The following is a 110836-nucleotide window of genomic DNA, read 5'->3' on the forward strand; positions in this document are numbered from 1 at the left end:
ATCAGGCAGAGTCGAACGCTCGATGTACACTTGATAGGACGCTCAAGCGAAATCAGGCAGAGTCGAACGCTCGACGTACGTTCGACACCCCGCTCGAGCGAACATCGTATTTTGACAGATCTAGGGTCTTCCGCCGTCAGACGATATAAAATGGATTTTTCACTCTATGGCCGTACATTTTGACTGGAGAACACCTTTTGGGACTAAAAAAGACAGCTAGAGGGATTCAATTCATTTGTTTTTGGAGAGGGAATTCCAATTATTGCACGTACGTTGGAATCATACACGAGCATAGACGGGAGAAAAGCATTGAATCGTTTCCTTGGCTGCTCGATAGTGAGCTCGAGGAGTATTTTTCAACATTTATTTTCTTCCAATCTTCTCAGAACAATTATGGTGAATTCATTTATGTTAAATTTCATTTCTAGCATGAGCTAAATTTTATTCATTTTAGGAAAACAATGTAACCTATTTCTGAACTATGCTTGATTGTCTATGCTAATTTAAGGCAATTCTCTATTTGTTTATCTGATTTATTCTGAGTTTATTGCTTCTAATTAACTGGCCATTGATTAGATGATATTTAATCTTGTGATTTGCTATCGAAAGAGGGAATCATAGGGTAGATCTTGAATATTTCAGCATAGGTAAGTATAGAGATCAAAAGACTTGTATGAACCTATGTAGTAATTAAATCATTGGTTTTATTGCTTTCTTGCTTTATTAATTTGCATATTCTTGTATGAATTGATGAACGAGAATAATTTCCAATTGACTATCGAAAGAGGTTGTTGGATGGATTAGAGATTTGCTAATGAACAAAAAGAATTAAATTAAGTTAGCTGGATGAGAAAAGCATAGTGAAGAATTAAGTGAAATCGATTTCCTAGAATTTTTCTTTCCCATTAATTTGATTTTCGAACGTCAGTTTTATTTCATTTGCGTATTACTCTCTGAGTTGATCTTAGTTTAATTGGCAGCTACAAAAATCTTAGTGATTCCTCTAGATAAAATTGAGATTAGTATAATTTTGGTATTTGGCAAAAGTAAGGTACCAATCCCTGAGGACGATACTCTTCTTATTACTTTATTATAAAACTACGATACTGTGCACTTGTAGTTTTGCACCGATCATCGGGCGTGCAGGGAGAGAGAAGAAGAAAGAAGAAGAAGGAAAAAGAAAAAGAAGGAAAAAGAAAAAGAAAAGGAAAGAGAAAAAGAAAAAGGGAAAAAGAAAAGATGAGGGAAAGAAATGAGCTCCAGTCCTCACTTCCGGAATCCAAAAACTGATCCGCCGAAAATGATTTTAAACAGATAAAACGACTAAAATAAATTAAACACAACATCAAATAAATTAAAAACCAATTTAAAATACAATAATTTAAAATAAATAAACCAATATATTAATTAAATTAAAAACACACATTCAGTGAAAATACACGTAAAAACGGGTCATCACACCATTCCCTTCTCGATTCTCATTCCCTCTCAGCTTTTTCCATCTCTCTTTGCTATATATACCACTGCTCGTTCATCTTCAACCTCTCTCTCTCTCTCTCTCTCTCTCTCTCTCTCTCTCTCTTTCTCTCTCTCTCTCTCTCGCATGCAGCCATTCACACTTTAACTTCGATGACGCTCACACCGAGGCATTACGAATAAGAAAGACTACATTTTTAGGATTGAATGTTATGTTGGCATCTCAAACATGTAATTCTTTCAACTCTTTGTGCTCTCTCTCACACAAACATGCACACGCACCCTTTGACTTAAACTATTGAAAAAGAACAAAGCTTTGCTGATTTCTACTTGGTATGGATTTTTGGAATTTAGGGCCTTGAAAATGGTTTTAACTTATGTGGAAGGGATGAAATTGCCTAGGCCCAATCCACCACCAGAGGCATCAGGAAGCATGTGGGAAAAAAGAGATGATGGGACAAAAGTTGAGAAAAGAAAGAGATGTCAAAAGAAAAGAAAGGAAGTGATGGGATTAAAAGAGGAAGAGACATGAAGCTTACTTTCTCACCAACCACTAACAGGGGTTTTAATAAAAAGGATCTGAGACCATATATAAGGGGGTCTACTGGGCAACCAGAAGTGAAAGCTTCTTCAATCTCCAAATGAAAGCTTTAGTTTTAATTATTTTCTCAAGATAGCAAGGTTCACCAACCCATTTGTACCAAGAGCTATGAGAGACCCTGAGAGAATGTAAAATACACCATTTGTAATGGATTTTCTCTCCAAAAAACTCGTGGATGTAAGCCCTATGCTGAACCATATAAATCTATGTATCTCATTCTCCATTTATATTTACTGTATTTATTTTCTATTTACTAAAATGGACATACGTAAGGACACCGTATTGCTGCTTCGGACCACTGTCATGGGCTCCAAATGACCAAGACCCAAACCGTCATCTTGGGTCAAGAATGACTCTTTCTAGGTTAGGGCTATGCAAACTTTTGAAGCCTCCGATCTCGACCAACCTCTTCTCTGCCTCCACCTCCGCCTCCGATGGAGTCGGGGCTTTCAAAGTTTGGAGCGGAGTTCGGAGGTGCTCTGACTTTTTTTTTTAAAAAAAAAATCTAGATGTAAAACATCTGGATTAAAAAAATAAAATAACTAAACGATGATGTTCCACTTAATGTGGAACGATGCCGTTTCTTCACATGGGGTCCAAAACGCAGGACCCCCTTCTAGTTCTTCCTTCTTGCCCTCACACACTCCCTTTCCCTTTCTTCTAAATCATCTCTTTCCCTCTCTAATTCTCTGTTGCAAAATTGCTCCATTCCTGTTTGCTGTTGTCTTGCCATAGTCTGCGCCATTGCTATTTAGCCTTTGCAATGCCGTAAATTGTAAGTGTAGTCCGAGACACATGAGCCCTAAATCATAATTGTTTTTTCATGTTTACCTTCTTTTGACTGTATAGAAAATAGAAGCATATCAAAGAGTGATAAGGTTTTTTTTTTATAAATGGATTATTTATGAGGCTTATAAGAATATATGAAACTTAATTTGCTAAGTTTAATAAGTTGTGGGGTGATGAGACCTTTTGTGGTGGGGTTAATTTATAGATGCGAGCTTTATTAGCGTTTGCTTATGTAGTGTAGTGAAAAACTACTTTTTTTTTTATAAGTAATGCAGTGAAAAACTTATACTATACTACGGTGCAATGCAAAACTGCCAGAGTTGGTTTTAGCCTTTTCATTAGATTCATGTCGCAGAGGGTTGATGATCGAAGCACTCACTTTGCCTTGTGTTTGATTGATTATGTTGACACTAAATACTTCTCGCATGCTAGTTGTGGCCAATTATGCCATCTAGTGCCTCATCTTTGTCTTGGAACTTTGGATGTTTTTGGATGCTAATGTAGATTTTTCTTTATTTTCTTATTTTCTTGTCTGATGAAAATCAGGACAGCCAGTTTCGATATTCAACTAGCCATTTGTACAAACTAAGCAACTTGCTTTCTATATATATAGTTGAGGTACCGTACCTAATTTCTATATGCCATAGCATATAATTCCTTGTTGCTAAAATTGTTGGCAATGGCACATGAAAAATGACAAGTATAACAAAATAGGATGCGCGGCCCTTTGGCTTTTACCATCCAAATTAAATCAGATCACCCCCAGTTGGTCATGATCTAGAGTCCATTATGCTCTTTTATTTTCTGAGAAGAAACTTGTTGTAAACTGATAGTAAGTTGATCATTTTTTTTTATTGACTCAAACCTTTACTCTATATATCCACATCGATCTTACATTATCGAGCATGAAAAAATATTTTCATCATTAAACATTTGACTCAGATGAGCACACTGCATGGAGCATTGGGGAGGATGTTGGAAGATATATTCCCCTTCTTCTATGCCCTCTTGGTTACTACCCTCAGCTTGCTCTTGTTGATCTAGTACTCCTTGCTTCACTATCTCTACATGCTTACCTAGTCGCTTCTTGATGTCTTCAACAAGTTTTGGTACTTCAAATGCTCCCCACTGTCACTTGTGAGGCTTCCATATTGGGTTCCATAGTTAGAATCCCTAATTATTAGATAAATAAATTTTTTATTTTGAAATATATATATATATATATATATATATATGTTCCATCCATAAAAATCATATCAAACAATAACGTCCCCAAAATATCAAACTTCCATGTATGTTATTAGTGTCAGTAGGCAGTGGGTAATATTTGTCAACCCCAAATAGGTTATCATCCAGATTCCTTCACCCCCTAATATTAATTTTTTAGCTTATGTTTCTATCCATCATATATAAGTACTTTTCACTAATCCTTCTTCATGATCATGAGACCACATCCTTCCCTCTATTCATTTAATTGTATGGCATTTAATATATGAAATATTTGAGGGCAGCAGAGGGTGTTGGGGGCAGCCTGGGGATGGAGGACTCGATATGTGTGGTTTTTCCACACTAGTCTTTTTGAGGAACTTTAACTTTAGCACTTTAGACCTTTATGTCTCAGGCACTTCAACTTCAGCACAAATAATGGTCTCTTTAAGCAAAGTTTCTTGAGCTTTGCCTACTGCAACTAATGCATTTTGCCATTTTACCCATATAAGAACTACACTTTAATGTTGGCAGCTCCTAAAGCCACCCTAAGCTCTGCACAATGTTTAAACCAATCCTTAAACATGATCTTTAAATTATTAAATATACACAGTGACAACTCAACTTCCTTTAGTATCTTTTTATCCATATATTAATATCAACATCACAAGTCTAACATCTTTGCTTCTATTTCATTTTTTCAACACAAAGAGGTTGATAGATATGGATGCTTCACCAAGCAAGAGTGGGACTCCACAAGGGAATCTGGATGCCATAATTCCTACACCGAGATCTAGACCCACTTCTACAGTAGCTATTTCTTGTGCAACTAGTCGATTCCCACTCCTAGTAGACATGGAAGATGAGGATGCATTTAATGAGGAGGAGGTGATGGGTATTGGGGACAATCTGGGTCTACCACCTCCATCTACAAGGCGACCATTACCATGAACTACTAAAAAAAGGTTGTGGACATGAGAAAATTTCACAAAAATTCCTGGTGATAGTGAGAGCCCGTAGGCGAGATGCCACCACTATGGGTAACTTTGTGGATTTCATTCTAAGAAGCAAGACAACATTATATTGATAGCTCAGCGTAATCGTTGCCAACAATATAAGATACACAAGGGATTGGTGGCCACTAATCAGACCAAGCTTAGTTACGAAACTTCTACAGCCACTGATGATACACAGGTTAAGAAAATGGTCATCCCTCAATACAGTGAGAAGATGTTGTAGAATATGCTTGTAGAGATGATAATTACTGATGACATGCCTATTACCACAGTCGACAAAAGAGCTAGGCTTCAAAAGTTTGTCCAGATTATTGAACAACGATTTCATTGTGATCATCATGGTATACGGTGATACAAGATTATATGTAGAGGCATGCAAAAGAGAAGGCGGAGATGAAGAAGATGTTTATTACCACTTCCCAGATAGTGTCATTTATGACTGACACATGGACGTACATACATAATATTTTCTACATGTGTATCACAGCACACTACATCGACAATGAATGGAAGTAGAAAAAACGTATTATTGGGTTCAAAGAAATTGTTGATCATAAGGGTGCATCCAATGGGGTAGCGATAGCTGATTGTTTAAAGGATTGAGGAATTCAAAAAGTTTTATGTATTACAGTTGACAATACCAGTACCAATAACACTACAATTGAATGGTTCAAGAAGAATACGACGGTGAAAGATGATCTCATTCATCATCACGAGTTTATTCATGTTCAATGTTGTGCTTATATCATCACCTCTTGTTATTGAGGGATTAAAAGAGGTTGACAGTTCCATTACCAGAGTCTGCAACATAGGGGTGCTACCCGCCCCCCACCCTCGCATGGGCGGGAGTGAGGATTTTTTCCCCATCACCCTCCCCTAGAGTGCAGGTGCAAGGTATCCCGTCTTGGATAACGAGATGCAAGTGGGGAGGTCAATATGTCCGCCACCACGTCCCCTACTGGGCCTTTGGCCCAAAAACCACTGAAATGGGCCTAAAATGGCCCAGAAGCTGTTTGGGCCCATAAAATTAGAAGTAAAAAAATGTTAAAAAGCCAAATAAAATAAAAAAAGTTACATGAATAAAAATAATATATCCATGATACAAATTTACTAATTTAGAGCAAATGAACTAATAAAGTACTACAGACTACTAGTCTACTACCTAATAAACTAATAATAATAACGAAGCTATTACAAAATTATAAATATAAAAGTGTCCAATGGACATTGTATCAACATTATAAATCACTGAATACATAATACATACAAATTATTCAAATTTCAATATTATAAAGATGCTAAGAGAGTTGTTTGAGTATAAAGATACTAAGAGAGTTGTTTGAGTCTTTGACTGTGACATTTGGGGCGGCCTGAGCAAGTAGTCTTTTTATTAACTCGTTGAGATTTAAGGCTTGAGTTGCAGATATTCATATTGTACAATAAAAAAATTATATAAATACAACAAAATCAACTAATAGTATAAAAATTACAAATTATACAAACTTATGAGCTATGGCAAATTGGTAATGTTGGGTCTTTTAACACAAAGTCATACTACAGTGTTGCTACAACAATTAATACTAAAATTAATACCGATGAAATCAAAATGAATATAAATAAATCAAAATAATAAAATGAAAACGACAATTACCAGGTGGTCCAGATCCAAACTGATCACCACCCTCTTCCTCATTAGTCATCTTAAAATCTAAAATATTCAAAACATGAATATCATTTCCCATCGTCCAATTCTGTGTGCATATCAATACCTCCACATTTGTAGGAGACAATGAACTACGAAAATGATCCAATATGCACCCTCTGGTACTAAAGGTTGACTCTAAGACAATGATGCTAATAGGGATGAGAAAAATACAGCAAGCTATCTCAGAAAGAATGGGATATTTCTTTGCTGCCGCCTTCCATCATCCTAATATATCGAAGTTGATGCAGGGGGATCCGAGATAGATGATGCTGAGCTGTCAGATTGCACCTTGATGGCGCTGATATACCATGAGTTGGCAGATCAGCGCAAAGGCAAGAATTGATTGTGATATGTTCCTCATTGGGACCGTTTTGAGTGCGTTTCAGTCTTTTGGCCATAACTTTGACTACGGGTGTCGAAATCGCACATAAGACCCCAATTCAGAAAGCTATTTTCGGCACACATGCTGTCCACATCGAGCATGGCTCCATGTACCTTTTTTTCGACCTCAAATTCTGCTGTTTTCCCCTCCGAATTACTAGTTTTAGTTATTTTTTACTATTTATGCTATATTTCACTTGTCAGTTAGGAAGTCATTTTAAATCCGATTTGGGCTGGATTTTTTGCAGATTGCTTGTTTTATTTTGAATTTCAATTTAGAGTGATTTTCGAGATTTTTCTATTTTTGGCAAAATTCGGATAAACACGATTTTTGGCTATAACAGTCCGACTTGTGGACTGATTTTCATTTTTTGCTTGATTTGATAATATTTAGTTAAACCCTAGATACTTTTCTCTCTGGTTTTGGGCGATTTTTCTCCCGTGAATCATCTGTTGGAATTAGCCTGCAGGATAATCGCTATTCTGTTCGGCGTCAGAAGTCATCATCTTGTTGAATAAGATCCCCTGACTAATAGTTGTCTAACTCTGACTTCACCTCCATAGATTGATCTTGACAGACTAATGTAGTATTCTATGAGAGGGTCTTAGTTCACGGCAATCTATGCTTCTTTGTTGCCCCAATGTCTAGAAGAGGCGTTGTGGTATGTGTAGGTGTAGTAGATGCAGTATCACCTTTAATCGCAGTAAACTCATCATACAATTTATCCAGGGCATTGCAGGCCATATCACCAATAAGATTAGTCCATGCCTAATTGTGCGCAAGTCCCAAACCATATACCATGCATCAATTTTCATACAGGGATCAAGAATAACAGTCACATATAACAAAATATTTAGTCTACTCAAATCTCCCCAATATTTGTCATATTTGACCCTCATGATCAATGACATATCCCTCATCTGTTGATTAAGACCCCTACACATGTCATCTAATTCTTCTTTCACCCTACATATTTATTGACAAAACTCATGGGATGTAGGGTACAAAGAATTAGATAACTTCAATGTGACCTCTTAAAGAAGCCCTAAAAAATCAACAAGAGTAGAAACTACCTCTCAATCATCATCATTAGGATTTCCTAATCCCTCGTGCTCATCCAAATATTTGACATATTGAATGTCTTCATCACCTAATAATTGAAAGGCTGCCTTATATTCTTGAGCCACCTCCAACATTAAGAAGATTGAGTTCCATCTGGTAGAAACATCAGTACAAAGACCATTTTTTGATGTTATGCCTGTAGTTTTTGCAGCAACCTTGAATTTCTCCAATCTACAAGGAAAAGATCTCACAAATTTCACAGCCATTCTAACTCATGCAACCGAGTCATTAACATCTTTCAATCCTTCAATCACAATTAAATTCAAAATATGTGCAGCACATCTAACATGCAAACATTCGCCACACCCAAGACAGTCTTATTTGCCTATCTAAGATAAGTTTTCAGATATCCCAAAATGACATCATTAGACAAGACATTATCAACTTAAACTGTCAAAACTCATGCCAACCCCACTTCTTTATTGCGGCCTCCAAGGCCTTCCCAATCGTCTCACCCTTGTTATCGGTTATTTGACAAAACTTAATAATCTTTTTGTGAGGAATTCAATCAAAATCAACAAAATGCATAGTCAAAGACATGTAATTCATATTTTGGACGAAAGTCTAAGTATCGGTAGTGAGGCAAACTACCAAACATGCCAATTGGCCCCTCAAAACATCTTTATATTTTCTGTACATTTTTTTAATCTCCTTTACCACAGTGTGGCGAGAAGGAAGCATAAATCTAGGTTTCAATTTTTGGACAAGTTCTTGGAACCCTCTCCCTTCCACAAACTGAAAAGGCAGTTCGTCTATGATAACCATACGAGCTAGCTTCCTTCTACACATCGGGATTATACTTTGCAAACCCCTTCAACGTTGGACCCCCACTATTCTCATCCGCCATTTTTTGTAATCCAATATCTAGTCTAGATTGACTCTTCTCCTGTAAGGATCTTAATATTGGTCTCTTCTTGCATTGTTCCTCTAAATGGACCTTTAACTGGGATGTACCATATTTCCTATAATGATATCCATATATTTTTCCACAGTGATTACATTTTGCTTGGGGCTTGTTGGGTTCACCACCCATTAGTTTGGTAAAGTGAGACCAAATTATGGAAACAAGTTTCTTGCCCTGTGTGGGCTTGGGGGAAGAGCAAGGTGTACTCCCTGTAGGGGTTGGAGTAGGTTAGGTTATAGGGTAGGGGTACTAGTAGGGGTAGGAGAGCTATCACTGAAATCTCTTTGAGAAAATATTCCTAATTTTCCAACACAACTAAAAAATCAAGCAACACAAGACATAAAAAAATCATAATAATACACCACAAATGAAAAAACAAGGCAAAGTGCGAAGCCAACATAAGACATAATTAAAAACAAAAACAAAAAACCGTAATAATTCACCAAACAATTAAAAAAAATATTTTCTAGTTCTAAGAGTTTTAAAAGAAACATTCAAAACCATTCTCTTTCTAAAAAAAAAAAAAAGAATCAAAGATTAAAAGAAACAAATTTTTTTCTAAATGTATTAAAAGAATGAAAAATTAGGTCATCAAAGATTTAAAACCATTTTCTTTCTAAAAATAGAATCAAAGAACTCTAATGATTTAGGGGTTTCAATTGAAACATAAATTGAAATTTCAAGAGGAAACCCCTGAATTGAAACTTGAAGGGTTTCAATTTAAACTCTAAAATAAATTGATTTAGGGGTTTCAGATTGATTCCCTAAATTGATTTAGGGGTTTCGATTCAATTTTGGGTTTTAGATTGGAACCCAAAACCCTAAATCGGGTTTCAGATTTGGACCCTAAACCAATTTACAATTCCAAATCCAAAAAGCTACAAACTAGAAAAAAGAAATTCAAACAATCAGATGACAATCCACAATCAACGAACAGTCTAGGTTCAAACACATGTACAATCACAATCCACAGCACACAAATTCACAATCATTCTCATCCTCTATCTCCAATTCAACACATCCTTCCTCCAATCTCCAATCCAAAACTCAAAAAAAAAAATGGAGAAATTGAGCAATGAAGTCTTTCCTTTGGCGTAGCAGATGCAGTACCACACGACGGAGACATCGACGAGAGAGAGAGAGAGAGAGAGAGAGAGAGAGAGAGAGAGAGAGAGAAGAGATAGAGAGAGCAAGAGACAAAGACAGAGAGAGCACAAGGGAGTCTGAGAGACAAAGAAAGTTCAAGAAGGCTAGAGAGGTCTCTCAAGCTGCGCGCCGGGGGGGGACTTAACAGGTAATGAAAAGGTGCCCTTTTTTCATGTACAAAATGACATAGTTTCACTTATGGAGGGTTTATATATATATAATATTATATAATATAGCATGTGGGGCGGGGAAAATACTGAGCGGGGCTTAGCCCTTTCCTTCCCCCACCTCTACTGGAGGACTCTGGCGAGGCCCCCTATCCTCCGTATAAGCAGAACGGAACCCCCACCCCACATGGGCGGAGGCGGGGCAAATGAGGTGCACTACAAAAAAAGACAAAATTTTCAGCGTTGGTTATGCACCAGCAACTGTCCAAAAAAATGCCGCTAATTAATTCGCGGCGTTTTTCTTCCAACGTAACCGTTCACCGGTACTAGGTGGTCGCTATTTCCATGTTCTGGCATTTGAGCAAACACCGATTTATGCATTAGTTTTACTACTCTTTTTGGAAGTTGTGAGTCTTAGTATGATGTTTAACATATTTTGTCATAAAGTTCACAAGCACCATATTCTTTTTTTAAAAAGCATAAATATGAGATCCATATTAAAAGATTAAATTTTTAATAATAGATTCTATTTTTTTCAAAAGGAATATTGTACAACACTTGTACAATTTTTAAAAGAAATGCACAATACTTACTTTACTCTATTGTACATTACTTATTAAATATTGAAGGAAAGAAATAGAACGGCATCGCATTAAGATCTTGACACGCATACTCTCTTCTATAGTTCTATTGAACCTCCCTCCCTCTATAACTGGAATGCGATATATGGCATTTATTGGTAGGGCATCTCAGAAATTCAACTAAGATTTTGGGGGTATTTTCGTATCATTTAAATAAGTTTTTTATTTTTATTTTATTTATTTTACTACCAATAAATTTATAATAGTCTTCACTGTTGACGCTATATATTATTACCGATGTAACAATATATACATTGGTGCATTTATAAATTACCAACGTTTCATTGATCAATTTTCGACATTTTCTAAATGCCGCCATGCTATATAATTATTTCTGGCGTACAATATAATCGTTGAAAACTACTTATTTGTAGGCATAAAATTAATCTATCCCGGCATTTATTTAAATGATATAAATGCCAAAAAATTCAATACTTTACCAACGTAAAATTGATCAATTGTCGGCGTTTTGTGAAATGCCACTAACGCTATATATTATCACTAGGGTAATATTATAAACGCCGGCAACCACGATTAATATAACGGCGTAAAATTAATAAATTATTGACGTTTTTTTAAATGCTACTAAAAATATATATTATTACCGGCGTAACAATATAAATGCTGGGAAACTACTAATTTTCCGGTGCATAATTGCTATATTGGCGGCATTGTTATAAACGCCGCCAGAGCTATATATTATTACCGGTGTAACATTTTAAACGTCAGGAATCTCAATACTTTACCAACGAAAACATTAAGTGCCAGCAAAAATATATATCTATTGGCGCATAAACAAACGCCTAGCATATAAACACTGTCAATTTTATGTTTTTTTGTAGTAACGGCACAACAAGGTGCAAGGCCCCACTACCCACCCCTACTGCAACATTGTCAATATGTGAGGGCTTCCCCCCTAAGACTTTCCAAATATAGGGCAATAGCATAATAGCTTCAGATTCCATGTTCTAATATGTTGTGCTTGAATGTTTCGACTCGATGGAATTCTACATACATGATATTAGATGTGGCACAGAAGTACCAAAGAGCATTTGAGTGGATGGAGGTTGAGGATGGGGCCTTAGGTATGCTTAGCTGGAGCCAGCAGGACAGGGGCTCGATGCTCCGAATGCACATGATTGGACTAGTGTAGGGTACTTTGTTCAGTTTTTGAAAATATTTTATGACATAACTATGTGGATATCTGGATCCAAATATACGACTATGAACTTGTACTTTAGCGAGCTCTCGAGGCTTCACTTCCATTTGAAATGAGGTTGTGATGACAATAGAGGATTGTTATCTGCTATGACTATGAGGATGCAGACCAAATATGATAAATATTGGGGTATATTGAGAAGATAAATAAATTACTCTTTGTAGCTATGATCCTTAAGCCCCGATATAAGTTGGCTGTTATAGAATGTTGGATAAATTTTGTCCTTGGGGCAGTGAGGACTACACAGTTTATTAAAGCGCTAAAGAGTGATATTGACGACTTATACAAACATTACAGCAATAGTGGTCAGCCTTTATCTAAATCTGGTACCTTCTCAGATGTGAGGCCAACGTGGTCGACATCTCCCTTAAATGATGATTTGCCTCCAAGTCATCTTATTATGTAGCAGTATTATGAACTCATTGCAACAAGAAATATTATGCAGTGTACTTCTGAGATTAAATAGTATTTTATGGAAGCTGTCAAGACACCTAGTGTTGTATTTTAGTTATTAACTTGGTGGAAGGCTAATTCTACCAAGTATCCAATTCTTTCTAGTATCATCCAAAATGTGCTAGCCATTCCTATCACTATAGTTGCATCCAAGTTAGCATTTAGCATTGAAAGTCGAGTGTTGGATGCTTATCGAAGTTCATTGTCATCGTCAACTATGGAGGCCCTCATTTGCATACAAAATTGGATAAGTGATATGCCCATTGGACTAGATACCACAGGCGTTGATATTGATAGCTATAGGCTTGAATCGGGTAATCTTATTTTACTTGTTTTCTTATTATTTATTTCTTTTTAATGTTTCATTTATTGAACTTCTACATTTTTTGATTTCAAAGATCTAATTGTGAACCCTAGCATAATTGTTGATGACTAATAGTCTGAGATAGACGCCCCTTGGGAGTTGGGATGTAGTTGATGGAGTATGGATAACCCCTTTTAACCTTTATTGGTGAGAAATGAGAATCAAATTCTACTTTTAGTGTATTCAATTTTCTATTATCATTTTTTTTCCTTTTATTGATTGTCAGTTTCTATCTTAATTTCAGGTATCACCATTGACACTGATTCTTGCTGCAGATGATGTTTTTACTTTAAAGTGTTTATAACTTTATTTAGTTATCTGTAGGAGTTTTAGTCAATGCTCAGTGTTGTAAAAAATAAATAGTTATAACTTATGGGCCTACTGCCTATGGCTACATGTTATTTATTATTTTTTTAAATTTTTTTTGTTCAAAATTCAAAATTGGCCCAATTGGGCCCACTAAATAATCGAAGCTCGAAACTCCGACTCCGCTTGGAGTTGAAGTAAAAAAAAAAAATTTTGGCTCCTGTTAGAGTCAGAGGTCAAAAACCAGAACTCTGACTCTATCGAAGTCGGAGCACAAACCTACTATTTCTCCTATTCCAACCTATCCCTACATAACAAGCCTTAACAGCTGGGGTCATTTGTGGAATTGATTTATTTTCTACATCAAATTGGTAGAATGATAATTTTCCAGCATACGAAATCAACCCCGAACAAACAGATGAGTTCCTCTATCAACTTTAGATCTATTATTTGTACAAATATTGCATGCTACTGGAAAACCAAGGGGCGTGAACCCAAAGCTCGGATTGCACTATGCACTTTAAATGCAAAGTGTACAATACTTGGGTAGAGGCTGGACATGCATTGTTCACTCACTTAAAGTGCATACTGCATGTGAAGAGGTCCAAACCATGCATGGTGCAACATGGGTCACCGTGCACCCAAGAAGCCAACGCCCACCCATTGTGGGCCAGGTATAGGTGCTTGCAACCACCACATGGACCGTCGATGTCTTCTATTGCCACCAAAGTGGTCCCTAACCTTGAAGGCGGCGTCTACCACAACAACCGCTTGCACATGCATGTAGTCGAAAGCTCCTCGCCCACCAACCGTGGGACCAACAAAGGTGCCGACGGCCATCGCGTGGACCACACCGAGTCTTCTGCTTCCACCACAATGGACCCCAACAAAGGCCGCACATGCAATGTACACCCAAATGGCTCACAGTGGTTGACCATGAGCCCGACAAGGATGCTGGAAATCATCACATCCCCCACCAGTGACCTCTATTGTCGTTGAGGTGATCCCGACACAAGCAACGTCCACACCATGTGCGAGGAGTGCAACGGGTCCACGTCAATATCCACCCACTGGAGCCTCTCCCCACGACGTCTATGAATTGGTGGGGTGACCACCAGCCATGACCAAGACCACCTAAAGATTTCTATCGTCGGTGAGATATTCACAATCCCATTCCCCACCCTAGGCAGCTCACTCTAAGGGTGAAGGAAACTCCTTGCCACCCTCACATAGGTGGGTAAGAACTTGCTCGAACACCCTCTACAACCTAAGCTTGCTTATCCTTAGCATGCTCGACCTAGGCTTACTGGACCAGAGTGCCTTAGCCATGTCCATCCTGCCACATAGTAGGGTATCTGATGTGAACCTTAATCGACTCGCTTTGAGACCCAACAACAATATTGGAAAACAAACCCAAGAAAGCCAGATTCAAGTATATGGATGGAGGAATCTAGACCCGTTGAGATCTCGTTTCAAGAACCTAGATTATATGAAAATCTAGACCCATTGAAATCCCGTTGAAATCTCATCTCAAGAACCCAGATTACAAAGGAGGAACGCCACAAAGGTTGTGATTTACCTTTGATAAGTTTAAACGTTCAATCAAGAACAATAGGAGATAAACTCAACTCACAATGAATAAAATTGATCAATTTCAATAATGTCTTCCATAGCTTGGATCAAGTGGATCAAAACTGGTTCTGGCTCTTGCTAGCTTTATCCCAATTGGATTGCACCAATTCTTACATTATTTCTTTAATCTTTGTGGCTCTTAATCTTGTAATTGATCCTTAAGACTTGGTCTAACTTGGGGCCCATCATTCCCCCTCTCCTCAAAAGGATTCGACCTCGAATCTCCACCTGGATCAAAGGGAAAAAGATCATTAACATTGAAAATAGCAAACACATGATACATACCTGGAAGATTCACTAGATATAAAATAGCATTAATTTTATTAAGAATTTGGAAATGTCCATCCAAGCTACTTTTGTCATCCACAAACAAAAGTATTACAGTTAAATGAGTAAGTGGATTAAAATCATAAACAACTTCGAAAGGAGAATATGAAGTAGTAGCATGCAAGGTCCTATTATATGCAAACTCTTTAAATGGCAAACAATCCTCCCAAGTTTTTAAATTTTTATGAAGAATAGTGCATAAGAGCTGAGCATGAGAAACAATACTCCAAGGTACACCATGAAGTCGCACTATCCTCCTAAAAAATAAGTTAGATATGTTTGTGGTATCATCAATTTTATGACATGGAATGAAATGTGACATTTTGCTAAATCTATGCACAACCACAAAAATAGAATCTCTACCCCTTTTAGTTGTACGTAGCCCCAAAACAAAGTCCATAGATATGCCTACCAATGGTTTACTAGGAACGAGTAAGGGTGTATATAACCAATGTGGCAAAACCTTAGACTTGGCCTTCCTATATGTAATGCACATGCCACAAATGCAATTGACGTCTCTTTTCATCTTAGGCCAAAAGAAATGTTCATCCAACAATTTAATAAATGGCAAATGATACTCCCACAAACGTTCATGAGACACATCTAAAATTTTCTTTGTACCAAAATGACCATTCCAATTATATGCAAACTCAATGAATGGTAAGTAGTACTCCCACCAATAGTCATCCAACACGTCTAAAATCCTCTTTATATCAAAATTTTCCAACAGACCACATCCATGCACAAGTAACTCACGCATAAGACTAGTAGGTGCACAAAGTCTTTTCTCTCTAAATAAGTACCAATCTAGTCTATATAAATGAGAAAGCGATGCTTTCTTACCTACTCCATACACACTAGTCAAGCCATCATCATTAACAAACAAGTTCTTATCATATTCAAATCTCAATAACTTTGCATCCAAAATGAAGATAAGGACATACCTTCTTGATAATGCATCAAACATAAGATTTTCCTTACCATGTGTGTATTTGATTTCATGAGGAAAAGTCTCAATACATTCCTTACACTTAGCATGTATTCTAGTCAACAACTTACATTGTCCCTTCAAGTGTATCAAGGACTCATGTTCTTGAAAGAGAGGTCGGTTGGTAATTGTCACACCCGGCACAAAATCAATATAATGCTCTATCTCTCTAATAGGTGGCAATCCACTAAACACACCAATAGGAATCATGATCTTATATCCCTGCAACAGCAAAAAACAATACTAGGCAAAGATACGTCAAGTTCATTAGTATTAAAATTTGCCTTAGTATAAAAACTCACTTCTCTCTTTATTTTTCTCTTACTTTTTTCACTCTCACTTTTCTTTTCACTCTCATTTTTCTTTTTACACTCTTTTTTTCTTTCACTCTTTTTTTCAACATCTTTTTTTGAACTCTCAGTCTCACAATTATTTTTCAACTCACACTCTTTTTTTCTTGAGGTTTCATTATTTCTTTCTTCCTCAATCTCACTCTCACCCTTTTTTTTTCGCTCAACCTCACTTTTACTCTCTCTTTTTTTATCAATCTCACTTTCTCACTTTCTTTTTTGATCAACCTCACTTTTCAACTTCAGTTGGTCCTCATGGACCTGTGTTGGAGTTAAATGAGCAAGTTTGATTCTTTTTCCATCCTTTTCGAAACTATACATATTTCTAAACCCATCATAGATCACTCTCCTATCACACTGCCACGGCCTCCCCAACAAAATATGGCCAGGATGCATAGGCACAACATCAAAAAGTACCTCATCCTTGTACCTCCCAATTGAAAAAGAAACTAGCACTTGCTTATTTATCCTAACCTCCTCACAATCATTCAACCACTGCAACTTGTATGGTCTAGGGTGTTTCAAAGTAGGTAAATTCAATTTCTCAACTAAAGTAGTGCTAGTAACATTAGTAAAACTACCTCTATCAATAATCATACTACATACCTTGTTGTTGATGTGGCATCTAGTACAAAAAATGTTCTCTCTTTGCAGCTCTATACCATCCATCTTAAATTCTGTATTGGGAGCATGCCTAACAACAAGAGACTCGTCATACTTTTCATTCTTATTGTACATATTCTCAATACTAGGCTCACGTCTCCTCCTATCTCTCCCACTTTGCAAATTTCTAATCAATGTACCTTGTTGTTCCATCTTATCCCTCACTTCCCCCAACTTCAAATTTAACCTTTCAAACTTTTGTTGCATAGACTGCAACAAAAAGAATGAATTATCTGACATCCCCTTTGGTTATGATCACTTTAATGAGACATCATATGTGCTACACAAAAAAGAATGTTCGTGGAAAAAGACCTCACACGCTCTCCCTCACATGTTTACACTCAAATAATGGCACTCCACTTAGGGGTGTTCAACCGGGTTTCAGACCGGGTATCCCGATATACCCAGTCCAGAACCCAGATTCCAAATACGCACTACAAGGATTTAGGGTTTTTGCAACTCCTTGCAAATACTATCTAAAAACACTGTAATTGATCAATTGCAGCGTTATTACCCTCCTTGCATGTTCGACAGTATAAACCCTTTATTTTTTATCAATAGCAATGTAATTGAAAAAACGCTGCAAAAGCTATCTTTTATAGCGTTTCTAAACCGCTGCAAAGACAAAAATATCACACTGCAAAAGGCCACTCCATCTGAGTGCATTGGCGCTACAACTGATCTATTGTAGCAAAATTTATCCTTGTTATATCATTAAATTTCGCTACAATAGCCTCCCAACAACAGCAGCATTACATTAGGTTCGTTGCTTTTGCAATTTTTTGCAACACTTAAAATCGCTGCAATTGACTTATAAGCGCTGCAATTTGTATACGTCAAAAGCAACATACTATTCTAGCGCTACTTTTGATACTTTTTACAGCATCTATTTATCGCTGCAAAAACCATAAAAACGCTGCAAATGTGCCATATCAGAAGCAGCGCTTGCTTTGTTTGTTGCATTTAACATTTTTTGCAAGAACTAAAATCGCTGCAAAAAATAAAAAATGCTGCAAATGCCCTGTATCAAAAGCAACGCTTGCTTCCTTTGTTGCATTTCGCATTTTTTTCAAGGACTAAAATTGCTGAAACTGATCATTTGCGACGAATTTTGGTCTATTTGCATCGACTAAAAATCGCTGCAAATACTCAATTACAAAATTAAAAAAAAAAATTACTACTAAAACTATAGTAATTTTTTTACACTTGCATATAATATGCTTGACATTCATACATTCATCCAAATCCACTTGCACACTATTTCAACTAACAACTATTCAAGAATAAACATCAACTCTTTTTTTCTTTTCTTTTTATCTAAAACTTCTCTCTATCTCCTATAAAAAAACCAAAACTAAAGAAGAGAGGAGGTTTCGTTTCTACAATAAAGTAATTTTTCCAAATATATTAATAAACATGGAGCTTTCTTTGTGCATATAACTACGCCATCAGTATATTCACACACTCATCGATGCCCACAAGCAAAGTTTAATAGTATTTTGCACTTACAAAGAAATAATATAAAACATTTTGCAATTTAATCTATTGTTCAACAACTGCTTTAGAACATGAACATAGCACCACAACCTTGGAACTTTTCCATAACCACAATAATAAACTGCTTCTTAAACCAGCCCCATTAGCCCAATGCTCCCACCTCCATACACAAGGTCCAGCCTCCTTGATACCTATGCACTGCCCCATTTCCCCAATGCTCCCACCTCCATAGACTAGAATTGATCCAATGCACAAGGACATGATATTGGTTTACAAACTGGAAAAATAAAGGAAAAAATCCAAACTACTGCAGCCTCCAACGAACTATGAATTCCCTGCTGTGAGATAAAAAGGAGCCTATGAAAGTGAATAACACATATTTTGTATGTGTCATTCACCAATGCAAATAAGAAGCCCAAACCTAAGTCAAGTTCACCTAAGTAAGAAAATATTGGTCAGAACCCATAAAGTTTGAAGCAAAACCAATCAGTTAGAACCAGAAATTACATACAAAGGAAAACCAAAATGGATTATGCTAGAGGAGGACTTACAGGAGGTGAGGTGATAAGCAAACCCATACTTGGGATTTGGCATTTTAGTAAGCCTCTAGCAATCTTGTTGTTTGTTCTGTTTTCCTTTCACTTCCAATTTTTTGAAAATAATACCATAAAAAGGAAATCATAATTCAGTTAAGAACAATCTAAACAATAAGACTAGAATTGAAAAGATTCCTAGACTCGTAGCTAAAATACAAATAGTAAGGTAAACTTGGAAGTTAACTCCATAAAATTTTGTAATGAACTGTGTCTCTTCCAAAGTCCATGACAATACTTATATTTCATTTTTGGTGATGGTTTACTTTATAGAACCCCTTTCATCATTACAATAATATATTCGGTAGCATTTCTAAAGGGATGATATATGCCAGATGAATGATAGATAATGGCATTTCCATGGGCATCTAAAGAATATTACAACCAGCAAGGTGTGGACCATTCTGACATAACTCTAAGATAATGCTCAATAAGACCTGCAGATTTTGTTATTATAGAAAAGTGCTTAAGGTGAAGTGCAGAGCTGGGAGTTAAACTCTGGATCTCTTTTTCAGATAATTAATTAAAACTGATGGAATGAAGTGAATTAAATCGTCACATTTCTATTCTAATACGTTAAAAACCACATAATGTCATCTATCTGCTAAAACAAATAGATGTACTTCAAGTTTTGACATCACAGTGTCGAAATTCATCATCAAACACTATCAACATACCATTTTTCCATTGCAGTGTGGGGGAGGGTTTTGTTATGCTTTTTTTTCCCTATACGAATCATGTGCATTGTATTGTTGTAATTTAGCAGTAATGCTTCAATGTTATTCACGAAAGTATTTAGCATCAGAATGATAGAAACTAAAATTTGGGAAGAGAATTTTAATACCTTATGTAAGATCTTGAGCTCCTTATAGTCAATCCACTTCATCTTCTTGATGGCATAGACTTCCCCATTATTAACAACATGTTCGACAGACCCTTGAATCAAGCAACTTTGGCTGAATACATCAGTGGCTTCTATCAAATCTTCAATCTTAACACCCTATACTTGTCCAAGCAATCTGAAACATCTGCCATCAAGTTCTCCTTTCCCATCAACCCATTCCCTTCCATACCCAAAAGTCCAAACTCGTGGCAAACCATAAAACAGTTTTAAATATCAAAAGCCATCACATGGATAGATTTGGACTTCAGAAATTAGTACTATATATGCATGTGAAACTACAAAATTTATTATTGCAACCCAAATTATCTTAGCTGATAATTACTAGCACATACCCAACAAAAAATGGTATAATCACCAATATATATAGATGTATATAAGATTGTAATTAGATATGGTACTAATCCTTAGGATGGAATTGAGCTGAGTAACTCTTTATTCAAAGTAGACAATAAATTCAGATTTGGGCATATCAGATTTAATTTGTGTTAAACTTGTGATGTGATGAAGCGCTAAAATTGCATGATTAAGTTACTTAAGCGAACAAATTGTTTAATAAAAAATGATTTAAGTACTTAATTATGCAATAGATCACATTACTTGAGTCAATTGATAAATTCTAGTATTTTGGTGCTTAAAAAGATTTATAATGCAATTGTTTCACATGAAAATAAATATTTCATTTTTATTCCTCTCATAACAGGGATAGTTTGGGCAATACACAACATCATTCAAGTGTGAATGCACACATGCAGACCAAACATTCGGACAACCAACATGCAGAAAAACAGCAGCAGAAAAATCCTTCAAAGCAGCAGACAATCATGCTGAAAAAAAATCACATGTACAGCAGCCTTCGGTCAAACATGCAACACACATGGACAGCACTCATACAACATTGCAGAAAAGCCGGACAGCAAGAAATCACATGGGCTGCCTTTACTTTTCAAACTTGTTTTATATGGGAGTTTTCGGTTTGGTACAGAAGGTTTCCAAGTTCAAAAGGATTCCTGGACAGCAGCACATGGGTTGACCAATTCTCTCTGAAATGTGTACGCATGCGGGACAAAAGATGGAAGGCCGCCCAACATGGAGTTTATAGACGGAAGACAAATTCAACAGCTATTCTGATCCCATGCTGACACACGCTGAACATGCAGCAATTATGCTTTTCCTTATGGACGGATGTGAGAGGCAGCAGGCCTTGGGGCTTCTTTGCTACTTACACGCACGAAGGCAAGGGGTTATTTTCGGTTTTTTGAAGTAAAAGCTGGGGAGGCAACTGTGCAAGGCTGCAACGGGTCTTTGACGAACTAGAAGGAGCTTTTGGACTTACTCTCCAGAGGCGGCGAAACACAAGGGGGATTTCTTTTCTTGGTTCTTGATAGTGATAGGCTTGGTGGGGCAGTGCTTTTCTGAAGAGAGAGGAGTTTTTTTTTTTTTGGGTGATTTTTCTTTCCCTTTCTTTCCTTTTTCGTTTTGGAGTTGTTAGTTCTCGGATGGAGGGCATTTTTAGTGGGGCTTGTTGTTCTTTTTGTTCTTTTCATTTACGCTGGAGCTGCAGACATTAGACCTTAAGGTAGGCTGGTTTTCATTTATTGTATTGCTTTTACATTGAGACCTCATGAACTAGACGGCTTGGGCTGCTCACATTCGGTCATTTTTATTTTACTTCCTTTAAGTTTTGGTTTCAGCTTGTTATTTTTATTCTTCTATCTTTATTTTCATACAACAATTTGAAATATTAGGATTTATCATTTTTAGACATTTTGTTAATTTAGAAATGATAGACTAGAATTTTAGCTTGGGATTCAATGAGTAGCTCATGACTGTTTGGGGTTGGATTTTCTTCAAGATTATGGAATTTTAAATGATTAACTTGATAGATTATATTTCATTTTACATATGGGAAGGATTAAAATTCTATGTTCTTGAACTTGATCAGTCGTAGACATGAAGGCACGATTGATGCTTGAACTTGTAACAAGACTTTGATAGCTTTCTTGCACTTTTACACTTGATATAAAATCTGTCAAGCATCTTGATTATACTAAAAAAGTGTGCTTATTGTTTATTTAACCGATCATAATCTCTTGAAATGAGAAAATGGTTGAGAGAAGATGAACTTAGAGGTAAAACCAATTTCAAATTAGAAATGGGCGAAAATTGCATCCCAAGTGTTTGTTTTATTGCTTCTTGCAAGTTTAATTCAACTTCTACACTTTTTCCTTAAATCTCTTGGTTTTGGATAATTTTAGAAACATAGATTCATATTTATTTTCATCTCTTGTACTCGATACCTCTTTTACGTAAAAAAAAATGTCACAAACGCTTTGATAACCCATTGTCCCTGTGGAATACGATCCTGGACTTATCCTTGATACAACTTGACACTTCTACACTTGGAAGCACATTCGAAACCGAGTCATGATGAATACTTCTCTTCCCTCTCCCCTCTATTTTACTTGAAACATTCTGCAGTACATCTGAGTTTATGGTGCATTAGTTAAATCAAATATTAATTGAATCTTAAAATTTTCCTAGTTTAGCTACTTTTAGATTAATATGTTGACTTTGTTGTCAATGTTGGTGTGAATTAATGGGTTGAGTGAGATATTTATAGTTTCAATACATTACTTTACTGATTCAAGAAATAAAGCATAAGTTATGTAGCAAAACAAATGACTATTTAAGTTTTAAGTAGCAATCATCTAGTATAAATCTATAGACATTTTCCAGAAACTAGTTAATTTCAAGGCCTCTTGTAGTGCATATGTGTATATATGCAAAGAAAATAATTATATTCTAAGTCTTCATTGATTTTATCCCTTTGTACCTTGATCAGTAAGCTCACATTTATCCAAAACCGGATGTTTGTCGTAAAGACATGGATAGATTTTATTCAAATGGGATTTCTGGAAAATAAGGTTTATTAGAAGATATTGCTCATATACTTAACAAAAAAATGAAGTAGAAGTTTATGCTCACCAAATCAAATGGAAGCCTGCCAAATAGTAACCAGCCAAGCCCAATAGTAAGAAGATCCTATAACAAAATTGGGTGTGAATGAAGAATTTACCAAAACCAGAAAAATGAAAACATACCTCCATTGCCATTTAGACACAAATTAAATAGATGCTTATGGAGTAATATTTAATAAGTATGGAAGATTCATGTGCATTAAGTTTAACACTTCACCAAAAGATGGTCAAAGACATGGTACACCTCTTCCCTCAAACCTTAGAGACATGGTACAGCTCTTCCCTCGAACCTCAAAAAGATGCTCGCATTTAACTGCAGGAATACCAAAAAATGCTAAAATAAAGATACATCATAACAGTGACAAGTTTATAAAACTAAAAATAAAAACGTCATAACAATCACACCTCATGAGACAGAATAAGAACAGACCACCATTAACAAACTTGTAAGAACCTTATGCTGTGAATCAAGCTTGACTGTAACATCAGAATGGTGTAAAGCTAAAACACAGGAGAGGTATCCCTTTAGAGGACCTACACAGATTCTCAAGGTTTGACCAAAAGAGAACATTCCATCTTTTATAATCCCGATCAACAATTGCATAGAAAACATTTATTAATTGCCAAGACATAAAACATTGCAATCTATAGCTCAGAGCTTAAAAAACTGAACACCAAGACATACATTCATGACTATTTTCCCTAGCTACAGGGATGGCATTTTAGGAGAAATAGGTGATTTAGGAGATGATGTGAAGTCCTCAAAACCCGATGGACGCAATTCACCATCCTGAATGAGGGAGAACAAAGATCATTTAAAAGAAAGTTAAAAACAAAAAAGGGAAATGTAAGAAAGGGAACTACGACTGCTTTTTAATACTCACAACCTTTTCATTACACATCTCAGTGCATAACTTGATTTCCTCACACGAGTGGGATTTAGCACAGAGATAACCACCATTTTCTTTCTCATTCTTATCATAGAAAAGGATTATGCCCCTAGAAATTTATCCTAACAATCCCTTGCCTACCCTGCAATGTCAATAACTAGTGTATTAATCTTAAACCTCTAAAGCCAATTATTAGGTGATTTATTTGTGAGCATGCCAATTAAGTACTCTGAAACGCTTGAGCTCAACGGGGTGTTCGAATGAAAGTAGCTATATAAGACTTGACCAACCCCTACATACACACTTGAACTCAACTCGATTACACCATGTACATATGGACTTAAGAGAGAGACAAATCTGAAAGATTTGTTTGCACTATAGTTTTAAAAGCACAAGTATTATTCATAACAAGCCTATAACCCTCCCATTGCGCGGACCGTTATAGCATGGCTGAAAACTATTAATTTAAATAGTTTATTATGCATAATCATTACCACAACTATTAAAAAAATGTATATCAAATATATAAAATGGAGCATGCATATAAAAACTCATATCACTAACCCAATAAATATTTACATGAAAATATTAATCATTTGGCAGGAACATCAAAATACATCATAAGAAATTAAAGATGTGAATTAGTCACTCTTCCCTGACCCGCATCTAGCAGAAGCACATGCTGCCCTTCACGCAGTTTTACTAGGCCTAGATAGGGGATTAAAAAGAATCATCCTAGAAGGTGATGCACTCAATGTAGTAAATGAGATTAAGTGGGGTATGCGAGAACTGGAGTCAAGCTGGCATGATCATCTCAGATGTTAAGGAGTCTCTGTCCAGATGTGAACCCTGGAAGATTTTGCACACCGGCAGATCAACTAACAAAGAAGCTCATTGTTTAGCAAAGAGCAGGCTGGAGTTAGATGAGGGCTGTGCTTGAAGAAATCCCAAGTTGTATTGCTAATTTGCATTGAATTTATGAGCAATATAAGGAATGTTTTCAAAAAAAAATTATTTGCCCATCCCATTTTTAGGATTTTAATGGTTAATTTCTTTTATTTTTAAAGTGATTATACCTAATTTAAACCTTAATTTATGAAACATTACAAACTTTTTTTCACAAAGCGAGTACATGCAGTCTGTTGTGGGGGTAAATTGATCAATTTTCTATATACATTCCAGTTGCATTCTCGATGGATAAAGAGACAAAGTAGGGATTTCAAGCAAAACGCATTCAATCAGAGGACACACAACTTAAAACTATAACCCAAAAATTATGAACATCAAATACCCACATCAACACATAGCCAAAATGCAGATATATATATAAAAAAAAAGAAAAATCGTGCAAAAAAGGAGATGCTTTCAGATTCAAAAATCTATCAATAGTCTACAAACAAAAAGCTACAATTTTTTAAAGAAACGAGCGCGGATGAAGGGGGAGAGAGAGACCAATATTTTCATAGAGATACCTGTGGTGACGGAAGGTATGCCCAAGAGTCTCGCTCGACAACTTCAACCTCTGATACAAAATGTTACACACCTAAGTCAAGGGATTGTAAGGGCTACGTAGTTCCTGGCTCCTCAAATTGACAGACAAAAATGATTTACTTGCTAGGACCATAACACATAAAGAAATCGTTGAGAAAATCACTCAGATAGTAATGATGGAGGAACAGAGCTCGCATGGGGAGGAAACAACGACCCTAGCTTCCGCAGAAGGAAAATGAAGTGGAGGAGAATCTAGGGTTTGGGAAGTAGTCGACAATGGAGGTTATCCAAGCCGTGTGTATCAAGTGAGTGGATTGGGATTGAAGGTAGGAGAAATGGGCAAGAACGTCGAAGTGGAGAAGGGGAGAATGGGGTAACAAACTGGGTATGATTTCAAGGGGAAAAATTGAAAGGTTTCATGTGATTTCGCGCCCCTGACCCAATACCAACGAGGCTAACTTGCTGCAACAATTTTTTACTTCTTACAACGCATATTTTCGCCGCTATAAATAAAAATATCGCTGCAAAAAAAAAAAATCCAGAGACCTCCGCCTTTAAATCACATATCGATATTAAAACACTACAACGAGTTGAATTTTGTTGCAAAAAGATGCCTATTACAGAGATTTTAATTGCAACAAAATCTAAATCGCTGTAAAAGATCAAATTTCTTGTAGTGACGGGCCAGGTTTCGGCCCGGATATATCCAGGTTATGACCCGGTCTGAAACCCGGATTGATCCGGGTTTTTAAAACCCGGAAATCCGAGTTCCGGATAAAACCCGAGATTTTTTTTTTTTAATAACTAATTTCATCCTGTTATTAATTTTTTATGTTTAAAAGATGTTTATAAAAATATCCAATATTTTATTGAAATTTTTTCAAGAAATATTGTTGAATGCAAATTTTTTTTTTGTTATATAAAAGCTTATATTTTATATCATTTTGTCCATGATGATAAAAAATATCAACTAATTATAGTTAACACATACATATAAGCTAACACTTTAAACAACTAATTAACCTAAAAAGAAAAAAAAAAATCCACTACATATTACATTGTTTGAACTGATTTGCTTAGAATATTACAAAACACATACATTGCTTTAATTAAACTCCAATACACAACAAAAAACAGGAACTAATTTGGTAAGAACATTCCTGCTACTCTACACCCAAAGGACTATAAAAATTGACATTGCTTTTCAGAAGTCCAATAATAGTACAGAGAAAGATGTAGTTTCAAAACGTTGATAGGAACCTTTAAACCTTTAAAAAGAGTTTGGTTCCATTTGTTATAAATTAAAAGACCCAAATCAATTACTCAGCATAACGGTAAGCTCTTTTTCAACTTTCTTCATTCAAGTTAAGTGAAGTTCCTCACCTGTACAATGGCAAACCCAATCAAAGCATATCGAGTATACTGAAGACTTTGAAAAAAATTTGCAAGTCAAGAGACAAACCTACCACTCCTCGAGCAGAGGTAGGTCTCTCCTTTTTTGTACTAGAGGTGCTCTCAAATGTTTGAGAAAACAAACATAGGAAACTATCCCAGACTGCATTTAGACCAGAAGATACATCTGAGTCGATACCCAAGGGATAAAAAACAGAGCCCTCACAGCTGCAAAGACATCCCAATCAGTAAGAAGGATAAATATGACTCAAAAGGAATAGCAGGTACCCAAATTCTGACAATTTCTCCTAAATATGGACATGACTCAAAAGGAATTTCTCATTTGATCTATATTCTGTTAAACAATATTGAAAAGATCAATGTTCAAAAAGCTCACTAGGCATATAAACACAAATATTCCATCTTAGGTCAGATTTTTGTATGATTAATGAAGAATATAGCACCAGTTAACACCTTTAGATTATAGTTCTCATGAATGGCTTTAGACAAAACTACTTCTAGTCTCTCTCCAAGAAATTGCATCATGCTCTCTATTGTGATGCTTCTTCACTGAGCATAATATGGACTGCTAAATGCTTTCGACAAAACTACTTCTAGAAATCAAATCTAAAAATATGTGGAAATCAGCCTTCTTCCATGTTGACCACACCATTCTGAACTAGCAAGCCTTGAAAGATTCAAAGATTAAATTAAAACAATGCAAACATAGATCATGAAAAACATGGGTTCTATTTTTTTGATGTTGATGCTTGTTTAGTGACCGAATGGGACATTCACAAAATAATTACATGTTAGGGTCAGATCGAAACTATTACTTATATCCACATAAGACTTGTTCAAAACCCGTATCATGTGAGAACTGAGAAGAACGGAAACATAGATCCAACTATAATATGAGAAGAATATAAACATAGATCCAACCAGAAATTTAAAATTAAAAAAAAAAACACACACACACACACACATATTTGTGATGAACAAAATCTTACCCAAAAGTTGAGCTGCAGGAGGCTAGGGTCTCCCCATTCCATATATGGATTCTGCATTTATTTTTCCATAACTATTATTAAGCTCTGTTTGTTTGGACGGAAAAATAAAAGAAAAATGAACGAGAAAGAAAACACATAATATACTGACCACTCCGTAAGACTAGCTTTCCCTAAAAATCAAGGCCCCGGCCTTCTCAGGCAATCAACCACGCCGATGTCCCGATAACCCCAGGTACCTTGGATCCCAGCAGCGCGTACGACCCAGCCGTGCTGTTGAAGGCTGCCGAAGCTTGAACAATAGTTTTTCTTCAAAACTCAAATGGGGCTTGGGGGATAGTGAACCATCGAGATCTTGGAGACAAGGAACCCTGAGGCAGAGCGGCGGCTAGGGTTTCATGGGTAGGTTCTGCATGAGAGAGAGAGAGAGAGAGAGAGAGAGAGAGAGAGAGGGGGGTCAGGATCCAGGGGAGACAAGTTTTTTTTTTCGTTTTATACAAACCCGGTTACACCGGGTTACTAATACGGAACCCGAGTTTCATACCCGGGTCCGGACCGGATAAATCCGGTTTGTCTAATACGGGTTCCGGCCCGGATTTGATCCGAGCCAAAACCCATAACCGGAACTCCAGTTTTTTGGGTTCCGGTCAGAGCTAGGTTAAATCCGGCCCGCATGAACAGTCCTAACTCCACTCGTGTTTCACTCTTAATTGGATTTTTCCCGATAATGATCTCACACTCTCTTGCCTTTTACCTCAAGAGTTTTCCCACTCAAGTTCTTTCAAAACTAATTGAACTAAATCGACACAATACAACTTTGTTTTATCCCAACTAATAATTAGGTCATAGAAACAAGAACAAGAGAAACACGGAAGGAATAAAACGACAAGGGAATTAAGAAAATTATTGGAATGGAATGATAACTATAAGACAAGATACCAACTAGATAGATGTATTCATCCCCTTTAAAGATAACGCTCAATCATTGCCAAACTACTCAATTTCATATGGCAAAGTATTTCAAACAATTATACCCAAAATCATTTTCTTTATCTTCTTTTTTTTTTATGATTTTTTTGCCCTTTTTTTCTAATTTTTTTTTCCTTTCTTTTTCTTTTCTTTTCTTTTCCTTTCTTTTCTTTTCTTTTCTTTTCTTTTCCTTTCCTTTTTTTTTTCTTTTTCTTTTCTCAACAATTCAACCACAAACAGAAATGTTCAATTGTGATAATCAAACAATTGAATTCAATCACATACAAATTGACAAGAAAATAGAAGGAAATCAATGAAACCCTAGAAATTTCAAACCCTAGATGGTGCAAATTTTGGCAGCCCTAGGAAAAACAAATTTTTGTTTTTTTTTTTTTTTTGGCAATCCTAAAACATTGAAACCCTAGAATTAACGATACAATAAATAAAAAGATAGAATCAGACCTGATTGGAAACCTTACTCTGAATACCAAATGATGTGAACTCCAATCAACTCGCTTTGAAACCCAACAACAATATTGGAAAACAAGTCCAAGAAAGCCAGATTCAAGTCTATGGATGGAGGAATCTAGACCCGTTGAGATCTCGTTTCAAGAACCTAGATTATATAAAAATCTAGACCCGTTGAAATCCCATCTCAAGAACCCAGATTACAAAGGAGAAACGCCACAAAGGTTGTGATTTACCTTTGATAAGTTCAAACGTTCAATCAAGAACAAGAGGAGATAAACTCAACTCACAATGAATAGAATTGATCAATTTCAATAATGTCTTCCATAACTTGGATCAAGTGGATCAAAACTGGTCCTGGCTCTTGCTAGCTTTATCCCAATTGGATTGCACCAATCCTTGCATTGCTTCTTTGATCTTCTTGACTCTTAATCTTATAATTGATCCTTACGACTTGGTCCAGCTTGGGGCCCATCAATATCCTTCCTGTTATAATAGGTGGGTATCCTCCCTGCCACAATAGGCGGGCATCCATGAAGAAAATTTTGTGAGAAAACACTTACAAAAGCTTTAAGTCAAGCATACAAAAGAACTCAGAAAAGCTACCCGAGAGTATCTTTGTGTTCTTTCAAAGAAAAGTGGAAAGAATAGATGGTTTGCATTGAAAGTGGGCTGGAGGGCTTCTTGCACAAGTTATGGAAGATGATAAGTCTGAAATGAAGTTTGAGTGTTAGTCTTTCCTACCCAATTCAATATTCAAAAACGAGTCCAAGATATTTCCTCTTAGGTGTCTCATAGAAGTGCAAGAGTGAGGTGGCCTTGTAGCCCTTCACTTCTAGTACTCTCTAGGTCCTTTTGAGCAAATTTGATCAGCCATGTGGGGGTGCAATTACTTAGCCAAGAAACAATACTAAGGTGGCCAAATTCGTGGATCTTAACCAACTAGACTTCAATTTCGGGTTTTAAGATAGCTTGGGTTAAAAATGTTGGATAATGATGTCATAACATAAATTTGAAGGATTAAAAGCATGTGGAGCTGATTTAATTAAGTGATTAAACACAATGCTAGAAACTGATTCAGTTAGGGTTTAGAGGTCAACTTTAGAGTTCGTATAAAATCGTTTAGGATTTTGGTTTCAACCATGCTTTTAGATTTTTAGTTGGATTCCAACCATATAGGATTTTACTATGATGAAAATCCTCTTTAGTTGGCACAATTTAATTGGTCGGATGGAATAGAGTTTTGCTTAAATGGCATGATCTCGCTCCTTGATTCCTTCAAAATCCATCAAATGTTCCTCATGGTATCAAGTGTCTAATACTATTCACTATGTGACTAAAATCTTACCAATTATCCAAATAAAACTTCTCTAACCTAATGTGAACATTCCACATTGTGATTTTGAAAATACTACACTTAGTGCGCTTATCAAGATTACTATTTACTCTGTAAAAGTTAACAAGAAACTTTGTACTAAAAAATCCTAAATATTTATATAAACGTACAATAAAGTTCATTTACTGAAATTCAACCCCAAAGTGCCCCTAAAAATAAAAATGTAGTTTCAAACACGCGTTTTATCCGAAAAATGAAAATAGACTTATTGCGTCATAAAATCCTAATTAATCGACTGAGTCTAATAGCACAGATCGTATTCTAATACTTCTAACTATCTCAAATAATTAAAATAGTACTTCTGACACCACAGTGAGTGACAACACTTGCTATATTGATAGACTAAAACTTATGTGATTGGTTTAGTGATGAGATGTCCCGCTAACTTTAGTGACGTAACCTGCCAATTCCTCAGTCGATCCTGTATAATATCCATTCAAAAGTTTATTTTATTATATTCAAAAATATTTCTACACTTAGTTTCCATTCGAATTCTTTATTTTACTTGCCAATGGTGTAGAAAGCTGTTCGAACAGTAAGTCAATATCCCACTAAATTTAGTCACTTAATGCGCCAATTTCTTATTCGGCATATATAATATCCGTTTGAATGTTTATTTTATTATGTTCGAATGGATGTTTTATTAGAGATGAAATTTCTCGTCACTACCTATACCGTTCGAATAAAAACTTACTGTTCGAATGGTTAACGACTTCCTTCATTTTTTAGAGTCAAATTTTGAATTTTGTCGCTACAACTTCTTTTTTGTGATGGTTTTTATTTCGTCCCAAAAAAATAGCGCAAAAATCTCTCTTTTGTTGTAGTGTATGAAAAAATTATTTCTTTCTCTCCAAAAATATATTTTGATATATTTACCCCAATATTAATATTTCTTAACTATTTCACCCGTATATGTGAAGACTTTTTTCTAATCTCAATTTTCAAAAAGAAATGTTTAGCCTACAAAAAGATCTTATTAAAATAAATTCATAAAGTAAAAATATATGTCAAATTGTAAAGTGGATTTAAACTCTTGCATCCAATAATATTAGTTTATAAGTTTACTTTTATAAATTAATAGAAAAATACTTTTCATTCCCAATTAATAGTTTTTTGCAACAAAAACAAGCTTCCAAGAAATTAATGGGACTGCTCGCTCGCCTTTAAATTATGGATAATAAAACCTCCTAGATCTTGGAGACAAATCCAAAGCATCTATGAAACTACTCCTCGTATTACAATTACACAAGTATTGTACACATATGTTAAATGGAGGGGGCGCCCACACGGGCAGACCCCCCCTTTTTGCTGCATGCGTTATAACGCATGGCTTAAAGCCATGCGTTACACAGCCGGTAAACGCATGGCTTTAAGCCATGCGTTTCCAGCGTATTGAAGGCTGGCCTTTAAGGCCAGCCTATATAGCCCCCCTCCTTTTGATATCGATGCACCAATCACAATAGTGAAAATCTCTCTCTCACTTGTTCTCTCTTGAAATAGTTTATAGGCTGTGGATTTATTAAGTGTTACTCTAGTTTTATAACCACGTAGTACACTTTACCACTAAGAGAAAACGCTTGGTTTTTTGTCGCGCTGGAGAAACTTGTGGAGCATTTCTTTAAGCTAAGCCTGAGGTACTTTCCGTTGTGCATTCTAACATTGGTATCAGAGCATGTACTATAATTGCTTCCAATTTCTTTTTGGAATATGCATGTAAATTGTGGTTTTTTTTTTGCACACATGTGGTGTTGCAGTTAAAAAAAAAAAAAAAAGTTTTTTTTTATTTGGCTGAAGCCGCTACAGTGGTGCAGCGCTCACCACCCTTACGCGGTGGTGCAGCGCGCACCACTCCTCCACCTGGTGGTGCGGCGCGCACCACCTGAGCATGGTGGTGCAGCGCGCATCGTAGGGTGCTGCGCGGCACCCCTGCAATGGTGCTGCGCGGCACCCCTGCAATGGTGCTGCGCGCACCACGGTGCCGCATGCACCGACTGGAGCCCACGGTGCATGGTGCACCGTGGAGGCACCCAGTGGTGCTACAAGCACCGCCTCGGTGCTGTGCACACCAGAGGGGTGCTGCAAGCACCACCGTGGTGCTACCAGCACCAACGTGGTGCTGCGCGCACCACCCAGGTGCTGCCAGCACCAACGTGGTGCTGCGCGCACCAGTGAGGTGCTGCGTGCACCACCCAGGTGCTGCAAGCACCTCCCAAGGTGCTGCGGCAGCACCCAGCCTCCTCCGGAGGTTCTTTCCGACAAACAGAGGGGCCGGTAACCTCCTGAAACGGCGGTTGTGTTTTACTGGTTTTGCAGTTACTGTTCACGTGAACAGTAACTGCTGGAGGATGAAGATGACCACTGTCATCTGTTTTTGTTGCATGGGCTTGGGCCCTTCGGCCCACTGTTTTTTGTTGCATGGGCTTGGGCCCTTCGGCCCACAATGTTTTTATTAAAAAAAAAAAAAAAAAAAAAAAAAAAAAGAGGTTGGGCTTTTAAGCCCAGTGTTTTTTTTTGTAAGTTTTTTTTTATTAAAAACCGGAAAAAGTGGCACAATGGGTTTTGAACCCAAGACCTACCACTATACTAAGGAGAGGGCGCACCACTGGGCTGCGAATATTCTTTGGTTTAGGTGGGGGTTTTAAATATTTTTATAATAGTTTTTTGTTAAATAATAATAAAAAAAAAAATTTTGGCATGATTCAATATATGCTTAGATATATTGTTATATTACATGTGATCTTTTATTTAATGTTATAGATTAAATGTGATAACATGTGAATATTTGTTTATTTTCATGCTATTTTTTTTATTCATAATGTCATAATACATGTGATCTTTTATTTAATTTTTTAGAATTAAATGTGATAACATGTATGTGTATATTGAACATGTGGAAATATGATTATTTTATCATCTATGAATGTTAGACTTGAATGTTTAGACATTAGTCTTTATTTCTTTTAGTGATAAAATAGAAAATCCCACTAAGTAGTCTTAGTTAGAATTGTCAATGTGAATGATAGGCTGAAAGAATTGCAGTGACCCCAGTAAGAACTGTAAATGCATTGTATAGCCAAAAGACCATGGTGACCCCAGTAAGAACTGTAAATGCACTGCATAGCCAAAAGGACTACAGTGGCCCCAGTAAGAACTGTAAATGCACCGATGGGACAAGAAAAATGGACTGTAATGGTCTCATATGAACCATCTTTGTAGACTGGCCCAACAGGTTGCTGTAGTCTGGCTGTCTTTGTAGACTGGCCCAACAGGTTACTATGGTCTGGGTAGCTGTCCTTGTAGACTGGCCCAAAAGGTTACTGCGGTTTTAGTAGGTTATGTCTTTACATATGACTAGGCCTAGATGACTACTTAAGATAGTGGGAGTATGGTTGAGATTTATGATGATAAATTCTCCCATATTCGTTTTTTTAAAATTTGCGCGGGAATTGAGTTAGAAATCTAATAATTGGATATTGTGGCGCAAGAGATGATTATGAAGCCTAGCAATTTTTAGATCTTGCGACATGTCTAAATTATTCTTTTTCTAACTTGAAAGGACGCGGCAGATTTCTTAGGTGTGTGAGTAATATCCCTTCTTTGCGTATTGTAGTGAAATGGCATCCAAAAATATTGTTGCCGACTTAAACAAAGGGGAGAAATTAGATGGGGAAAACTATGACATATGGCATCGCAAGATTCAATATGTCTTAGATGAGCAAGAGGTCTTGGAGGCCTTATCTCACACCCTTACTATGCCTGAGGAAGAGAACTCAGAACAACACAAGATAGATCAACAAGCCTATACCCAATGGGCTAAGAAAAATCGGTGCGCGCGCATAATTATGTTAAGCAGCATGCACAATGATCTAATGTGTGAGTTCGAGGTCTATGACACTGCCCAAAGCATGTGGGAGGCTTTGAAGTTGAAGTTTGGTGGGACTTCAGCCACTAGGTTGCGTGGATTAACCATGAGGTTCGACTCCTATAAGATGCGCTCTGACCATACGATGAAGCAGCATCTTAGGGCTATGTCAACTATGATCCGCGAACTTAGGTCGGCAGGAAACAACCTGACAGATGAACAGCAAGTACAGGCAGTGATAAGATCACTACCGAATTCTTGGGAGAACATGAGCCAGAATTTGACGCATAACGAGAATATCAAAGACTTTGATGATGTCTCGCGTCATTTGGAATTGGAGGCTGAGCGCCTAGAGGCTACTAAGCCCAATCATACGGCCTATGTGGCTAATGCTGGTTCGCGCAAGGCATCAAGGCCTAAGTGCAAAAAGTCCAAGAATGGAGTGGCTGCTGGACATATTAAAAAAGTGTCAGGAACTTCTCAGCGCACCAAGAGGGGCAAGCGCGGGAAAAACAAGTCAAAATTAGAGTGCTTCAACTGCAGAAAAATTGGCCACTTCGCTCGTGACTGCACTGAGCCGAAGAAGGTACACTCTGACTTTTCTCGCATTGTTTTTGTAACTAGCCATGTGATGGTTGCTGACTCCTATCCTTTGTGGACTGTTGATTCAGGAGCGACCGAGCACATAGCGCGAGATAGAGTCGGATTTGTGGAGTATAGCTGGATTCCAACTGGGAGCCGTGATATCAAGGTGGGGAATGGAGCTAGCGTGGAGGTACTGGGACTTGGTACCTACAAGCTGGACTTGCGGGGTGGCCGCACTCTTTTTCTCCACAATGTGCTATACGCTCCCGAGATCCGACGAAACTTACTTTCAGTTGTCACTCTATTAAAACTTGGTTTTCGGATTGTTTTTTAAAACAATTATGTTTCCTTTCATTTGGGCCATGTGTTTTATGGCAATGCTTTTCTTCAAGACGGTTTTATGATATTGGATTTGGTTTATTCTAATATAAATGAATCTATTGCTTTTCTTTCTTCATCTATTGATAATTTGGATTCATACACATGGCATGCTAGGCTTGGCCATATAGGGCAAGATAGAATGACTCGATTAGTTAGAGAAGGCCTAATAGGCAATCTCGCTAAGGTCATCTTGCCCACGTGTGAACATTGTCTAATGGGAAAAGCTAAGAGAAAACCGTTTGGAAAAGCCACTAGGGCATCTTTTCCACTGCAATTAGTTCACTCAGACATCTGTGGTCCAATGAGTATGAGGGCAAGACACGGAGGTGTCTACTTCATCACTTTTATAGATGATTTTTCACGTTACGGTCATATCTACTTAATCTCCCATAAGTCTGAAGCATTGGAATGTTTTAGGCGATATCTAAGAATGGTTGAGAATCAAGTAGATAAGAGTTTAAAAACTCTAAGAACTGACCGAGGACGAGAATATCTCTCTGAGCAATTTAAAAGGCTCTGTGATGAAAAAGGAATCAAAAGACAGTTAACGATGCCAAGTACGCCACAGCAAAATGGCGTGGCGGAAAGGAGAAATCGAACACTGCTTGAGATGGTTAGGTCAATGATGGCGCAAGCAAACCTACCAATTTCTTTTTGGGGGGATGCACTTTTGACTGCTGCCTACATTCTTAACCGAGTGCCCTCCAAATCAGTAACTTCCACTCCATATGAACTATGGACCGGCGAGAAACCCAATTTGAGTAACTTGCGGCCATGGGGTTCAACGGGTTTTGTTCATGATCTTTCTCATAAGTATGGGAAATTAGGCCCTAGAGGGAAGAAGTGTATCTTTATAAGGTACTCAGAACACTCTAAAGGGTATGTGTTAATAGGTGAACAAACTGATGGAAGTGTAACTGAGATTGAATCACGAGATGTGGACTTCATTGAAAATGAATTTCCAAGTAGAGGTGAGGTTGACAGGAGTTTAGAACTTCATGAGATTGTGGAACAAGAGGAAAGTGCTCCAAGGAATTTAGTTGAGAATGAGGAAGAAATTCTTCAAGCTCCTACAAATGATAAAAGGGACTTAAATCCGAGTGGGAGCACACCGCTTGTCAATCAATCACAACAACCTCAGCCGCGTAGAAGCACACGTGAAAGTATTCCCCGTCGTCGTTTTGAGATTGAAGGGGAAGCTTTTATGGTAGCTCCGCATGATGATGATGAGCCTAGGACAATTCATGAGGCTCTCTCATCTTCTACTAAAGATGAGTGGATGAAAGCTCTTAATGATGAAATTGAGTCTATGAAGACTAACCAGGTCTGGGATCTGGTTGATCTACCGACAGGGCGTAAGACTATTGGAAACAAATGGGTTCTTAAAGTCAAACGCAAGTCGGATGGATCGATAGATAAGTACAAAGCTCGCTTAGTGGCGAAAGGATATACCCAACAGGAGGGTATAGACTATGAGGAAACTTTTTCACCAGTGGTGAGATTTGCTTCAATTCGCCTGATTCTAGCTATAGTAGCAAACATGGATTTGGAACTCTACCAAATGGATGTTAAGACAGCATTTCTCAATGGAGAACTAGATGAGGAGATTTATATGGATCAACCAACGGATTTTGTGGTCAAAGGTCAAGAGCGCAAAGTGTGCAAGCTCAAACGATCAATATATGGCCTAAAACAATCATCTAGGCAATGGTACCTCAGATTCCATCGAGCCGTTCTTTCGAATGGGTTTACGATGATCACAGAGGACCATTGTGTCTATGTCAAAAGGTCCAAGAAGAGTTTCATTATGTTGTCATTATATGTTGACGACATACTACTAGCTGGAAATGATAAAGGGTTGATAGTCGCCACAAAAGAGTGGTTATCCTTCAATTTTGAGATGAAGGATATGGGTGAAGCAGAATACATTCTGGGAGTTAAGATCTACAGAGATCGCTCAAAGAGACTTTTGTGTTTGTCCCAACAGACTTACATAAAGAAAGTCCTCGAGCGTTTCCTAATGAGTGAATGTAAACCCATTGACACCCCTGTTGCAAAAAGTGAGAACTTGTCTAAAGAGTTATGTCCTAAGACTCAAATGGAAAAGGAAAAGATGGCCCGTGTCCCTTATGCTAATGCTGTGGGTAGTCTGATGTACGCAATGATATGTACTCGGCCTGACATATGCTATGCAGTTGGCTTAATGAGTAGATTCCAATCTAACCCCGGACTGGCTCACTGGAAAGCAGTCAAGAGGATTATGCGATATCTCAAGGGAACTGCAGACTATGTGCTGTGCTATCAAGGTTCAGATTTGCAGCTAAAAGGTTACAGCGATGCCGACTGGGGCAGTGACCTAGATGAGCGTAAATCAACCACTGGGTATGCCTTTCTGCTCAACAATGGCACCATTACATGGAGCAGCAAGAAACAACCCTGTATAGCTTTATCCACCATGGAGGCAGAATACATAGCTTGTTCTGCAGCGGTTCAAGAAGCTGTTTGGTTACGGAGATTCCTCAAGCATTTAGACATTGGCACGGATTCTTCAGATTCAGTGACAATATTCTGCGATAGCACGGCTGCTCTCGCATATGCTAAGGACTCTAAGTACCATGGAAGAACCAAACACATAGATATCAGATATCACTACATCAGAGACATGGTAGCGCAAAAGGAAGTGGTTCTGAAACACCTCTCTACAAGTCGCATGGTTGCTGATCCCTTAACGAAGCCTATAGCAAGAGATGTCTTTGAGGCTCATGTTAGGAATCTAGGACTACGTAGATGGTAAATGTTTTTTGTGTTTCAAATGACATTGAGATGTAACCTTTCCTTTGGGATATTAATACAATATGATTCAGTTATTGTCTTTATCGTATTGTCTTTCTAATTCACACACAAGATATGTCAACAGGTTTAGATCGGCTCACTCACACGAGCGATCGCCTCTAGTGCTTGAGAAGCGAGTAGAGATGAGATATTGTGTTCTAAGATACTTGTCCAAGTGGAAAAGTTAGTTGACACAAAGATATGTCGGTTTTAGTGGGAGCTAAGATCAAGTCCAATGAGAGGACTATGCATGGGTTACCCCACAACCTATGTAGCCTGTGGTTAGCCAGATGTGAGATCCTCTTTGACACCTTGGAGGCGAGCAAATAGAGGAACTCGGGTTAGACGCTTAAGGAGCGACTAGACTAAGATCTGTACGGTGTTGATATAGACATATGCTCTTTAAAAAAAAGAGAAATCCACCGTAGCATGTATTTCATACTACATGTGCTTATTCGACCAAATGAGTAAGTGAGTAAATGGTTCTCCTCTTTTTCACTGTGTGAGTCTCATTTTTTTTTAAGTGTCCTTTACTTTTGACTATGTCACAAGATGGAGGTTATAATGTCTGCTACTTTGGCATGTTGTCTATGGCCATGATTAATACGGTCTAAAGAAGCATTGCTGGGAAAGCGGTTTGACCAAAATTGAATGATATGAGTGCAAAGGGAAGATTCTTCGATATCGCATCTTCGATAATGTTTGCTGACGTCAAACTATGACGCTACATACTGGTAGCGACTAAGGTTGTGAACATATTGAAATGATTTAGAGATAGTCAAGTATTGTTCTGAGTTTTCTGAAACTCAAGAGGGTTTCGAAAATGCTTGAACTGATGCGATCGAATGAGTCTAGGACATAACCAAACACTTTAGGGATGTTACTATGCTAGTCTTCTCTGGGAGAGATTTAGTGTATGTACTCCCACCTTTCTGAAGATATGCTTGGTGGTCGCACGGCCTATTTACTTGTGTGAACAAGATTGAGAACATTAGAGAGATGCAGACCTATGGTCATGCCCATTGTGTGCGAGTGGGAGATGTTAAATGGAGGGAGCGCCCACACGGGCAGACCCCCCCTTTTTGCTGCATGCGTTATAACGCATGGCTTAAAGCCATGCGTTACACAGCCGGTAAACGCATGGCTTTAAGCCATGCGTTTCCAGCGTATTGAAGGCTGGCCCGTGTAGGGGGGCTATATATAGCCCCCCTCCTTTTGATATCGATGCACCAATCACAATAGTGAAAATCTCTCTCTCACTTGTTCTCTCTTGAAATAGTTTATAGGCTGTGGATTTATTAAGTGTTACTCTAGTTTTATAACTACGTAGTACACTTTACCACTAAGAGAAAATGCTTGGTTTTTTGTCGCGCTGGAGAAACTTGTGGAGCATTTCTTTAAGCTAAGCCTGAGGTACTTTCCGCTGTGCATTCTAACAACATATATATATATATATAGAAAACAGCTTCCATATCTGTGAGAGTGGCCAACCCATCATCTTCTTCTATAACATGATCGAGTAGGTACTGAAGTGGCGAGATGGCGAGAGGCCGGCGGGACACATGGAGACAGCAAAATACAGAAGGGCCAAAGAGGCTTTGAATAATTTTGAAACGAAAAACATCATTCATTTTCAGGGAATTATGATAATCATCATGTGTACGTATGTATTTTTTTTTTTTTTCTCTCTCTTGAAAGAAAAATTATGATCAGAAGTTGATCATGACGAACAAAATACTCTTCATCATAGATAAAATGCGTAATTATTCCAATATTGTAAGGAAAAAGTGGAAGCATTTCTCTTAGGATTTTCGCCCAATCATTTGGATATTCGGAACATATAATATATTATATTTGGGTGGGTAAAATGGATAAAGTTTGTGGAAAGTTGAAACGAATAAGTTTTATTCTGATCCCTAGCTATCATGGTGCAATATATGCTTCCAAGAGTCTCACATGAATGGACTACAAAAAAGTTGTTTATAATTGTTTGAACGTATGAAGTAGCTAGATTGAAATGAATTTAATTTTTTTATGACAAATTAAAAAAATAATAAATCTAATCAATAATTAATTGAAAATGAATTGAGATTTCTTTATCGACCCAAGATAGCCTTAATTTGTAACTCTGTTGGAGATATATATGTTCATGTTCATTCATTACACATCTCAGAAGAAAAAGTCTTTTTTGCTTTGTCAGTCATATTGTATACTTTTTCTCTGCGCCTCCCGCCCAACTTCGACCATACAAATTAACCCTACCTTTTGCTCTCCCACCCCTGCTTAATTGCAAGGATCTCATCACTTTTGTAGTTTTTACCTGGTAATTAAATCTTGCTAGCTAGTTTGTATCTTAATCGATGATCTCTGGAGCCCAAGATCAGCAGTATTGCAACTACCGCAAGCAAAACCGAAAACAGTGAAGATCGATCATAAATATACATGTTAGAACCAACATTTTTAAAGTATCTGAGAAGACTAGCTACTAGCTTATTCTGCGGGAGACCCCCAAGAAAAGGTAGAAAAAACAATGCACAATTAATACCCGTACAGCTCAATTAATATGTATTTTCGTGATATTTATCATTAAAAACTCAATAGTGAATACCAGTAAAGGTACTAGATATATATGAATTTTATATATATTACCATACTATGTTACCTATTTCAAAGTTCTTTGCTATATATATGAATTGTGTTTCTGATTATGTAACATATCTATTTACAGGGGAACAAGGCTAGGATATATAAAGTAAAGCAAATTGATCAATCGTTGTCGCTTCTTCAAGTAACCCAATTTTGTGTCTACTGATCATGCAAACACCAAATTAATATTGCGACTCTTCAATATATTAGGCTTTGGGAACAGAGACTAATAGACCGATCGAAAACTTTTTGTCTATTTTCAGTTTTTTTTTTTTTTTCCTTTTTATAGCATTAATGTGAAAACTACTAGTTTGGGGAAATTGTTGACACAGCATAAGCATTTATATTATCACTGAAAAGCTAGATACGATGATCAGTAGTACAACAGAAGGAGGACATGCATGCATCCATGCTTAATTAGTACAAGTTATACACACAGACTATATATACACTTAAGAAAGATCAGCCACTTGTACTTAAGCCCGGCTGGCGAAGCCGCGGTTTTCTTTTCCGATGTACTGTTCCCTAACGATTATCCCGCCGTAGAGCTTGGCTGCCTCGTCACTGTTGATGATGACAGGCTGATCTGGCTTTGGTACTGGATAATTCACCTTAGGAAGTACTTGTTGATTGCCGCCGGCTGGCCTGATCCTAGGCCGGCCATGGAAGTCGTCTATCATATCGAAGGCTTCCACCCCAATCTTCAAAAGGCGACGATGATCTGCCCGAGGTGCCATATATGCTAAATTAAGAAAATAGGTTAATACGACCTGTATAATGTATATGTGCAAATCAGTTAGCTTTCTAGGTTTTCTGGTATTAAAGGTTAAAGGCCATACCTTCTTATATAGAACTCACTGCAAGTGATCAGCTACTTGATTAGCTTGCCACCTCAAAAGCGCATGCAACAGATCAGAATGTAGGACAGATCGAATTCGGATAAATTAAAGAACAGGGGGCTCCTCAGGACCTCCACGCCATTCGGTGATTCTATTCAAAGATGTATATATATATGGTGATATTTTGGACTCTTCCTTTGAAAGTGGACTGCGATGCAGAATATATCCGAGAGTTCAGAGAGTGGATTAGTACCGGAAAATTATCACATTTTCAGTCTTTAAGAAGAATAATAAATAGTTTTTAATTGGAGGATGCACGTTATTTGATTTAATTGGATGCTATTAAATCAAGAACTTGATTTGATATTGTTCTAGGGAAGTAATTTGATTTTCATAATTATCAAATTAAGAGACTTGATTTTCATAATGATCAATAAATTTACTTTATCTCCTTCTCATGTAATTTTCTAATTATATACAGCGACATATTTTATATTCAATCACACTTGAGAATAATGAAAATATAGCCCTCAAAATTTCTCTCCCCCATTCTCCTCATTATCTGATCTTCTCCATCTCAGGTTCTATTATATTTGATGGGAATATAAAATATAATAGAAAAGAAGAATGAGAAGAGAAGGAAAATGATGGAGATGAACTTTTAAAGCTACATCTTTACTATATATTCTCAATTATGTTTAAATACAAAGTGTAGGTCTCTATTTATAGAGAAATTAAATGGGGGATAATATAAGGTAAATAATGATTTGATGATCGATCATTATGAAAATCAAATCTCTTAGTTTGATAGTTATAAAATCAAATCATTGGATTAGGATAATATCAAATCAAATTCAAGCAAGCAGATGTTCTATTATTAATAGATAATATGAGAGGAAAAGGGAGGGTTGGATATTGGATGAATTTGGTATATATATAGCATATAGGAATTGATTAAGTTTTTCACAGATTAAGCTTTTCATTCTACCAGTCTTCTTTATCTATGGAAAACAACTTGCATGCAGATGGTATTAGGTCATGTATGGCCGGTGGGATATTGCAATGCCTTAAAATTAGAACGGCCTTCTTTTTATTTTTCCTATTCTTCCTCATTTCTAGTGGTGCGGAATTAAAACGGCCTGAGATATATCATAAGTTATTCCTTCCGGCCAGTTCCCAGAAAATTATTTCGTATATTCTGGGTAAAGTCGGGTAGTCTCTATGTAGATGAATCTGATTCTCCAGCCTTTTTCATTCAAACTCCAGATCTTAATTTTTTATTTTTTAAAAAAGGTGATCTTTACCCTCTTTGAACTATAATTTTTTATGCGAGAATAGAACAGAATAGAATTATCCTAATGCAAGTGATGATTAGCATTAACGGTAGCATATATATATATTATATACACTTATTTTGCATTAATTTTAATGGAAATAATCAATATTTCCCATATGTGGTATTGTCCTATGTCTATAATAAGCTGCATGCGGATCAGTTCGATATCAAATGCGCGCCTTAAAAAAGTACTTGAAAGTGTCTTTCCTAACACTAATTTTATAGATGGACTGACATTTGATTATGGTCCAACAAGTACTGGCATTTGCAAGAAAAAAATATATTCATCATCCCTGTGTACACACCACACCATAATTGTTTTTTTTTATTTTTTTAATTATTTTTGGTTTTATTCTTAGTTTTGAACTAATTGAATTCTTCTACTCATCATTCATATACCACACAATTATTAACAAAAAAAAATGGTGTAGAGATGACGAATAAAATTTTTCATTATAAAATGTCATTGTGAACTAAGAATTGTTTCAAGATTCTAGCATGCTTATAATGTGAATAAGTTTTCGCCGAGCTAAGGATCAGAGATATTGTCACCACAACAACTATGGAAATTGTGATAGAAAATTATGTGCCTTGAAAGAGAAGTCCCAAATCTACTCAAAACCATGCACTAATTAACCATTCTTGGCATATATATATATATTGCTTATGTTTATATATAATATCATTCTCTAGTGGATCATATCAGCCCCAATATCATACATGACTCATTTTGGCCCATGCTCTTAAGTAGTTAAGTTCTACGATCATTAATCATATGCACATAACTAGTAGTAATTAAAGGAGAGGCGCTAGAGATCATCAAATACAAATTAAGTATCCTAATATCCGTTCCACAAGCTTATTACTTTATTTATATACGACACCTCACTCCCACGCCATCTGACCCGGCCTGTTACATCAATACGGCAGGAGTAGCATCCCCTTTTCTCCTATAAGTAGTGAACGGAAAAAGGAAAAGCCAAAGAAAATACTTGAAGAAGCGCCTAGCTAGCTATTATAAGCTATATATATACATATACATGTGATCATTATCACCTGACAGATAGCGTACAGTATGATCTTCATCAGAAGTACTTGACTTCGCTATAGATCATCACGGGGGAATTTTGGCCCCTAATAATATTGTTGCCACTCATGATGGTATTATTAATAGTACCGTGCATGTTGCTTTTGGTAACATGATGAGCTTCTTTCATCTGAGCAGGAACCTCGCTGATCGTGATCTCCTGATGATGAATATTAATAGTCTTACCATGATGATATGCATGCCTCGGAGGAGGTGGGGGTGGAAGACAGTACCCACACCTTCTGGGTCGGGAGCCGTAGACTCTGTCTATTATAGCAAAGCCTTCCAACCCAACCTTGACAAGCTTATCTACCTGAGGCTGAGATGCCATATATATATATATATGCCTGATCAACTTTGCTTGCAGTAGTACAAATGTACAGATCAAGTACCAGTCGATCGCTTAATTTCTCTCCCAATTGTCTTGTGTTTAGGGTTAGAGGCCAATTTATACTCGATCGATAGGAACATCGCATGCATTAATCAATATTTCGCCCTCCTATCTAGCTAGTTTCTTCTCTGATCGTTGGCCCACAAATCGTTATTTTTAAATATATATAGATATTACACAGAAAAGAAAATTTGGCCGGTGATTCATTCTAGATTTTTTTTTCTTTCTTTTCTTTATTCCTGTGGATTTTCTAATTCATGAGCCTTTAGAGAATTAACAGATATCATTAATTATAATGTTCTTTTTCTTTCTAATCAATTATAATGTTCATTCGAGATATTACCAGCACCACTGCCATTAATGTCATTAATTAAGGGGCACTGGGTTGCTTACATGACTCCTAATTATGGCCACGGGGTGGATTGAATAACTTCCCACATGCATGGCCATGCCATGGGGCTGTCATGCCATGCATGCATCCTTGAAATTAAGAATGGTCACCGCGTTAAGGCATTTTACTTTTTTTTCTTTTTTAAAATATTAAAAAAAAAAACAAAGGATTCTTTGAGAATTTTACATTCAAATATTAATTCAAAGAATTAATAGCTATTCATCGATCTCATAGTTTTTAGAGGAACAAGTACTATTTATTATCATAAAATCAAATTAACCAAACAATTAAGCTATTTTAATTTAAGGACTTATATTTTTACAACCTAAACGTACCCTTACACCTTATAAAAAAAATATTTTTTCCAAATTAAGTAAATATGTAGGTACGTGTCAAGTACCGTTACAATATTTGATAATAAATATTTAAAAGAAATATTGTATATAGTCATAAAATGCATACAATCTTTTAAAAAAATAATACAGTTTATTATTAAAAAATTAATTTTTTTATATAGATTCTATATTTATCATTATTTAAAAAAAATAATGCACGACACTTTCGTATGATCTACTGTTACAAATATCATTTCTTGATCAAATAATAATCTATAAATCAATGCTTTATATTTTTAAAAAACTTGTTTAGGACATGATACATATCGGGACGTTCAAATTCAATATATATAGTTTAAAACGAAATTCTAATATATCATATGGAGGCCTCATAATTTAAAGATTCTTATTTTTAGTTAGTAAACATATATATATATATATATATATATATTCTGACGTATATATTTCTGACGTAAGATCATGACGTTGATGATCATGAGCTTAATTAAGAAGCAACCCTTTATATATATATTCTAGTGATCTACCGGCCGATTTGTTAGGTAAAGGCGCAAGTAAGGAGAAGAGGTGGCAGGATAAGATCGATGCAGCTTATTCTTTCCGGTCAAAGCCAAACACGGGCAGCATGTTTGACCCAAATCAATTATTGAGATTCAGTACTCCTTATCGCCTTATCGGTTAATATCTGATCCTAGCTTTCATTATATTTCTTTTTAATTTTGCACGAATGTTGTATATATTTCTGTACAAACGTTATATCTATCTGACTAATGCTACTCAGTATTTATTATCATTTTTTATTATTTTATGATATAACATTAAATAATTAAAAATTATTTATTATATTTTATTTATAAACTTATTATTTAAGGTCATGAGGTGATAAAAAAAATGATAAATAATTTTTTTCTATCTATAATTAATGTTAATTTTTGTGTATATATTTTTTAATGAATGCCAAAAGAAAAGGGCCAGAGAACAGTCTAAAGCAAGCTGCAGCGTAGCTAGCTAGCTTCTGTCGATAACTTATACATCGTTATTTAATTTGTTAAGATCGTGTGATCATATATATCATGTTAATTAGAGGATAATATGTACCTAATTTTCATTCGATAGAAATCGCTTTGATTTTCTGAGATTTATGCAGGGCCAGATTTTGAAACCCAAAGTTGGATGGCCAACGCTCAGACCTAATTTTCATTCGATATATATTCCGTCTCCCCTCCCCTCCCCCCCCCCCCCCCCCCTGCCCTGTTGTTTTTGTATCGGTTGAAAGGTAAGAAGGAAAATAATAAAAGAGAGAAATTTTTTTGAAAACAAATTACTTTTTTGGTATAAGTTTGGATCATGATTCTTACAAAAATTTTATAATCCAGAAAGAAAAAGAATTAGATTACACGAATTATAAGATTACTAATCTTATCATGAAAAGATTCTAGGCCTACTAGCACTTGTTGGAAGATCTAGCTCAAAGTCTTTCGGGGGCATTCTAGAAAAGGTGAGGACCAAGATTAGTAATTAAAAGATGAAGTTCTTTTCACAAGTTGGAAAGGAAGTTTTGCGTAAGCCTACTAGCTAGCACTTGTAGGAAGATCTCGCTCAAAGCCTTTCGGGGGCATTCTAGAAAAGGAACAAGATTAGTAATTGGAAGATGAAGTTCTTTTCACAAGCTGGAAATGAAGTTTTGCTTAGGCCCACTAGCTGGCACTTGTTGGAAGATCTCGCTTAAAGTCTTTTAGGGGCATTCTGGATAAGGTGAGATACAAGATTAGTAATTGGAAGATTGATGAAGTTCTTTTAACAAGCTGGAAATGAAGTTTTGCTTAAATCAATTATACAAACCCTTCCAAAGTTACTAGTGGGGCTATAGAAAATGAAAGAAAGATTAATTGGGCTAAATGGGATCAATTGGGAAAGGCAAAATCAATAGGAGGTCTAGGATTTAGAAATCTTGAAAATTTTAACATTATAATATTGACAAAGCAATGCTGGAGATTGTTGCAAACCCTAGACTCACTAGTAGCAACGAGTGCTTAAGCTTAAATACTTAACAAAGGTTGATTATTTTTTTTTAAGCAAAATTAAGCAGACACTCGTTTTATGTAGGGCTGTACAAGAACCCATAAAACTAACAGGGACCGACTCAGACTGGGCACTGGAGCTCGAAACCAGCCGAAACTGGTGTAAAACCGGTTGGCCAATGGTTGAATTTGGCCAAAACGATATCCAATGCTTTAGTCCTGGTTTGAGCATGGACCGAATCGCTGAACCGACAAATAGTTTAAGTGTTTTCTTTTTTAAAAATTATACATATATGAAACGACATTGTTTCACTTAACTTTTGAACTTAGTATTTGAAAAAAATATAAAGGAAATGGCGTCGTTTGGCTTAAAGCCAAACAGCGCAACATTTCACTCTAGGGTTTAAAGACCCACACCGCCCTTCTTCTTCCTCATTTCTCAACTCTCTCTCTCTCTCTCTCTCTCTCTCTCTCTCTCTCTCTCTCTCTCTCATCGCAACTTTCTCTGTCTCTCACCACGGTGTCATCACACGCAAGGCCACCTCCGTCGCCATTGACGAATTGATTAAAGTTGCGCCAAGATCAATGTCGACGATTTTCTCCCCCTTCACCAGCCAATTTTGGTCGAGATTTACAACTTTCCAAGATTTCGGTTGAGTTTTGATTGTGTCTTTTACACTTAACTTGGTTCTCAACTCTTTAGAGTTCAAAGTAGATTTAACATCTGCCAAGGATATAGTATCTCTACCATACAATATTGAGTTAACAAAATTGTCAAAAGAAACGGGCAACAAACACAACACAATTAAGGCTCGATCCTCTTCATTAAGTTTCATATCAGTATTCCTTAAATCCATAATAATTTTATTAAATTCGTCAAGATACTCAGATATAGATATACCTTCCTTCATTTTGGGAGTACACAACCATTGCTTTAAATATAAACAGTGGGTGATTGACTTCTCCATGTGCAAATCCTATAGCTTCTTCCAAAGTCCAGCGATTGTATCTTGATTAGTAACTTCTCATAAAACTCCATTTGAAAGAGATAATAAAATCGCATTATGTGCCTTATCTTCAGTTCTGCAAGATCTTCCTTATAGAAGACTTCCATTTCCATCACCTTGTCATCCAAAATCTTTGACAAGCCTTGTTATCGTAACAAAGCATGCATCTTGATGTGCCATAGATTGAAACTATTTTAACCATCATACTTTTCTACTTCAAACTTTACGGTAGCCATCCCTCAAAAGAAAAGAGTGCCCATAAACACTCTGATATCAGTTTGTTGTGACGAATGGAGATTTTAGGATGGCTAAGAAGTAGAGATTTAAGTGGTTCGACCTAAAGAATAGCTTATATCCACTCGCGAAGATGATCTCAAATAAATTCACTAATCACTAAATAAGAAGCTATACATGCATATGTCTACTGGTATTGCATGGTACGCATGTAGATGAAACAATGATCATGTTGTCGCTGTTTAATGGATAGATTTTGTTTGTCGTTGTATTTATTTGGCAGAACAATTTTAGTAAGCGTTGTCAATCGTTGGTTTTAATTAAGAAGCATAAATGAGTAAGGAGGGAGGGCGTTACTATTATGGCTTGCAAAGGAAATATCTAGATGAGAATGGCACTGTTAACTACAATAACATCCTGAATATACCCTTTCGGTATTAGAAAGGGTTTGCATTACTAAAGGTGCTTATTTCTTGAAAATTTTTGTTTGCAGGATTGAAAGATTTATCCCTTTTTATTAATATTTTTTTTTTATTCCTTGAATAGTGATAAAACTTGGACAACTATTACAGGTACGTCCAAGAACCAGAAAGGAAAGTCTGTGTAAGAGAAGAAACAGAGGAAAGGGAATGAAATTAAGAGAACTTCTTTTCTTGTTCTGTATTGATTATATGAATTAATCGAAATAGTACATACCATGTCTTTTATATGTTAGTAACTAAAATGTGCTAAAAATGTATCTCAAACTAGTTACAAATAACTTCTTCTAGTATCTTCTAATAACTTCTGAAATTGCTAACACTCTCCCTCAAGATGGAGTGTAAATGTCAATAACACCCGTCTTAAACAATAGATGATTAAATTGAGTAGCATCAAAAGGCTTGGTAAGGAGATCATTGAGTTTATGAGTACTATTAACATGTGAAGTCTTTATCACACCTGCTTGAAGCTTATCTCAAACCAAATGGCTGTCTATTTCAATATGCTTAATCCTCTCATGGAACACATGATTAGCTGCAATATGTAAAACTGCTTGATTGTCACAAAATAAAAGGGCAGCCTTAGGATGGTCAACATGTAAAGCTAATAGCACAACTAGCAACAAAGTAATCTCACGGGTTGTTAAAGCCATTGCACAATACTCAGCTTCAACTGATGATCTAGAGACAATATGTTGTTTTTTAGATTTCCGGAATATAAGAGCCTCACAAAGAAATACACAATAACCTGTGACAGATATTCTAGTATCTGGACATACTACCCAATCTGAGTCTACAAAGGCCTTGAGATGAAGATTAGACTAAGCTCGAAAAAACATACCCTGAGCAGGAGCAGATTTAAGGTATCTAAGTACCCTTTGTACTGCTTTCCAAATGTGGCTGTCTAGTTTTATCCATGAATTGACTAAGCACCTAAATTAAGTAAGCTAAATCTAGTCTTGTGATTGTCAAATAAATCAATCGACCTATAAGCCTTATATATGAAGGAAGGACCAGACAAAAGGGTGCCATCATCTTTGCTAAGTCGAAGGTTCTGCTACATAGGAAAGCTAAGAGGTTTAGATGCAAGATAGCCAGATTCTTCAAGAATGTCTAATGTATATTTCCTCTGATTTAATGCTATGCCTTTTGTTGTTCTGGCTACTCTAGGCCAAGAAAATACTTCAATTCACCAAGATCCTTAATCTAAAATTGCTAATCAAGAAAAGCCTTCAAATTCAGAATAGCTTGAAGGTTGTCTCCAACCATAATAATGTCATCTACATATACCAAAAGGGCAGTAAAAGAACTAGAAGAAGAGTATGTAAAAAGGGAGTGATTAGCTTGTGACTGAATGAAGCCATCAGCAAGCAAGGAAGAAGATAATTTAGAGAACCAATTTCTAGCTGCTACTATTGCCAAGAAACATCAAACTGTTACAAGTTTGGCTATTGGAGAAAATATTTCTTGAAAATCCAAGCCCTCAATTTGTGTATATCTTTTTGCAATCAACCTAGCCTTATACCTCTCAATACTGTCATCATATCTATAATTAATCTTATACAACCATTTACATCCTATGGGCTATTTACCATCAAGTAAAGAGGTTAGGGTCCAAGTATTGTTAGACTCCAAGGCTTTAATTTCAGCTGCCATAGCTTCACACCAACACTGATATTGGAAAGCTTGGGAAAAGGTTTTCAACTCAAAGTTGGATGAAACTGAAAAGACTAAAGCTTTGTAAGGAGAGGACAGTTTATCATAGGAAAGAAAAGAGGAAATGGAATAAAGGATGTTTAACATACCAGTATTTAGATTGCAAGAGGGATTGTTATCAACACCTGCACTTTTGGAAGGAGAAATGTTATGGCTGAGAGCAACCAACTTGCAATATTAATCTTGCAAATATGATGGAGGCTTGCGAACTCGAGAAGACTATCTAATGATAGGAGAATTTGAAGAAAACTTAATATTAGCATCGTAGTCAAAAATTGAGGAAGATTGAATGGTCTTATCTTCTTCAAAATCAAAGTTGGAATGAGAAGATGATACAGGATTGGAGTTTAAAGAAGAGGAAATATAAGGTAGAGAAGATGGAGGAAAGGATTCAGTTATGGAGCATGGCAAGACAATAGATTCAGGGGAAGGGGAAAGGTATTGAAAAGGGAATATAGTTTCATGAAAATCTACATCCCGTTAAATGAAAATTGACTGAGAATCAATGTCAAAGACTTTATACCCTTTTATTCCAAAGAGATATCCAAAAAATATGCATTTGGTGGCTCGTGGATCAAATTTATTTCTGTTTCTGGAAATTGTGGAGCCAAAACAAAGGCAACCAAACACTCTTAAGTGGGAATAAGAAGGACCAACCGAGAAAATGACTTCATAAGGGAATTTGTTGTCAATAAGAGATATTGGAGTTCAATTAATCAAATACGCTGCCGTTAGAATAAATTAACCCCAAAATCTTAGGGGAGGAAATGAATGGAATCTCAGTGATCATGCCACATTTAGAAAATGCATGTGCTATCTTGCAACCACACCATTTTGGTGTGGTGTTTTAACACAAGTTTTCTTATTTGAGCTATAGAATTTAGGCATGTTGAACTCAATTCCATTATTAGATCTTTGATATTTGATTCTGATATTGAATTGAGTTTCAATCCTTGAAAAGAAAGATTGAAGCAAATGTCAAGTTTGACCTTTGTTATTCATAAGATAAACCCAAGTACACTTGAAAAAATATCAACTATAATGAGAAAGAATCGAGAACCATCGGTAGGAGGAATGGAAAATGGTCCCCAAATGTCACAATGAATTATCTCAAAAGGATTGTGAGACATGCTTTGACTTAAGGAAAAAGGAAGTCTATGATGTTTGTAAAAGGATAAACTATACAAGGTGTAGTATTTGAAACTTTGATATCTAGTACAGATTTATTCAGTAGTAACAATCTAGAAGGAGACAAATGCCCTAATCTATAATGCCACAGATCAAAAAAAGGAGAAATAACAGAGACAACTTTAGAAGTTGAGGGAATGGAAGAACTGACAATCTTTGCCTCATTCTGAAAGTTTTGCAGAAGATAGTATAAGCCAGCTTGCTGCTCACCCATCCCAATCATTCTCCAAGTGTGTAGGTCCTGAATGACACAATAATTGGTGAAGAAAGTTAGACAACAAAATGAATCCTTGGCAAGTCGACTGGTGGAGATAAGGTTGAATGAAAAAGAAAGAACACAAAGAGAGTCTGAAATATGCACAGTCCCTATATTAGTGACATGTGAGAGATTTCCATTAGGAAGCTTTACTTGATGATTGACTACTAAGGAAATTGAAGGAAAAATAGAAAGGGAACTAACCATATGGTCAGTTGCTCTACCATCTATTATCCATTGTGTTTGGTTTGAAGAGATGTTTTTTTATCAATGAATGATTAAAAGCAAAAGAATTAAAGGAGATACCTGTTCAAGCCACTAATGCAATACCTGACATGCAACGTACAGTGATATATGCAAAACCAGCAGCGGGCATGAAACTTGCTCCAACAACACCTACATTACAAAATGCAGGACATGCAGCATGCACTATACAGCATGTGGTGCGCTGACAGCACACAATGCCAACTCTGTCCACAATATTCTGCAGCAGCCAATAGCCAAAGCATCCTCCAGAATATTCTCCAATCATCCCTTATAACTGTAGTAGCACTTTTGTTCTATTAGCTGTAATTTTTCTCCTGTAAAGAATTCTTTGTATTGATTTCATTAGTACAAATACAGAGGCACTGCCTCATTGTAAAGATGAAGGAAATCAATATACAAGAAAATTTTGTTTCTAGCAATACCTGACATATTTGTATGGGATTGGATATTTGAAATGGGTGTTGGCAATAACCCAACTTGATTTGCTGTTTTTTGCAACAAAACAACTTGGTTAGCTGCAGGTTCAAAATCTGATGAAGATTGGAGTAAAGCCAGTAGGTGTCGACACTATTCTTGTAAAGCCAAAATTTGAGAGGAATCAAATGCTCCTTGACTATTCTAATCAATACTCACTTGATTCACTACACAAGTGACAAATGATTTGTTCTTGTTGGACTTCCAACCCGGCGGATAGTAATGAATTTTATAACATTTGTCAATAGTATGACCTACATATCCACAATGACTACAGATCACTTTGTCCTTTTGCACTGGTTGTTGTGCTCTTCCACTGCCTTTTAAATAGGAATTACTAGTGCTAGTATTGGAAACCTAAGTAGTAGAAGTACTCATATGTTGTGTGTTGACATTGGAGAGACCTATTTGTTTTTCTTCTTGCAAAATCAGTGAGAACACCTTATTAATGGAGGGAAAAGGGTCCATTAACAAGATATGACCCCTTATATGCAAATAAGAGTTATGTAGTCCCATCAAAAATTGCATTACATACGGTTCCTCATGATCTTCCATTAATGTCTTCATAGATGTACATCCACATGACGGTATTGGCTTAAAACTCAACAATTCATCCCAAAGACTATTGAATTCTATAAAATAATCAAGAACATGATTATTTTCTTGATTATGCACAGAAAGAGCTTTTAGAAGTTGAAAAAACCTAGGTCGATTACTTTGAGAAAATATTTCATATAAATTTTTCCATACATCAACCGTAGTTGTCATGTACAAAATACTGGAAGCTATCTTCTTAGAAAGGGAGTTTGCAAGCCAAGAAAGTACCATATCATTGCACATAATCCATGCATTTACCAACGGATCATCATCATTTGGTGCTTTTTTAATGCTCCTGTTACGAATTTGGCACTAAGAGCTATCGACATCGAGTGCCTAATGAAAATTTCTCCAACAAGTTCTTGCGACACGAGCATTGTCCCTGGATTTTCTCCATAGTGAAGAAAATAAGGACTAGTCGGATCATCATACTCGGAAGAAAGAAACGAAGTCACCATAACGAAAGAGAAGAAAGATTTTCATGAAAGAAGAAAAGGAGAAATCTGCAGATTCATCAGTCGCAGAAGATTCCGCTCTAATATCATGATAAAACTTGGAAAACCATTACAGCTATGTCTAACAAGAACCAGAAAAGAAAGTCTGTGTAAGAGACGAAACAGAGAAAAGGGAAAGTGAAATTGAAAGAACTTATTTTCTTGTTATGTGTTGATTGTCTGAATTAACAAAAATGGTACAAGCTCGTCTTTTATATGTAAGTGACTAACACGTGCTACAAATGTACCACAAACTAGTTACAGAATAACTGCCTCTACTATTTTCTAGTAGCTTTTGAAATTGCTAACAAATAGTAAGGGTGGGTAGCGGGCCCCGAAACCCACTGCCCCGCCCCCGCATAGGGCTGGGCGGGGTGTCCGCATCGTTAGGGCCGGGGCGGGACCCCCCGGCCCGTATGGCCCCCCCAGCAGAGGCGGGGGACGAAAACAGACTCCCTCCGGTCCGTTTTTCCCTCACCCCGCACCAGTTATATATATATAATATATTATATTATATATATAATAACCGGATACTTATATGAAACGGTGATGTTTTGTAGTTGATAAAACGGCGCTGTTTCATTTTAGGGGTTTTATTATTAACCCACTAAATGAAATGGTACCGTTTTGTCCACTACAAAACGGCGCTGTTTCATTAATTTGATAACCCTAACACCCCACCCCATCCCCTCCCCTCCCCTCCCGAGTCTCCCTTCGGCCTTTGCAGTTCGCACGAAACCCACTCCCGTCGACGCCCACGTGTTCCCTCCTCCCTCTCGCAACTAGTCCGTCCATTGCACACCGTATTCCCTCCTCCCTCTCTCTCGCACGACGCACGCCGTACGGTAAATTTTCTCCTTCTCTTTTAATTTTCTCTATTGATTTTTTTTATTATTATTTTATTTTGAGTTTTGATCAGAGATTGGAGGAAGGATGAGGTTGAATCGGAGATGGAGGATGGGATTTGTGAATTGTGTGTTGTAGATTCGTGTGATTGTGTGATTGTTTCGGATTGGTATTGTTTTGGATTCATTGGATTGTTTTTTTTTTTTTTTTTTGTAAATTTCATTGAAACCTAAATTGATTGAAACCCCTAAATCAATTTAGGGGTTAGGGTTTCGGATTGAGACCCTAAATTAAATTAAGGTTCTAATCCGAAATCCCAATTTGATTTAAGGGTTTCATTGATTGAAACCCCTAAATTAACTATTAAAACCCCTAAATTAAACAGCACGTATTGCTTGATTAGTTAATCCAAAGCCCACAAATTTTGATTTTATTTTATTTTATTTAAAGAAAGTATAGTAATTCAAATTTTATTAACCATAAAAAATAGTTAATAAATGTTGTTTTCCACATTAGATGTTTTTTTTTTTAATCTCTGATCATATTTGCTATATAATACATTCTAAATAGTTGCATTAAGGTGATTAACACATAAAGCCAGATAAAATGTACCATATCGATATAAGTGAAGATGATAAACTTTAAAATAAATTCAAAATTATATATATATATATATATATGCAAATATGTTGATATATATATATATAAAAATGAAAATAACGAACTCTTGAGATATGTTGATATATATATATAAGTGAAAAGAACGAACTCTTGAGTTGGATGGATATATATATAGATGGATTCAATATTAAAATAGTCTCTTTGGTTTGGTTTTAAGATAAATTACTCCCTAATTTTTAAAAATAAAATTTTTTATCCTTAAATTCTCAATTTCTATCGTTTCGTTATAAATTCTCAATTTCGGATTGAAATCCCCAAATTGAATTAGGGGTTTCAATCAATGAAACCCCTAATTTGATTTAGGGTTTCGGATTTGAACCTCAATTAGGGGTTCCAATCCGAAACCCTAATTTTTATAGGGTTTCATTGATTGAAACCTCCAAATCCCAAATTCAAAAAATTGGTAATCAACGAAAACAAATATGAAAGTAACGTTTTATATTTATGTATGTGAGTGTCGGAAGTGTCAATATGGCCCAGATTTTTCTATTCCCAAAAAATAAAAATAAAAATAGATCTCATTGATATTAAAAAATAATTTGAATTTTATATATTTTTTTAAAATAAGGTCTACTTTTTTTTTTATAAAAACATGTACGAGACTTATCTATTTAGAAGTTATACAAATCATTTCTCTACCTCTAATTATTCCGATTTGCATCTTTTGGTAACATAAATATAAATGTTAATTTAAGTATAAATGTTGATTTCACAAAATATTAGAATAAGTATTTGAGTTTGAATCGTGACATTACGTTAAAATAAAATAACAAAAATTGACATAATATTTATTTATGACAAAAGAGTAGTAAGAATTAAAGATCATAATCAAGAGAAAATCACTAATTTTTATAGGTTATTAATTAAAAATAATACATGCATGAATTGAGACGTTTGGTGTCTGCCTCCATATAAAGTAAGTGAGTGAATATTCATTTGTGTAATCATGAAAAATAATATTAAGGGTTTCAATCAATGAGGGGCCTAATTTGATTGTCGAGTTTTGGATTTGGGGTTCCAATCCGAAACCCAATTATTTTTTTGATGTATTTGGTTTTGTATGCAGTTTGCCATGATTGTGTTGGATTGCACTTTGAATTTTTTTTTTTTTTTTTTTTTGTTGGAGAATCAGGAATGTCTTCGGATTTCAGTGATAGCTCGCCTTCCCCAGCCAACACCCCTACCCCAGAAACTAACCCTACTTCTACCCCTATAACGAGTACACATTGCCCTGCTCTGAAGCCCACACAGGGCAAGAAACCTGTATCCATAGTTTGACAAAACTTTACCAAACTAGAGGGTGGTGACCCTAACAACCCACAAGCTAAATGTAATCACTGTGGAAAAATGTATGGATATCACTATAAGAAACATGGTACATCCCAGCTGAAGGTCCATCTAGAGGAACAATGCAAGAAGAGTCCAATTTTAAAATCTTTAGTAGAGAAGGGTCAATCTAGACTAGATTTTAAAATGGCGGATGGGAGTAGTGGGGCCGGGGGGCCAACATTGAAGGGGTATACGAAGTATAACCTCGATGAGTGTAGAAGGAAGTTAGCTCGTATGATTGTCATGGAGGAGCTGCCTTTTCAGTTTGTGGAGGGTAAAGGGTTCCAAAAATTTGTCCAAAAGTTAGAACCGAAATTTGCACTTCCTTCTCGTCACATTGTGGCAAAGGATATTAAGAAGATGTACCTCCGTGATAAAGATGTTTTGAGGGGCCAATTGGCGGGTTTGGTAGTTTGCCTCACTACTGATACTTGGACTTCTATCCAAAATATAAATTACATGTTATTGACTGTGCATTTTATTGATGCTGATTGGGTTCTGCCTAAAAAGATTATTAAATTTTGTCAAATAACTGATCATAAGGGTGAGACGATTGGGAAGGCCTTGGAGGCCGGAATAAATGAGTGGGGGTTGGAAAAGGTTTTGTCTGTGTCAGTTGATAATGCGTCATCTAATGATGTCGCATTGGGATATCTAAAGAATTATCTTAAAAATACAAATAAGACATTCTTGGGTGGTGAATACTTGCATGTTAAATGTGCTGCATATATTTTGAATTTAATTGTAACTGAGGGGTTGAAAGATGTAGATGACTCGGTTGCACAAGTTAGAATGGCTGTGAAATGGGTGAGGTCTTCTCCTTCTAAATTGGAGAAATTCAAAGTTGCTGCAAAGGTTGCGGACATAACATCGAAGAAGGGTCTTTGTACTGATGTTCCTACCAGATGGAACTCAACCTTCTTGATGTTGGTGGCGGCCCAAGAATATAAGGCAACCTTTCAATTATTTGGTGATGAAGACATCAAATATGTCAAATACTTTGATGAGTATGGAGGATCACGAAAGCCTAATGATGATGATTGGGTGGTAGTTTCTACTTTCGTTAATTTTCTTGGATTATTTTATGATGTCATATTGAATATATCTGATTCTTTGTACCCTACATCCCATGGGTTTTGTCAACAAATATGTAGGGTAAAAGAAGAATTAGAAGATATGCGTAGGGATTCCAATGAAAGGATGAGGGGGATGGTAGTGACCATGATGCTAAAATATGACAAATATTGGGGAGATTTGACTAGAATGAATATTTTCTTATATGTGGCTGTTATTCTTGATCCCCGTCTGAAAGTTTCAGGCTTGTTATATGGGTTGGGACTTGTTCACGATCGGGTATGGACTGAAATTATTGGTGAATTGGCCCGAGATACCCTGAAAAAATTGTATGACGAGTTTATGACAATTAAGGGTGGTACTACATCGAAGACACATACACCAATCCCAACACCTTCTACAGACACCGTGACCAGGCCTCTTACAAAGAAACGCAGAATGCTGTGGACTAAGACCCTCGCACAGAATCCCACACTAGTCCATCAATCTACGGAGGTCGTTTATGAATTTGACAACTATTTGTCAGCGAATATGGTCCAAGATGATGATGATCATTTCGATATATTAGGATGGTAGAAGAATGCCTCAAATAAATATCCCATCATTTCTGAGATTGCCCACTATATTTTGGCCATTTCTATTGGCAACGTTACCTCAGAGTCAGCCTTTAATACCGGAAGTCGTATATTGGATCCTTTCCGTAGTTCATTGTCTCCTACAATTGTAAAGGCATTGATATGCACACAGAGTTGGACGATAGGAAAGGATATTCATGTTCCGGATATTTTAAATTTTAAGGAGACCGATGAGGGTGGTGATCAGTCTGGATTTGGACCACCTAGTAATTGTTTTTTATTTTATTATTTTAATTTATTTATATTTATTTCCATTTCATCGTTATTAATTTTAATATTAATTTTTGTAGTAACACATGAGACGTCTAGCACCTCTGCAACATAAAAATGTGTTCAAGCCCAGGCCGCCCCAACTGTCACACCTCTTGACTCAAAGACAAGCTACAGCTGACAAACCTCTTTAGAATATTCAATTTTTAATTATTTGTTCAAATTTTGTATTCAATAATTTGTAATATTGATACAATGTCCCTTGGACACTTTTATGTTTGTAATTTTGTAATTGTTTAGCCTTTCAATTTTGTAATAGCTTAGTTATTATTATTAGTTTATTACGTATTAGACTCTTAGACTAGTAACTTTTATTAGCCATAAAATCAATTACCATTTATAATATTTTTTTTTAATTTGATTTTTAAATTTTTTTTTCCTTTTTACCTATAATTTTATGGGCTGAAAAATGAAAATGGTCTTCAAGCTTTTTTATGTAAAAAATACATACTTGTGGGCCATTTTGGCCCATTGCTGAGGTTTCTAGACCATTTTCGGCCCAAAAAATGCTCCTAGGCCCAAGGCCCAGAAGGGGGGTGTGGGGGGCGGACGGATTGCCCCCACCCCGTACCCCATCATGCTAGACGAGGCACCCCGCCCCCGCACACCGAGGGCGGGGGACGGGGGAGATTTTCCCCATTCGCCCCATACGGGGCCGGGGGGGTCTACCCCGCACCGTATGGTGCAGGTAGCACCCCTAACAAATAGTGCCGGGAGACGAATGGTATATATGCCTGCCGTAGTCAGTTGAGATTAGGAGCTACATAATTGGCTTGACAGCCATAGGTAGTAGACAGTCAACAACCACAACTAGCGATCGCTGCCTACCTGCCTTTAGAGCACTAGTAGTTGACTTAACAAAGTTAAATTTTAGCCAAAAAATAACCAAAGTACAACAATAAGCTCAATAAATGAATAGTAAATTTAACCATCAACTATATAGCTGGCCAAATTTATTGAGTAGAAGGGACTGGTCAAATATTATTTTTAGATTAAAAAATTCACTTCCCGCTGCCTACTTCTCTCTAGGGCAAAAAGAAAAAGCTGAAGAAAAATCCACGATGTTCTCTTCCTTTCCTCTCCCTCACTGAAGAAAAAGTTAAAGAAAAACCCACGGAAGAAAAAGCTGAACAAAACCCACACACCGAACTCCAACGCCATCATCTCCCACCATTGCACCGAACAACAACGCCGTCAACTCCAGCCATCACCACCGTAAGCCATCAACTCTCCCCTCTCTGTATTTTCTTTGATGTTTCAATTCTACGCACACACTCCTCTCTCTCTCTCTCTGTCTCTCTCTCTCTCTACTTCTTCGTCCTTTGAATTCTCTCTTTCCTCCTTGCAAATCAAAAGGGCAGCTTTGTTAAATATTCTTTAGGTATTCTTTGGCTTCTCTGCTCTTATGTAAATTCTGTTATGCCCAAACTCTATTGTTTATTAGTTGTAAGTGAATTAATCTTGTCGTCTTGTTTTGATACATAAGTTGCCGTCTTGCCGTCTTGTTTTTGGGGTGGGGTTAAATGTTCCTTGAGTTAGGATGAGCTTCCATTTACCAAAAAAAAAAAATCCTAAAAAAATTAGGATAAGCTTCCAATGATTTTGTAATTGTTCCTCATAAGTTGCCATTCTTGGATTTGGTGATATGGGCACCCAAGTTTTCTAGATAGTTGGTGGAATGTTAATATGTTATTCAAATCATGAAGCGACATTTTTTTGTAGCAAATTACGGGAATTTTGGCTGCTTGTATTTGGGTTTGGGTTGTATCGTATATAGTTTCCTTGAATAAAGTTCGTCTGGTTTTGACAGAATGCCCAATAACTGTTTGATAGAATGCCCCATACAATTGTTTAATAGTTGATTTTTTGTCCTACATATTTTGCATGCCTCGGTATAATATGGGATTTTGCATTACAATCCCCATCTATAATTGTCTTAATATCATTCAAGTGTGATGGATGATATCTAGTTCTTTGTCCCACATCTCTTGTTAAGAATAGATCCATCTACTCACCGTGATGCCTACTTCACAAATCTTCTAAATAATAATGATGAGTGCCACAAATTCACAAGAACTCTCTCCACTCCGAGTTGAGGTTATTGAAGTTGAATCAAGTGGACGAAAAACACAACGAGATAATAATTTTAGTAATGAGAAAGATTTGTTGCATGTGGAGGGATGGCTTGAAACTTCCATAGATGCAATACAAGGAAAAGAGAAAAAGCATATGATGTTATGGAAAAAAATTCATAAATATTTTAAGGAAAACAAGAAATTCGACTCTATACGTAACTACACATCTCTAATGAATTGATGGTCGACGATTCAACAAGTTACAAATAAGTTTTGTGGTTACTTGGCCCAAGTCGAAAGAATGCATCCAAGTGGGTTTAACGAGCAAGACAATGTATGTTTCGCACCTTTTAAGCTTATTTTTTCAACATGCTACTTATTTTGCACCTTGTCAGCTTATTTTTTAACATGCTATTTTTTTCTTTTTTAACATCCTACTTATTTAGAACCATGGTGCTTTATTTATGTACATTGGCAAGGCAAAGGTCATGTTCCTAGAGTTAGAGAATTAGTCTTTTAACTTTAATCATTGTTGGAGAGTGTTAAGATTCCATCCAAAGTGAGTGGAATATATGGAAATAGTGAAGCCAAAGAAGAAACCAAATTCGAATGATTCGACACCAAATTCAATAAATCTAGGCGAAGATGAGGATTTTCATGTTGCATTTTCGAATTTGGAACAATCAATAGGTTGTAAAGCAAAAAAAGAGAAAAGAAAAAGAAAAGAAATGACGAACTCTGATTCTCTCGTGGTACTAAATGAGATGGCAGAAATTAGAAAGAGTAAACTCGTGCTTATGCAAGAAACACGTAATCATGACAATAAAATATTGTGTCTTAGGCAAGACGAAGTGCGTATGCAAAAAGAGAATGTGCTACTTAAACAAGTGAAAGCATGGAATGAAGAAAACAAAGAAGATAAAAGAATTATGACGTTAAATACAAGTACCATGCCTCCAATGCTACAATAATATTATCTTCAACGACAAATAGAAATACTTGCAAGTCATGCTGGGAAAAACTAGTTTTAGTGTAATTTTATGGAGTAATGTTATATTTATGTTTGTTGGATTAATCACTTCAGATTGACTATTATGGAGTAATTTTTATAGTACCATAAACTTTGTTGCAACCATAAATTTAATACTACTATAAATTTAATACAACCATAAACTTTAATGCAACTATAAACTTTAATACTACCATAAACTTAATGCAACTATGTCTTATGCGGGACTATATTCTTTCCATAAGTGCTCGACGAGATCTCTTTGGAGTTGAGAATGGATTCTCATATCCCTAAGAGTGTGATGGCGTTGAATGAACTCGCTAATTTCATGTATAGGGCCAGTTGACACTGGATCATATGTAGTTTCTGCCAACTATTCATATTCGAACTCTTCTTCTCCATTGTCAATCCGTTCATTTTCAATGATCATATTATGTAAAATTATGCATGCCATCATAATTTTATCGAGTGTTTCAATGTGAAAAAATCGTGCAGATCCACGAATTATAGCAAATCGTGTTTGAAGCATACCAAAAGCACGCTCCACATCTTTCCTTGCGAGCTCTTAGGCTACAACAAAATATTTTTTCTTGTTTTCTTGTGGAGCTGAGATATTTTTAGCAAATGTTGCCTATTGCGGATAAATGACATCAGCAAGATAGTACCTCATTGCATAGTTATGACCATTAATAGTGTAATTAACAATCGGAGTACGCTCTTGAGCAAAGTCAGAAAATATAAATGATTTATCAAACACATTCATATCATTATGAGATCTTGGCAATCCAAAAAAAGCAGGCCAAATCCATAGATTGTAAGAAACCACTGTTTCTAAAATAATTGTTAGTTCGTGGATATGACCAAAATACATACCATGCCAAGCAGTTGGGCAGTTCTTCCACTTCTGGTGCATGCAATCGATACTCCCTAACATACTTGGAAATCCACGTTTCTCACCAATTGCGAATAATCTAACAATGTCATCATTGTTAGGTTTTCTTAAGTACTCTTCAGAAAAAAATTAAAACAACTACTTTGATAAACATTTTTAGGCTTCTTAATACGTTTGTCTCTCCAATCTTCAAATATTCATCCATAAAATCAGTCGTGACACTATATGCAAGCATCCTTAGAGCAACTGTTATTTTTTAAAGGGAAGAAAAACCAAGTCTTCCAGAATTGTCTTGTCTTTTGACAAAATAAGGTTCATGAACTTCTACTGCAGCTTGGATACGAAGAAATAGAGAATGACTCATCCGAAATCTCCTTTAAAAATATTTGTGAGGATAAATTAGATGATTAGCAAAATAGTCGCGAAATAGATTTTGGTGAACTTGCAATCGATCGCGCATTATGAATCTACGTGCTTTTTCAGAAGAACCACGTGAACTTGATCCTTCTTCTTCCAACGCAAGTTATCTTGCTATCTCAAATTTTTCATCAGAATCTAAATCGATAAGTGTCATTTTGTGAAAAAGCGAACGATCCATTGAGAGAAAATGAAAAGAAAATGTTTCAAAGAGATACTTGAATTGAAGTGAATGAAATTATTGAGAAAATGTTATGTTTTATAGTGAAAGTATATAACCGTTGGAGAATTATAGCCGTTAAAAAATATAACCGTTTGTAAAATATAGCCATTGGAAAAATATAGCCGTTAAAAAAAATATACATTGGAGAAATATAGCTGTTAAAAATATAGCAGTTGGAAAAAATAAGACTAAAAACACATATCCAACTCATATGATATGACCATTGGAAAAATATGACCGTTGAAAAAATATAACCATCAACTTTAATATAATAATAATATAACCATAAATTTTAATACAACAATAATACAATTATAAACTTTAATACGACAATAATACAACTATAAACTTTAATGCGACAATAATACAACTATAAACTTTAATACAACAATAATATAACTATAAATTTTAATACAACAATAATATAACTATAAATTTTAATACAACAATAATATAACTATAAATTTTAATATAACAATAAACTTTAATGCAACCATAATATTTAATATAAGCATATTCAAATTACAATTAGAATTAAAATAATAAAAAGTTTAAAATCAATATTTTAATAGAATGGTGAAATATTTGTTGAACCTATTATTTGGTATTATAAAATGTAGCTAGTTAAAATTTGTAAAAGTGAAATTTCTAATTAGATTTTAATTAAAATTTGTTTATTAAGACCACTACTAATATTCCGGCCGCGTTTGTTTTTGGAGATGAGATGAGACACTACAAGAGAACTAGGTTTTTGTGACCAAATTTAATGAACAAAATGATTATTTTCCATAATTTTCGTAGGAAATAGTTTTTTTTATCACTAAAATTTGGTCACAAAAGCCTACTTCTCTTGTCGTGAGATAAGTTGAATAAAATATTAGTAGAATATATTATTTTTGTATTGAGATTTAAAAATTTTAAATTATTTATTTTATTTTATATAAAAATTTGAAAAAATTATAATGATTAATATAAGATGAGATGTGAATTTTATGAAAGTAATAAAGGCAATGTGCTAGTTGGTTTCACGCTAAGGGAACAAGTACAAAGAAGATTCCGAAAAACTGAGGGAGCTTCAAAACAAGCTTCAACGTGGGACCAATATTTTAGAATAGCAGTCAATATTGATCATCATAATGTCTTGCATTCAAAAAAAATTATCTGAATTAAATGAGTTGTTTTATTCATTATAGATTAAGAATACATTATCCTTTTTTTTTATTAAATTAATTGAGTTATTTTACTTATTATCACTACACTACATATTTATTAAGAAAAAAATTAAAAAGATAAAAAAAAATTATATATAATGTATTGTGTAAAAATGATGAGTAGAATTTTTCAAATTTCAAAAACTTATCTTTTGCCTTTATGATTTCAAAAATTTATTAAACCCACGTGATTCGCCACTTCTATTTTCAATAAAAATAAAAGAAAAATACGTGGTTCATACTTGCATGTTTTTTTAAAAAAAAATGATAAGAAATATTCTAAAACGTATCAAAGAGATAATATTTTCTATTGAGGAATATTGGGGCTATTATTATTATTTTCTTCATAAATATTAAATATTGAATATTTATATATTCAAGTTTGATTCAAGTTTCAACAGAAATTTGGGCTCAAAGTTCTCAGTGAGCTGTTCATGATTGATTTATTTATAAAAATATAATAGCTTGACTAATTTGTTAAATTACATAAAATCCATAACTAAAATGTTTCAATTCTTCATAAATTAATATGGATAATCAGCTACTTAATTATGTTAATTTATCATTCAAGATACGAGCTTGTACCAGATAATAAAACTTTAATAAACTTTTTGTCATCAAATAAATTATTTATATTATATCTTATAATTTGACAATTTAATTTAAATATATATATAAATAACTGTGATATTAGGTTTTCTTCTTATTAATTTTTAATATTTAAGACATTCTAATTGAAAATAATATTATATAAATATCCAAAAAATTATACAGGGCATTAAACTGAAAAAACCAAAAAAAAAAAAGACAAGGCACACGATCATCAAATTGGAAAGGGCGGTGCAAGGGATCAGCTGGGCTCCCGCTTTTGTATCCCAAGGTTTTTTTTTTTTTTTTTACATTATTTTTCTAAAAAAATTATAATATTATTAAAAAATAATTTCTTAATCATTTAAAAAAAACAAAAAATAGAAAACAAAACATCCTCGCGGGATCCGAATCATTTTCCAATTGAAAAAGTTGCCCACCATAACTGCAAAATCTGTCTGTGACCCACCCTATGTCCTTTCTGCTGCTGTCTGTCTCTCTCAGTTTTCAAAGGTTGTAGCCCTCCTACCCTCGAAACAAACCCATTCCGAGCCGATTCGACTCACAAGTTGATCTGTTTGAAACCGAACCTACTAGAATCGAAGAAGTATGGCGAATCGTACATCCGATCTGGTGGGGCAAGTCCACCCGGCTCACGCTCTCGACCTCAACGCCTTGTTCAGCTACGCCTCCGCCAACGTCCCTGGTTTCCCTCTCTCTCCCACTGATTTCACCGTCTCTCAGGTCCTCCGTCTCTCTTACTATTCCTTGCTTCTTTTTTCTCTTTCAAAAGTTCTGATGAGGTTTTCTTGTGCATTCGATCATACATATAGTTTGGACACGGGCAATCGAACCCTACCTATCTCATGGCTGTGAGCTCGGGGGATTATGCGAAACGGTATGTTTTGAGAAAGAAGCCCCCTGGGAAGCTGCTCGAGTCTGCTCATGCTGTGGAGAGAGAGTTTCAGGTGATGATGTATAACTGTATAATATCATTTTTACTTTTGGTCTGTCTGGTTGCTTCGAAAAGAAAGTAATAATTTTTCAAGATTTGAAATTAGGCTACTAGATAGCTGTTTGGCCTAGCTTGCTTACGGTTTACTGGCAAAAACAATGTAATTCATGACGTTCCCGCTTCAATTATTGATGGCCCAGGTTCTCCAGGCACTGGGTGATCACACCCGAGTCCCGGTTCCGAAAGCTCTCTGCTTGTGTACCGACCCGAGTGTAATTGGAACTGCGTTTTACATCATGGAGTATTTGGATGGACGCATATTCGTAGATCCCAGGCTGCCGGTATGTTATTTCGGCCTCAATGCTGCGTTCGATGTTGACTCGTGAAATGTAATTTAGCGTCAAATAAGCTAAATTTGGTTTATGGCTGATAGGGTGTAGCTTCGGAGAGGAGGAGGGCGATATATAAAGAAACTGCAAAAACGTTAGCTTCTCTACATTCTGCTAATGTTGATGCCATTGGCCTTGGAAAATATGGGCGCCGGGAAAACTATTGTAAGCGGCAGGTAAATTTCTTAAAAAACAATTTCTAATTTGATTTTGTTTTATTTACATGATGATATTGTACTTGAAAAGCTGCTTAAAGAATGACTACCTGCTGCTTTGGGTCATGCACCCGTAAATAGTAATTATGGAACCATCATCCAAAATGTACTAGAAAAGGAAACAAAAAACTTATCCCGTGATGTGAATTCTGTTCTTGTTTTAGGTAGAGAGGTGGGCTAAACAATATATAGCTTCGACGGGTGATGGTAAACCTGAGAGAAATCTGAAGATGCTCCAGCTGGCTGATTGGCTACGGCAAAATATTCCTCTTGAAGATTCTTCAGGAACAATTGCAGGCCTAGTTCATGGAGACTTTCGCATTGATAATCTTGTATTTCATCCCAATGAGGTCTGGTACTTCAAAAATAAATTCTGATTGCTTTAATAGATGTATTTTATTCCGTGTGATTTGAGAATTTGGGTTTTCATTCAATCATTTGAATACAGGCAGTAAATTTTAATTTCATAAATTTCAAAATGTATATTTATGGTTGGATCAGATTGGTCATGTTATTACTGTCTATACTATAGTTGACTCTTAATGTGGGCGATGATCATCACTTGCTAACAGTATAGATATTCTAGGTTGCACAACTAATCAGATATCCTTAATGGTGCAGGATCGAGTTATTGGCATTCTTGACTGGGAACTGTCTACTCTGGGGAACCAAATGTGTGATGTTGCATACAGCTGTTTGGTATTAACAATTTGATGAAATCACTTATCTGCATGGAAAGAGACTTTCTATAATTGTACTTATTAACTCTGTGTGTTAAAACTGTTCTCTCTTAACCTCTGATTTTAATGATTGGAATACTTCTGGTTGGCCATTTTATTTATTTCGCTTCAGTATACTAGTATGGTAACATACCTGATCTACCCCCTATCCTATACAACACCCAATTGAAACATTGGTAGGAAGTCTCAAATCGAACCATATAACAATTAGGTGATCATTAAATGTCATTTACAACTCGATTGCTACTTTCTTTCTTTGCAGCATTATATTGTGGATACTGACCTTGGAAAGGCACAACCGAATCAAGGAATGGAACTTACTGGAACTCCAGAGGGGATTCCTTCACAGGCAGAATTTTTGGCAGAATACTGCTCTGCAGCTGTAAGTCGAGTATATATTATAATTATTGAATTGAGGTCCGTATGCTCATTGTCCCATTTTCATTTTTACTTATAAAAAAGTTCCTCTATAGAGGAAATTAAGGAAACGATCAAGAAAATTGATTATTTAGATTTTCAATATAACATCCAGTGAGGGTTTTTGGAAAGGCAGTAACAATACTCCATCACTCATTAAGGATTTACAGAGTAAATATGTCATGCATAAAATTTCTTGATTGAATATAAGTGACCATACGGTGTGTTTTAATTCCATTACTAGCTAGACTGATGGATTCTACACCCTTATATTTTCTTTGTTATTATGTGCCATCAATAGTCATCCTGTGTGCTCTATTAAATGGTTGTAGCGGGTAAATCAGATGCATTTTTTCCTCTAAACTTGCTTAAAGGACTCACACTGGACACATGGGCAATGCAGAGGAGAGCATGGCCTGTTGCTGAGTGGAAGTTCTATATTGCCTTTTCCTTATTCCGTGGGGCATCAATCTATGCAGGAGTATACGATAGATGGATAATGGTATCTTCTGAAATGTAGAATAGGCGAAAAAGGTGTTTTCATGGGAAGTGAACACATCAGGATAATGTGTCCTCTATTGTGACAATGTAGGGTAATGCTTCAGGAGGTAAGCGTGCCCAAGCTGCAGGAAAAATAGCTAATGGATTTATCAACTCCGCATGGGCATTCATTCAACGAGAATCTGTGCTGCCTGAGCATCCTCCATCTGGTAACCTTACCAATTTAATATATTTTGTCAGCCTTCAACTTAAAGAATTTTTTAGCACGCAGATAAATTGGTTTTATAGGATTGAAAGATAGTAACTCTCCCAGATTGTTTATATTACCCAAAGCAATTGCCTGAGGCTTTTTTGTCCTTTCGATAAACCAGTTCCCATTCCACAAGACTATTTGAAACTATCTGGTAATGAGAACAAAGATCAAGGAATTTCAAATGGAGGGGGCAGGTTTGTTCCTAGTAAAAAGGTGCTGGAATTGAGAAATAGATTGATCAAGTTCATGGACGATCACATATATCCTATGGAAAATGAGTTTAACAAACTTGCCCAGTCTACCTCACGTTGGACAGTGCATCCAGAAGAGGAGAAGTTAAAAGAGCTAGCAAAGAAGGAAGGCTTGTGGAACCTATGGATACCTGTACGTCTTAATTTTTATTCACGTCCCTACATTCTATACTTATTTATTGTTTTTTGAAGTTTATACATTTTACGTGAGCAATTTGTTAGTGTTTGTAGAAGTTGACATTCTTGCTATTGAACATATTTCACTTTTACCTTTGTGTTTATGTGCAGTTTGATAGTGCCGTTAGAGCAAGAAAGTTGATTTTTGATGGGAGCAACCATGCGCTCCCAAAAGGTGTACATGATCACTTACTGGGTGTGGGCCTGTCAAACCTTGAATATGGATATCTTTGTGAAATCATGGGTCGTTCCATTTGGGCTCCACAGGTGTTCAACTGTGGCGCACCTGACACTGGAAATATGGAGGTATATTAAACTTCCTGATTCTTTAAGGTTCACATATGGTAAGTTTATCAGGTTATTGATAGTTGGAGAATCACACCTTTGCATATTTTCGAATCTGTGAAATTAATGATATGGTTGAGGTTTTCTTCAAGAAAAATGTCTACCGCATGCATGTTTCGCACCATCAGGTTATCAAAATTTACTTTTCATTTTAGGTATTGTTGCGCTATGGAAATAAAGATCAACTAAATGAATGGCTTATTCCCTTGCTCGAGGGTAAGATACGGTCTGGATTTGCAATGACAGAGCCACAAGTTGCATCTTCTGATGCTACCAATATTGAATCTTCTATTAAGAGGTGGTAGGAAGCAGCTTTCAGTAATGGGATATAACTATATATGACACATGCCTGTTTGTCATGACCGGTTGTTCACTACATGTGCAGAGAAGGAGATATGTATGTCATTAATGGGACAAAGTGGTGGACCAGTGGGGCCATGGATCCGAGGTGCAGACTTCTCATAGTCATGGTTAGTTCTTTTTCGGCATAGCGGTAAAAAAGTCCAAATGATTATTTGTGCAGTTAAAAAAGTGTGATCTGGACAATATACAGGGAAAAACTGATTTTTTTTATTTTTTTTTATCTTTTTATTTTACGAGTACAGGGAAAAACTGACTTCAACACAGCTAAGCATAAGCAGCAATCTATGATCTTAGTGGATATCCGGACTCCAGGTGTACGTGTAAAGAGACCCCTTCTAGTCTTTGGATTTGATGATGCACCTCATGGGCATGCAGAAGTATCATTTGAGAATGTACGTGTGCCAGCAAAGAATATTCTGTTGGGAGAAGGGCGTGGATTTGAGATTGCACAGGTAAGAGTTGTTTAGTGTCTTCCCGTAACCTACTGCTTGCAATTTTTAGGCAACCAAATTGTAATAGTACTTGGAATTTTGAACAAACTTACATTTCTATTAGCTTCAGCAAATTCAGTTTTGATGACATAATTTGTGATTTTGGCAAGCTAACATGTTACTGGCTGTTTATTGCGTTTTGGAATTGTGGAACAATTTTGTTCGTCTTGAACCAATCAGGAAAAAGGTTTTGTTTCAGAATTTCATCCACTGAAATTAGAAATGATTGTTAATTGAGAAGGCATAGATATTATTCTGAGAATATGATTGATGGGTGGGTTTTGTGAATAAAAATAAGTATAGTTTTCCGTGTACTGAGCTTCCTCTTGGCGGACCCACTTGATATCTTCCTGCACTCGCTTACTTGCAGGGTAGGCTAGGCCCAGGAAGGCTGCACCACTGCATGAGACTGATCGGTGCTGCTGAGCGTGGCATGCAGATGATGGCTCAAAGGGCTCTCACTAGAAGAGTGTTTGGGAAGTTGATAGCAGAGCAAGGTTCATTCCTTTCGGATATTGCTAAGGTATAATGATTCAAGTCCCTGCCATAAAGTAATGGAGATATTTTATGTTGTTATACATCACAAAATGGAAGTGATAGTTCAAAGCTAAATCAATTTAGAGGACCATTTATTCCAATGGATTAATGATCCAAAATGTAGAAATAGATTTTACGTTGAACTTCTAGTGGTACACCTTTCTATTACCAGATGCCATTCGGTTTTCCTCCTGGCCATTATGTATATATAGCAAGCTTCCTAAATTGGCCTTGTCGTACAGTGTCGGATAGAGCTGGAGCAAGCCAGGTTGTTGGTTCTTGAAGCAGCTGACCAGCTTGACAGGCTTGGAAACAAAAAGGCCCGTGGGACGATAGCAATGGCCAAGGTAATGGTTGGTTGTAAAATACGACGTGACAAAATCAAATCTTGGATTGTTGTTTTTTTGTTAGTGATCCGATATGCTATTATGTTTCTGAGTTTTCCTTTTAAAATCGGCCTGGCGGAATGTGGAGCAGGTAGCAGCTCCAAACATGGCATTGAAGGTGCTTGACATGGCAATGCAAGTGCATGGTGCAGCTGGTGTATCCTCTGACACTGTACTGGCACATCTCTGGGCCACGGCAAGAACCTTGCGAATTGCAGATGGCCCCGATGAAGTCCATTTGGGCACTATTGCCAAGTTAGAACTGCAGAGAGCTAAGCTTTGAAAGTTTTGAAGTGAGTTTCTCTAAGCAGAATCCCTTGTTTTTTAATTTTACTGTTGATTGAAAAAAAGAAAGGCGAGAATAATCTGAAGGGGGAGGGCACTGCAGTTGATCCCTGCGACGACAGCCTGAGACCCAAAAAAGTTGTGTACTTGATGGTAGAATATTGTATCCGTTTGTAAAATAATATAGACTGATTTGGCATATATAGTGAAATCAGCTTCAAGGAAAGTCATAACAGACCTCTCTTGCGTGTAACAATGTCGAACGCTGTCTGATTATCCAAACTAGTAGTGTTGACTGAAAATTAGGCCCCTTTTGTTTGCAAAATTCAGCTGAAATAAATTCAGTTCAGTCTAATTTTAAGTTAAGTTTAACATTCAAATACCAAATTTTCAAATTATTAAATTCATCTAAATTCAAAATTTTTGTACAAGTAGGATTAACAATTTTTTTCAATTCAACATATCTTTATACGAGAGATTTACAATCCTTTTTAATTTTTTATAAATAGTATGAAATTCATTTTAACATCTAAATATATATAAATTTATTTTAGATGAATGTCACATAACTTATTATATTTATTTAATTTATTATTATTCATAAAGAATTCAGTTCAATTCAGCTCAACATCTACTCGCAGCGTAATTGAGGAATTCTCCCTACCATCCAACGCACCCTTTCATGGCAACCACCAGTACCATGCCTAGCCTCCGCCGGGCATTTTCTTCCAATGGGTTTCTTGCATCCATTATCTTTTCTGCATTCCCATTTCGCTGGAAGTTGCTCCTTTGTCCAAGCCTAAGGTAGTGGAGCTCTTTCAACAAGCATCTCACAGCAATTGCAACATAAGATAAAAATAAATACCCGCTAAACTCATAAAATATGCAGCCTTTAACATCCAAACAAAAAGTAATTCACGACAAAAAGTGAAAGCAAAAGAGGGAGGTGGTCCCTGCTCTGAGAAACCAGCACCACGCTGTGCCCTCCTCCGACTCCAGGATCCACATCGCCCAAGGCCTTTTCTCGAGTCACATGGTTCAAACTTCAACTCTCGACTTGGGTCGGGCGAGCCAGTAATGTCGCACGAGCCTGATCATGTCATGCCCAGGCCCATTGAGTGGGAACACAGTCCGACCACATTAATTCCTATTTCCCTTCGCTCGGCACATTCCAAGTGGTAACGAGTCTCCGGATTTCTTTAGATTTTTGGGTTATGTTTCTGGAAACTCGTGCAGTGCTTTGAATTTGCCAGAGATTTGAGAATAATTAATGTTGTACGTTCATCAGACTGGTTGTGAAAATTATACTGAGCGCTTGAAATCCCATCCCATGCCAAGCTGCTTTCTCATGGGGAAAAATCACTTGAAGTCGTGATATTTTTTAGATGACTTTGATAATTGTACGTGTGATCCAAAGGTTGAAAAAACTTTATAATATACATTAATTCATGTCATGCTCCAATTAGACCCTTCTGAAAGAGGCCATATTATATAGTCAGTAAGATAAGATACTTAATTCCATGTATATATGTAAGCTGCGCTTTGATCAGAAGCTGGGGATCAAATTGAGGGTAATTTCTATTGTAATGGACCGACGTCTAAACTTGAAAATTTTCTTGAAGCAGCAAAAGCAATTCAAAAATTCATCATAAGTTGTTTTCTTTCTTAAGCTCAAAGAAAGATGAAAAAACTAAGGTTGCAATGTTTTAATTATATTTTCGATCGGATTATCATTCATCTTTATATATTACGTATATAAAGATGTTTGGAATTTACCATTAATATTGCATCAACACCTTATACTAAGGTATTTCCTTACTCATTCTTCTAATTATTGGACAAAGATCATACTTCAACAGAGCTCATAACAGAGAATTGAAGAAAATTTAAAAGCAGCTAGCTATGATGATCAGAAGACGATTAATTAATTCAGGAGATCAAAGCTGTGCGAATTAAGATGCGCTCCAAACTATAATTTTTTTTTGGAAAAAATATAATTGCAAGCACAATTATGCACTAATCTGTGTATTAATGTGATGTGATTGGTCAAAAAATAGATTTTATTGAAAACAATGTTAATTTAAATTTTAAGTATGAATAAATCAGTATTGGTATACAGATTAGTACACAACTATATTTGTATGTAGCAAAACTCTTTTTTTTTTTATTATCACAAACAATCAAAAGTACTCTCATTTTTTTTTATCAAAACGTCAATTTGTAATATAACATATCATTTTTTTTTTTTATTTCTTAGATGATTGTCTGTAGAGAGTATTAGCAATAATGAAGACTAGACCAGTCACATGAAAAAGAAATAATATACTAGTGGAGCTCCATATACATTATTTTAGTTTATGATCGATGTCATGTTTTATATGGAAACATTCAAGAATGTATCCGTTCATGAATGTAATTTTATCTGATAAATGAATGATGATAGTTTCCCTTTAAAAAAAAAAAAAGAACCTTAATTGCTGTCAAGATTGTTCCACAGTACTGTAATATTATTTTTGGTTGATCTTAATGGCTATATGTATCTAAAATAAGGGTATAAATCGTGGAAAAATGGTCGTCTATGGTCCAAGTCGTTAGTCTTGAGAATGTGGTGATACAAATGAAAAAGATGAATGGTAATGTAATTTTTCCTAAAATTTAAATAATTTTAATTAATAGTTATAATTTGAAACCTCAACCATAAAATAATAGTAGCTATATATATAGGATGGATGATTTTGCGCAAAAAATGGACCAAAAATAAACAGTGGCTAAGATTAATGCGAGGTGGCTCAAGTTTATGAAGTGTTTGGTTAATGGTGAAGCTCTCAAATTTGGAAAACATTGATAACTAACGATCTATTTTTGTGCGGACTTTTCTACGGTACTCACGTTTGTAACGATCTTTTGGGTTGACCTCTCCTTTTAAATATGCGTCCATCGTTAAAAAAATATAATATGTCAGAGCAAGGGGCATCATAAACCCTGCCCAAAAAAGACTGCCCCAACAGCTCTGTAGTGTTTTTCCATTTGAAGGTACGTACGTACGTTGCATGCATGCTATCTTGTATTGTAATAGTATCAAAGGAATAGACCTAAAATAATTAGAAACAGAAATATATATTCACATGACGCACATGATGCATCTTAACTAATTGTTCTTATTTTTGTTTTTCCCTCAGTGATTTATAAGAAAAAAACATTAAAATAAAAAAATGGCTTTTGGAGGATACAATGATGTATCCAACAATGGACACCAGAAGAAAAACAAGAAGAAGTATGCCATTATTGGCGTCTCTTCCCTTTTGCTGGTGGCCATGGTAGCTGCTGTGGCTGTCGGCGCGACTCGCAACAAGGCTGATGGATCCACTAAATCTGATGGCAATGGCGAGGTTTCAACATCAATGAAGGCAGTTAAGGCCATTTGCCAGCCCACTGATTATAAAGAAACCTGCGAGAAAAGCTTGTCCTCGGCTGGGAACGTCACCGACCCTAAAGAGCTTATCAAAATCGGCTTCCATGTCGCAGTTCAGGAAATTCATGCTGCAATTGCAAACTCGACCACGTTAAAAACTCTAGCCAAGGACCCCAGAGCAACTCAAGCCTTGGAGAACTGCAAAGAGCTCCTTGAGTATGCCATCGATGATCTCCAAGAGTCTTTCGAAAAGATCGGTGCCTTCGACGTCAGCAAGCTCGACGATTACGTAGCGGACCTCAAGGTCTGGCTTAGTGGTGCAATCACCTACGAGCAGACTTGCTTGGATGGGTTCGAGAACACCACGGGTGATGCCGGGGACAAGATGAAAGAGATTTTGAAGACTACACAAGAACTCACCAAGAATGGCCTTGCCATGGTGACCGAGATCTCGAATGTCTTGACCAATCTTCAAATTCCAGGGTTGAACCGGAGGCTTCTTTGGAATGAGGATGGTCGTGGAACCGGCTTCGATGAAACGATCGATGAACCACATAAGGACCCAACGTCCACCACTCGACAGCTTCTTTGGGATAATGGAAGCGGCTTCAGCGAAGGGCACGCTCACCAGCAGAGGAAGCCCTTGGAGTCCACCAACCGGCAGCTTCTTTGGGATAATGGAAGCGGCTTCGACGAAGGGCACGCTCACGAGCAGAGGAAGCCCTTGGAGTCCACCAACCGGCAGCTTCTTTGGGATAATGGAAGCGGCTTCGACGAAGGGCACGCTCACGAGCAGAGGAAGCCCTTGGAGTCCACCAACCGGCAGCTTCTTTGGGATAATGGAAGTGGCTTCGGCGAAGGGCACGCTCACCAGCAGAGGAAGCCCTTGGAGTCCACCAACCGGCAGCTTCTTTGGGATAATGGAAGCGGCTTCGACGAAGGGCACGCTGACAAGCAGAGGAAGCCCTTGGAGTCCACCAACCGGCAGCTTCTTTCGGATAATGGAAGCGGCTTCGGTGTAGAGCTAGCTAAGGATGATAATGGACGCGGCTTCCCTGCATGGATCAATGGCCTTCAAAGGAAGCTTCTGGGGTCTACCAATACAGGGAACATCAAGGCTGACGTAGTGGTGGCAAAGGATGGAAGTGGCAAGTATAAGACCATCAATGAAGCACTCATTGACATTCCCAAGAACAACAACAAGACCTTCGTGATTTATATCAAGGCTGGAGTTTATCAGGAGCAAATCATCCTAAACAAGCACATGACCCAAGTTACTATGATTGGAGATGGCCCCACGAAGACCAAGATCACAGGAAACAAGAACTTCGTCGATGGAACCCCCACATTCAAGACTGCCACAGTTTGTAAGTACATGATATATGCATATCACTTTGTGCCTTCTTCCCTCTCAGTTTAAATTAAATAAACACAAAAGAGACTAGTCATTGAGCCTATCTTCCATTTTCTACTAAGGTTTGTTACACGTTTTTTAGTATGTATCTTAATTACTATGCCATCGGTTAAAAAGGAGAGTACGTTTTGAGCCTATGTATTCTATTTCCTTTCCAAATATTTTATGATAGCATAAGTTCATTATCTTTTGGTTGTTGCAGCTGCGATTGGAAGCAACTTCATGGCTAAGAACATTGGATTCGAGAACTCTGCAGGAGCTGCAAAGCACCAGGCTGTGGCACTACGCGTCCAATCCGACATGTCCATTTTCTATAACTGCCAGATGGATGGGTACCAAGACACCCTCTATGCCCACACCCACCGCCAATTCTATCGAGATTGCACCATCTCCGGCACCATCGACTTCATTTTTGGCAACGCAGCCGCAGTGTTCCAAAACTGCAAGATGATCGTCAGGAAGCCAATGGACAACCAGCAGTGCATCGTAACAGCCCAAGGGAGGATAGACAGGCGCGAGCCCACCGCACTCGTCCTTCAGGGCTGCACATTCACCGCCGAACCAGCATATCTCCCACTCAGGGATAAGAACAAGGCTTTCATTGGTAGACCATGGAAGCAATATTCAAGAACAATCATTATGCAGAGTCATATCGAGGGCTTCATCCAGCCTGAGGGGTGGTTGCCATGGATGGGTGACTTCGCTCTCAACACACTCTTCTACGCTGAGATCGGCAACGATGGTCCTGGTGCGGTCACGATCAATAGAGTCAAATGGCGAGGCATCAAGAAGATCACTCTGGACCATGCCAAGAAATTCACTGCTGGAACCTTCCTTGGTGGCGATAAGTGGATCAAGCCCACCGGAGTGCCTTACGTTTCTGGCTTGATGTAATTCACGAAGATAACAGCTCATGGTACGTTAGTCCTCTATAAAGGATCAAACCGGTCTCCTTCATTAAGCTATCTACATTTTTCCCCCATCATTATTTTTCTTGCCTTCTGAAGATCTGTACGTAGCACCAGATCATCGTTAATAAGCCAGAGAATGAGAGAAATTTGTTGATGTTCATGTGAATCTCTTCACGATGAGGTCAAATATATATATATATATAGGATAAACTATATATCAATGTGCATGCATCGTTAATTAATGATTTTATCTCCTTTCATTTTGTGCATATGTATTGCGAATTTATGACACAGCAATACCATATATCATATGATCACGTACATATATTATACAACTCATGTACTTGAGTATCTAGCAGCCCCCCTTTTAACTTTTTACGTAGGCCTATACAACGTTGGATCCATCAAGAAATACAAGTGAAATTAATTAAGCAATCTAGATGTACGTATCTAGCTAGCTAGATCTTATTATAAATTAATAATAATAAGCCTATCCCATCAATGAAACTTGAGACACCCATTAATATTTAACCTAGCTATTAGCTAGAGTCTCAAGTGCAATTGAGCTAAATTTCTTAATTAATTCATTCTTATTTTAATTTTTTTGAAATAAAATATTTTTCTAAATTTTAATATATTGATAAATTATTAAAAAGAAAACGATCGAGTTAAATTAGATGGACGGAATTAGCAATAGAGGAGTCAAATATCAAGTTTACCGTAGCACAGATATAAAGGGCTCTTTCTTAAAGAGAATAGGGAAAGGTGGAAAATCTTAATTGGAACAAAACATAGGGGTTTCCGACTAAATTTTTCTCCTAGTAATATTACGTATAGTTACCATTTGAGAATTATAAAATAGGTCTAGGTGATTTTATTTTTAAAATTTTTTAATTATAAAAATATTCCTTTTAAAATAATATTTTTTTCATTTAATAAAAGACCTACACATGCAACTCTCACTTGAAATCTAGTTGTAAGTAATTTTACATATTAATACATACACACATTTAATATGATTGATCAGAAAATATTATAATTTATTAAAAACAATATCAATTTAAATTTTGAATATAAAAATTTAAGTATTAATATATAGATTGGTATGCGAATTCGTTTATATATAACAAAACTATTTCTCAACTATAAATAGAATTTCTCTTTTACGTAGTAGTTATAACTCGGATCCTAATGTTGACATTGGGCTTGGGGTATTCATAACCCCACCCGTAGATATTAAGGAGTGGATCATGACAAAAGTCTTTTCAATTTTTTTTAATTTTTCATACGACATCCATGATAATCTCATTTTAAAAATCTTGCATATTGCAATTAAATACCTAATCTTTTTATAATTCTCTTCTTCTCTTCTCAGCGCTTTGTTTTCTTCAATCTTCTTCAACATCTACAAACAATCCAATCATGTTTTTAATTACTGCAAAGGGAGGATATATTGGCTAAATTATAAATTTAAACTTTGAAATAATGATAATGCTAAAGGTGATTGTTGGGGGAGAAAAGGCCCCTATTTTTCTCTCTCCATCCATACGAATGCTCCGATATTCTAATTTTGTACATGGTATTTTAGGAAAATATTAGATAATCTCAAAATATATATATAGATGGCGTGCTACACTCTTAATTGTTTATATAAACAATAACTTTGATTGACATAGTATATTATAATATCATAGAAATATTGTGTAGAGTAAGGGCAGGTTTGGAGTCTCAGATGAGATATAAAATTCTCTTCTGATCTTATTTTATCTCATATTATCTTATTTCTAAACATAATTTAAACACAAAATTTTTAAACTAATCATTACAATTTTTTCAAACTAATATGAAATTCTCAATGTACCTTGTAAATTTACGAAATTGTCTATCAATTCACTTGAATAAATCGGTTAGATCCTTGTAATTATTTAATTGATCAAATACATAAAGTAAATAAATAAATTTACACAACACAACGATTGGTTACGAAGGAAAATTCTTTAAAAAACTCTTTACGGGTAAAAACATACAAGGCAGCCAAACCTAGAAAATTGAATTTTATTATTTAAAAATCACTTTACAAGCGAGTTTTCAATCACAAAACCTTTACCAATTGACTTTTTTACTTGACCAGACAAACGACTCGTTTGCCTCTACCTCAGTAGCAGACCGAACCTCTGGTAATTTTCAAATATTGACTTTTTTCTTAGAACTCCAATAGCTGAAACTTAATCAATTAATTCTTTAACATGGAGCACAATCACACTCAAGGAGAGACGAAAAACAAAAAGAAAATTCTGAAGTGATTTTTCTCTCTCAAACTCATGTAATATACTCTAAATAATTTCTGACAAAAACTCCTTAGAGAGTTATCAAACCGAATCCCTTTAAATATAAAGTTTGGAAGTAGTTCCAGTTACAATAAGACTGTGTTGACAAATCGAATTTGTCGTGAAGACGTCTCCTAACGGAATGTTGACACTTCGCGATAATTTCTCTCTGCAATAATTGATTTCAATTCAACTTCTGTTCTAGATAAGTACAAATTCCTATGTACTCAATTTTCACATAAATGACTTATCTAAAATGTAAATGCAAGTTTTTGGCTAGAACTAGAAGTCTAAGTTGATAAGTTTGGATAAGACTAGGTGACTAAAATCATAGAGTTTATCCTATCATTAAGTTTGTAATTATGAATGAATGTAAAATAATTATTGAATTTATCTATAACATTATTGAGTTTATCTAAAAGGCATAGAAATTATTTAGATAAGACATTTATTTTAAATTTGATTCAATAAGGATCTGCACTTATCTAGAATAGAAGTAGAATAGAAATCAGTTACTCCAAAAAAGAGTTATCGCGAAATATCAACAATCTATTTGGAGACGTCTTCACGACAGATTCTATCTGTCAACAGAGTCCTACTGAAACTGGATCATACTAGTTAGAATCCATAAAGATTCAAATCTAGATATTTTCTATAACACTTTTCAATGCATATTTTTGTGAGAAAATTTCTTAGTGAATTTTCATATTTTTAATCTCTCTTTGAGTGTGATCGTTGCTCTATGTTGGAGAATTGATTGGTCGGATTGCAACCTTGGAGTTCCAAGAGAACAGCCAATATTTGAATATTGTCAAAAGTTCTGACTGCTACTAAGGTAGAAGACAAACAGGTCATTTGTTTAATCAAGTAAGAGAGTCAATTGATAAAATTTTTGTAATTGAGAACTTACTTGTAATTTAATTTTCAAATAATAAAATTGACTTTTTTGGGTTTGTCTACCCTATAGGGTTTTACCTTTAAAAAGTTCTTTAATGAGTTTCCTTTCATAATCAATCGTTGTGTCATGCAATTTATTTATTTACTTTGCATGTTCATTTGATTAAATAATTACAAGATTGGAATCTAACCAATTTGTTCGAGTGAATTGATAGACAATTTCGTGAATACACAATGGCACTTGGGTAATTTCATTTGGTATTAGAGCTATGTTCACTCATCCGAGTGTGATCCATGTCCCTGTATATCATGTTGTCATTGTTATATGTCCCACCCCACACTTTTATGAGGATATAGATCTCATTGCAAGAAAATTTAGAAAATTCTTGTTTAAGAGTAAAGCCAGTGGAAAGCAAAAATAAGTTAAAGACTTTTCTACAAAGAATATTCTAAAAATTGAAATAAAGATAAATATGAGAAAAAAGACAAAGTGAAGTATCATAAATGTTTTGGTTATGGTCATATAAGAATTAAATTTTCAAATTTCAAAAAAAGTAAAAGAAAAATATTGAATGTTACATTTAGTGACAGTTAAGACTCTGAAAGTTCAAGCTCATTATTTGATGATGAAAAATCTTTTAAGGCTTTTTCTACTGTTATTAATGATTTTTCTGAGAGTACACTAAGAAAATCTGAAAGTAAATTTTATGGTAGTGACTCGAATATGGTTCTTGTTGATGTTGACCATGAGATAAGCATACATGAAGCTTATAATAATCTGTGTGAATAAGTGGTCAAGCTAAAAAAAACTCAACAATAAGTTGTACAATAAACTTATAGTTGTGGAGAATGAAAATAATTATCTTCCTGAAGTGCTAAAAATTTCTGATGTTGAAATATCAAGGTTAAATTATCGAAATGCTGATATAGAAAGAGAATTGGAAATTTTTTAAGAGAATCAACAAAAATAGCAACTCATAAATTGGAGAATTGATTGTTAAGTTTCAGCCCCTGGCATTCCAATAGAAAAGTCAATATTAGAAAATCGTCAAAGGTTTTGGCTGCTACTGCGGTAGAAGACAAATGGGTCATTTGTCTGATCAAGTAAAAGAGTCAACTGATAAGGATTTTGTAATTGAGAACTTACTTGTAATTTGATTTTTAAATAATAAAATTAATTTTTCTGAACTTGGTTGCTTCGTAGGATTTTACCTTTAAAGAGTTATTTAAAAATTTTCCTTTATAACCAATCGTTATGTCATACAATTTATTTTATTTATTTACTTTATATGTTCATTTTATTAAATAATTTCAAGGTTAAAATCTAACCAATTTGTTCAAGTGAATTGGTAGACAATTTCGTAAATATATAGGGATACTTGATTTTTTCAAACATTCAAATGAAAATAAAAGACAATTGGAACTTTTTCAAATCTCCAAATAAAAATAATGTTATAAAACTGTATTCTTACAATATTTTAACTTAATAATATTTTTTATTCAACTTTTCATCTCTTATTTCCTAAAATCTAAAAAATATTCAACTCAAATTATCTCATTACTATTCACAAACTGTTTTACTACTACAAACTTATTATCTTATCTCGCTCTCCAAACCTCCCCAAACTAAGAATCACTCCAAAACTTTAGGTTGATATGGTATATTAGGAGGCAGTGGCATGATTCAAAGGAATGATATACATAGATCAGGGTCTTCAACCATTCAAAGGCGTGGAAAAGTGCCAAAAAGAAAAAGAAAAGAAAAAACCACATTTTCTAAAGGAAAATGTTACTCGCTGGTGGGTCTTGTTGGTGATTTTTTTTTTTTTTTTTTTTTTTACTTTTTAATTAAGTAAATATTTTTTTGATAATATTGTGAATTTTTTTTAAATATATTTAATAACATTCAAAATATATATATAAATTAAAACCAAAACATATAGATTTAATTTATAGAACTCACAGTGGTTGCTATAGAGCGCACTAATCCAAAATAGAAATGATAATATGACTACTAAATAACATTAAATATATCTATTTATATATTTTTTTTTCTTGATAATTAATGAAGTAATTAATAATAAATTTATATATTTTTATTTTTTTAAAAGATTAAAGATATTTAAAAAATAATTAAATAAAAAAAAGTCATTTATATTAATCTACACATTTAATAGTGACCTTAAAGCGAAGTATGAATCACGTTAATCGCGAGAACAGGTAGCTCTGACACGCGCATGGCTTGAATAAGTTGAATGCAAAAAGCTTTCAATTTTTCAGGCTATACGTTGCGTGTGGTCAAAAAAATACGCGTATGCATGCATCCCACATGGCCCACTGATAATTTCCAGGCAAACTCCTCTCTTTGTGTGCCACTACTCCACGTCATTACTCGCCATTCAACTTTCAAAACTCGCTTCGATCAACTAGTACTTAAGGAAATCACATATGTACTTTGAATCATATCATATTTATATTGTAACTCAGCTTCTACTTGAGTAAGTCCAAAACTAACATTGAATATTGATATTTGTATAACTAATTAACATTGAATTAAAGTGATTTTCAATCTCTTTTGACGAATTATTATTAGAAGAATTCACTTTTTATTTTCAAACAAGACAGATTTCAACAACTCAATTAATTGACCCTAAAGTCTCGAGGAAAATTCACTTGTACGTGGCATGTAGTCACTGCGGGGGACGTTCGCCTTATGTAAACATTAGAGTTGTTGGGCTGTGTAGTCGGTGATTCAATCAAAATAAACCAAGACTTTCTCTACTCCTTTAAATATGACTTACTCCACTCACCTTTGCAGATGACCCCGCCAGTGCCAAACACACTTAGGCGTAAATGCCTGTGTCCCGTGCATTTGTTGAGGAAAGAAATCCAAATATTCTCTCTCTACCGAATACCTACTCAAATAGATTTTATTAATATAAATACATGTAGGTGATTTTATGTAATAATTAAATTTATTTTATAATTAAAATAATTTAAAATGTTAAAATATTACATCAAATCATATTATTTTATAAATAAATTATATTATATAGTTTTCAGGCTTTTATTTTATAAAATTATTATTCACTTTTATTATTACACTGTCCACCACTTCTCATTTTCTTCCTTAAAATCAAATTAAATTGAATTATAAAGTGAAAATATGTCATTAAACCTCATCTTCTCTCAAAAATATTATGTTCTTGGCCCGTCAAGTTTCTGTAAAATAGTCAGAAAAGTACAATTATGATCATGTTGTAAAAATATTTTCAAAGATTACCAAAGCCCCTGAGGTTTAAGTTCAGAGAAGCAGATTCTAAACTCAATTAGCAATAATTATCAATTAAAATGATTTGAAAAAATTATCTGAGACAATGTCACAAGTCTTAGACAGCGATAAAGAAGAAGACCATCAAGTCATATTATCTCCAGCACAATAGGCAACATCATCACCATTACAACAAACCTCTCCCTCTCAACAAGCCTATCATTCTCATGACAACTCGCCATATTATCTTTCGTAAATGATAAACTCTCAAGATCCGTTTGAACTGAAACTTGCAAATTATGACTCAAATTATGTAATTCCAGAATATTATTGTCATTTTTGTCCATTATCAAAAGACTGTTCAAGATACCCGTCAATCAAAAATCATCCAGCTGTCTATTTACTATTCAACAGCCAACGTTTAATTAATGTAGCCGCCTATTTACTGTGTATGAGTTATTAAAATTACCTTACATGTCAGTAATATTATTGTAAGCTAATGTTATTGTGCCTATAAATAGGCAGATTGTAAGTAAGGGAAGGCATTCAGAATTTTTCATCTGAAGTCATTCTCTCTCTTATTACTCTCAAATACTCTCTCTTATAAACTCTTTTTCATATTTCATGCCCTTCAATCCTTAGAGAATAAATCTCCTTGTAAGTATTATCTTTTTAATGAAGTTAATTTTATCGTATATAGTTATTTACTTTTATTCATGCATCAAGGACGGTTGTCTGTCCTTATTTTTTGCATTTCATGCATTTAATTATTATTATTTATTTTATTGTATATTAATTATATTATATTATATTATATATCCTGATATACATAGTTGTTATCAGAGCCAACATTTATTATATATATTATATATATATCTTATTATCTTATTGTTATTGTTATTTTTATTGTTGATCTATTCTGTTTATGTTTAATTTTATGATGAATTATTACGCACATAATATTAATTTTTGTGATTGTTATGAATTAAATTATTTAGAATGTAACTGATAAAAATAATTATTTTATATTAAAAATTAATATAATTAATTATATAAATAAAATACATAAAAAATATATAAAAATAATTATTCGTAAAATTTTTATTAAATAAAAATATAAGAATTCATCGATTTTAAAATGGATGATTGATTGATTTTCAATTCTAATTTCTGTAGGATTTCGGCTTGAAACGATAGTTTAAAAAAACAGTTGGATTTAATAAATTGTCGCAAGTCAGTCGTCTCCGACTTTCCGTGACGCAGCCGTCAATGATTATATAGGATTCGCTAAGCGAGGGAGGATGACGAAATGGTTGGCTTTCCGTGAGTTTCCCAAACTGCCATTTCCGCGTAAAGAGATTATTGGACCATGTACAATATCTGCAGAAAGTACGGCTACAAAAGCGCGTGAACTACAGTTAAAAGTTAAAAACAGAGAGAGCGCACAATTTTCTTGTTTTCCTAAAGATTCCCACCAAACCCAAGGAAAGACAAATGCGTACGACTTATTAAATTTCTAAACGTTAAAAAAAAAAAAAATTCAACGAAGCTGCGAGTAGTTTTGGTTTGTTCTTGTGACTTTGGGTCTGGTCATGAAGTCGGTTCCGCAATGGACTTAGAAACCTAACATTACAACAATAAAAGGTAACGAACACTCTGTCCTTTTAGTAATCCCAATCGAGTGTGTTAGTTTAAAAGACCGATTGACACCAAAAGGTTTGGTATATTTATTTTATCATTATTTGGATTTGGGTTATCAATTTCAGTGGTATAATTTCAGATTAATATCTGCTTTGTATATATATATATATTTTTATAAGTTAACGTGTGGAGGACATATTATTTATCGATAAAATTTCATTTTATAAAATAAAAAATAATATCTATAATTATAAAATATGCGAGCGTAGCGTATGAAATAAATCTGAATTTTTGTACCAGACTCCAACTATTTTATACAAGCATATTTCCATTGAAAATTGAATTTTAAATTAAATGGTTATCTAATTATGGAGTACTGGCCCTCATGCTGTACATGGGATTGAGATAAAGTCATTTGAGCCTGCACAGAACTAGATCTGGCTAACATGCTACAATGAAAATAAATATATATGGATTTCTGTAATAACTGCAGACTAATTGTAATGACGTATATATACGCTCGTGCAAGTTGATATAGAAGTGTCACTCTGAACATGGTATTAAAAAATAAATAAAAAATCACATCTAATCTCAAAATTCATATGAAATCCCCTCTCATTTGTAGCAGTGGCTGTTCGAATTTAAGATTTTAGAGACAATTTAAATTAATAAACTAATGGGAGAGGGCAACTTTTAAATGGAACAAAATATCTGAGAAAATATTAATCAAATGACCATATGAGATGGTAATTATATACAACGGTCAAACATTCTACGTCAACCCAAGGCTGCTAGAGAAGTCTAGCATAAAACGTATACTGCCACGTGTACTTCAAATCCTCCCACCAATGGCCTCCAGACTGGAGACTGACAGTCGCCGAATGACTTTTCCTCAGACCTCGAACAGATAACGTATCCCTAACTTCTCGGTCACATACTAATACAACCGAGCCAGACCGAGTTAGCCCTGAGTTTGCTGATTCACGTCGTTCCCTCCATGCTCAGTATCCGACTCGATCACCGAACTACAACTCAACGCGTTCCCCGAGGACGGCGACACGCTTGCTCTCTTGTCTCTGCTGAGAATTCTTTTGAAGGACAACATGCGACTCATTGGAGATCTGAAGCCACCTTGACTCGCCGGAGAGTCAGACATCGTGTCGTCTCTGAAACTCTCGTTCCTGCTCGGGACCTCTATCGAGACTCCCACAAACTCCACTGGTTTCCTTCGAGTCGCAATCGACGAAGAAGCTTGACCCGTCTGCTCGCCTTCGTGGTGACAATCCGAGCACAAACCGGAGCTGGATCCCGCTTCAATTCCCGCCAATTCAGACACGGATATGACAACTTCGGCCGGGTTCTCGGATGCGTGACCGGATTCAACGGGGGACCGACAGAGAGGGCAAGTTGAATGAGTCTGAAACCACATGTCAATGCACTCTATGTGGAAGCTGTGGCCGCACTTAGGTAGGGTACGGCCCGTCTCGTTCTCCTCAAATTCGCACAGGCAAACAGCGCACTCCGGGATGGGCGTTTCCGGGTGAGTCTTGGAGGAGTAGAGAAAGACTGGGATTGCCTTGAGCACGGACGCGTCGAGACCGCGGTTGGGGACAGTGACTGTGGCCGCCGAGGCATTGGGGTTAGCAGGGTCCACGTAGAAAACGAAGTTGTTGCGGCGACGATTGCGACGAACCTGGCGACGGCGCGCTTGGATGAGGTACCAGCGGGCGTAGAGATGGAGGCAAACCATGAGGATGACAACGAAGAACAAGATCACTATGGCGCTCAGCATGATTTTGCCGCTGAGAGCGTAGCCGGGTTGGGTGTCACGAGGATTTTCATCATTGTTCCCGGCCATTGTGGTTCGCAACTCGGCGGGGAGAGAGAGAGAGAGAGAGAGAGAGAGAGAGAGAGAGAGAGAGAGAGACCGGAGATATTGGGCAGAGAAGTGGAGTAGAGAGTGCTTAAAATAAAAATGAAGGGAATCGGGAGGGGAGCAGTCGCCTAGAGGCAAGGGAAGGGAAGGTTCTTGGAGGGTTTGGGTCAGAGTAATTGCAAGACTCCGACTGTTAAAAAGAGATATTTTTATCCAACTTCTACTACCCTTGCAGTCTATGAGACGCCTCTGTTGACGCGGTTTTAAACGAATTGACATCTCCACCCCTTCATTTACAAGACATAACACGTCTCAAAACAGGATCTTCTCCTTTCTTATTTATTTTTAGTTAAAAACTTAAAAGAAATTAAACATTTTACTGATTATTTATCTTAACTTCATTATTTTTCAAACCAAATAATGAGTAAAAAAAAGGCCTTAGTACCGACACGACCCGTTTCATATTGGGATGTTTCCATTGCTTAAGTTGTTAACGTAGTCACTTTTTCAAATATGAAATATCCAGAATCTTATATTATCTTAATACAATCAATTTCAAATCAAAATAGAGGTCGGCCCTTGTCTACAAAATTCTCTCTTAGGCTCCATTTCGATATTGAGATGGTCTTTATTTATATCCTTTTATCTTATCTCAACATCAAATAATATATAAATATTAATATTTTTAAATTTCAAATTTTTAAATTTTTATCTAATCATATAATTTTTTAAAATTTTTCAATAAAACACAAAAACAATTCAAATTTTTCCAATTTAAAAAGAAAAATTATATTTTCTCAACATTTTATGTTTTATTTGCAAAAGGATTTTGCTATTCAAAATCTCACACCATACACCACTTATGTTTTAATTGTTTTTAATTTTTAATTTTATTCCTGTTAAACTAATTGAATAGTTCTACTTATTATCTATACACTACATATTTGATAAAAGAAAAAAATTAAAAGATATGTGGTGTGTAGGATGCTTAGTAGAATTATTCTTTTCTAATACCTCATAAAATATCTTAAATTATTTTACTACTATTCACAGACATTTTATCTTATCTCAACATTTAAATGAGGCCTTAAAACTTCTCACCAAATCTATCTTAAGACAAGGTCCAAAATACTACAAAATAAAAACAAACTACCTAGTGGCAATTAAGGGTGAAATCGATTTGGGTTGGTTCGATTTTCGACTTGTTTTGGAATTAAACCGGTCTAGTCAGTTTTGAGATTCTAATAAAGGCCAATTAATCCAAGGTTCAGTTTTGGTTCCTTTTACATATGTGATTCAATTTTGGACTTTTTGTTGGGCTGATTGGCTTTTCTAACTCAAATAAATAAGGTATTTTAGCTTAAATATGATTGAGTCCAAAACATTAAGTTCAGCTCAAAACACCATGCATATACCCAATTAACCAAATAAATGCTAAAAACAATTAGTCAAAATATACTAATTAGTTTATAATTAAAACAGGAACAAATTTGGCACCCCACCCCTTGATATTTTTCATTAATTTAGTTAAAAATTATGTACAAATAAAAAAAAATAGTACTAGATGTGAGTTTTTTAATTTCAAATATGTTTTAAGGCCTGTTTGGGATTACAGTGGGAGGTCTAAAAAGTACAGTAAAACGATCTAAAGTACTTAGATGACAAATTTGTTCATTTGATAGTTTTACATCAAAGTACTTCTAAAAAAAATAGAAAATTACGTTTCAACAAAAGCATCAAAGTGATACTTTTTGTAAGAAGCACTTCAGGAAAAGTAGTCCCTATTTTACCTTGCTATGTACATTACAAAATGACCCTCATCATTTTAACACAATAACAACTTTGTCCATCTATATTTTTTATTATTCTCGTATAATCTACTAAACACTTTGCCAATTAATATTTTTTATTCTTCTCCTATCACTTATGTATCGTTGAAGAGATTTTTTTTTTATTATAATTATTGAAAAATATATTAGCCTATTTTTGTTATTATTTTATTATAATATTTTATTTTTATCAAGTATATGCCCTTTTATGTAATTTCTATATCAAAAAATATTTTTTTAATTTATTTCCAAATGAATCTAATATATTTGAAAGTGTTTTAGACATATGGATCTCAAATAATAAATAGTTTTTTAATAGTAGAGCTTAATGTAGCTATAAGCCTTAAGTTAAAAGCAATATTTTCCACCACAATACCAAACATGTACTTATTCTCCATAAATTGTAAATATACTCATTGGTTCATCGTGTATACCTTAGTTTTTAAATTTGATTTATTATGTTGTATGTACATTCAAATTAGTTTTAAATATCATAATATGAATTTTCACGAGTTATTATTTTTTTCTTTTTTTTCCTTTTATTAAATATGCACAACTCAAAAACTTTAAGGCATAAACATTGTTAAGACTAGGTTTCAAAATAAAAATAAATTAAAGAAACTTTTTCAGATTTTAATAGTATACTTGAGATAAGGTTTCGAAACAAATTAAAAAATTATGCCTTGCTTATAAATTATTTGCTAGCCTATATTGAGAAAGAATGTGATAATTATTGATCTTTATTTGTTGAAAGAACATTGAGATCAATTGGCATATTAAATGCTTTTATTTTTTATTTTACATTCAAACATGAAACTTCATTGAAAGAACATTAAGTTTTTATTTCAAGTAAAGATGCTTTGGAGGTGCTAGGAGTAAAGTTTGATCTTCATTAGATTCTTCAATGTATTATTCTTTTCTGTTGATGATTATGAATAAAGTTTTTTTTTTCTCTTAAAAAAAAAAAAAAAACTTGAAACTTCCTATATATATATATGCACACCTTTAAGTAGTCTTTTAATTGTTGTTCCATGCAAACTTTTATATATCCTATGGACCCCCCCTACATAAATCCTAACTTCATCATTGATAAAAAATTATAACATATTAATAACTTAATATTAATATTCATGTTTAAGAGTAAGTTTATATCAAGAAAATATAAATAATAATATTAAAACTTCATTTATATTAATTTTATAATCAGTTCCACTTTAGAACAAATTGGCCGTTCTTAAGGGTTTAGCTCCCTCCAATGAAAGTTGGACATCTTATTAGCACTCTGCACACTAGTTTAATGAGCACAAAAATTTTATATGCAGTCACTTTTGTGTACTCTTTTGTGCACTCCAGTGATATGATTGATTGTGTATTAAAAAAATTAATCTAGTCAATCATATCAGTGGAGTGCACAAGAAATACGTAAAAGTGACTGTATGTAGTATTACTCTAATGAGCAATATCACACACGATAAAATTGAAAACGTCGCCTACTTTCAATATTATAAAAACACTAGCTTTGCCGACTTCGGATCCAATATTTTGAATAGGGTCTCTAGAAACTGAGATTCTATTGAAGAGATACAACATTTCTCACTCTAACTCATGAGTTGGTAGAATTGAGAGACACCCATTTTTACAGAGATCTAGATTGAGGTTCTCAAGGTTTTTGCTTTTCAAGAAGCTAGATTACCTCCTATGGATTTGTACGATCGTATTCCTATTCTTTCTGGTCCTTTTCTAGAGATTTCGGCTTGGTTCAGTTGAAAAGTAAAGGGCTTCATTTGGAAATTAAATGGTAGTGAGTTATAGGGATTTGAACATTTTGAAGGAGATGGGTGTCTTTGAGTTTGGGGAGGATGTTCAATTTGAGCCTACTAAGCTTTTGGAAAAGTTTTAGAAAAAAGTAAGGGCAACAAATTTGCATTCTTCTATTTTCAACAGGACACTACAGAGTTTTGGGTACAAAAAGCCACAGCTTGCCTTGGTCAGTAATCGACTACTACTAAGAATGCTTGTGGGTTATCAATTTTTATCGTATGAATTTTTGTTTGGTTTGTCATCTTCGTGTCTGATGTTTACTTGGTAGTGTAAGATAATTCAAGAAATGGAAATTGACAGCTTAATCTAGAGCTGACCATGCATATATTAATATAGAAGAGTTTGTTACAATTATTGTTACAATATAAGATCTATGAAGATCTGTAGAAATCAGTAATATAAATTTGAATTCAAATATTTAAAATACACAAATTGTTAAGATAAGGATGTGGATTGAGGTTGTTGAGAATTTGAATTATTTGATAACAGAGCATTATTATCTTGTAAACTTTGTGATGATAAGTTGGAGTTGCTCAATTGATCTTGCAGTAGCTTAACTTCCCCCCTCAAGGTAATAGGAAGTTCACGAACCATTAACTTGTTTCTTAGTAGTTGAAACTGTGCAATAGTTAGAGCCTTTGTAAACAAATCAGCTAATTGAGCAGTAGTGGAGATATGTTGAAGAGAGGTGTCCTTCCGTGTAACTTTTTCCCTAACAAAATGATGTCCACCTCTATATGCTTAGTTCGAGCATGAAAAACTGGGTTGGAGGCTAATGACAGTGCATTGATATTTCACACCATAGGACTGGAGCAGTAGGTAGTAAGACAAGAAGGCCATTGAGTACCATTCGAAGCCAATAAAAGCTCAGTTGTTGCAAAAGCCATGGATCGATATTCTGACTCTGTGCTTGAACGAGAAACAACAGGCTGCTTCTTAGAAAACCATGATATCAAACAAAATCCAAGAAAGACAGCATACCCTGTGGTTGAATGCCTATCATCAATGCTACCAACCCAATCTGAATCGCTAAAAGCATTTAATTGAAGAGATCCACGAGCATAAACTAGACCATGATGAAGAGAACCTTTGAGATAACGTAATACTCTTTTTTGCAGTAGACCAATGAGCTGTAGTTGGTTGATGCATAAATTGATATAATTGATTTACAGGAAATGAGATGTCAGGACGAGTTAGTGTACAATATTTTAAAGCACCCACCACTTATCTATACTCCGTGGCATCTTGCAAAGGCTCTCCTTCAAGTTCAGATAATTTAGCACATGTTGGTAATGGTGCAGCACATGGTTTAGCACCGACCATGCGAGTCTGATGGAGTAAGTCCACAATATACTTGGACAGGGACAAGTGCAGACCAGAGGAAGTACGAGTCACTTTGATGCCCAGAAAGTAGTGCAGTGGTCCTAGGTCCTTTAGAGCAAAATTACCTTGTAAAGACTTGATCAAATGCATAATCAAAGAAAGCTTGGAACCTGTGATTATAATATCATCCACATAAATCAAGATGAAAATGTGAATATCATGATAATGAAACGTAAAGAGTGAGTAATCAACTTAAGAAGCCATAAAGCCAAGATTAAGTGGAACTTAAGAAAGTTTATGAAACCATGCACGAGGAGCCTGCTTAAGGCCATAAAGGGCCTTGCGAAGCTTGCAAACTGAGTTAGGGTAAGAAGAATCCTTGAAACCAATAGGTTGTTCCATAAACACCTCTTCTTCCAAGTCTCCATGTAAAAAGGTATTGGATACATCTAATTGCCTTAATGGCCATCAAATGTACAACCAAAGCAAGAATAAGTATGACAGTAGATGCTTTGACAACAAGGCTAAATGTTTCGGCATAATCTAAACCTTCTTGTTGTTGAAATCCTTTAGTCACCAGACGTGCCTTGAATCTCTCAATTGTGCCATCAACTCTTTGTTTAACCTTAAACACCCACTTGTTTTTAACAACATTTTTATTAGTAAGTCGTGAACATAAGACCCAAGTCTTGTTATCTAAGAGAGCTTGAAATTCAGCATTCATAGCTTGTCTTCATTCTACAAATTTGGATGCTTGAGCATAAGATAAAGGTTCTGTTGGAATGGCAAAGAAATGCAATGCACACAATGGATATTTTGTAGAATAGAAAGTATGAAAGTCAGGATAAGCTTTAGGTTTGGAATGGCTAGTCTTACTTATAGTCAACATTGGATGAGTTGGAGGATTTATAGGTGGTGGAGGAGCTACAGTGGTTTGCACAGAATTAACTGCAGTAGAACTAGAGATTGACAAAGGAGAGGCAGGAAATGAGTTCAAAGATAGATCGGCAAGAGAGGTTAAAGGAGAAATATCCATATGAACTGAAGACTGAGGCAGATTAGAAAAAAATTGAAGGGTTAGAAATAGGTACCTGAATATGAGATGAGGAATTTATTAAAGAAACATCCTGGCAATAGACTCAAATACACATGGCTTTAATAGAGATGAAGTGCAGGATTTGGCAAGAAACAAAGTTTCATCAAATACCACATGACGACTGAGATATACACGTTTTGAGATAGGATCATAACAACTATAGCCCCAAGAATTAGAACTATAGCCAAGAAAAATACATTGTTTAGACCTAAACTGAAGTTTGTGATTGTTATAAGGTCGTAACAATGGATAACATGCACATCCAAAGGATTTAAGATATGTATAGTCTGGATTCTTTTGTAATAGCACTTGATAAGGTGACTTGAATGACAAAACTGATGAGGGCATGCGATTTATGAGAAATATAGCAGTGCTAAATGCATCAACCAAAAAGGAAAAAGGCAAATGAGAGTGAGCTAAAAGACTTAAATCAGTTTCCACAATGTGTCTATGCTTCCTTTCAGCAGTACCATTTTGCTAAGATGTATAAGGGCATGACACACAATAAAAGATGCCATGCTATGCTAGAAATTGTTTGAACTGATTAGAGAGGAATTCACCACATCCATCAGTTTGTAGTGATTTAATTTTAGTAGATAAGAGATTTTCAGCATAGCATTTAAATTTAACAAACGAAGAGAACACTTCATATTTGCATGTAAGAGGAAAAATCCATGAAAATCTAGGATAGTCATCAATAAAATTGACACAATAAGTACTTCCATTCGAAGAAACAATTGGTGAACACCATACATCAGAATGAACTAATTCCAATGGACTAGTAGACTGCCTAACAAAATTGGAAAAAAGAAGATACTTGCTTTTAGCAAGTTGACAAGGTTCACAAACTAAAGACTTATGAGAGGATCCTTTGACAAATAGCTGAAACTGAGACTCAAGTAGTAGAAATATCCTTGGTGCTGGATGACCAAGACGTGTATACCACATGGAGTAATCACCACATACACCAAGATAAGCTGTGTACTTTTTGGCCTTATTATTGGAAGAAGGAAATTGGATAGTATACAGCCCATCCCTACTTGGCCTATGTAAAAGAGTTTGCCCCGAGTGATTGTCCTTCACAACATAAAAATAAGAGGTTAGCATAAACCAATAATTATTATCAGTGTAGAATTTTTGTATGGATAATAGATTGGTGATGGCATGAGGACAATGTAAAACATTATTAAGTTTAAGTATAGAATGAGGTGTGGAAAAAGAATAATGGACAGTGTGTGTAATATGCAAACCCGAGCCATTGCCAACAGCTACTTCATCATCACCCTGGTAGGGAGAGCTGAGTTGAAGCTGATTGAGATCACTAGTGATATAGCCCCACTATCAGCAATCCAAGTATTGTCCTCAGCAGCAAGAGAGAACTAAGCAGCCATAGCAGCCAGTTGTGACGGAGGGTGATGACCTTGATAAGAGAAATCCATCCTACGATAGCAAGAGTTGAATGCCCATTTTTGCCACACATTTGACATGGTGCTCAAGGAACAGCTTTGATGGAGGAATTTGGTGACTTCTTATATGTAGAATGAGCAAAGAAAGAAGTATTAGGCTTCTTGTTATTATTATACCTAGGCTTGGCACCATTCTTCTGAGTATAGAGAGCAAAGCCACCTGCTGTAGAGTCCATCTGGTGAGTCGATGAAATCATCATCTCATAGTTAAGCAACTCTGACTGAAAATCATCAAAGCAAAGAAGAGTGGCACGAGTAGCCAAAGTATAAAATGTGACAAAAGGATGAAAGCTAGGATTTAAGCCACTCGTAATATAGGATATTAAATCATCCTCATCAGCAGATTTACCAACAACAGCAAGCTAACCAAACAAAATTTTAGCCTGATTTAGGTGCTCATAATAGGATTTAGAGCCCTATTGGAGTGTTTGCAGCTGGCGCTTCAAATGAGTAATCCAAGACCTAGATTGAGAAGCAAACCATGATGATAAATATGTCCAAACTTGACATGAAGGGTTCAAGCCATAAACATCAGAAAGAATATCACCAAATAAAGTGGTGATAACTCAATAAATACTGATCTTTCTTTGTCCAAATAACAAATGGTGGATTAAGAGTAGTGGTGGGAACACCATGATCATCCAAGCAGTATTTAGGAGGGCCAGGTTCAGACCCATCCACTATACCAAGAAGATCATTACTTCTAAGAATAGGAAGAGACTGAGACACCCAGTGAAGATAGTTGGTGTAATCTAGTTTGATTGCAAGCAAGTGAGAAAATTGGGAGCAGCAAAGGTAAAGGATATTATGGGAGAGGAATGAGCAGAAGAGTTGGTAGGAGCAGGCTGCAAAGGGAGGTCCATATGAGGATCGAAAATTGACGATTAGTCAAGAGAAATCTAATACCATGTAAAATAATTTAAGAAATGGAAATTGGCAACCTAATCTAGAGCTGACCATGCGTATATTAATATAGAAGAGTTTGTTACAATTTTGTTACAATATAAGATCTAGATATGTAGAAATTAGAAATACAAGTCTGAATTCAAATATTTAAAATACATAAATTGTTAAGATAAGGATGTGAATTGAGGTTGTTGAGAATTTGAATTATTTGATAACAAAGCATTATATAGTATATAGTATATAGTATAAGTTATATTATATAGTATAATTAATATAATATAGACTACTATATACATGAAACTATGTTCATGTATTTATATAACATATATATTATATGTGATATTAACTAATATATATATATATAATAGTATATGTATTACATGACTTGTTTAATATATTTTTCATATTATATTGCAGTTATAGGCTAATTAGATGACACTCTCTATTCTAGCACTATAAATGACACTATATATACTCAATTTTAGTTTTTGTATCATTATAATACACTCTAATTGCTAGTAGTATAGATGACACTATATATAATAGTAGATATCCTATTATTAAATAATATTATAATAATAATATAATATAATAAACACTATATATATATGCATGTGATACATATAACCCTATGCTATGATACCATATATATGTTATATATAATAGGTTAATATATGTACTTGACTATAATACTAGATGTAATATGATATTTTATACTATATATGTTACTAAACTATATAATATATGTTTGATTATATATTATATAGTTATATTACTCTATCTCTAAACTATAGTATATTTACAAGTTATTATATTTAAAGGTATAGTGTAAAAAAAATACAATAAGCAACATTTTAATTTGACGTTTGAACGGTTTAAAATAACCGTTCAAACGTATAAGAAAACGTTCGAACGGTAATTTTCACGTTCGAACGGTAATTTTCACGTTCGAACGTGAAAATTAGAGGGGGAAAATTTTCCCGCTAATCTATTTGACGTTCGAACGTTCATTAAATAACCGTTCGAACGTCAATGTTCTACATTTACACGACAGAACCTCACAATCTCGCACTCGTTCCAGTCGACTTCCAATCTCTCCCACGCTCATTTTCTTCCAACCAACGCCATTATTCTTCAATCCAGCCCTCAAATATTACTAACTTCTATCAATCTCTTATATTTTCGGATTAAGAGGTTGTTTTTACCGTTTGGTGAAGAGTATTTAAGTTTTGGGCATTGGGTACGGGTGGATTTTCCGGTTTATCTCTCCAAATCAGGTATTCTCCTTAAATATATTCTCATTTTAGATTTTATATAAGTGTTTTCGTTTGCTATAATGAGTTCGTCATATAGTTTGCTGTCTTTTGATGTAATTTGGACTGTAAATGTTGAGGTTTTCGGAGGTTGAAGACGACTGTAATCTGGAATTAATCCGTTCGAACGGTACTCGTTTGCCGTTCGAACGTATGTCCTTAGATCGAACGGTGACTAGCACCGTTTGAACGTTATGTTGGTCAGTATTAAAATAATTAATACTTTAAATGCAGGAATTGAAATAAAAATTAATTATTTATAATCTACATTTAATAATACTTAAATACTTAAAAGATTAAAGTAATCAAATGAGAATGAATTCAATTACAAATCATCTAAAATTTAATAATACTTAAATATTTAATAGTTGAATTATTCAACTATAGGTTAATACAAATAGTTTTGTTTTAATAACACAAAAATACTTAATCTTTGAATTAATAAAATGAATTTTAAATAAAATACAAATAATCTAGATTTAATAATACTTAAATACTTAAAAGTTAAAAGTGATCAAATGAATTTGAATTAAAATATAAATTCCGAATTATAATTAATAAAATGAATGTTAATTACAATACAAATAGTTATAATTATTAACTAGAATGTTAATTACAATACAAATAGTTATAATTATTAACTAAAATGTTAATTAAAATACAAATAGTTATAATTAATAAAATATTTTGAAAGATATAAAACAACTATCTAATTATTTAATAATATAAATACTTAATTAACATATCTTGCATTGTTTGTTTGATACATGTTCTATTGAAGAATTGGTTGCAAAACAACAAGAGTTAGAGGCTCAATTGGCGAGACAAGGAGACATGGAAATGCGCCTCAAAAAACATGAAGAAGAACAAGCAGAGTTCAGGAGAGATATGCAATTCCAAATGCAACAGTACAGGCCTCCAACCAACTGATGGTTTTTTACGTCTAGCTTATGACATTATCTAATTATGTATGAACAATGCTAATATCATGGTTATTTATTTCTTCGCACTTATTATAAAACTTTTGTGAGTAATTAAACAGTTCCTAATTTATGTTTTTCAAATATTATGGATGTCTATTTAATTTTTTTTTATAATTATTGATTTTAATAAAAATAATATCCGTTCGAACGACCGTGTCACGTTTGAACATTAATGGGTAGGGCGTTTAAACGATAATGTACCGTTCAAACATTAATGACCAAACCGTTCGAACGATACCAGATGCTCAAAAAAACATTCAAACGCAGGTCATTACCATAACGTTCGAACGTTGATCAGCACCGTTCGATCTGTTCCTTTAACGTTCGAACGTAATTCTATTGATCGTTTGAACGTATCTTGATAACCGTTCAAAAGATACATTAACGTTCGAACGGTAACTGAGAAGCATTCGAACGCCATTCTGGAACGAATTTTAACCGTGACAAAAAAAGTCATCGTTCGAACGGTATCGAACGGTCAATTTCAAAATCGTTCCAAAAGATATATTTTGGGACGAAATTGTAATTTTCGTCCCAATATATCTTCTGGGACAGTGATGTTGGGACGACCTTGGGACGAAATTTTTTCGTCCCAAAAAATCTTTCGGGACGAAATCTATATATTTTGGGACGAAAATTTTCGTCCCAAAAAATATTTTTTGTTGTAGTGTGGAGTTGTTCAATTGATCTTGCAATAACTTAACAGGTAGATGACCTTTATATATATATATATATATATTCTACATATAAATGAAGTATGTAAATATTGTATAATCATTTCGTAAAAGAGTGAAGTTTATTATTAAAAAATTAATTTTTTTTCATGTAAGTTATATATTTTATTTAATTTTTTTAAAATAATTACTCTGTAATTTTACGATTCATAATTACAAATATCTTTTTTAAAATGATGAAAACTGGGATCGAATCAATATTTCAATCGATTTTGATTCTCGAGAACATAAACCAACCGAACAGGTTATTGAGCCAGACAGAATTGATCCTTTGGTTCGGTGGTTTCTCAAATTTTCTTACAGTCCTGGTAAAACCCTTAGCAGGGAAGAGAGTCTCTCCTCTTTAGCTGTTCAACCAACTCGTGAGGATATATATAGATCAATAAAAAATCTTGTACTTTAATATATTTATTAAAGAATGCATAATATTGAGAATACTCACTAAATAAATAATTCGAAATGAGCTGCCCATTTATTCTTGACTTAGAGATTTCTTTATTTTTATTGGAGTGATATTAATTTTTGTATTTTTGTTTTCATGAGATATGGATCATCATGAGATGAAATATTATTTTGATTGGATAAGGATTGTTTTCAAGGTTAGGGGTTGGAATAAAAAATGAATAATTTTCTAGAGAGAAAAAAAAGATATAATTTTTTTTTTAAAAAGTTTTCAAACAGATTTTCAATTGTAAACATATAAATTATTTAAATTAATCCATTATTTCAAGGTTTTATTACTGTGGTGGAGAAGACTTGTGATAATTCTAGTAACATGACTAGTAGGTAGTGTAATTCTTGAATATATTTTAGGAAAAAGATAGATAAATAAATATCACAAATATTATTGAACATTGAATGCTTTTAATAAATTTACACAAGCAGCATTAAGGTCTGTTTGGATATTTGGTTGAATTGAAATGAGTTTAGTTATTTATGAATAATTGTGAATTGAAATGATTGAGTAAGTTTTGTGGAACATACCTAAAATGAGTTTAGATGCATTTTGATATTAATATGAGTTTAGATGTATTTATGAGAAGTTGGAAAAGGTTGTGGATCCCAGGTGTAAAAAAGTGTTGAGTTGATAAAGGTTGTAGGTTTCACGTATAAAGAGATTTTGAGTTTAAATAAATTTAAAAATTTAAAAATTATGTATTTAGATATCTGAGACTAAAATTAGAGAAACAAAAATTTTATGTAAAGTCACTTTTACGTACTATTTTATACACTATTGATGTGATTAGCTGTTTATTACAAAAATTTGATATACCAATTATATCGATAAAATATATAAAATATATATATATAAATAATTATATGTAATATTATTCTTATAAAAATAGAAATAGCTCTAAGAATTTAGAAGGAAAAGAATTGTCAGAGCATTGGCATTGGCTTCGGCTTCATCAAAGTTATCTTTAAAATTTGATGAAAAGTACAAATTTTTCATAAATCTAAACCTTCCTATCTATAATTTCATATTGGATTAGCCATTGGATTTATCAAAATAATAATATAATATTATTTTTTTCATAATAATATATTTTTTTTTTCATATTTTGCAATTACACTAACCATATTTACATTAATAATTTAATTTGAGAGAAAATTAACCGGACTATCAATATATATTTTTTATACTCAACATTCAGATTAAATAATCGGTTGGGAATTAAAATGTAATAAAATAATCGGTTGATGAGTGTATAGTAGTCCTTCAAATTTGAACGAAAACATAGAAATCCTGTAGCTCAAAACTTTTTATCTTTCGTTTACTGAGATCAATACAACTGTAATTTATACAAATTCATCATTTTATGCATTTAGCTTAACTTTTGATAAATCCAATATCAATACTCTCGTGGAATGGTGGCGCTGTCTTATTTATGGGCATAAGCCCAAACGAAACGAATAGAAAAAGACTGTCGGTACAGTCAGTAGTAGGCTTGCTTTCGTAGATAATCGGCCCACTGTAGCATCGGGCTAAATGTCCTCTTAACTCATTTAATTCCCTTTTTGAATTATTTATCTTCTAATTCCCAGTTGATTGATATGGTGTTAAATTCATCATCCCTTAGGACTTTGATATTACTTTTAATATTTTAAATAAAGAGTCCGATTTCATTTAAGCCTATACTTTAAAATATCAGTCAATATAATAATTAAAAGTTTTAAAATTTTATATTAAAATAAGAACTTTTAATTGTGAAATAATATAAATCTCATTCACCATCTTCCTATATATAAGCCAAGTTGAAGTATTTCACCCTATCCATTCCAAAATATAAGACTTTCCATGAGAGCATTTTTCTCATGCCCAAGTAAACGAGTCAACACAGTGATAACAGACATGGAAGTGCAAACGACAAAAGATTGATAGCAGAATGCAAGTAATCTCTATCTGGATTCTGGGGATCAGCCAAATTTGTTTGCTTTTGGGCACGCATGGAAAGCTACAAACAAAAAAAAAAAAAAAAAAAAGTCTTTAATATTATAGTACAGAAATATGACTCATTTGGATAATCAAATGACATAATTTATAAATAATAGTAAAATAATTTGAGTTAATATTTTTATTGAGTTTTGAAAAGAAAAAGAATAAAATTTGAATAAAAATATTATATAGTTAAACTATTATTATAATATTATTTTTTAATATTATTTTTATTTTAAAATTTAAAAAAAAATTGAATTTTTTTTTATGTTTGATATGGGAGTTTTGAAAAATTGTAATAGTTAACAATGATTAGATAAAAAATATGAAAAAAATTAAAATATTTATATTTAAATAGTATTTAAATAAATTTTTATTACATACAATCTCTTTTACATATTATTTATGTATTTCATTGACGTGATTAACTAAAATAATTATTTTATATTAAAAAAATAATATAATTAATTATATTAATAAAGTGAATATGTAAAAATGATTCTATATAAAAAAATTTATTTAACAAAAATTCTACGTATACTTAATTTTATATACTTTTTTATATAGTTTACTTATGTGATTAGTTGTGCATTAAAAAAAATTGATACAGCCAATTACGTTAATAAAATATATAAAAAAAATACTAAAATGAGTAGACGTAACATTATACTTTAAATATTTAGATGAAACTACGAATCCACGCGGGCACAGTGCAACACATAGAGATTGATTGCAATAAGCAAAACCAAATCTCAAGAAGTAATAATATTTATTCAAGGTTGTTTTACGCGGTCTATGCTGAGATTCCACGCCCGACAGGGTTTGTGCCGGAAAGCGGTTTGAGAATGACATGACAAGGATGGGTGAATTAAATTAATTTTTATTTTTTAATTTTTTTTATGAGCGGTCACATGCATCGACACGGTAGCTTTATTCTAAATGTTGAAGGCTCGATTGCGTGTGGTTGGGCGAGGGGCCTGCGCTGTGCTGTGCACTGCAGATGGTTACCGTGATCAACATATCAAAAGATCAAAAATTTTAAGTGCAGTTATTTTTATGTACTTTTTTATATATTTCAGTGATATGATTGGTTGGATATTAAAAAAAAATTTAATCCAACCAATCATATCAGTAAAGTACGTAAGAAATACGTAAAAGTGATTGTATGTAACATTACTCTATCAAGATACAAGCCTAATGTTGATGTTTTCTTAAAGGCTACTTCAACCCTCTCCAATGTCTTGGAATTTATTTGAGACCGTCTAGCACATGCACCAGAACTTTTGTTGTGCAAAATTAATGTAGTTCAATACCAGCATTAGAGTTCAGGGCCATATAAGATGCATTATTGGCACTTTTTCTTTGCAAATTTCTTGACTTTAGTGCATTAGAACTTAATCTTAAAACAACAAGACTTCGCTCAAAAAATATATCTGTGTAGCAAGATATTGCTCAGAAAAATAAGTAAATAAAAAGCATAAATCCATTAAAAATTGTCGCCAAGGAACATGATTATTTTCATTTTCATTTTGCTTGAAATTGCAGATATGATTCAACGCTTACCTAAAAAAATGAAATATATCGTATAGTGTAAAATAGAGAGCATTTTATAATTCTATAACTAAAATTTATAAATTATGGGTATACTTTTATATTTTGTGAAAGTGAGCAGATGAGAATGATTTTTTTTTCTTTTTTTTATTTATAAAAATTTGTTAGATGTTTGGTATATTAGATTCTTGGAATGTTATTTTATTTTTTATCACAATATTAAAGACCAATGAAATTGATGAAAATATCGTTGAGTGATGAACTTTCCAAGAAAAAAAGGATAAACAAATCATATTTTGATAAAAAGAGAAAGTGCATCCAAATTTTATGATTTTTTTTTTTTTAAATATTTATGTATCATGGTAGGGCAGAGAACATGTTGTTTTTAACTTTTCCCACGTTATACATACATACTTCTAAATGAACATTTAGAAGTGTGTTTATTTATTATCTTGTTTAAGAGTTTTTGTTGTTGTTAAAGTGGTCTTAACTTATCTTAAATTAATTATTGATGAGATTTATTACTTTTTTAATATTTTATGTAAAAGTTAAATTTATCTTAACTTATTTCATACATTCGAGCAAATATCTTTACAGATCATTTGAGATCATTTCAGCATTCAAATACAGTAATTAGTATGAGTCTTAATATTTGGGAAGAATAATATTATTTATATTTATTTTAATAATTATATTTTGACACTAAATCAAATAATTAATAAATACATAATAAATAAATTTTTTAATCACTGCATACCATATAAAAAGATTTGGTAAATAGATGTTGATTAGTAGGGTGATAAACAACATTAGTCATCTAGAAATTATATTTTCCAAAATCTAAGATTCGAACCCTTCATCTAATTTGTATGATGTGAAAACGTTACTTTCGATCCAGTTGTGTTCATCCTATTTCTGGAATTTTTTATTGTAAAATAAAATAATAGTAATAATAACGAGGGACTGGTTGTAGGTGTAAAAGATGCGGAGGCATTTACTGAGCCTAAATTCTAATGCCAACGGTCCTGCAAACGGCCCTTTGATTCTTTAGCTCCCCGGGCCTCCTTTTTAGGCTCCCCCCCACTATCCTTTTTCCATCCTTCTTTCTGCAACTTCCACCTTCTTTTTCCTGACCATTTGGACCTTTTGCCTCAACGTGGACACAGAATATGCTCGGAGACAAAGCGAAAGCACCCTGAAAGAGAGGAGAAAGAAGAACGAAAATGTCCAACAAATCACCAATATTTCCGATGCCAGAGCCTCAGCACTTCAGCGACTATGGCTTTGACCCTCAAATTGACTACTTTCAGGTCTTCTTTTTTTTTTTTAATATCTATGTTTGAAACTATTTATATGATCTCTATCGAAGATTTTATACGATGAAAGTCTGAGCCATTTGTGTCATCCTAAAAAAAAAAAAAAAGGTATTAGAAGAAGCAAGGAAGCACAAGCGAGAGGCAACAACAAGGTCGATAGACTTCATCCACTTCAAGCTCCAAAAACCCATTTCCAAGGACGAGTCTAAGAAGAGCCACAAGACCAAGAAGAAGCGGTGGTGGAGAAGCGCTCTTCTTTTCTTCAAATGGAAGTGGATCCCACAACACCATGGTCTTGGTCACGGTCGTGATGGCGGCGAGGACATTCATCGCCCTAGAGCTCGAGCTTTTAGGGCCTCCATCTCTGGCCCCGTTTACATAACCGAGAGCAGAAGTGGGTCTACCACGCCTTACCGTTCTACAAGTGGTCGGCACTCCTCTGGTCCTCTCGCCGGAACGTTGACTCCATCGAGGAAGGATGACCTGGACATACCTTATTTGAGCCTCAGGGAGCTTAATATGGAGCAACAGCAAAGGGTCTCTACCTCCTCCATGCCCATATATCTGGTCACTTGAAAAAAACTCAGTGCTGATTTCCATTTTTTTTTTCATTTGTTGTTCTGGGGAATCATATCGATACGCGTCTCTTTTCTTTTAATCCATTTTCTGTACTGTTCTCCAAAGTGGGTGTTAATGGGGATAACTTTTTATCTCTTCGGGCTCGCCCCCATTTGTCTTTGCGAGCTGAAAAACGTGTTTCATCCATTGGAGGAAGGGCTGGATCCTCCCATTTGTGTTTACCGTTTTTAATTCTGCAACTAATCAACTTGTGGTTTGACTATTTGCCACACTCACACTTCTTTCTCTTCTATTTTTTATATTTATCTTCGGAATACTTGCAGCCTACAGTGCAGGGAGTGGGGTTGATCCCACTGTTGCCTTGTACTATCTTTGACTGCATTCATTGACTAGACAAAATCAAAAGACGATCTGCACTCTACCGTGAATTTTATTAATTTTGTTCAGTTTTTAGGCCCGATGTTTATCAGTCATTTATAATCCGTGAATGGAGTTTTTGTTTTTTTTTTAATGTAGTCAATCCACTTGTATTCAGCTCATTCTATTTCAAGTTCTTTTTAGGTTGTTGGGCTTTGGCCCAATAGAGGATAAGGTGGTAGGTTCGACCTTCTGGATAATCGCCACGTGTACTGGTCGCAAATTTTTTAGATGAAGGAAATACTAAGATCCACTGAATTGGTTCCAGAGAGAATCACAACCGTCAATGTAGGAGCATGAACGTTGGACAGCACTATGGACCTCTTGGAGAAGAGGCACATGGATTTAAGGGGAACTGTGAAAGCGGTTGGCATGGAAAACCAAGAGGGTGGGCGTTGGGGCCCAAATGGCGACGCATCTCGATGTGCAGAGGTGCAGAACGCCTCTCGGAAGTGTGAAAAGTTAGGATGGACAGAGTAGTCAGAGAGCATGAAGTGTTGGTTTCAGCAGCGCAAGGGTCCAAAATTTGGAGCGGCTGCATCATGCGCTCGCTCTACTGCGTTTGTCATAAATCGTTCGTGTCTGTAAAATGGTAAAATTGATGTGTCGGTACCCTGCATTTGGGAAAAAATAGATAAATGCTATCGGGAAACATTATATTATATATTTTATCGAACGAATATGTGATTTGTCTTTTTTATTTTTATATTTAAATATATACATAAAAATAATAAAAATAAAAAATTATATTTTAATTAGGTAAAAATGTATATTATAAAACTTCTATAGAATTTCTCAACTAGGAATCAAAATATTTATCTTATAAAATATATTTCTCATTCCTGCTCACGCCTAGAAATATCTAGTTCATAAAGATAGAGGCTTTCACATCCACTTGACTTCAAATGGCGGAAAGCAGGAGAAGTGATGGCTTGTGTTGGACGATGATCAGTGTGGAGTGGGACAGGTAATTAATTGGCCATTTGAACCGTTTGGGGAGCAATAATGCGACTTACTAAACAAACTCCACCAATAATAGATAGCTTTTCCCTTATGCAAGGGCAATGTAGGATGCATGCACGTGCCTATTCAATTCTTATGACCAAGCAGGTTTATTAATCTGCCTGCTAGTGTAAGATTATTTTTAGAATGTAAAGATTGACAACAACATGGAGTCATGCTGTGTATTATATATACTTCAACAATTTACATATGAAATTAAGATTATGATTTGAAACAATAAAAATTAGAGTACAAGATCCTAGATTAGTATATCTTTTCTAATTATATCACCATCCGAGGATCCATCCATACCTGTTGGAGGTGTGTAAGTATTTGTCTAGCCTATTTTAATGTTGTAATTAATAGTAATATATGTTCAACGTATACTTTGTCTGATTTTAGTGGCCGTCCAGATAAAAATACATGTAACTGGACGACAACTATGTTATTGGACATTGTTTTATATTATTTGTGATGGGTAGTAATATTATTGATAGGTTGACTTTGGGAGGTATGTGTATTTTTGTGATGGGCTAACTTTTGGAGGGGTGTATATTTTTGTAATGCGCTGAAATGTATAACCATCAGTTAGTGATAACTTGTACTTTTCTCAATGGTGTTTTTTTGAGGTGTGAAAATGTAATGAGAAGTTTTTGTCAATGGTGTTGTGATGTAACTGAATGTATTTATGATGGACAGAAATATTGTGTTTAGTATTGTGTTTTTTGATTTGTAACTTAATGTATTTGTGATGGGCATAAATATTATAACTGAATGTATTTGTGGGCAGTTTGCTATCAATTAATAGAAAAAAATATTTAACAAAATATTATTAAATTTATAAGATTTTATTATTATTTTGACTAATAGATAGATAATTTAATGTGAAAATAAATTTTGAATGAAATAGCTAAATACAAAATCATGTTATATTATGTAAATTTTATATTTACATTTACATAATTCAATGTTAATGCTTCAAGAGCATCTTCACCGACAGATGCATATGTAAAAATAAAGTCACTTTTTCAACCATTAGAGATAAAAGCCGCTACAATGGATTATCTATAGTCAAATATCTTAGCTTTGAGCTATAGTATATGTAAAGAAAAAAAGCAAATTTGATGGTTACTATTCTGCAAGCAAATCTTTATTTTATTCTTTTTGTAACTCTCCCTCTCTCTTGATTTCAGTTGGTTGTATCATCTCGCAGAAAGCCACCAAACTCAGGAAAATGATCTTGGGTATAATAAAATCTAGAAAAATATGATAAAATAGTAAAATAAATATTATTAATAAAATATAATAGATAGAATAGTAAAATATGATAAAATAAAATAAATTAATAATTAAAAAAATTAAATATTTTTTTAAAATTATTAATTAGTCATTATTATATAATAAATAAATTGATATCCAATGTGAAGATTTAATATGAATAGTCAAAGTCAAATTTATCTTATATTATTTTATTATTATATAATAAAAAATAGTTATTTCAATATTCTCCTAATTCCAAGACTCGGTTTGAATTTGATGTTTCATGAATTTAACTCTTAAAATTCAATTAATCTATATTAATTTCTTAAATCCTACCCCTTTTTTGTTGAGGCTAAGACTTGGTCAACAAAAAATTTTTTATTTACAAGTTGACGTGGAGAACACATATCTTTCACACCGTTGATACGTCACAACTTAATTTATAAATAAATTTTTAATAATTTAAATTTTATAAATTAAATCTTAGTCTCCACGATATAAATGAACGTCATTCGTACTTAACTTATAAGTAGAATGACTCTGATCATCAAAATAATTGAATATAAAAATCTAAATACTACTTGTTTTATCCGAAAAGAAAATTCAACTTATAGTTAGATGAATCCATCATGCTGATTTATTAATGATATCATCTATAATCATTTTAATAATTCCCGTATACCCAAGACTTTATATATTGGGTGGGTCTCTCCCTGCTACCACCGTTAGTTTTAATTAAGTTTTTTTTTTTTTTCTTATATGTATTTTTTAATATTTAAAAAAATCACAATATTATTAAAAAAAGACTTTATTAATTATTAAATAAAAAAATTAAAAATAAAATAAAAATTCAAACGATAATACCAAACAATAAGTTTAAAGGATGAGAATAGTATTTTTCTTATTGATTTTATGCCTTCGATAAAGAATCAGTACACCATGTCAATCAGTACCGATCATAAAAGTAACAAACGATGGTCCTTCTGGTTTGGTTTTCAAAACGAAATTTTTAGGATGATTCATTCAATTATATCAGTCTTTAGCATCTTTTCTTATATATAATGGAAGAAAAATAATATTTATAATCGTGATTATGTAAGTGACGTACAGTCATTTTTAAAAAAATAAATTAATATAGAATTTACATAAAAAATAATTAATTTTTTAATCGTAAATTTTATTTTTTTTAAAAATAATTACATAATATTTATAATTTTATGACTGTATATAACATTACTCGTAAAAAAAAATCTAATTCTAAAAGATGGAGGCTTTCACATCTACTTGACTTCAAATGGCGGAGAACAGGAAAAGTGATGGCTTGTGTTGGACGATGATCAGTGTGGAGTGGGACACGTAATTAATTGGTCATTTGAACCGTTTGGGGAGCAATAATAGCACTTGAATGTGTCAGTAAGTCATGAATAATCATGAGAATTTATATTTAATCTTTTCATTATAATGAATTTAACACACGAGTGTAGATGCAAATTTTAATATCAAATAACGTAAATAGTTATATATTTTATTTCAAGTTATTTATCTATGTTTACCAATCATGAATGTTCACTACTAAATACTACCGTAGGGAGAGAAGAAGGTTCGTCCAACTATATTGTGTGTGCAATTGTGATAAGGAAATACCTCAACAAAAATAAATTTTGTTTTGTTTTTTTTTATTATTAAAAATTAATTTCATTTATTTATGAGAGAAAAGTTATAATTATGATTGAATAGGTACAGAAAAATTTCTAGATCAAAAACCAACTGCTACATTTAAAACTTCGTCAGTACATAAATTTCTTTGTTACTAATATGATCTTAATTATTTTTGTAATTATCTACAGACAAACCGTCTAAGAGAAAATACTTTCTAACAAAAAGAAATTTTGTTAAATCTACTAATTGCCTATCTATATTTTAATTGTGGGGAATATTTAGGACATACCTCGAAAAATCTACTTATATAATCTATTGTTGAGGCCGTAATTAGAAAAAAAATATGGATTTGTGATTTTCAACTTTTGTTATTAATACCCGAATTTTTGAACTTGTGTATGTCTATGGTTAACACTTTTTGGTCACTTTTTTGACGACAAATATCGTTAAGTATTGAATTTCCCCACTTCTTTTGAACTTGAATACCGATAATGCCCCCTAAGAAAACCAATTAATTAATTGAATTATTATCCCGGACGATAAATAAAATAATAATATATAAGACTCATAAAATGACGTTGTAATCTGGAATTAGTAAATCTGTTGCATGCGGCCTGTCAAAAAAAGAATAATTGTATTTTCAAACCTACGTGTAAATAAACAATCCACATAATTTAAATATTAAAATTTACTTTATAAAATTTAAAATTTATTTTTTAATTTAAATAATTAAGAAATATAACTACTTTATTAAACGTCTTCTATAATAATTAAAAAATAAAACATCGGAACTGGAAGTGCCATACTTTGTCGGATGGGATCGCTACATCCATCGCTCCTAGCACCCGTTGGGAGTTACCGATAGGTATAAGAGAGTTTTTATTTTTTTGTTTTTTTTTTTTTATATGTATTCTTTTAATATTTTTATTTTTATATTTTAAAAATTTACAGCATTATTAAAAAAATACTTACTTAATCATAAAATTAAAAAATATTAATAAAAAAATAAAATAAATAATAACTCCTAACGGTAATTGAGAGCGATGACTATCATTTTCTAATTGAGAAAAAAGATTGTACTAGAAACCAAGAATACCAAAAGAGAAAAACTAGCTATACTTACTGAATAATGGGTCCCGATTATTTTTTTATTTTTTAGTGATTAAAGAAGTATTTTTTTTAATAATATGAAAAGAATATTTAAAATAATAGAGAAAAAGAAAAAAAAAAATTGATATTCTTGAAACGAGTCTCATGGTACATCCTGCTCTAAGCAAAACCAGCTTGAACGTAATTCATCTGCGTACATAATGCATATTGTACGATCGATTTGGCATAATTTAATTTGAGTTGACAAGATTT

General features: G+C 34.7%; 5 protein-coding genes and 1 long non-coding RNA gene across 7 annotated transcripts; 4 read left to right on the forward strand and 2 right to left on the reverse strand.

The window, feature by feature from the left end:
• Positions 1-35144: 35144 nt before the first annotated feature.
• On the forward strand, positions 35145-35722 carry LOC122302663. The gene is made up of 2 exons (XM_043114049.1): positions 35145-35490; positions 35576-35722. Exons 1-2 carry the CDS (start codon positions 35173-35175, stop codon positions 35591-35593), a joined length of 336 nt encoding a protein of 111 aa, XP_042969983.1. The 5' UTR covers positions 35145-35172; the 3' UTR covers positions 35594-35722.
• Positions 35723-52168: 16446 nt separating this feature from the next.
• LOC122318587 lies at positions 52169-54650 on the reverse strand. 2 transcript variants are annotated; one of them, XR_006244881.1, is made up of 4 exons: positions 54213-54650; positions 53336-53398; positions 52977-53227; positions 52169-52631 (listed from the first exon to the last, which is right to left on the reverse strand). It is a non-coding gene; the product is annotated as an uncharacterized LOC122318587 (long non-coding RNA). The 2 variants fall into 2 exon arrangements; XR_006244880.1 differs by having other exon boundaries at positions 52169-53227.
• An 11497-nt stretch (positions 54651-66147) lies between these two features.
• LOC122318591 (probable acyl-CoA dehydrogenase IBR3) lies at positions 66148-72335 on the forward strand. The gene is made up of 17 exons (XM_043136108.1): positions 66148-66472; positions 66562-66696; positions 66884-67024; positions 67117-67248; positions 67452-67637; positions 67909-67986; positions 68290-68409; positions 68848-68946; positions 69037-69154; positions 69317-69582; positions 69738-69932; positions 70127-70269; positions 70357-70441; positions 70577-70786; positions 71196-71348; positions 71605-71709; positions 71840-72335. The coding sequence occupies exons 1-17, from the start codon at positions 66338-66340 to the stop codon at positions 72029-72031; spliced, it is 2493 nt and encodes an 830-aa protein (XP_042992042.1). The 5' UTR covers positions 66148-66337; the 3' UTR covers positions 72032-72335.
• Positions 72336-74988: 2653 nt separating this feature from the next.
• Positions 74989-78039, forward strand: LOC122318599 (probable pectinesterase/pectinesterase inhibitor 21). Its single transcript, XM_043136118.1, has 3 exons — positions 74989-75066; positions 75213-76812; positions 77062-78039. Exons 2-3 carry the CDS (start codon positions 75246-75248, stop codon positions 77751-77753), a joined length of 2259 nt encoding a protein of 752 aa, XP_042992052.1. The 5' UTR covers positions 74989-75066; positions 75213-75245; the 3' UTR covers positions 77754-78039.
• Positions 78040-86503: 8464 nt separating this feature from the next.
• LOC122318607 (RING-H2 finger protein ATL2-like) lies at positions 86504-87958 on the reverse strand. The gene has a single exon (XM_043136132.1). It carries the CDS (start codon positions 87762-87764, stop codon positions 86868-86870), a length of 897 nt encoding a protein of 298 aa, XP_042992066.1. The 5' UTR covers positions 87765-87958; the 3' UTR covers positions 86504-86867.
• Positions 87959-104233: 16275 nt separating this feature from the next.
• On the forward strand, positions 104234-105398 carry LOC122318615. Its single transcript, XM_043136145.1, has 2 exons — positions 104234-104551; positions 104666-105398. Exons 1-2 carry the CDS (start codon positions 104465-104467, stop codon positions 105131-105133), a joined length of 555 nt encoding a protein of 184 aa, XP_042992079.1. The 5' UTR covers positions 104234-104464; the 3' UTR covers positions 105134-105398.
• The last annotated feature ends 5438 nt before the right edge of the window (positions 105399-110836 follow it).

Source organism: Carya illinoinensis, chromosome 1, assembly GCF_018687715.1.
Source record: "Carya illinoinensis cultivar Pawnee chromosome 1, C.illinoinensisPawnee_v1, whole genome shotgun sequence".
In the NCBI taxonomy this organism is placed as follows: Eukaryota; Viridiplantae; Streptophyta; class Magnoliopsida; order Fagales; family Juglandaceae; genus Carya; species Carya illinoinensis.

Excerpts from the sequence above, each read along its gene's own strand:
- LOC122302663 (XM_043114049.1), top strand. The coding sequence starts at position 35,173 with ATGAGCCAGAATTTGACGCATAACGAGAATATCAAAGACTTTGATGAT.
- LOC122318607 (XM_043136132.1), bottom strand. The coding sequence starts at position 87,764 with ATGGCCGGGAACAATGATGAAAATCCTCGTGACACCCAACCCGGCTAC.
- LOC122318615 (XM_043136145.1), top strand. The coding sequence starts at position 104,465 with ATGTCCAACAAATCACCAATATTTCCGATGCCAGAGCCTCAGCACTTC. Across the intron at positions 104,552-104,665 it reads CTCAAATTGACTACTTTCAG|GTATTAGAAGAAGCAAGGAA; the intron begins GTCTTCTTTTTT and ends AAAAAAAAAAAG.
- LOC122318591 (XM_043136108.1), top strand. The coding sequence starts at position 66,338 with ATGGCGAATCGTACATCCGATCTGGTGGGGCAAGTCCACCCGGCTCAC. Across the intron at positions 67,638-67,908 it reads TTGTATTTCATCCCAATGAG|GATCGAGTTATTGGCATTCT; the intron begins GTCTGGTACTTC and ends TTAATGGTGCAG. Across the intron at positions 70,787-71,195 it reads GTGGATTTGAGATTGCACAG|GGTAGGCTAGGCCCAGGAAG; the intron begins GTAAGAGTTGTT and ends GCTTACTTGCAG.
- LOC122318599 (XM_043136118.1), top strand. The coding sequence starts at position 75,246 with ATGGCTTTTGGAGGATACAATGATGTATCCAACAATGGACACCAGAAG. Across the intron at positions 76,813-77,061 it reads ATTCAAGACTGCCACAGTTT|CTGCGATTGGAAGCAACTTC; the intron begins GTAAGTACATGA and ends TGGTTGTTGCAG.